Source organism: Phasianus colchicus, chromosome 17 (assembly GCF_987193195.1).
Source record: "Phasianus colchicus chromosome 17, bPhaCol1.hap1.1, whole genome shotgun sequence".
Taxonomy (NCBI): Eukaryota; Metazoa; Chordata; class Aves; order Galliformes; family Phasianidae; genus Phasianus; species Phasianus colchicus.
Window position 1 is genome coordinate 5,762,185 of NC_143452.1, and position 140,545 is coordinate 5,902,729.

At 48.7% G+C, this 140,545-nt stretch overlaps 6 protein-coding genes across 12 annotated transcripts; 2 read left to right on the forward strand and 4 right to left on the reverse strand.

Annotated features, from left to right (window-relative positions):
• The first annotated feature begins 1,454 nt into the window (after window positions 1-1,454).
• On the forward strand, window positions 1,455-27,113 carry JPH2 (junctophilin 2). Its single transcript, XM_031590715.2, has 6 exons — window positions 1,455-2,109; window positions 8,088-8,868; window positions 18,112-18,230; window positions 21,631-22,409; window positions 23,624-23,721; window positions 24,596-27,113. Exons 1-5 carry the CDS (start codon window positions 1,731-1,733, stop codon window positions 23,702-23,704), a joined length of 2,139 nt encoding a protein of 712 aa, XP_031446575.2. The 5' UTR covers window positions 1,455-1,730; the 3' UTR covers window positions 23,705-23,721; window positions 24,596-27,113.
• A 3,234-nt stretch (window positions 27,114-30,347) lies between these two features.
• LOC116227896 (thyrotropin-releasing hormone receptor-like) lies at window positions 30,348-36,152 on the reverse strand. Its single transcript, XM_031591410.2, has 2 exons — window positions 35,347-36,152; window positions 30,348-31,562 (listed from the first exon to the last, which is right to left on the reverse strand). Exons 1-2 carry the CDS (start codon window positions 36,118-36,120, stop codon window positions 31,170-31,172), a joined length of 1,167 nt encoding a protein of 388 aa, XP_031447270.2. The 5' UTR covers window positions 36,121-36,152; the 3' UTR covers window positions 30,348-31,169.
• A 5,536-nt stretch (window positions 36,153-41,688) lies between these two features.
• OCSTAMP (osteoclast stimulatory transmembrane protein) lies at window positions 41,689-46,365 on the reverse strand. Its single transcript, XM_031591398.2, has 3 exons — window positions 46,232-46,365; window positions 43,980-45,009; window positions 41,689-42,843 (listed from the first exon to the last, which is right to left on the reverse strand). Exons 1-3 carry the CDS (start codon window positions 46,273-46,275, stop codon window positions 42,529-42,531), a joined length of 1,389 nt encoding a protein of 462 aa, XP_031447258.2. The 5' UTR covers window positions 46,276-46,365; the 3' UTR covers window positions 41,689-42,528.
• A 29-nt stretch (window positions 46,366-46,394) lies between these two features.
• On the reverse strand, window positions 46,395-78,116 carry SLC13A3 (solute carrier family 13 member 3). 5 transcript variants are annotated; one of them, XM_090152444.1, is made up of 14 exons: window positions 73,319-73,646; window positions 70,202-70,293; window positions 65,475-65,740; window positions 65,121-65,284; window positions 60,862-60,928; window positions 60,044-60,229; window positions 59,237-59,362; window positions 56,459-56,554; window positions 54,624-54,728; window positions 53,579-53,676; window positions 52,641-52,753; window positions 52,142-52,303; window positions 51,692-51,829; window positions 46,395-46,529 (listed from the first exon to the last, which is right to left on the reverse strand). In XM_090152444.1, exons 1-14 carry the CDS (start codon window positions 73,434-73,436, stop codon window positions 46,404-46,406), a joined length of 1,857 nt encoding a protein of 618 aa, XP_090008570.1. In that variant the 5' UTR covers window positions 73,437-73,646; the 3' UTR covers window positions 46,395-46,403. The 5 variants fall into 5 exon arrangements, with proteins under 5 accessions (XP_090008570.1, XP_090008568.1, XP_090008569.1 ...); XM_090152443.1 differs by lacking the exons at window positions 46,395-46,529; window positions 70,202-70,293; window positions 73,319-73,646 and adding exons at window positions 49,522-51,176; window positions 76,339-76,525; window positions 77,250-78,116; XM_090152441.1 differs by lacking the exon at window positions 46,395-46,529 and adding an exon at window positions 49,522-51,176.
• A 422-nt stretch (window positions 78,117-78,538) lies between these two features.
• On the reverse strand, window positions 78,539-80,172 carry TP53RK (TP53 regulating kinase). Its single transcript, XM_031590690.2, has 2 exons — window positions 79,821-80,172; window positions 78,539-79,710 (listed from the first exon to the last, which is right to left on the reverse strand). Exons 1-2 carry the CDS (start codon window positions 80,155-80,157, stop codon window positions 79,232-79,234), a joined length of 816 nt encoding a protein of 271 aa, XP_031446550.2. The 5' UTR covers window positions 80,158-80,172; the 3' UTR covers window positions 78,539-79,231.
• Window positions 80,173-82,973: 2,801 nt separating this feature from the next.
• Window positions 82,974-90,970, forward strand: SLC2A10 (solute carrier family 2 member 10). Of its 3 annotated transcripts, none has more exons than XM_090152446.1 (5): window positions 82,974-83,197; window positions 87,019-88,380; window positions 89,367-89,489; window positions 89,997-90,157; window positions 90,619-90,970. In XM_090152446.1, exons 1-5 carry the CDS (start codon window positions 83,128-83,130, stop codon window positions 90,751-90,753), a joined length of 1,851 nt encoding a protein of 616 aa, XP_090008572.1. In that variant the 5' UTR covers window positions 82,974-83,127; the 3' UTR covers window positions 90,754-90,970. The 3 variants fall into 3 exon arrangements, with proteins under 3 accessions (XP_090008572.1, XP_031446536.2, XP_090008573.1); XM_031590676.2 differs by having other exon boundaries at window positions 82,975-83,197; window positions 90,022-90,157; XM_090152447.1 differs by lacking the exon at window positions 82,974-83,197 and adding an exon at window positions 83,653-83,718.
• Window positions 90,971-140,545: the final 49,575 nt, after the last annotated feature.

Below are 140,545 nucleotides of genomic sequence, written 5' to 3' on the forward strand. Positions count from 1 at the left end.
GGAAACAGACAAGGATTTCTTGGGTGTACTTTTGGGTTGTTTGTTGTCATCAGAAGTGCTGGCATCTATCCCTTGCATACTGTTTGCATTTCTCTTCAATTCCCCTTGCTCAAGTAGCTGTATTTCTGCAGCTGTGAGTTTGAATTCAAGGCAAAGGATGATAGCTATTTCCAATCCGGTATTGCTTTTTCCAATTTCTTAGACAATCACTGCAGACTTGCGCTTGCAGGGTTTAGGATTACAATATCAGGTGCTCAGTATCACTTTGTAGAAAGTGGATTGAAACCCAGGAGGAGCTGTAGGGAATGAAGACTTGAGCCGGTGCTGACTGGGGCAGGAAGCGAGCGCAGCTGTGCCACTAGAGGTCCCCCGTTCCTCCGGGCTGTGTGCAGCTGAATCCTCACCAGCCTTTACAGGAAAACGCTGATTTTTCTGCCAAGATGAAGAAGTCAGGCAAGATCTGGGTGGTGCCTGATCACACACAAGATTTGAGCGTTGTCTGAAGTTGGATTGTATGGCTAATTTAGCGCTCAGTGTAGGCTCTAAATGCCAACGTGTGCGTAAGTTATTTACACAGTGGTCTATCGGTTCACAAGTGTGCCATGCAATTAGGAAGAGTTGCTAAGTAAATAATTACGTGCTCCTGAACTTGGCATCTTCTTAGGGCAGTTACAACATAGTTGGGCTGGCAAATCCCAGAACGCTACAAAATAGAAGGCCATGGGCAGCTGCTACTGCTGCCTTAACACTTCAAGTGCTGTTACTACGAGTTGTTTTGGTCTACCCAGGAGCCACAAAGCAAAAACATGGACAGATATTTTGCAGCTTACATGCTGTTTTTACACATATAAGTGCAAGAAAAGCCATATGTTTGTTTGTTTTTTAATGCATCTTCTGAGAAGCACAGTTTGGGAGGTTGTCCAAAGTGTGGAGCTGTACGATGTGAGTATGCAGCCTGTATGTCCCAGCTGAGGGCTGGGACAGCTTTGCCCAGAGGCAGACACAGTGCCTGGGAGCACACCCAAAGAGGTGAGCAGAACCTGTGGCAGCACATTGCCATCCTGTGCTCCTGCAGCTGCCTGGGGCTTTGTGGGCCATAAGGGGAATGCCATCTGCTCGTGGTCTTGCCTGTCTCCCAGGTAGGACAGGTGTGACTGGGAGAGGGCTTGGATGAGCCCGGTGCCCTGGGCTTTCATTCCTTGTCCTCCCTCTGCCATCTCCATGGGATGACGTGAGGAGCCAGGCGCCCCTTCCCAGCCGCTATTTTCGGCAGGCATTTACTTTCCCAGCCTCTGCTGGCTGCCTGCCCGGAGGTGGGGAGGCCGGAGCGGGGGGGGGGCTGAATCTCCCTCCTCCTTCATAAAAGGGCCCCGAAGCGGGGGCCGGGCCACGGGGTTATTTTTGGGAGCAGCTCCTGGGATCCGATGGCCTTGTTAGGGCAGCGCTGACCTCTCTGCGGGCGGGGAGGAGAGCAGTGGGGCGGGGGCTGCCTCGGGACCCCCCCCGTCCCGTCCCATCCCTCCCCTTCCTCTGGCCACGCTCGGCTCCCCGGGGCCCTCCACCACCCCCTGCCCTCCCTTCTTCTCTCCCCTCCTTCCAGTTTCTCCTTCCTCCCATCGCAGTCCCCTCGTGCGGGTGAGGAGCACCCAGAGCCTTCTGCCATGGGGCAGCCGTGCCCCCACCTGCTGCTGCTGCCCGGCTGAAGGGAGCAGCCCGGGAGCGGGGGGACCATGAGCGGGGGCAGGTTCGATTTCGATGATGGAGGTGCCTACTGCGGTGGATGGGAAGGGGGCAAAGCCCACGGGCACGGCATCTGCACCGGCCCCAAGGGGCAGGGCGAGTACTCGGGCTCCTGGAACTACGGCTTCGAGGTGGTGGGCATCTACACGTGGCCCAGCGGCAACACCTATGAGGGCTACTGGTCCCAGGGCAAGAGGCACGGCCTGGGGATCGAGACCAAAGGACGGTGGGTGTACAGGGGCGAGTGGACCCACGGCTTTAAGGGCCGGTACGGCGCGCGGCAAAGCATGAACAGCGGAGCCAAGTATGAGGGTACCTGGAACAACGGCCTGCAGGATGGTTACGGCACCGAGACATATGCGGATGGAGGTGAGGGGACTGTGTGGGGCAAGCGGGCGGCCGTGGCTGTGGGGCGAGCTCTGCTGTCCCCATGGGCGAGGGCTGGGCATCGCGGTGCCGGCTGCCCCTGGCATCCCAGCAGCAGACCTCGCGTTGCGTGGCCTTTGGCTCCGCTTCCCAGTGACCCATCGTACCCGCTCATGGCTGAACCCCGGCACCGACTCCACAGGTTCGCGCCTGCGGCCGGCCCGTCCCCTCCTCATTGGGTGGCGAGCTGGGAGTGTTTGTGCATTGGATAGAAGCCACCTCCAGCATCGTAGTGCACTTTGCCTATGTATTAAGTGCTGCTCGCACGCCTCCGGCTGGGTGCCTGGACATCTGCTTTGCTGAAACGTGGTTGAGTTATCAAAGCCATTTAAAATACGTAGCCACATGTCTTTCCCTAAAATAAACCCTTTTGGTTCCTTTGGAACTCTCATTGCCCCACGGTGCGGATGTGTGCTCTGCTCTCTATGGGCTCGGTCTAATTGTGATTTTGCTTTAGTGGCAATTTTGGGGTTAGAAACATCGCAAGAATCTCTGTGCAAGTAATTCTGTAGCTCTTCAGTACTATAGTGTTCCACGCTGCCATATTTAGGATAGCTAAATAGAGAGGGTGATTTGCAAGAAATACGCTGCAAAATATGTATCAGAATTACATCTATATTTATCCAGGACATGCAATGGAGCTACTTTGTAAAGAAAAATAACAGTAATGGTGCAGATCTTCAGCACAAAGAGCATTGGATTTATAGCCCTTAGGAAAAGGGACCAATTGAGGGCATGGCTGTGGTGGTGCAGGTTGCTGTTAGCACTGGTCACTACGGTGTTGTACAGCCATCAGGTAGCTGTAAGCAGCATGGAATATCTTGGCTCAGAAACTGCATGAAGATCTCAAAGTATCACAGATTCCTCACTGCTCACTAAAACACATCCTTCCCCGGGGGTGCAGGGCTGCTGCATTTTGAGTTCATGTCACAGAGGGCAATGTAAAGAAGTGCCAGAGGAGTTTGAATGGAATTCGAGCTTTCTGTAGGAGTTTGAATTAGGTCTTGTTTTGAAAGCTTGGGGCAGAAGAAAGGTGAACACGAGGCTGCAGGCAAAGCCAGCCTGTTGGTGCCAGCCTGCACGTCTGCTGCACAGAGGTGGATGGATGTGACTGGGGGTTGGAGTCACTTCCAGTCCAGAGCTCATTCTGTGACTCCATGACCTGCAGGAGCTGCTCCTGTGTGGTCTCCTCACCTATGCACATAGCAGCACATCTGCATGGCCCAGCTGAAGCCATGCTGCTGATGGGGCTCACTCATATCTGAGCTGAGATTGCCATGGCCAACATCCGGACACCTCTGGGAGCTGCCAGCCCTGCAGCTGAGCTTTGTGAGCCCTGGGTGCAGCCACGGAAGGACAGCAGGGCCCTGGGAGTGCTTGTGCACATGCAGTGCTTGGCAGCTCCTTGGGAGCTTCACAGCTGTGTGAGGGCTGCAGGGAGGTGCAGCTGATGCTGGTGCTTTAGATTACATGTAACGTAAGCCTCAAATATATACATTTATAAAATTACAAACTTTATGCTTTAAAATGCACTTACAGCTTGCCTGTGATTTGTATCTCATGGCTGCCTGAGGTGGTGGCTGCGTTAAGCTCAAATCTGGAGCAAAGCTTATTGAAATCCCATATTGATTTTTGATGTCTGGTAAGAAATGAGCTCCCGATATAACTGAGCTCAGAGCTGGCCAGGCTGCTTTCTTCTTCTCTACTGAACACCTGTGCGAGGCTGATGACCTAAAGGGCTCTCCTGTAATTCTGATTGAAGTCAGCCATGTGGTTCGGAGCTCCTAGTGTGCGTGGTCAGACAGAGGATCTCTACGGGACGTTTCCTTGAGTGTCCCAGCTCAAAGCATGTGTGTGCTTGCTTCTGTTAGCAGGAAAGAGCTTGGGGTCCTTTGCAGGGCAGGGTAGGACAGGTAAGCTGGCAGTGAATTGGGCTGTGTAAGCAGAGCATGAAGGAACTCATCATTTTGATGGGCTGATGGTTGGACTTAGTTGTCCAGCTAAGACTTAGTGATCTTTCCAACCTTAAGGATTCCATGGTTCTATGGTTTTGTAACACAAGTTACAAGCAAACACTTGGCTGTTTGTCTTCTGCCTTGAAGTTCTGTTCCCCCTGTAAGGAAGCCCTCATTTCTGGGTACGTGCTTTGGTTCTGACTGGTCAACTCTGTCAAAACTTGCTGCAGTAAGAAGTCTCGCTGCTAATGCAGAGTCTTACTGCTAATACAGGGGAGCCCTGCTCAGAGCTCTGCTGTACAAATAACTGTTTCAATGTGTATCTATACGCACACGGCCCACGTGCCCCATAGCAGAACACCTCTTCACTGCAGGTCTGCAAACACAACGCTGCATTCCCTCCATGTGGCCGGGGCTGATAAAGTAGCTCATCAAAAGTCACGGGGCATCAGAAAGGGAGCAGGGACTCAAGTCCCTGTTTCCAGGTCCAGCACCCTGATTCCCATTGACTGCCTCTGTTGCAAAATAATTCATCTTTCAGTATCCACCTGAATACTTTGCTACAGATCTGAATGTGACCCATGAGTTAATGCTGTGTCTTTCTATCCCTCTCCGTTTCTCTCTGCTTTTCCTTTCCAACAGAAACCATGAGGTAGCACTGTCAGAGTCCTTCCCCTGCTGATGTTGGCACCCAAGGGAAGCACTCAGATTTTGCTGCTCTGTCTTGCACGTGGCCCTGCAATGCTCCTGGCCTTTTGCATCACGTTCTAACATGTCTGTCATCACGTATCTGGGTAGCAGCAGATGACTGGAAGGCAGCGATACCACTGGAGCTGTCTGCATTATTTACCTGCCTGTGTGTGTTACTTACATTCACTGCTGGTTATCCCAGCACCTCAGGCAGGCTGGGCAGGTGAGATGCAGTGCTGATGGCAGCAGAGCCTGAAGCTTTCAGCTGGACCATCCCATCCTGCTGCCACGTGTTCCAGGCATCCATAGGGAACGGGTGTGCTTGGGGAGTGAAATCCCCATCAGTGCCACAGCTCAGTCCTTCCCAGCTTGTGAATGCAGGCACAGCTGCTCTCTGCTTCACTCAGACAAAGGCAGTGCTCATTATACCCCGGCGTTGCAGAGGAAGCAGCATTTTATCATTCCAGCAAGAGAAAATTCAGGCAACAAGGCTTGTTTGAATTGGAGTGCTGTCCCTGTTCTGCTTTCTTTCACACATGCACAGTTATTGCATCCCCATCCCACGGGCATCTCCCAGCAGCCCACTGCCTGCCCCCCTCTCCAGAACTGATCGGGCAAGTCGCTGCAGCAGAGAGTTACAGCTCTGTTCCATTTATACCTGAAACAGTTTCCATTCCTATTCGCTGCTCTTTTTTTAATTATTATTTTACAGAATCTCAGCTCCTTGTGAGCAGCATGGTGGTGCCTGCATGTCCCCTGTGCCATGGCATGCTGTGGCCACACCACTTTGATAGCCACTATGTGATTTCAAAGCAGTCTGCCCTCAGGATGCTTTATGCTATAAAGAAATCCTGGTGATGGTTTTTCCTGTGCTTCAGTAGCCCCATGTCTGTGCTGCTGGTGAGAAAAGAAGGTATTTCTTCCCACAAAGGGAAACTGAGTCAGGAAAACATGAAATGTATTGGCCAAGGCTGCTTGTGATTTGATGGCAACAGTGGAGCGGGAACCCAGGAATATGGACTCTCCAGTGCAGTGCTTTTCCACTGTGCTGCCAACTTCAAGTTGCTGAAGCTCCATTGACTGTGAGTCTGTGCTCAGATGTCATTGGTTTGGGCATAGGGAGGGATAGTGGTGCCTGGTACCTCCCCATACCCATCCCAACTGTGTCCCCATTGGCCACAGTACCCACACGAGGAGGCTGTGACCTGTCCCAGCACATCGAGCTGCTCCCGGACCTCCTGGCTGTGCTCCAGGCTGATGGCTGTGCCCGGGCACGAAGCCTCAGTCAGACACCATAAATCACAGTGCAACATGGATGTGCCAGTGAGCCCTCTGCTCCTACCCAGCCAGGAGGTGCTGCTCAGGAGAAAGGATGGAGCTGGGATTGTTGGAGGGCTGAGCCTCTTAAGTCCATGAGACTTTTCCAGAATTCCTCTTCCAGGTGGTTAATTCAGCGGCGATATCAGATGCAGCCTGCTATGTGCAAGGTTGGCTTGTCCTCCAAGGAGGTCTCCAGTGTCAGCCCTATCGAGTGTCAGCCCCGCTCGCTGCCACGCAGGCAGGGATGGGGTGCTGAGTTCAGGGGCTCCTCATGGGGACAAGAGCAGGGCAACACGTGGCAGCTCCGTGTTAGGAAGATTCATTACCATTTTACAGAGCAAAACGTGGGGTTGGAAGGGACCTTAGAGTCCAGCTATTTCCAACCCGCTGCTGTGCGCTGGTTGCCACCCACCAGATCAGGTTGCCCATGGTTCCATCCTACGTGGCGTTGAGCACCTCCAGGGATGAGGCACCCACAGCTTCTCTTGGCAAAGGCACCTTGCTCTGGAAGGCTGCTTCTGCAGCTGGTGCAGGTGCTCTGCAGTGTGTGAGCCCTCTCTTAGGTATGTGGGGAGATGCGGTGCTGCAGCAGCCAGAAATCCTCCATACCCCAGGCAGGGAGCGAGGGTGGCAGCCGGGGGCAGCAGCTGCTGCCTGCCTGGGCACTGCTTGCCTTTCCTGGCCCCCGAAGCTGTAAGTTAACACCCCACAGGCGGGTCCAGAGAGGATTTCAATGAAACCTGAAGCTTGGGAGTAGAGATTATGCTGCAGAAGTAGCCTGGGAGAGCGTAAAATATGCACTCCCACCATCACCAAAGAAGGAGCTGCATTTGCTCCCTGGGGACCAGGGTCATCCCTGGTCTCAGTAACAGCGTCTGAATGTGGGAATGAATGCCTGCAAGCCAGGTCACCCCTCCTTCTGAGCTGGCAGAAAGGGCTCGCTCCCCAAATGCTGGTGCCTCCTGGCAGCTCTCTGTTGCTGCTTAATGAAAAGCAGACGTTTTTGGACACAAATAGTGAACGTGTCCCCTGCCCATGCATGGAGCCAGGCCTGGGAGGGCAAAGAGCAGGGGGGGCCTTTTCCTAGGGTGTTTGTGCCTTCCCCAGAGCCCTCCACCCACAGTGTTTTGGGGCCAGATGGCCTCTTCCAGATGCCGGCTGATGGATGAGAGCAGAGCTGAATACTGCTTTTGTTTTGGGTGGTTTTGCTGGTTTCTGAGGCAACTGTATCTATGGAGTGAGGAGAGCAGTGGGGCTGGGAGGGCTCATGGCTGGGGAGCCTTCCTATGTCCTGTCCTGAATGGTGCCACAGGGCTCGCAGCGTGCTTGGCAGGGTGGCTGTGTTGGTGCTGGTTCTCCTGCTCTTCCCAAGAGCTGTTCTGCTAATTTAAGTCTCTTGGCATCCTGGTGAGAAAATCAGATCTGCTGTCTCCAATTTACCATTCTGGAGCCTGCAAAGATGCAGAGAGGGAAAAGACCAGGTTGGCAGAGAACAGTGTACTGCTCCCATTCCCCTGAGGTGCCCAGGTCCTGCTAGGTCTCAGCAGAGTCCCAGACTTGAGGTGTAGCCCCAGCTGAGGCAATCACAATCTCCTCTATGTTCCTCATTGTATGCCATGTGCTCACCTGAGCTGGGTCCAGAGAAGGGAGCAGAGCTGGATGAGCCCTTCACAAAGATACTCCTCTACTCCCTGCTTTGCTGTTTGTGTGAGTCTGGTCACAAGATCACAGGCAAGCTGTGCTGGGGCAAAACAGATGCTGAGGGAGGTCTGACCCCTGCCAGCACCACCTCGTGTCCTCCCTGCTCCCTCGTGGCTGCTTTTGCAGGTCGGTGAATGCTGCCGGATGTTGGACTCGAGGAGGGCAGAGCGAGTGCTCCTGTCCCACGGCGGGCACCAAACCGCAGCGCCTTGCCCTCGTGCGGCTGCTTCACCGCCTGCCTCTTCTCTCCCACAGGAACATACCAGGGCCAGTTCACCAACGGCATGCGGCACGGCTACGGCGTGCGGCAGAGCGTGCCCTACGGCATGGCTTCGGTGGTGCGCTCCCCGCTGCGCACCTCCCTGTCCTCCCTGCGCAGCGAGCACAGCAATGGCACGCTGCCACAGCAGGACTCCCCCGCCGCCCACCCCGAGAGCCTGCCCGCCTCGCCCACCATCACCCGCGGCGGCTTCGCCCTCAGCCTCTACGCCGACGCCGAGGCCGGCAAGGTGAAGAAGGGGCTGTTCCGCAGGGGCTCCTTGCTGGGGAAGCTGAAGAAGTCCGAGTCCAAGTCGTCGTTGGCCAGCCAGAAGAGCCGCGTCAGCTTCCTCAAGAGCGAGAGCGGGATCAGCTCGGCCGCCAGCGATGCCACCTCCACCGCCAGCCTGGGCGAGGGGGCGGAGGGAGAGGAGTACCCCCCCTTTGAGTCCGACATCGATGCCACCACCACCGAGACCTACATGGGCGAGTGGAAGAACGACAAGCGCTCGGGTTATGGAGTCAGTGAGCGCTCCAGCGGGCTGAAGTATGAGGGTGAGTGGCTGGACAACCTGCGGCACGGCTACGGCTGCACCACGCTGCCTGATGGCAAGAAGGAGGAGGGCAAATACCGCCACAACGTCCTCGTCAAGGGCATGAAGAAGCGCGTCATACCTCTGAAGAGCGCCAAGATCCGGCAGAAGGTGGATCGGAGCGTGGAGGGGGCCCAGAGGGCAGCAGCCATCGCCCGGCAGAAGTCGGAGATCGCGGCATCCAGGTGGGTGCGTGGGGTCCTGGGGGTGGTGGTCACCGTCCCACGTGTCCCTCTGGACCATAGCAATGTGGTCAAACGTGGCTCTCTGCAATTTCTAATTCATTTTACTGCCCTTGTGGCAGTCCAGTGGTGGGTGTTCAGGACCTGCCGTGGAATGGGGAAGAGCTTCTAGCTTTCTGCTGTCTCCATTTCCTTTTTCAGCATGACTCGTGCTTTTTCAGCCTCTGAAGAGTCCTTGTGGCAAACACCCACACAGTGAAACCAGGCTCCAACCAAACTCTTTCCTTTTTCTCACCCTGCCCCATCCCGTCCCCCACTCCCCTTGGCTGTCCCCATGACCGGTGGGAACTGGTGGGGACAAGGAGCTGGTGAGATGGGGGTACGTGATGACATGGTGGGAATCTGGTGAGATGGGATCATCTGGTGCCTCACCAAGCTACCGGAGTGGCCATGGTGATGTTAATGGGGATACTGAACGTGGTAACTCCAAGGGGCTCATAAGCAGCAAGTGTCCCAAAGGAACACTGCAGCAAAGCGTGGCTCTGCCCAGACTGCTCCACGTTGGCAAGGCATCTCAGCCTGTTGGTCTCTGAATTGGGGCTGTGGAGCCAGGGCAGGTCTGACGGGCAGGAGCAGCATGCATGCATGTTGTGTGCAATAGCTCATGGCCACCCCTCAATTTGCATTGCACCAGCAGAGATGCTTTGAGACCAGACAGGTGGGCAGTGCTCAGGATTAGCTGTGTTAACAACTAGCTGCAGAGGAAAGTGCTGATGGCCCCTTGTGTCCATGCCAGGATGAGACGGAGCAGCTCTGGGGGTGGCAGGAGAAAGTCCTGCTCGTGTGCCTCATCCCTGCGTGTGTCTAATTGGTGGCACTGTGTCTCTGTGGTTAGGGGTGTCATTGCCCAGTGACAGGGACCCCATGGGGCTCATGGCACACAGATGGTGACCCCCTCTTTCTCTGCCGCCATGGTTTTGGGGCCACACTGTGGCACTTGCATTGTACCTGGGCTGCGGGGAGGTGACTGTAGCTGCAGTGCTGTGCAACTTTGTGCCTTTTTAGGGTTTAGTTATCAAAGTTGCTTAATTACCAATGCAGTCATAGGAAATAATTGCCCTGGGGAGGGCTCTTTATTTTCAAACCCTGTCTCTGCCCGCCTTCTCAGCCCAGAGACGCCTCTGTGTTCCTGGCTCCAAAGTTTTTGCAGGGAATATGATTGTTTTTTCTCCAAGCCCCGTTGCCTGAACAACCAGCAGAGAGAAACCATCCAGATTTCAGAAGTCACTCAAGGACAGCAGTGTCACAGACCCTGTCCTGCTGGGGAGGCTCCAACAACGCTGACCCCACCATGCCCAGCAGTAGAGCATGGCAGCAGCGCCCGTACCCTGAAATAAGGAGGCTGGAGCTGCAAAAGCTGCTCCGTGAGAAGTCAGTCAGTTTATATAAGCCTCTTTTTATTATACACTATTTACACGTTGGATCAAAAGCGGCTGTGCAGCGCTTTCCATCAGGGCTGGAATGCAGCTGCTGCCCTCGCAGGGGACCGCATCCCTCCCGGCATGGCTGGGAGATAATTTCCTATTAAGGAAACCTCAGAGCTGGAGGAAATCAGAGGTTGCACTGCACTGCACTGCTGTGGGACGCCCTCCCTTCTTAGGGCTCATGGAAGCACAGTGCTGTGCAGGGCAGCTTTCCCTTGCAGTTCCAGGGTCCTCAACCCACCTCAAAGCCAACACTTGTCTTCTCCTGGCTGCGGGCTGCAGCTCACCCTTCCTAACCGCCTCCACTCCTGGTGTGTGCTGCTCTGGCTCTGCTGCTGCCTTGTAAACACCCGCCTCATGCTGCGCTCCTTCTCCCTCCTGTTTCACTCAGCCCTGGGATCAAGTATAAATATAAATAATTTTGCCTAGAAAGGGTCCTAGGAAGAAATCCCAGCTCTGTCACCAGCTTTCTTTTGGCTTTGAACTTTGCCTCAGTTTCTACACCCACAGCAGAGAATAATTGCATGTGGGCTGTGAAAATAAATTATTACGGCTTATAAAGGACTGTGCTATTGTTAATGTCTCCCCAGCCCATAACTACGAGGTGGAGTTCCCTAGATTGAGTGTTTATATTAATCCTTGCGGGGCACCATGTGCCTTACATGAGAAATGTCTCTGAGGCCACATGAATTGCTGTTTGGGGAGGACACGATGTCTCCATGCAATTACTGCTAGGAACTAATTGCTGGGACCGAGCAGCCGGGCTGTACCATACCTGGCTGCCTCCATGTGCCCCTGTCATTGTGTGTGGTATTTGGGTTCCATTTGCTTCTGGCACTTGAGGGAGCCCCTCACGGAGCTGAGCCAACATGCAATCCAGCTGCTGGGGAATGTAGAGGAGAATTCACTCTTTTACACCATAAAAGGCTCTTTAAGACATAGAAATTCAGAGGAAAACAAGCCCGAGTGCAGAGGCTGCCTCTGTTGGTTGTGCCGTAGGAATCTCAGGCACGTGGCCACGCTGGGATGCACAGGCAGGCAGCACTTGTGCTGAGCAGGGAACGAGGTGTGCTGGTGTGTGAGTGCGGTGGGAGGGCTGCAGGCAGCTCTGGTCCCAATGCCTGCTGGGCTTGAGCACTCTGGGTGGCTCCTGCCCACTCCACTGCTGTCCTACCCTGCCTGGGTTCCATCCTGAGCCCTCTGGTTGGAAATCCATCTGCTTTCCACCTGTGCGAGGGGCTGAGGATGGAACTGGCATTGATTTGGTGGCTGGAATGGAATGGGATAGGGTAGAATAGAATGCAAGAGGAGGGGCAGGGCTGGCTGCATTTTGAAGTTTGATTTCTGAAGCTGTGCACTCAGTGGCTGCACAGCTCACAGGAGCATGTATTTTCATCTCGTTGGGGCTTCTGGGGGGCAAAATCAGTGTCTCTGTCCCAGTGTAGCAGTGCCTGCTGTGATCTCCTCTGCATGCCATTGTGCTTCCCACTGACTTGGACTAAATTCAACTAAGGGACTTTGCCATGCGTCCTGCATGGCGTGGGCCTGGCCAGGCTCTAGCTAGTTTGACGGGTACATGTCCTGCTAACAGCACTAAAATATGTCTGTCGGAAGTTGTAGACCAATGGGAAACTGAGGTATAAGGGACAAAGGATGCTGGTGTGCTTCACCTGTTATCTATAAATGCTGGCCCTGAAGTCCGAGCAGCTGGATGTTCTGTGACTGGAGGATATAACTAGGAATTATCACATTCTGAAAATTTTTTGAATGTACAGCTGCCCTGCAACCCTGCAACTTGGATATATAAGCCCTCAACTCACATCCATGGCCCCATATCTCTTCCCAAAGCCACCCTGCCAGCCGTCCCACTGCTCCCAGCCTTCCCAAGCCTCAGCACTCGAGCTCATGGAAGGTGCAAATGACGTCCGGGAATCGCTGCAGTCAGCACAGCGTCCTGACTAAATAAGGGAGTGCATAGCAGAGGTTTATCAGCGCTGCCGGGCGCGACAGCTGGGAGCCATGGCCAGCAGCAGCCCCAGCTCGGCCGCATGTCGCACCGTGAAGTGCTCTGCTGGGCACTGCTTGCCTGGGAGAGCAGCAGAGCATCCCGAATTGCTGCACCTTCACCTCTCCTTCATCCCTCCCCGCAGCGGCCTCCTCTCCAGCCGGGCTGGCTGCAGCCATGAGCTCTGACAGACACATTTTTGGCCAGGTCTGGCTATTGGGCTGAAACACGCTTTGATTTCAGCTCAGTGTGTGTAGCTTTGTCTTGCTTGCCTCCACCTCACGTGGATTTTCTGAGGCTTGTTCATGCTCTAGTAGGGTAACGGGGTGACAGAGCACTTCCAACAGCTCTGAGGAGAATGCAGATGTTGGTGGCAGAGTGCTTTCTTGGGTTTTCCAGGACCTTTGGGACCTACTGGGATCCCATGAGAGAGTAGGGTTGGATACCAGTGGGTACGGCCCAGCCAGCGGGATTCATGGGCTGCCAGGCCTGACCCAGTGGGAAATCCTTATCTCAACAGCTTGCAAACATGCAGAGGGAAAAATGAAGTGAGACTTCAATCTGGAAAATGGCTGGAAAATGGCAGCTTCATGCTGGACTGATCCAAGCAGGAGGGATCTGAGTCCCCTCCAAAAGGTTGGGAGCCTGGCCTGAAAATGGTTGGCTTCAGCCAGGCTTTGCTCAAGGGTTATCATCACATCTGTGGTATGTGATAGAGACTGATATTGAACAATAAAAAATATGGGAGTAAAATGTCTGATTCAAATACAGAGCCTGAGATACAGAGTCCCTCTCTCCTCCTGGCGCATTTGGTTAGCTTAAGCTGGTGAGAGAGCCCTTCGGTTGTCTGGGCTCCAATTTTTGTAGCTTTGGCCCTTTGGGGCCTGCTGAGATGTCCCCATCCCCTCATGTGCCCCGCAGCCCTGGTGCAGGCGTGCAGAAGCTATCCTAGCTCACGGCCTTATCTCTTTGTTCCTCTGGGTTCGGACCTGTGAATATCAACTTGAGAGATAAAGAGGCTGGTAGAAAAATGCCCCTGCCTTAGACTCTGATGAATCACTGGGCTTCTGACCAAATACAATATTTTAAGAAATACGCCTGCTTTCATTTCCTTACCAAAAAAAAAAAAAATAATAATAATAATAATAAAACCCTGTTATTCCTTTCTTGACTGGGAAAAAGAAATGCCAAAACGTAGCCTGTGTTTCCTCGCTCTCTGGATTTAGATTGCTAAAACCTGAAAAGAAAATTTGAATTAGAAGTTGTTCAAACTTCCAATTGAAGAAGCCAGTAGTGCCACAGAGAGAATGCCCACCTGCTGACCCGATCCAGTGCTGGCACTCAGGTAGAGCTCACTCGGGTTGCAATGCTGCCTATATGGCAGAGCTCTTGGGTCAGGCTGAGTTCTCTTGAAACAAGTGAGTGCTGCAGCCCTCCTGCTTCATTGGGCCAACCCACTGTGATGTGGCCGGATCCATGCCCTGCTCTGCCTAGGCAGGATGGCCCTAAACACCTGCAGGGTTGGTCAGCAGCAGCAATTCTGCTTTTTCCCCCAGGCATCCCTGCAGTGCTCTTGCTGCAGGACCAGGGTCTGTAGGTTGTCGTCTTGTAGACAGCTACAATTCTGTCTGCTGTGAGATTAATGCCACTTTAACTGTTCTGAGGGGAAGTATCCCTTGGTGAAAGATGCAAGTAGCTTTGAGCTATTTAGAGCTGAGGATAACATTTCGGTATTTTAAAAATTTACCAAGTAATCATAAAGGCTAATGCTTGCTGAGCTCGTTAGGTTGCAGCGAGCTCTGCCAGGTGCTCCTGAAGCAAAGCACAGTGAAGGATGCTTCTCTCCAGACAGAATGGACTGTTTGTGCTCCTTATGCAATGAGGAGAGGTTCAAAAAGTTCACAAAGCAAAGATCACAGTGCCACTGCTTCAGTATAACAGCTGGTACAGCCAGCAAAAATCCCAGGGTATCTCATGAGATGGCTGTCAGGATTGTTCTGCAGGCCAGGGTGGTTCCTCTTTGGGGATTTCCTTTACAGTGATGTGGATGTTTCCCATAGGAGACAGTTTGTGTTGCTTTATGCACAGATCACACCCTGCAGGCACAGAGACCATGATATAAACCAGCACATCTCAGGACTGGGAGTATCAGACTCTAAACTGAGTAGCTATGTGCACACAAATGATAAAATAAGAAGAGCGATAGGACAACAAAATGTATGCCTGGCTGCTGGAGCTGGATGCCCCTGGGTGGGGTACACAGATGGGTGACACTGGGACACGGAATGTGGCACAAGAGATGAAACAGAAAGGGGGTTCCAGGCCCATGGGATGGATACAGGCAAGTGGGGATAGTGGGTAACAGAGGTGTGTTGGCATCTGTGTGTGTGTGGAGGCAGAGGTAGAGACACAAAGGAGATGGAATGGAGGTAAGCAGAAGAAAAGGATGGCCTCAGTGCCAAAGGTGGTGTGGAAAATGGAGAAGCCAGAAAGCGTCTGTCCTGTTGTGCTTTGTTGGTCCTCTTCCCTCGCAATGTGAAGCATGGAAGAGACCACACTGCCATCAGCAAAAGCACTTCTGCAGCTTTCCCTCTATCTCTTGAGTGCTGCAAGCATCCCTGCCAAGACAAACTGTTATCTGAAGGTTCTTCAGAAGGACAAAATGCCACCAGCATGGAAGCATGCTGAACTTGCCTGTGTTCCCTGTGCTCCGTACGGCCGTGCTGACAGCATGGCATTTAGCCCAATTTGCACACTTGTCCCCGCAGGACCTGAATCCAGCAGAGGGCAGTTTGCTGTACTGATGGGACAAGGAGTCCCTGGAGAGGGAAGGACAGTGCTGGATGGGTCTGTGTTTCTCTGAGTACATGGATGTGCAGTAGCTGGGGCACAGGGCTCAGCTCTCCCCCTGCTCCTGGCCGCAAGGTCATTGCTGCACCTGCAGGTGCCCCAGCCCTCCTGGTATTTGCAGCATTCTCTGCTAATTCCAGCTTCATTTACAGGCTAAGCCAATGTGGATGTGCAAAACCACATAAACTGTCTGAAGAGATGGCCCTGCCGGCGCGGCTCTGGGCCTCACCTGTTAGCACAGCACTCAGCTGTGGCTCATGTGTCCGCAGGGGGATTTCAGCAGCAGTCAGGAATGAAGCAGGCAGTGCTGCTGGGACAGGGCCAGGGAGGATGGGAGTGGAGCTCTGTCTGTACACTAATACAAAAACGATTAGAGCATTAGAGCCGTGCCAGGGGAGAAGTGAAGCATTTAACTCCCTGCTCCCAGTGTCCTGCAGCAGTCACTGCAATCCCCGAGATTGCTCTGGTTGGGAATAGGGAGTGCTTGTCCCCACTCCGTGCATCCTTTCTTGGGCTGGCGAGCACCAGCACTGGTTTCTGAAGACTCCTCTTTGTGTTCTTGGCCCCTGGTTGGGTACATGTAATGCTCACAGCTTATTTGCCAGCACTGCTTTGAAGACGGGCTTATGAATGCTGCTGCTGGTTGTGCCCTGGGCTCTCCCTGGGTGCCTGCTATTTGTCTGCTGCTCTGCCACTGTGGCCACGTTTTATTCTGCATTGAGCTCCCCTCCCCGGCACTGCCAGGATAAATAATACATTCAGAAATACTCTATGAGAGCTTGATGTTATTGTTATGGCTGGGCCATTCCTTACAAGCTGTGCATTGTCACGGTGTTCCAATGGAGGAGAGTGTACTCCAGAGCTGTGCTGTCACCTCTAGCACCATGTGTTGTCACCAGGCATGCCAGGATCCATCTGCACCCTTTTGGTACCACATCAGCACAAGTGCAGCTCTGCCCCTACTAGCAGAGGGAGCAGACCCTGCATCCAGCCCACTGCCAGGCTACTTCTTTGGAACTTACCTCTAGGAACCCTTGCTTCCAGGTGCTGCCCCTTTCTTGTAGGGTCTGAAAAGTGGCCAGGAGAGCCTCTGCTCACCAAGTGGCTGAAAAGGAAAGTTTTATCCTTGTGTGGTGAATCCCATCCCAGAGCAACAGGATGAAGGCAGGGGCTGGAACACATCCTGTGGGGTGAAGAGCTGGTCTCCCTGTTTGATGAGCTTGTTTGTGGGGCTGGCATCATGCAGGCTTGTGCTCCCTGGGATTTGCTGAGCCCACTCTGATCCCTGGGCATGGAGAGCATAGAGCCACCCCCTCAGCCCCTGCCAGACCTCAGTGGAATTAATCACACTGATTACATGCTACCAAAAAAGGAGGTGATTTCACTGTTCCGAGCTGCCTCAGACCCCCTGCTTGTGAGCAGTGGCTTAAAACTGCCGTCTTCTCCCTCATCACGTAGCCTCTCTGGGTTTAAGAATTTTGGATAAAAAGACCAAGAATGACAGCAATCCCAGGCAGCTCAGCCTGCAGAGAAAGCAGGAGATAAGGTGTGGGTGCAGGCAGGGGTGAGCCACGTCTGCGGCAGTGGGATGACGTCCCAGAGAGACGCCGTCCCGGGCACAGCAGCTCCACATCCTCTGCTCTATCTCAGGGCACTGAGCAGCATTTTCGGCTCCCTGTCAAGTCACACCGGTGCCTGTATCAGTTGGGATTAGTGCCCTGCCTTTAATTCTTTCCCTACAGCTATCCAAAATGACTTGTGTGTGTATGCACGTATATATAATCTTCTACTCACCAAAGGTCTCAGAACAGCATTTCTATCACCTTTTCATTGCAACTGTCAAGTTTTTAGAGTAAAGCTAGTTCTGTCTGCATGCTGCATCTGAGTTTAATGGGAAAGGACCAATGAAATTCCAACCTGAGTTTGAAAAGTCTGGGTATCATTTAAATAGCTCGATAGATATTGTATGACCTCATTAAACTTGTAATAAATCGGTGTTGAAGGGCTGCTAACTGCACATCTGCTCAAAAATAAGTGGTTTTGCACTGGTGCTGCCAGTGCATACTCTGCTGCATGCAGCATGGGAGACAGGAGAAGCCCTGGGAAGCATTAGGGCATGGGGGAAAGCCTCCATGAGCCACAGGTGGAGCAGAGCAGCTGAGCATATGGTGCTTCACCCTCCCTAATTTTTAAGGTGTGATCCTACTGTTTGAAGTCAGTTCCCTCCCAGACTGTGAGCAGCTGGGCTGCAAAGCTTGCCCTGCTTTTAGCATAAAGATCATAGGGCCTTGAGTGTGAGGTATGTGAGGAATACAACAGCCGGCGGGCAGAAGAGCTCGGATGGCCCTAGAGAGCAAGCAGGAGGCGTGCTGGGAAGGAGCAGAGAGGGTTCACAAAGTGAGGCTGTGAGGGAAGCAATGGCTCTGCCTTTCCAAGCACTTGTGCCTGCTGAGAGCAGCCCCTGGACTGCTGCAAGCAGAGAATTCCCTTGGACAAGCCAGAGTTTGTTGCTGGAGAGCTCCAGGAGTGTAATTTGGGGTGAAACGTGTCAGCTGTACTGACAAGAGGCATGCTGCTGCTGGTGAGGTGCAGCAGCTCACTCAGGGGTGGTGACAATGCAGTGGTGCCCAGCCATCACCTTGCTGTCCCTCTGTGTTCCTGTGAAGTCTGCAAAGGTACTTAAGACATTCCTCAGAGTGGGCATCTTTGTGAACTGCAGCATGGCAGCAAGTCCATTTTGCACCACCTGCTGCCACCCTGCAACACGTGAACATGCTCATGTTTGCAAATATATCTGTTCCATTTGCTGGTCACACCTCAGCCTTAAACACTTCGTACCCCTTGCTGAAATTCTGGACTGATGTCAGCTCAGATAGCACTCGCTGTTGTCCCCTCTTCCCTCTGCAGGACTACTCATGCCAAAGCCAAGGCTGAAGGCTCTGAGCAGGCAGCCCAGGCAGCTAACAACGAGTCGGGCATAGCCAGGATGATGGCCAGGGAGCTTTCCCCAGACTTCTACCAGCCAGGTAAGACAAGAGGCTTCTTCTAAGGGATTTTGCAGTTTCCTTGGGAATCTGTTCCAATGCTTCTCCCACTTAATAACTCAGGAAGCTGCCCTTCTATCTATCTCAGATCCACTTTTGCCCAAGTTCAGCCAGCCCCCTGCACGTGGGTGATTTGCTGACCTTACACTGCTGTTTTACCTGTTACAAGGTGTTAACTATAGACTGGAGGAAATCTGCAGCCCTCCAAGCTCCCTGCCTCTTTCTCCCCATTATGAAGCCCTCCCAGTTTCTTCCAGGGCCAGCAGAGAGCTGGGAGCTGTCTGCAGCACCCGGTGAGCTGCAGTGGTTTCTTCTTGGAACAGCTTTGCACATTGACTCATAGCCCATATCCTGTGAGGCCACAAACCACACCAAGGGTACAGTTAGGTTCAGCTAATTAGGAGCTGTAATATCCTGTATGAAAGTTGATAATGCAAAATATTATTTTCTTAATTTCCTATATATTTGTTTGCATCACCGTTAATTATATGGCTGAGAAAACACTGGAGAGGTTCCTTCTCTGAGAGCAAGCGCTGGAGATTAGTAGATAGGAAGTGTAATGTTAGAAGAAGCACTGTCAATGCCATTACCTTTCCCTAGAACAGGCTAGATAGACCTATGTTCTTTCTGGGAAGTTTTCATTTTCATAGAAGGGAGGTAATAGCAGAGCAAAAAAACAGATCCAAACGCCTGTGTTTCATAACCTATCTTCCATATTATGTGATTTTGTTACCTGGATCAAATGTCCAGCATCCATCACAGCATCAAAACTGGGGACAGAAGCCAAACACTGCCTGCTACTCAGCAGAACCTGCTGCTCTGATTGCAGTGCCTCTGCATTGTGGCAGTACCTCAGCTCAGGACAGGCAGCAGGAACAGCACACACCTGGTGCTCGGCCAGACAGACAAATTGACAGATTTGCTGAAATTCCCTGCATGTCCAGCTAGTCCTGCACCTACTAGCTAGGGAGACAGAGCAGTGGAGTGCTGCCCCTTCCTCCTGCTGCACTGCAGGGTCTCGGAGCTGCCTTTGTGCTGGGAACCACCACAGTGGCTGGGCACAGGCATGAGCCAGCATGTGACACTTCATTTAACAATAGCTAAACATCACTTGATCCTGGCATAAGCCTCTCAGCTGCCACTCACAGCTCCACATCCACCCTTTGCACACTGCGGTATTTATAGTGCAGAAGTAACAGACACTGAAATTCCTGCTGGAAGGTTTTTGACATCTAGCTGGATCACCTCTTCCACCTGTAGCAACTGAATGAGACAAACAGAATGGTCTTTGCACAATGGGTCTCCTGGCCATGTGTGAGGCTGGTGTGTGTTTTTCTTCTATAATTCTTTTTAATCTCTACATTCACTAAGTGATCAGAATATAACAAGGAGAGGTGTATCTTCTTGCAGGGCTGCACCTTCCAAGGACAAAAAGGCAGAAATCCACCCTTAGATTTTGCTAGGACTTGTGACATCTGGTCACATATTCAGGAGAGCCTGGCAGTGTTGGGCAGCTGCATTTCCGTCTGCTATCTCTGTGTTAGGCTCACATCTCAGTGAGCCTCACATCTTTAATAAGTATTTAGCTCTGGGTTTCCTTTAGGATGTTAGCCCTGAAGACCTGGAGGGGAGTGATGAAATTCAGAGTTCTTGCTAAAATGTTCTGGGAGGTGAAGGAAGTGAGGCGGATGCTGGGGAAGGGAGGAGGATTGGGCTGTGCAGTCCCCTCCCAGCAGCTGGGAGTTTTGGTGTGAATTATTTAGGAGGAGAAAAGACACCAAGAGATAGCAAGGAGCCCAGAACTGCAGGCAGCCTATTTTGAGGAGTCTGAACAACTGTTGAAAAGGCTTCCAAATAATCCATTTGCAGCCAGAAATAAATTGCCCTGAATGGGTTGCCTGCTGATTGACAGGAGCGTGTAGGCAAGGCAGAGCAGCTAAAATCAGTGTCCTCTCTCCCCACCACCCTCTCAGAGCAGAAACATTGCCCTGAGTGGGCAGGAGTTAGCAGTGTGCAAATCACACCCGTGATTTATTAGAGGGAATGAAGCACCAATCTCCAATTTCCAGAGTAGGGTCAAGTCTGCGTTAGTCCTTGGGGTGGAGGAGAGGAGGGGAGGAACCATGAAGCAGCTGGGGACAGTGTGGCTCCACGGTCTGTGCTGTTCAAGAGCACGTGCCAAGCTCTGTATGTCTGCACTTCTCAGCATTACTAGGATTCAGCAGAATGAGACCAACACCATTTCCAAAAGCAGGTGCTTTCTTTTGGACTTGCTGATTTGCAACCTCATGATGCCTATAAGGAGTACACTCATGTTCTCTTTGCTATGGGCACTGCAGGGACATGCAAGGACCCCTGCAAGATCCCATTACGTAGAGCACTGTGTGCAGTTGTTTTTCAGACTTTTCTGGTCATTCCCTGGTGGATTTTGCTCTGCCAGCACCACAGAATGAAGGACTGCCCTCAGTGTCAGGCTCTGTTTGAATTCCTCAGTGATTTGCTTTGCAGACCTGGCCCAGGGTTAACAAGAAGTAAAGATTTAATGATAACTGAAGTGACAGCAACGTTGCTAAGAGCTGACAAGTCAGCATTGGAGATGTGGCCAGAACGAAACCTGAAGCCCCGAGTCACCTTGTGTGATGGTGCCAGCTGATTTTGCTGGTGTCTGTGTCAGTGCAGAGAGGAGGGCTGGCCCTCACTGCCAGCCCCAGTCTGTGCATAAGAAACATGTTTTTCTCATATAGCGCAATGGAAGATGGATCACCTGGGGATACCTTCCTTTTTTGAGGAGGCAGGGTTCCTCCCCATGTAATGTTTGTTTCTACTCTGTTAAACGCCAAAGAAGCCACAGTGAAGAGTTTTCCAGTCAGGAAAAAAAAGAAAAAGAAAAAGAAAAAACTTGGATGAGAGCTTGATCCCTTTAGGCTCAAGATAATCTTTGTGTGTGACTCCAAACCACAAAAAGCTGGGGTGCAGATTTTTACTTCTTCTGAGTTTCATGTGGAGCTCCTGGCCTGCTCCTCCCTGCAGGGCAGTGCGAGGCAGGGATCTGCATCTGTAGGAAATCCCTTCTGGAAACAGGCTCTGCTTTGGGGTAGGCAGTGGAAAATGCAGCCTCACTCCATTCTCTCGGGAACTTGTTCTAGCCTAAAAGGGGAAAAGCACAGGGTGAGTTTGCAGCTAAAAAAACATGTCCTGAGACAGCCAGGGTTGTTTCTCAGGGGAAGGTGACAGCAAGGTGCTGGGAGCCCTGGCTTTGGGCTGGTGTGCTTTGTTCTCTGATGGGGTGCTGGCAGGTGGAACAGGGAGCCAGGCCTTTGCTGAGCCCTTGCCCTAGCCCTGCTGCCTCCCCAGCCCTCTCCCACCTCCCCTCTCTCTGCAGGCCCTGAGTACCAGAAGCGGAGGCTGCTGCAGGAGATCATGGAGAACGCAGAGCACGCCGTCAACATGGAGGAAGCGGCACCCCCTCAGCCCAAGGGCGCCCCGCCGCCCCCCATGCCCCCCGAGAGCCCCCAGCTGCACGAGCAGGACGAGGCCCCCCGCCGCCGCAGCCCGGCCCCCAGTCCTGCCAGCACCCCTCCGGAGGCCAAGCGGGCCAAGGCCCAGCAGGACGGAGCCCCGCGGCCTGGCAGCTGGGCCGGGCCGGGCGGCGGCGGGGCCTCGGATGGTGAAGGCCGTCCAGCCTCACGTGGAGCAGCACGGCCGGCCGAGCAGATGGAGATCAGGCCGCTGCAGCGCATGGCGCGTGAGCCCGAGGTCGAGCACTACAAGGGCTACCACAGCTACGCCGTCAGGACCTCCCCGGTCTCCCCCGCTGCGGACTATGAGGAGGAGCCGCTCTCTGAGCGTGGGCCGCCATCCCCGGAGCCCCAGGGAGAGCCTCGGAGGCGCGGGGGCACCCCGGTGCAGACACAGGAGCCCGCAGAGAGGCACGCGCCCCAGGTGGAGGCCCAGGCGGAGCCGCCACAACCCAAGGAGCTCAAGCAGCCCAGGCGGCGGCCCAGCCCCGAGCACAAGGCAGCGAGCAGGAGCGAGCCCGCTGCTGACAGAAAGACTGAGGGCCGGGCGCCGGGCCGGACGGAGCACAAGGCGGGGGCCAAGCGGAGCCCAGCCCCGGTGGTGGCGGTGGCAGCAGCGCAGGATGCGGAGGAGGGTGATGAGGTGAGGTGTGGTGGTGGGTTGGGACCAGGAGGGATGTGGAGGGGCGGCTCTTGGGACAGCTTTGCAGCAGCAGCTCTGTTCCTTTTCCGCTGTAGGAACTGCTTTTCCTTCAGCCTTGTTTTTCCCCTGTGGATTCTCTCCCCAAAGAGCCTGGAGTCTCAGGGCTGCAGTAGGCACAGACAGGCATCTAGAGGCCCTTTTTGGGCCCCTGCAGCCTTTTGGAGGAGATTCCCCATTTTCACCTGCCAGATTTGGCCTAGGATGGGTTTAAACATGATTTGGGACCAGCATTTTGGTTTGGAAGCCTCTCTCCAAGCCCAAGCTTCATGCAGATCAAAATGCTGGCGATCAGTCCTGGGCCTGGGCGACCTCACAAATACCTTTGGAAACTTTTCCCACACTGCTCAGTCCAGAGGGCCCCTCGAGATCTATGGGGGCACAGAAGGTCATTTCCTCCTGTCCTTCCTGTGTCCCCTGCCGTGAGGGCTTCCATGGTTGGTCCAGGGAAGTAAGCCTGGAATTTCAAAATTTGAGGGAAACAGATATTTTATGATTATTTTTTTTTCCTACATTCTTCCCGTTTTCCCACTCTTTTGCATGAATTTGGGAAGTTTGGAGGAACATGAAGGATGTATTATTTTATCCATTACTTCCACTCCATAGGTGCACCTTACGAGCTGATCCATGTCATCAAATCACCAACTGATTTCTTGGATTTAAAGAGTATTCCCTGATATTCATTTTGATGTGAGCAAATACAGCTGTAACGCCTTGCATTTTGTTAGCCTGCTTCTTCTCACAGTCCTTTTGACACGAACAATTCCAGTGTGACTTTAGAAAAAGCTTGGAAATATTTTAGTCTGAGATAAGAGCATACAGATGGATTTATTCATCCTGAAAGTGGCATCTTCACAAACACAGATAATGTGTTTGTAAGGAGAGAGGAGTTCAGAGGAACAAGTTGAAATGGGCTTGGCTTTTTCTGTGCCCATGGCCAGGGTCTCCCTTAAGACATTTGCAGGGGAGAAATAGGAGTAGAGTAGTGATAGATAGGCAGTGGTAAATATTCAACTAGTTTGAATTTCAGGCCAGATGCATGTTCATTGGGAATGGGTGATTCTCATATATTTGAACGGCAGAATCAAGGCAGCTCTATCAAGTCTCCTCACTTAGAACTATGGTGTATAATACTCTGTCTTTATTTTTTCTTTCAGGGACCTAACACAATTGTGATCTGCATGGTCATCTTACTGAACATTGGTCTAGCCATCCTATTTGTACATTTTTTGACATGAGGTCCCCCTCGGACGAGGTAAGAAAGGCGATGAGATTTTGTCCTCAATTTGTAGACCTTGCTGTGGACATTTTATAGTTGACCAACTTTATTGCCAACACAAGTTGTTCATTGATAAGTGCGCTGGTGATAGAAATATATGAGCATTTATTCAATAGATGTTGAGATTCTCAGTTATCTCTTGTTTATTCCAAAAGTGATCTGTGCAGTAATTTCAGTGGATGTTTATTGATTTCCTCAAAATTGAGTTGTTTTTATTGAATGCAGTCCCGCAGTGTAGTATTGGCTTCCCTCTTGGAAGGGTTCAAAGAATGCGAATTCCAGTGCGAGAATGCACTCAGCCTAGCAAGAGGCAGAAGCACAAAGAAAATGTGAAACTGGAGTTTTCAGATCTATTTGCAACAGTGCTAGTTCCACCACTGTTGTTACATACTTGAATTACTAAAGATCAGTGTGAACTGCAGTGTGTATCTAACTAAAGTTAAGCTAGAGCTTGCTCAAGTTTTCCACCTGAGTTAGGATGTGGGCTTGCATTTGAATTTTGTGGCAATAAAATCTTGTGAGGTTTCTTGTGGCTGTGGGGTTTCCAGACACAGGAATGTGATGTAAGTTTGCACAAGATTTTTGTCACCTTGGGCTCAACTATTCCTAAATCAAGCCATCAGGGCTGAGCCTGACCCTTGGGCCTCACACGTACAAAGTGCAAGGTGCTCCTCCCACACTTCAGCGTAGGCTTTCTTCTTCGGAGCTGAAACTGCTGGGTACTGCTTTCATTGGTGTGTTAGTTGCCACTCAGCCTGCAGAGATGAAAGCTATACAAACAGCAATGGTTATGTGTTAATTGCATGTTTTGCTCCCCCTTAACTCTCCCATTCATCTGTGTCTGGGACAGGCATTGCTGCTCACTGAGACCATGGACCTTGGTGGGGATTAAATCTCAGTCGCCTGGAAACACCTATGAGGAGGACTTGAGATCCCAAGGTTGCACTGCAAACATGAACCTTAAGTAAAAGTACCTGAAGATCCTCCGTTCAGTCTCCCTGCTCCCAGGCTGTGACTGGCCTCTGCAATCTACCAAGAAAAAGTCAGGATTTCTACAACTTAACCTCCTTCTCTTCTTTGTATAAAGTAGCAGTTGCCTTAAATTATTCTCACCAAAGCCATCAACTGCCCTGTCGTGCCAGGGATGAGGAATTTATCTTTAGCTGTAGGAAAATGAGTGAGAAGGTCTCATCCACACACTGTGATGTGTTTTTTAATTCTCTTGGTTGACTTGATGTTGGAGATTTCCCAAAGAATATCATCCATGGCCTGAAAATGCAACAATGTGCAACAACCAAAATGACACCTGAGAGCCGTGCCACGGCTAGGGCTGGACAGCAACTCCCTCCATGCTTGTGTGTCATCCAAAGGGACAAGCAAAAAGTCTTTCCTTTCCCCATCATCTGGAGGTGTTTTCCATGTATGGAGGACTGAGAGGGGGAGCATGTTGACATTGGGCTTGGTGAAGTGTGACCTGCCCATGCCTGCCAATGAGCCACGGTTGGGGCTGCGGGGTGGGGTGTGCGGGGCTGGCTGAGGCGAGGCTGCTGGTGTGCCCAGGGGTGCTGCGGGTGCAGATGGTGCCCATTTCTGGACTGGGCACCATCCGAGCTCTCTCCTGCCACCAGCAATGCTCTTGAAAGCGTCTTGCAGCGGGTGACTTCCCACTGTAATGGGAAAGGAAATCAATGTGCAGAATTTGCCCTTTTACCCTTTTCTTTCCCCTGTGAAAATGGTGCGAGTTACAATTAAAGGGTGGTACTTACAGAACAATACCTCTGTATACCCACAGGTTCCTCCTCCTCATAGCGTTGAGCTGTGAGGGGGCTCCAGTGCTGCTTTTTAACCAAAATAGAGCGGGCAGCCTGTCCTAGCAGAGCATGCAGTGTGGCTGTCGTGGGAAAGGTGAAGTTATTCCTGAAATGAGAAAGGGGCAGAGACCCCAGTGACTCCAGTATGTTTGGGTATTGGGCTCAAAACTATGCAGCAGCCAGCCTTTCAGCAATGGTAGAGCACAGAGAGGCAATAAAGCTGTTGTTCTTGTGTGCCAGGCTTAGAGACCCAGACAGTTTGCATCAATTCTTCCCAAAGCTGCAATAGAGAGTGACCTTTGGAAGGAGATGTTGCCACTGTGATCTGCTCTGATCCTTAGCAGTGCGAGCTTAGAAAGTCGGCACAGATGAAGTTACAGTTTAGTGTGAGGCTGAGTGCTTGGACATGTTTCTTCCTTCTTTTAAGAGCAATATGTATTTTGTATCTATTTTTAAGTTAATCGGAAATGTTATTTATACTCAGTTGTGCACCTCTGTGTATTCTGAAGTCTCACAGCATAGGACTGGGTGGGAAAACCTGAGGGACTGGAAAGAACGTGGAAATGATGGTTGAGGGAAAAAACAGATGGCCAGTCTGCTCCAAAGGTCAGTCTGAAAGGATTTCAGAGGCAAATGGCAGACAGGCAGGAGTTTACACTGACTGGAGACACAGGGCAAAACCTGCCTGATTTATGTACTCTAATTATGAGATAAGAGAGTGAGAATAATTCAGTACTTTTCTTTGTGAACCAAGTTTATTTTTTAACCTTATTCAGCTCAGGAATGTTGCCACAGTAGCAAGTACATGGTGTTCACTGTGGGAGAAGTGAATGTGATCCCTTCCTAAAAGCTATGTGGCTGTACCAGTCCTGAGAAAGCTGTGCAGCACCATCAACACTTCCACAGAGCATAGTTTAGTAGCAATTTGCTTCTTTCTTTTTTTCTTCTTTTTTCTTTTCTGAAATATAAATGTATTGCAAACCCCAGGCTCTGCTGCTTTTGGCATTTTATCCTTGTTCATCCTCTCAATACGTCAGCTGCTTTTATTAGCTACCAAGACAATTTCCGTTGAGAGACCTGAGGGGCTTTTATTTATCACTAAGCACAAAGGGTCCTTTTTCAACAATGTTAAGATTACCCCCCCGCTCCTGCCCCAATTTTTTATGCATGTGATGTGCACACAGTAATGTGCTTTCCTCCTATTAACATTCTGAGAACAGTAGGTAGATTTGCTTTTATGTGACGTACAAATATATCCGTATTGCACTGAGATATGGATATATATATACATAGATATATAGCCCCTTAGGGATTTCGTTTTCTTAGATGCAAAATAACAGATTTACCTCAATTTGCGTGCTTTCAAAACTGAATAGGATATTGTGTTATACTTTTCAGGTCTTACAAAGATGCAGATATGTTTCACTCTTCACACAAAAATACCTTCATCACAGATTTTGCAAGCTGTGTACTACAATTCATGTACTGCTGTCCAGAGTTTTCTGTCGGTTGTTCTGCTGGATTATGTGCAATAATAAACAGTTATCTGCTCACTGTATCGATGTTTATCTTTGTGAGTGCCTCGCACTGGATGACAGGCACATGCTAATTCAGACCTTGTCTCGTAAATAACCTGTTGGCTGTGTTTTCTCTAGAGGATGGCTCAGCTCAGAGGGGAAGGCTGATCCGTCAGAGCCCAGACATGGAGGAGGAGGTGAGCCAGGCTCCAGTCTGAGATGCCTCGCTCTGTCGGTGACCACAGGATCTGGGCTCTCTGGGAACGCAGGGCTGCCCTGGCGGCTGCAGCAAGGACACAGTGCTGGTGGTGCTGAGGCCCCCCAGGACTACCAATAAGGGGAGAAAACTGAACATCACCACCCAGAACCTGGTTTGCAGAGTCTGTGTGCCAGCTGTGGGGTCTCCCTTCTGTATGGTGTTTCCCCAGGTCCTTCTAACTCCTTTCCTGTCTTCAGAAAATACTGAAATGGGGAACTGCAGCACTAGAGGTGTTTTCTTCCCCGTTTTTCCCACAAATGGAATGCCACAATCTGTCACTAGGTCTCATTGTGGTCCAAGAGGAGGACAGCCCCATCTGTCTTTTCCTCCCCCAAACCTCCCCAGCCATTCAGCTCACATTTCTTCTCTTGAACTGTGCAGGAAACCGATTGCAGACAGTGCTGTTGTGCTGCCGTTAAAGCCTCATCCCAAACGCACCGATGCTCTGGGAGCCATGTGTCAGCACCAAGCCGCCTGGGCTGTGTCCATGCAGCAATCAGAGCTTCATCGGTATGCCCTCTACAGGTCCCTGCGCTGCCTGCCATCCTCCGGGGCTGCTGCCAAATTTCGTCCAGACCGTGCATTGCTGCCTGCTTCCCCTGCACCATGCTTGGAGTGGGGTAATTCTTTCTTGCTAACCTGCCGCCCTCAGTTCCCCTGCACTGATTTAAAGGCTTGTGGATGTGCTCAGGACACAAATGGGGGAGAGGAGCAATGTTGCACTGTGGCTGAATGCACAGAGAGGAGGCAATCACAGGAGGACCCTGGGACACTGTGCAGCATCAGCCCCGTAAGCCCAGAAATGGATGGATGCCAATGCCTGTCAGCAATCTGCCCTGCTGGTGCAAAAACTCACTTGCTCCTAGTAAATCTGAAGTCATGGCCTCCTACATCCACACTAGCCCCCAGAATTTTGTAGTGAATGGACAAATTAATGGGAAAGCCAGACGTGAGGGACAGGGAAATGGTAGCAAGGGGAAGAGTGATTTAGGGGGAGGATGGCAGAACAGAGCCCAGTGCCAGGCAGAGCCACTGGGGCTGGAGGAATGCAGAATAGCTAAAACCTTCAATCCCTTTTCTATTTCTGGAGTGTCTCACATGAGCAAAGCTGTGCAGAGGGGCTGGTGAGATGCAGGGTCAGCCTCTGCAGGCAATAGGGTCTCCCTCTTGCTTCTTTGGGGTGTAAGGGGTCTCATGATGAAGGATCTTTGCTCTGGTAAGGACTCAGGGAGATGAGTTTGGTGGAATGAGAGCTTTGTTCTCCCCTGGGCTTTCTTTGCTTCAAATATCAGAGGAGCCAGCAGCAACTCATTCACCCAGCCATGGGGAGAAGGGAGGGGGCAGCAGGGTAACCAGAGCCCTTTGCACCTCATAAATCTCAGGCTGATGAATGGAGCAGATCTTTGGCCATGTGTGGAGGCATCAGGGAGGTGGGTCTCCTGCTGGAACGATGATGTATTGCTTCAAAAATATTAGTAGCAAAAGGATGAGCGTCCCCCTTCCCCAGGGTGGAGGGAACAGTGCTTGGGGCTTTGCCTCAGGGGCTGCTGCTTTTGGGGTAACGTCCCCTGCACTGCTCCCAGCTGAGTGAGAGGAGAGAGGAGCCCGACATGTGAGAACAGGGACAGAGGCATGGATCCTGTGACCAAAAGGCAGCACTGGTGGGAGGTGAAAGGTGCAATCTGAGTCCTGCTGTCCTTTGAGAGTGACCTGTCCAGCCCGGGGACAGCACAGTCATACTCCACCACCCGTCTATGCAGGGAGCAGGAGCATCTCCTCCTGGCCTTCAGCCCTGTATGAGGAGGGCCGGGATGAGGCTTCAACCTCCATCCAGCGAAAGCCCCCCCCAGGTCCCATCAGCTGGAGCCTCCAGCATCAGAGGTATTTCTTGTCATTCCTTCCCAACCGATGATTTATTTCCTGGCAGTGTTCAGCTACCCGTCCTCTCCAGTAGCATCTTCTTGGCAAGCTGAACGCTGTTCTTCACCTAAAACATGGAACACTGTTCCACCTAAAATACTCTCAAACTGTCCCAATGTCTCAGCGTATGTGCAAGAGAAGGATCAGGAGCTCTTAGCTCATCTGCAGCTTAACGCTCTGGTGCATTTACAAGATGTCTCGTGGTGTGAGAGGAATTTATCTGCCAATTACTTCTCAAGAAATAGCAAAGGGTCATGCAGTACATGGGCAGATAAGGGCAGAAAGGAGAAAAGTGGGTTTTACTTGAATCCCAAGTCTGCTGAACAAAAATTTCAGAGCCTGGAAAGGTAAGGTGGAGACAGAAATGAGTTTGCAGAGATGTTTCGGTGCTGGGCTGTGCTGGCAGAGGTCTGGGCTGCCAATGCCCCATGCTGAGCAGTGCCTGGCTCAGCTCTGCAGCTCAGGCACTGAATTCTTGCCCTGTGTGGCTGTAGGACAAGGCTGGCTTTCCTGATTCTTTGCCCAGAGCACACAGTCCCAGCCCACTTCTCCTCTCTGACCCCATAGCGCTTGCAAGCTGGTAGCAATTTACAGCACTAAGGGGAAAAGACATCACTGCGATAGAAAAGACCATTAGCAGCAAATTGCTCACTTCTTGTTCCTTGTGCTAGGGGTCATGTTCTTCTTGCACTGCAGCAAAGGGATTTCCCTTCTCTTCATGAAGCAGCTCTGAAATTTCTGTGCAGAGCTTCCTTATGGATAATGAGGAACTTCACTCCTGGAGATCCAATATTCAGAAATAAACCAAAGTCCACTTCCACATAAACACCGTTTCCTAAATATCTGCAAAACCAGTGCTCTCTTTCCTCATCCTACAGTTATTTTGGGCCAAAATAGATGATTTAATGATTCACAATATAATAATCACACATGCAAAGCCACCCCACACGGAAACAAAATAGACCCTGAACCAGTCCTGCATGAAGTGAGGTCTGTTTGCCCAGGGTAGTTATTTTCCATAGACAAAAAAAGGTCTTTTTTAAATTGTGGCCGCTTTGAAATGTCACACAGACCTTTTCTAAAGCAGAGGTAAGGATCTGATTAAATGCTCTGGTTTGCTGTGAAGCAGTGGTGGATGCTGAGGCTGAACTGGCTGCTCGAAGAATAGTGTGCAGTCACTTCAGGGTTACTGGAGGCTGCCTCTTGTTTTACTTGGCAGGAGCCTTGGCATCTGCCTTGTGTGTAAGCTCTTACATTTTACTCCCAGTCCAGAGAGTCGCTTGTGAGTCTGGGGCAAGTGTCCTTGGGCTGGTTGGCACAGCAGTGTTTCCAGCAGCAAGGGGTGAGGTTCATGACACCCAGCTTCAGCCATGTGTAGTGCATGAGTCTCCATCGGAGAGGCAGACTGGTCCCTTTGGTGTTGGTGGAAGGAAATAACACACTAGAGGAGTGTGTTCATCTCTTCCTGGAACGAAAGGAGAAAGTGCCACATTGTCCCACTAACTCCAATGGACCCCTGGATGCCTCCTGCATTTGGGTAGGGGAAGCTCACCCTCTAGGAAACCTGCTCTGGCAGCAGATTTTCCTTGACTGCCCTTCTCTTCCTGCATTTCCTTCCCATGCTCTGGCCTGACTCAACAAGCAGCTGCACTTGCACATAACACAGAATGGCGTTGCACTGCTATATTTAACTACAGATTCTTTGCAGATGCTGAACATTTACCTGCGCCTAATGCTTCAACACACAAGAATAAATTAGCATTAAGGAAAAGCAAATTAATTTGTCTCTAAGAATCCGTTCTGTTAAATGCCTTGGAGAAGTATTAAGTTAAGCTTGCTGCAATGCCCAAGCAATTTCTGTTGGCACTTTCCCAGCGTGTTGCACGCAGTCATACAGCTCCCGCTGCCTGCATTGTGTCAGGGTCCTGGTGTCTGTGTGGCAGCCCTGCTTCTCCTCGCAGGTGCAGGGGGACAGTTCAGGTCATCCTGGTGAGTGCCATGCTCGAAGCTGCCCTGAGAGCCATCCTTCGCTCTGCTATTGAGCACCGGGATGCTGCGTGGTATGGGCACCTCTGTGCTCTTCCATCCGCACCTGCAGAGCTTCCTGAAGGCGGCTCTGAATCTCTGCGACATCAGGCTGTAGATGATGGGGTTGATGGCACTGTTCAGGTAGATGCACATCCGGCAGAAGAGGAGGAACCAGATGTTGAGGTATGGGGGATCCACAAAGGAGTTCACCACCACCAGTGTGCGGTACGGCAGCCACAGAAGGGCAAAGAGGACCACCACAACAGCCAGCATCTTGGTTACCTGGTGAGCGGGGAGATGGAGAGGAGAAAGAGCCAGGTGAAGCTAAAGCTCCAGCAGAGCCTTCCTACCTGGAGAAACTGCAGACAGGTAATTCATAATATCGCTCATATCTCTTTCAAACGGAATCACAACCCATGGGACTCTACTCCTCTCTGAATCTGTTTTGTTCGTGATGCAGTCCTGCATAAGGAAAACCTTCAACTGATAGGTTTTCACTCACTATTCAAAGGCCTTCCATCCTAGGCACTGGCACAGGCTGCCCTGGGAGGCAGGGAATCACTGTCCCTGGAGATGCTCAAGAAACATCGAGATGTGACACTGAGGAACATGGTTAGTGAGCATGGTTGGGTAGGCTGGGGTTGGGCGTGGTGACCTTAGTGGCCTTTCCAACCTTAATGATTCTGTGCTTCCTCAGAACCAGCAGCCATCAGTCTGGAAATGAGTTAGAAATAATCATGGGAATTTCTGTGGCAGGGAAAAAAAAAAAAAAAAAAAAAAAAAAAAAGTGAAAATAGCAATAAATCAATGAGGAATTGAAGCTGTGCAAAACTGTGATGCTTAGTTTTGGGGGTGCCAAGGTAAATCTCACCTGCCTGGTGCATACTGGTTTGCTGTGCCCTCTGAGGGACAGGGCTCCTGGTACAGCACTGGGAGCAGGTGAGGCTGCCTGGCTGCATGAATTCCTAACTTGGCTGATGTGGGAGTTGCTCAGCTCATCAGTGTGGGCAAATTTAATTTACAGAACAATGGGGAAGCACTCCATCAGTGTATTAGGAACAAGAAGATATTGAGAATTCAGAATGGAGCAGTAATCACCTTCAGCTTGACTCAAATTGCTGAAAAAAATGTTTTGTTTTTTCCTCTACTGAAACTCCAGTGATCTTAATAACTTCGACAGCTCTTTTTGGTAAGTGGCAATCATCCTCCAGTAAGCACTCACAGAATACGTGCGTCCCCGAGGAGGAAAGTATGAGTAAACATCAATGCTGCACGCATATTGAGGCAGTGGTGTTTCAAATGTCAAAAAGGCGTTGTGCAATGACTCCAGCCCTCTATAAGGAAATGAGCACTTGGATCACACTCAGTCTTTCTGCTTTTCTTGGAGTGTTCTGTTTTTTTTTTTTTTTTTTACTTAGTTACAAACAGTGTTGCCTTCCTGTAATGCTTTGAATAGAAATTGTGCGTGGTGGTAACAGAACTTTCCCTACAAGAAAGGAGCTATTGTCAAGCTGAGGCCAAAATAGAGGTGTTTTGCTGCATGTGGTTTAATGGGGATTTGAGGATCTTCCCAGAGTGAGATCTCACTGCGATACCATGAGTGCTCAGGCTGTTGCTTACACTGCAGCGTGCTCTCTGCCTTTGGGGAAGATAGAGTTTGGTACAAGATGTGCCAGAAGCTGACCTCAGAGCTTATGGGTTGGTTGGTTATATTCCTGTCTGAGATTTATATCCAGAGAGCGAAGTTGATTTGAACAAAAATGTGATAAAAGCTGAACTCTGCAGCAAAATGCAAGCAGCTCCTCTGGTTAGGTGATGCTAAGAGCAATTTCATTTAGGATGTAATCCCCCTACACCAAGCAGTTCAGTGCTCCTCCTGGGAAACAGGGCAGGCTCTGCGCTTTGCCCATCCCGTGCAGAGAGCTCCTTTTGAGGCTGAGACAGCTCTGGCTTTTTGGCTGCTGTCTCTCTCCTTGTTTAGGAACACGAGAAAAGTGTGAAGCGTGAGCCGAGCTGTGCGCAGCAGTGACAAAGCCACAGGGAGCACACAGCACATCCTCGACTTGAGAGTCCTTTCTGAGGCTGAACACAGTGTAGCGCTGTACAGAACCGATCATTCATCTGCGTTACAGCCGCTGTGTCTAAACGCCTGCACGGTTGTTAGGAATCCCTCTAGTGGTCCGGAGCACGGAGGCGGCTGCAGCTCGGCCCGTGCTTTGCTCCAGCAGGGGATGGACACCGACCCCCCCCCCCCCCCCGGCCGGCAGATCCTCCTTCACACCCTCGCGGTTTGGAGCGTTGCCTATTAGAGCCGTTTCCGACGCTGTGTCCTCACTTCGGATGCTCAGGACAGGACCCTTCAGCTCTTGGTGACATTTTCAAGGGCTGTCAGCACTTCCCCGCAGTGTGACAGACAGGTGCCATCACCCGGCACGCCGCCTCTTTCCTCCCACCACGGCCGCGGGTAATTAACGAGCCAAGAAAACCAGTTAGGAGCTGCTCATCAGAACAGCTCTGCCGCAGTCGGGCAGGGTTTGCTGCTCCTGCCTCAGACCGAATCCCCGCCGTCGGAGTTCTGCCCAGTGCTGCTCTGCCCCTCCGACCCCCTGTGCCTTCCCATTACCGCAGTTTCTCCTGGAAATGTCACTGTGCGGCCCCACGACTTCGGCACTGACCCTGCGGGGCTCTCTGACTTCAGGGCGTTGTTTTTCTCCCCGCAGCCATACGCAGAACCACGACTCACTGCAGCTCCAGCACCTCCACCCATCGCACTGCGAGCTGCCGATCTCAGGCAGAGCCAAGGAAGATGTTCTGTAGGACACGGCTTCGCACTGCTGCTCACTGCCCCAAAACCTGGTTAATGTACCTGTGTGGTTTTATTTGGCTGTGGGGCATAGGTAACTTGTTTCTCCTGTAGATCAGTCCCTCAGCAATTCATAGACTCATAGAATCATTAAGGTTGGAAAAGAGCTCTAGTCATCTAGTCCAATCTCCAGCCCATCACTATCATGCTCACTAACTGGTTCAAGCTGGGTCCTCATTTCGCAATGAGGAGTTCAACACCTCTCCAAACCTTCCAAAGTCCAGTGAGTCAGAAGCAAATTGCTCCCAAATATTATGATAGCTACAGTCAAACATATGGACAGCCCTTATCTCTGTCTGCAAGGCAGGAGGGGGGGATCAAACAGATTTACAGCGTGGCTGTGACAGAGCTTTCCCTCCTGGATGAGCAGCTGACTCATAACAGCTTTTCAGAGGCTTCAGCTGAGCTTTTGTTTGGGCTATTTGTTGGCAATGGCACAAATCATCACATAGCTCCCTATACAATGAGAATATTGATTATGATATCATTAAACACAATGGCATCTTTACTCCTGTGATCCCAGCTCTGAGATGTGAGCCAGCCAGGGGAGGTTTTGCCTGCTGAGATACTGCAGAAGGTAATGGATATCTCAAGAAAACTGCCAAAGAGTACAGAATGCTTCCAGGGATTGGAATGCCATCATCCAGCCCATAAGTTCTTAAAGAAATACGCACTCCTGAAATGCTCATTCACCTTCTGTGACTGAATCATTTCTCCTGGTCAGTAGAAGACCCTGTGCAAGTCAAGCAACAAGTTGAGGAAATAAGGACTTTAAGAGGGGCTGAAACCTATTGCAAGCTGGCTGGAAATAACATCTTTCTTGCTCAAAGGCAAGAGGAGTGGTGATTTCAGAGTCTCCAGCTAGTTTCCAGGCTCCAGCCCTTAACTTTGATACAGACCATGTCTCAAAGCTTGGAACACAAATGGGACAGCCTTCATGCAAAGACCCATGCCCAGGTACTGACTCATCCCAGGACCTAGCAGGCAACGAGTATTAATTATCCACCCAAACCCCTGCACTTCAGCCACTCCCAGTGACACAGGCAGCTCTGCAGAGCTCAGCCAAGGCAGAGGGAGCCCATTTTTCCAGCAAAGCGACCCTCCTGTCTTCTCCACAAAAAGAAGCAAGCTGTTGGAGCACTCCCCCCACCCAAAGCACCACTCCCCTGCGCACAGAGCCTGCAGCCCACCAGGGTCCCATACCTGCTTGCGGGAGCTCAGGGTTCCCCTGCTGCCCAGGCAGGATTGCTGGAGGGAGCCGCCCCGATGTGCTGAGCCCAGGGCTTGCTGCGGGGTGGCAGGCAGGGGGCTCATGTATAGAATGCGGGCAATGAGGCCGTAGAGGACGGCTGCAAGTCCCAACGGGATGACGTAGAAGACAGCAAAATCCAAGAAATAAATGGGCATGTAAAGGCTTCTGGAGACACGGTAGCCGCAGCTGACCTGTTTTCCATCTGAAAACGTGACCTGGGACGTGTCCACTAAGAAGAACCACACGAGGCAATAGAGGGAGGTGAAGATCCACAGCGAGAAGATGATGCGCTTGGCACGGGCCACGGTGCACAGAAGCTGTGCCTTGATGGCATGGCAGATTGCGATGTAGCGCTCCACTGTGAAGGCAGTGATGGACCAGGCGGAGATGTTGATGCCCAGGTACTGCAGGTAGGTGATGCAGAGGCAGCCGGCGTAGCCATACACCCAGGAAGACACCACTTCAGAGATGTTGGGCAGCCCAGCCACAAGCAGTACCAGCAGGTCGGCCACAGCCAGGCTCACCAGGTAGCAGTTGGTGGGGGTCACCATGTGCTTGGTGCGCAGCACCACCAGCACTACCATGGCATTGCCTGCTATGCCCACCCCACAGACGAGCAGCACCAGCAGGATGGTGACCACCTGGAGCTCCAGGGGCTGTCGGGGCATCCTGCCCAATGTTTGGTTGCCCAGTGCAGCTCCTGGGCTGGCTGAACCGTTCTCCATGGGTGCTGCACAGATTCTGCAAGCATTGGTGAGCTCCCCTCCTTCCCAACCATTTCCCCCTCCCCTTTCTTCTCCACCCACCTCTCCTGCAACTCCCCTCCATCCCTGCCGCCCCCCTTCCCTCCTGCTGAACCACTGCTAGGAGGGGCAGGGAGCATTCAGAAAACCCCAACCCCTGCAACCTCCTTCCCACCCCTGGGGAACCCCCAGAATCCCCCCAAGCCCCCTCACTCACTCACCTGCTTCCCACCTACACTTGTTGGGTCCTGGTGCACTGCTGAGCCAAAGAGAGGAGGAGGAGGAACAGGAGGAGGTAGAGGAAGGAGCCCAGCTGGGGTCCTGTCTTCCTTCCTCATCTCAGGAGGATGGGACCAGGGTGATGCCTTCCCCATTTCCTTTGGGCTGGGGCAGAGCAGTGCTTTCCGTGGGGGTCTTAAACCTCCTCCCATCAGCTGTCCCACAGTCACCCCATCTCAAAGGAACAGTGGTGTCACTCCACTGGGGAAAGTCTTACCCACCCTGTGCTGGGAGCTCTGCTGGCCAGGCTGGGCTGTCTGTATCTATCCCAGGCTGTGAGATGTGTTTTCCACCAGTAAGGTTAATGCAGCAGCAGCCTGACTCTCTGTCAGCTCTGTGCTCGCTCCTGATGTCTCTGCAGCCTCTCAGAAAATGTATTTTCAGATGGAAAGAGCAACTGTGATTGCTAAGACGGAGTGCTCATCATACCCAACCTGTGGAGTGGAGGAAAGGGCGAGGAGAAAAGCTCACTTTTCAATTAGATTACATTGCAATTAGAAGCAGAGACACTCCATTAATCCCAGGCACAGACACCCATCTCCAAAATGTGAAGGATTGCCAATACTGAGAGATTCCAGTCTGGGGCTTCAAAGGCACATTTCCAAGCATGGGTGCTACAGTCCCAGTGTGGATAAAAAAACTCCTGCCCAGCCCCATGCTCTTCTGCCTAAGCAGCATTCTGTCCCCAGGCTCTGCCTTGCTGTGACAAATAAGACTTTCCCCCTTTTCTCTGGGTATGCCCCCAGTTGGCTTTACAGGGTGCAGTCACTGTAGTTTTTCACCCCCTTTTGTGATGTTTTATCCAGCTTTGGCTCAGTTGTGAAGGGCAAATACCCTCTTCTTCCCTTTCCTTTTCTTCCCTTTGGACTCATTGCATCCTGCCCCAGGACTTTGCTCTCTGGATCAGCCCTGGGCTGGGGATGCAGTGGCAGGTCCTTGCTGTGAGGATGCACTTTGTTCTACCTTTCCTCACTTTTTTAATAGATTCACTCTTTCATGGTACTGTTTCATGACACCGTTTATGCTGCATTCCCCTACTGAGCTGGTATGAGGTGTACAGAAAGGCAGGATGCAGCTCATGCAGCAGCTCTTCACCCACAGATACCACTCACTGCTGCAGCCAATCTGATGGTGTCCATCACACACCTTCCTGTGATGCCTGGGAGCTGTCAGACAAAAGGTACTGCCACACTCATCAGTCAACACTGTCCTCCTCTGTCAGGAACACAGCCTGGCTGCTCTGACTGCAGCATCCTGGTTGCTCTGTGCGGTGCTTTTAGCAGAGCTGCCATACATTATCCCTCTCTGAAGTTGCTCCCTGACCCCACTGTGGCTTCCACCCACCTTGGCCTTTCTACAATTGTGAATCTCACGCTTTTCCTTTGGCTGCTGTGGGCTCATCTGGTCCTATACACAGAGAGACCTTTGAGATTTAGCATATTTTGTAGACACTGCTGGGAAAAAAATGATCCTCTCAGCCACCTTTGTGAAAAACACCTCTCCGTTCTCTGGTGCTTCACAATCTGTACATATTACACCCATAAAACTTCTACTATTACAGCTGGGCCACTGAGGCTGTACCAGCACTCAGTGATGTGAAAGTAGAAAAGATGCAGCATGAAAAGGTCATAAATGGAAGGGTTTGGGGCTGGATTATGGAATTTTAGGCTGCAGAGGTCTTCAAAGCCCAATCCATGGCCCCAGACCAAATCCATGGCCAGAACCCAATCCACGACCATAAACCCAAACCATTGCAGCAGCGTCACCACGCACAACACTGACCCCAGCTCTGTGCATTGCGGTCACATGGCAGCAGTGTTTCCCTAGATGACAACAGGGAAGTTAGTTTTACTCCCAGCACCATTTGCAGGACTGTGGGGCTTCCGTGGACACAGAAGTGCACCTTGCCACCTATTCCAACTGGGGGGAATAATTGAAGATTGGGGCAGCCTACAACTAGAAAACATATGCAAATGTGATACTTTTTCCACACTCCATTTGCACACTGAAATCATCCCTGGCAGTGACTTCATTTCCTCTGTTGGTTATCTGCAAAGAAACCTACAAAGAGTGTGAGCAACCCCTGGGCTGTCATGGCTGTGAGCATTTGTCTGGAGTGACTGCTACTGCTTTTTCCTCCTTTTCTTCTGTTTCTGTGGGCTGAAGGCTTGTTATGAAGCACTAATATGGAAATTCACAGTTGTGAAATATGAAGCACTGAGTCAGAGTGAAACGTCACAGAGTCTTCAGTGAGAAAGAACCAAAATAAGGAAAACTGTGGTACACTGCAAATCACTTGTGGAATCTCTGCTGCTGTCTCATATCTTCAGCTCATTTCAGTACATTTTGGTTCCTCCTCAGGAAAAAAAAAAAAAAATCTCTAAAGGCTCTTGCCCAAAAGAATGGTTTTCTGAAATTTCCCAATTCACCGTGCATCTGACTGTTACTCACAGACAGCAGCTGGGATCACTGCAGGAGCACCAGATGCTGTGCCTGGTCATTGGCTACTGGTCCTGGTAGTCGAGGACCACCCTGTGCAGGGTGGGAGGGGAGCAGAGCCAGAACACAAGGATTTCTATGGCTGTCCAGCCATGCACCATACTATGGAATAGATTTCATTTGCCTTTATGTTTATTCATGTTCCCTTTTCTAAATCTTGGGGTATATAACCATTACTTCTTCGGTTCATTTACTGCACAAATGCTGTAGATAGGATATAAACGGAGCTTGATTAAAAATCAGGAAATATTTCTGGAGAGAGGTGGTTGAATGATTCTCTGCTCTGGTGGATGTAGATTGGTGGCTCTGAGTGAAATCTTTCCCAGTATACTGCCTTAATTGAACAGTTTACATTTGCTCCTCAGCATATTAAGGCCATTCATCCTCCTGGAGAGCCAGCCATAAGCAGAAATGTAGCATGTATTTTACTTACACTTGCACTTGTGCAGGGTGAAAAATCCACAAAAATTCACCACAAAACCCAAGGGTAACCAGGGGCTTCAGGGCACACCCTGTCCCATGTCTGAGGACCTCCCAACCCCCTGCTGCAACAGAGCTGGTGGAGGAAAGAGCAATCCATGGGCCTTTCTATGTGTAATTAACACTTTTATGTAGGTTAGAAAGAAATTCCAAACCTCCACAAGTGCAAGGGAGAAAACAAAGGAACATATCCTAGTCTGGCATCAGCACGGATCTGGGCTGGTATTGGCATTAACAACTGATGGGGGAGTTGAAAATACCTGACCCTTCCTCAAGGTAGTTAAGGCTCTCCTTCACCTGCAGCAGTGAATGATAGATAACAGGTATCATCATGACTTTCCTTCCTACATTCAATAAAAACCCTTCTGACACCAATGTGACGACAATTCATGACTGTCCATGGTGTAACATTTATTGCTTCCTCCCTCATGAACCAACCCCAGCATTGCCACGTCAGAACTCGCTGATCACCAATGTTTCTACAGAGCCCAATGTTTCTACAGAGCCCAAACTCTTCCCTTTCTCTCGTCACTGAAACCACAGAAACTGGTGTCGTGTGTGCAAAAAATTCATACAAAACTCTTTTTCATCCCTGAAGACCCACCTGCAAAATGGCAATGGCAGCACATTGCTTTAGGCACAGGTTTATGACAGCTGTGATGATGGAGGCATAAGCAGAATGGCAGTACCTGACACTAATCATTATCCTTTCAAGCTGATGCAATTACCCTAATCAAGGCTTCTTTGATGCTGAACTTTGGTGTTTAAAAGTACAAACTTTCCAGAATCAATCTTTAGTAGTTAAAATTTAGGAGGAGCTGAAGGAAACTGGAAAAGAGAATCACTCTGGACTGAGGTTAGCTTGTCCTAGCAAAGAGGAATTTTCAGGTTGAAAATGGATGTCTCAGAAGCTCCTCCCACGCTGCTCAAATACCTTGGGAGTGGGGCACTGCCAGTGTGAAGGATGCAGTGGGACTCAGTGCTCTTAGTCCAGATCTGTGGTCTTCTCTGCTCCGACTCCTCTGAACCTGGGGGACCCATCTCTGAGCAAAGCCATGGGGATGACCCAACACTGCCCTGACTCTTCCAGCCTCATCTCCCCCATATCTCCCCCCACATCACCCAATATCTCCCCGTATCACCTTCTGCATCCGCAACAGGGCTCCTCACTGCTCCATGGATTGACAGGTGGGACAGGCCCTGGACACTGGATTCCCAAAATGCTACATTGGCCAACATTTTAACAGTTTCTTAAAGGGCATTGAAAGATTGCTATACATCTCTTGCCAAGATGAGTCTTTCAAGGAAAGCTGTTTTAGATGTGCTCATTGGAAGGCACTGTGCTTCTGGAATGGTTTGTGGCTGTAGGGTTTCCCTGCTCTCCTCATAGCTCCTTAACCCCTGACCCCAGGTAATTTTGGCTTCTCAAATGGCAAATGGGAATCTTTTTGCTTTCCCCTAACAGAACATCACAGAGTATTAGCTGCAGAAACCACACGATATGGCACAGCTGCCCAAGGAGGAGGTGAGGTCACCATCCCTGGAGGTGTTCAAGAATTGTGGGGATGTGGCACCGTGGTCGGTGGGCACAGTGGGATGGGTTGGGGCTGGACTTGGTGACATCAGAGGTCTTTCCAACCTCAACAATTCTATAATTCTATGGCAAAGCAGCCTAGCTGCTACAGAGGGGGAAAGGTGCTAGTATTAATCACCTTAACAGCAGGGAATTAAGAAACCTGGGGAGATAAATATACCGGGGTTTTGTTAGATTGATGCTCAAAAAATATTCCAGATCTACTTTGTTTCAAGCTTCTCAGAAGCTGATAGATCTTTGTACATCTGCAGCTGCCACTTCACTTCTGTAATTTAATCTCTTTGAGGTGCATTATACCAAATAATTATCTTAATGAAGACTCTAATGGAAAAAGAGAGGGAAATAATAGATGTGCTTTGAAGAAATGAAGCTGCAAAGTTGCTTTGTTTTGAAGCTGGCACTGGTTTAGCTCCCTCTCCTCCTGGCTCTTGTCCTTATCCAGGTTCTGATCTGTCTCTTTCAAAAGATATGCTTCAATGATGGATTTTTGCATATTAGTTACAATATCACCATTTCTGAGTTTGAAGTAACCCAACACATAAAACTAGCTATTGCTTTAGCAAAGCCCACCCTTCCACGTCCTGCCCCGTTCTGCCCCCTGCAGAGCTCTGGCTCCAATGTCAGGTTTCACTCCACCACTTCTATATCCTCCTGGATATTGGCCTGAGCTGACCTTTTCTTGGCTGCCCTCCTCCTCCAGCTGCTCTATCTATTATTCTGGAGAGCCCCAGTGAAGAGATTTCAGCAAGTCCTCACGCACTGATTCCTACTCCCTCCCATGCCCAGGAGGTGCTTCTCGTGGTCATACGGTCTTTAATTTATTTCAGCAGGTTAAAACAACACTTTATATCATAAATGATACATATTCTAAATAATAAGTAAATAATAATAAATTAATTAATGCTCCTGGAGATTTTCAAGAGAAGTGTAGATGTGGCACTGAGTGACATGGTCTAGGGCAGACACAGGCATGGGCTGATGGTTGGACTGGATGGTCGTTGTCGTCTTTCCAACCTTAATGATTCTGTGATTCTATAATTGATTTTTAATCAACTCTAATGCTTTAGGGTTTTTTTGCTTGCTTCCTGTAGGGATCACTTCAAGGAGAAAGGAAGTGGTTGGATGAGATGATCTCATAGGTCTTTTCTTTCCAACCTAAAGATTATATGAATCGATGAAGCAGTGACTTCCTCCAGCAGTGATGGGGGAGGTGAAGGAGCACTTCCTCCACACATCTCCCACGCACACTTAGCCTTGCATAATGCTGCCAACACCCTCACAATCATAGGAGCTATCTTGGGTTCCTTTTTCCAGCATTCCTGGATGAGTTCTAGATTGAATTAAGAAAAGAAAGTGAATGTAGCTCATTTTTTCTCAGATTAGTGCAAAATACCATTTCTGGCCTTTTTCTCTCTTTATTTGGCAAATATTGCTCCCAGACTCCAACCACTTCTCTGACTCTGGAGAGTGAATTCTGTGATTCCTTTGCATATCCAGTTATTGCCACAAGGTCTTTATCATTCCCTGCATGCCCAAAATTATCCTTCATTTCTCAGCTGTGTTGTCTGCCTGTGCTGCCGGGACAGCTTGCCATAGAGGTAACGTGCCCGCTCGTCCTCCCGGCTCTCAAAGAAGGAAGCAGCAATTTTCCTGCACAGGCGGCGTGCGTAGGTTTCCAGAAACACGGTGGCATAGATGATGCAGAAGAGCAGTCCTACAACCAGCAACACGGAGGGGTTGGGAGGTACTGGGGGGCTGATCCTGCAGCCGGCAGAGCTGAAGGTCAGGGAGTGGTGGTAGCTCCTTTCAACGTCCTTCACTGGAAGTGAGATTTTCAGGAAGTCTATTCCAGCCTGAAATAAAGAGAGTAAGAGGTTAAATGAGGTATGAGCCTGGAGGTGTGTGATTGCTGGTACAGCTTGGTTGGGTGTGCTGAGATGAGGATACTGAAGCACAAATATACTTCAGGCAGGTGTCGTGGCTCTTGAACATCCCAGGCATGGTGACCCCACCACTTCCCTGGGCAGTCCGTGCCACTGCATCACCTCTCTTTCTGAGAATAAATTCTTCCTTATTTCCAACCTCTCCTTGCACAACTTAAAGCCATCACCTCTCCTTCTATCACAGTTACTGGGGAGCAGAGGCCGACCCCCCCTCACACAGCCTCCTTCAGGGAGCTGCAGACAGCAATAAGGTCTCCCCTGAGCCTCCTCTTCTCCAGACTGAACCATCCCAGTTCCCCCAGCTGCTCCCCATAAGTCCCCACTGTGCTCAGACCCCTCGCAGCCCCACTGCCCCTCTCTGGACACGCTGCAGGCCGCGATGTCTGCGTGGCAGTGAGGGGCCCACAGCTGAGCACAGCACTCGAGGTGCGGCCCCACCAGAGCTGAGCACAGGGATGATCACCTCCTGTCCCGCTGGCTGCGCTGTGCTGACACACACCAGGATGCTGTTGGTCTGCTGGCTCACACTGCTGGCTCACGTTCAGCTGAGTGTTGACCAACACCCCCAGGTCCATTTCTTCCACACAGTTTTCCTGCCCCAAGCCTGTAGCAATGTGTGGGGCTGTTGAGACCACAGTGCAGGACCCAACACTTGGTCTTGTTGAACTTCATCCCATTGGCCTCAGCCCAGGGATCAGCCTGCCCTGGTCCCTCTGTGGGGCCTTCAGGTCCCATTTCCTCCCATCTCGTTGCCACCTGCACTTCTTTACTGAAGGTACACTCAATTCTCTCATCCAGAATAGAGATATTAAACAGGGCTCCAATCCCAGCCCCTGGGGAACCCCACTCATGACTGGTTGCCAGCTGGATTTAAGAGGATATTAAAACAGATTGAAACTGGGGAGTTTTGTGAAACAGGATACTGGGTGACACAAAGGCAGCAGGCAGGGCTTTCCCCAAGGATCTCCTGCACACTGAGCAGCATCTCAGCCCAGGGCACTGCATTAGAGAAGCCAACCCATCTTTGTGCCCCGAGCAGCACTCACCTGGTATTTGATGCTGAGCGTGACGGGCACTGTGGACAGCTGAGCCATCCTCCTCACTGCCACATCCGCTACGCCAAAGATGAGGTGCTCCAAGGCCACCACCACCAGCACCAGCAGCAGGGCCACCGACAGGCGCAGCGCCTGCGCCAGGCACAGCATCAGCTCCTCGCGGGACAGCCTGAGGCCCGTGGGGCGGATGAGGCGTTGGGCTGAGCCCACCAACATGTGGGAGGCTCCTCCGTCCTCAGCCAAACGCTGCAGCTTCTTGGTGATGTAAATATTGTCGAAGCGGAGGTTGGTGAGGTAATTCTTCAAGTACCAGACGGACTCAAAGCAGAGGTAGAGCACGGAGAAGGCGGCGACCAGTTTGTTGCCCGCTCGCACACAATCTTTGACCAGCACCTCGACTGCCAAAAAATCCTTCCTGGCTTTCTCACCAGCGAGGTGCACCTGGTTAATCCAGGAGTTGTTCTTCACCAGTGAAAACTGAAAATGTCCATCCATGGGCTTCAAAATAGCATAATTTTGGATTTCATCCCCCAGCTTCCAGGAAGCATTCTCCAGCAGATCAGTGGAGTTCAAAAGGCTCTCAGAGGAATTCTTGCAGATGCACAGGATGACCTGCAGTAAGGTCTTGATGTTGCTGATGATGTTGGGGGTGATGTTAACCACTGCTATCATGATGCAGGCTGACAAGAGGAGCTTCCGGCCCTGCTTGGTGCCCAGCGTCGGCATGGTGATGCTGAAGGCACAGCGCACAGGGTGCAGCAAGAACAGGGCAAGGAGGAGGAGCAGGCTGAAGGTGACGGCCATCGCGATGGAGATGTGCTGGGGGTACTCCAGGGACGCGAGGAGCCAGTTGTAGAAGAGGCCTCCAAGCAGCACAGTGATGCAGGAGCACTGCAGAAATAGGGCCCACAGCTCCCGGCTGCCTGCTGGGACTGGTTTGGAGTATATGCACCATTGCTCTGTCACGATCCTCTGCAACTTTGGGAACAGGGAGTCTTCACAACAGGCATTGTCAGGCAATCTGTGCAAAGAATAAGCACCGAAGTGTTAGTAAGGGAAATACAGAAATGCACTAGTTTGGGGAATTTGTAACATCCCTCTCTGGTCTCGCTCTTTGCCTCTCTGATACCTGAGTTGCTGGCACTGGGGTCTTCCCTGCAACCATGCAGGCCATGAAAGTTCATAGCATTTGTTGAAATCACTGTCTACAACTCCCTGTAAGGAGGCTGTGGCCAGGTGAGGGGCAGCCTCTGCTCCCCAGTAATAGCAACAGGATAAGAGGCGGTGGCTCTAAGCTGCATGAGGGGAGGTTCAGGTTCAATATCAGGAAACACTTATTCTCTGAAAGAGTGTTGATGCACCGGCACAGCTGCCCAGGGAGGTGGTGGGGTCACTGTCCCAGGAGGTGTTCAAGAAATGTGGAGATGTGGCACTGAAGGACATAGCTAGTGGGCATGGTGGGGTGGGCTGGGGTTGGTCTTGGGGATCTGAGGTCTTTTCCAACCTCAATGATTCCATGATTCTATGAATGATCAAATACCAGTTATAAGCAACTCCTCCTCCTCTAATATCAGTAGAGAAAAGCATTATATTACTCTGTAAAAAATAAGTCATTCAGAGAACTCTTTAGCTGTGTTTAAGAGTAGGTTTGGTGGCTACTTAGAAGAGGAGAAGGGAAGAAAGGACTCCCAGCTGCTCTGGAAATTGTTAGTTAGCTCAGTAATTAAGGTGCTTAATGGATCAGAGGAGCTGGAGCATGAGCTTTTGCCTCCCTGCTTCTTAATAGGAGACCAAAATCCAAATAGGAGACTCAGCAAATCTATGGGTGACAAATACAGAACTGATCAGAGAAAACACTGTTTCACACAGATGCTGTAGTGCCAGAGGAAATCTCCAAGGTTAAGAATCTGGCTACTGCAGGCAGGATGAAATGTCCCAGGGAGCTATTTAAATGCCTAATGGAAACAAATGTTTGGGAAGAAGTACTATTTCTCAGGCCTCTGATGTGGAATGACTCTCCAGAGAGCAGAAAACCTGGCAGAGAGAAGGATTATCCCACTACAGATTTCAGTCTTGTCCCCGGAATGAAACTAGCCAGGAGAGCCCCTCTGTCCTAGCCTGGCAGCAGCAGCAGTAACCCCAGAGTGAGAATTGTGCCCAGCTAATCCATTTACCAGAGATTCGCCAGTGGATAGGCAGCTCAAAGCTATTGGGACAAAAGGTCTGAAGCAGGTGTTACATACCTGGACGATGAGATGTGTCCCAGTCCTGTCTGTAGGCTCCCCATGTTCTGGTGCCCTGTTACTCCCACTGTGGATGCTGGAGGCAGCTGCTGGGACACCCAAAGGAAGACACCAAAGCTGTCAGCACCAGGCAGCCAAGACTCAAAAAATGGGCTTCATAAGGCAATTTGGGTCAACAGATGCTGTAGATTCCTGTTGTGAGTGGACAAAGCTGGTATGTGGAGCCCAGGAGCAACCCTGCTGTCAGACTCCCTTGGATCTTGCTGAAGGTGCAGAGGCTTGGTGCGATGACACGCTGCTGAGAGAAATGAGTCAGCTCCATATGGAATGAGTCAGTACTATATGGAAAGACTGGGGGGAACAAGGATCACGTGGGAGATGGGGTGTCACTGTCTTGAATTGGGAAATCAGCTGTCTCATCCCAGCAGTATGCTGAGCACTTAGAGAGAAGGGGGCTTTCCTCTGGCAGGCATCAGTCATGGTCCAAAGGCACTTCTGGGCCTGGAAGGCTCCAACAAATGCTCTGGTCATTGTTGATCAGTTCTGGCAGGCTGCATCTCTCTGCTGAAACTGTGAACTCATGTCCTGGGCTTAAAGGGCGACTGCCCAACAACTCTCCCTTCTCTACCCCTTCCTAGGTGGAATCTGGGCTGCTTCATTCTACGTAACTCAAAGAGGTTTGCATTTAGGAAGCTTGACTCGAGTTTTTTGCTGAGACCAGCAGCCTCACGTTGGAGCTGTAAATGAGCATCTTCTGGGGCTGTGGCCATGCACAATTGGATCTGGGTATCTTGTGGTTCTTGCAAAGGAAGACCTGCACTTTTCCCAGTTCCCTATGGCCAACAAATCCACCATAAAGAATCCTGCAGCAGGCTGGGATTCCTGAAACTCCAGCCTCCGAACCTCAGGTAAGGACCAGACACGATGGCTGCTCCAAGACATGTTTCCAGATAAGAGGGGGGAAGATGTGTCTCCCTCCTCCTGCCAGGAAAGCCAAGATACTGTCTACAAGAACTGTGCACAAATCCTGCCTTCCTCCATTCACAGAGCACAGGGAAGGTCAAGCAGCCTTCCCTGGATCCACCAAACCTGCACTGGGGCCTCCCCAAGTGATGCTGCTGCCTCCAGCCCTCCTGCTGGTGGGAACATGGGGCTCCCAGCCAGTTCCCATGCTCCCTACAGCGAGAGAGGGCGAAGGGCTGGGGCTCAGCTGGGACACAGCTCCTTCCCCAGGGATGTGGCCTGTCCCCACAGTGGTGTGGACAGTGGAGGATGAGCAAAGCTGAGCGTGAGCCTATCTCTGTCTGTTCCTTCATCCCTTCCTGCATGGCACAGCTGAGGTGTTCACAGTGCCCAGGGACCTGTGCAGAGAGCTGAGTGAGGTACTCTGAGTGGCTCCAGCCTTCAAGAGAAGGATTGAATGGTTTGAGCTGGAAGAGACCCTCAAAGGCCATCTGGTCAAACCCCCCCCGCAATGCACAGGGACACCCACAGCTCCATCAGGAGCTCAGAGCCCTGTTCAACCTGACCTTGGATGTCTCCACGGCATCCACTGCCTCTCTGGGCAAGCTGTACCAGTGCATCACTGCTCTTATTGTGAAGAGCTTTTTCTTACACCCAATCTAAATCTCTCCTCCAGCTCCCTTTGTCTTATCAAGAGGCAGGCACCGGGAAAAGTGCTTTAGTTTGGAGCATCAACAGCAATTGCTTGCACTGGCCATGATTTAGGTGGTGATATCACTTTGTAGTTTATAAAGGAATGTGCCAAAAGGCAAAACTCATCAGTTCATAGCGGCTGTCCCAAGACTCATCCTTCTGACTGTACCCCAGAGCTGGCTGATTATAGCACTTGGGACCCCATCCAGGTTGAGCGGGTAGCTTTCTGGGGTGGGAAGAAAATATCAATAGACCATTAAGAACCGAAAAAGAAATCACAGACCATTAAGAAAACAAATACATACACAAAAAATTAACAAGCATAAGGAGCAGAGCAATGTGTTCACTGAGTCTGCTGCAGAGGGGAGCTGGGGTCTGTGGGGATGCTGCATTTGAGCGGTAGTTCTGGGCAGCTCCGAGTAGTTTTAAGTACGGCCAAACCTGGCTGGAACGCCTCCCAAGTCTCCACAGTGTTCCCTATATGCTGGACTATATGGGTGGGGGTAAAAAGATACATCCCCTGTGCTGATAGTTTGTCAGCGAGCCATTTTCACTGCCTGATGTTTCTCAGGACACAATGAACAGGCTTGCTTTGTATAAAAGCAAAACAAAACCAACCGAACAAATAAAATAAATATATATGCAAGTGAGGAAGTACGTGCGTTTACCCACAGGCTGGGCGCAGGACAAGGCAGGATCCAGCATCTCTGCGAAGCAACGGTGACACCTGGCGGTCAGACTGCTCCGCTGCTTTTGTCGGCGTGCATCTGAGCTCATAAACGATGGATGTCTGCAGATGGGTGACTTTTTTTTGGAGAACAGAGAAAGTGGAGGAGAAATGGGATGTTTTCAGACGTGAAAATCGTGCATCACGTTGGAATTTCTTCTCTGAAAGAGTGGTGATGCATTGGCACAGGCTGCCTGGGGAGTGGGGGAGTCACCATCCCTGGAGGTGTTAAGGAAAGGGACGTGTAGCACTGAGGGACACAGTCAGTGGGCACTATTGGTAGTAGGTGGGTGGTTGGGCTAGGTGATCTTAGAGGTGTTTTCCAGCCTCAGAGATGCTGCAATTCTATGATGGCAGCTGGCTCTGCATGGCCCCCTCACCGCTGCGGGGCCCTGAGGAGGACCTCTGTGTGAACAGTTCACAAAGCGACTCAAATGCTTCTGGGATAAAAGGCACTACATAACACTTCCCTACTGTAAATAAACCAGAACGAGTTTCCTCGAGTGTCTCAGGAGAACATGTGGATGTTCATCCCGGCTCGGATGGGGAACATCAAAGGAGCGAAGCAGAGATATTCTGGATGTTGAATTTCAATGCACAAGTGAGGCATTTCCTGTTTAATTAAAATTCACAGGCAGGCTGCTAATGTGAATGGCTTTGGTGGCGGCTGTTGAATGTTGACATTCTTACAGAAATGGTGTGCAGGAAAAGGCCCTCTGAAACAACAGGGCTTAAGTTACAGAAGGTTGATACAGCATTAGAAAAGCTCTCTCCCAGGATTTTTCATACCTCTGGTCTTATCACAGAACCCTCAACAACAACCAGGTTGACTTACCGTAAAAATAGAAAACTTCTTTCAGTGAATTTTAGCATAGCAATGGGCCAGCAATGCAGAGTGCCCCAGTCATGGAGGCTGGCAGGGAGCTCTGCTGCTCCTCCAGGGGACAAATCCAAAGCCGTGGGGTTGAGCAGGGGAGAAGAAGGCTCAGCTCTACAGAGCAAACAGGACGAAGGGATGTGCTAACAAATGTGCTTTATTGTACATTTTCCACGATCATTAAGGATTTTGTTAGATGTAAGGATTTTGTTGAACATTAAGGATTTTTTTTTCCGGAGCATGACTGATCAAAGTTCCACATTCAGTTGGTTTTGGTGGTTTCTGTTCAGTTCCAACACCCTGCCTAAGTGCAGCCTTAAGACCCCAGCTGGCCCCAGGCATTACGAGCAGCAAAGGAGCAGGTGGGGTGCACTGGATCCCATTGTGCCAGCTCCACAAGATCACACCATCAAAGGGAGCCAGCAGAGCCCAGTATCCATCCAGTCACCAACCTGCCCCTATCAGGAATCAGATCCTTTATCTTTCCATCCATCTACGTCAATGACAGATCTTTAAATACTTTTAGATTCTTAGAGATTTTTTTTTTTAAAGGATAAAATGGTGATTAAAATCACAGTCAATTTGCAATGCTTTCATTGAAAGTATCCAAGCAATCAGAAATAAAAAGATGTTAAGAATCAAAGCCTACTTCTCAGCAATGTCAATGATACCGCAGTGCAGCTTGCCCGCTGACCTCAGCAGGCTCTCACAACTGGGTCAGTCTCACAAACCTAAGACTGGCCACATTCACCAAAGTTGAAACACCACTGATGTCCACACGGTTACGTCAGAAACAAATTTGGCCCCAAACCTCCATCTGTGCACTCAGTGCCAAGAACCAGACAGCAGCTGAAAACCAGGTTTTCAAACCATTGGACATGTTTGGAAACAAATGGTTGCCTTCCTGTTTCCAAAGCATGGAGGAACACACCGAATCCTATTGACACATCTCCTGAATCATCCTTTCATGCACAAGCCTGAAGAAATAATCTTGGTCCTACATGAGAGAATTACTCATGAGACCACAAAGAGCCCCCAGCCTCCACGGTCCTGCCAGAAGCCCATTCTGCCTTCTCCCTGGGCCAGATTCTGATACACTCACTCACATTGGGTTGCACATAAATCCATCCTGAGCTGCTCTCCAAAATGAGGAAGGGTATCAGAAGCTGGAGTAGGAAAGCTCGCTAGCTTTCATGTGGGGAGAGGCATCTCCCCAAAGATGCTCGAAGCTTATGGGGTTGTCCAGGTAACAACCACCTATGATGGACAGATGAAATTCTCTGGGGGTATCTGATAGGTACCTGTGGAAGGCAGGGAAAGGATCTTCGGAGAAAATAACCAATAGATGTTGCAACACTGACCAGTATTTCTAAAAATAAAATTAAACCCAAGGGTCTCATACGGTGTGGGCAGCCATGTGGCTTTCTTCCTGTGCATAGGCTGACAATTCCAGTGCCCGAGTCCTAAGTGAGTGAGTCCTTCCCCTGGGGTAGCTTTGTTCATATTTTATTTAGTGCACTTAAAGTGACATTTTCTACAGCTGGCAAGAGCGACGTGGTATTTTCTGCATGGATGTTAGCCCATGCAGGGAAGGTCCCCAGCTGGAAGATACTCTTGGCCCACGTGTTCATAGCCAAGCTAAGAAGTAGAACTCCCATAAGATTCATGAGCAACCCAGTTCTCACCTACAAAAGAAACACAAAGACAACTGTTGAGTTTAGCTTGGACATCTACAGCATGAAGTTATTTGAACACAAATGTTATAAAATGGAAGGTTTAATTGCCATTAATACTAGCAATTTTCTAAGAGGGCTTTCTTAAGCCACCAAGACGATTCTGCAAATGCTTTGCCAAGCTTTGATCCATCAAAAACATTAGTGCCTATTTAGCCTCAGGAATGTGAGCAGAAACTGGGACTGAGGCTAATTTTGCTCATAAGCTTTATTTCACTGAGCTGCGGAACATTTCCTTCACCCAGAAACCTCTGAAGGTTGAGCTGCTGACACTGGCTGGAACAGGAACAGGATCTGAGAGATGCTGAGCACAATTAAGACCATTTTTGTCATCACTTGGAGCCACAGCAGCTCCAAATTTCACAGGGTCAGATGTTATACAGGCTTCTCCCATATCCCTGTGCCTTCCAGCAGTGCCTTACAAAAGTTGATTGCTTTCAGCATATTGTATATCCAAAGCAACTTACCATATCCTTGACCATCAAGTGTCCAGAAGAAAAAGCAATTGAGTTAGGAGGCGTTGAGACTGGCAGCATGAATGCGTAGGAGCATCCTATCGTTCCTGGTATCATTAAATAGAGTGGATTGACTTTCAGACGAATGGCCTTGAAAAACAGAAAGGAACAGAAACTGTATGATGGGGATTAGGAGGGAAAGACAGATATCTTGACAGTGCACTGTGCAGAGCCATATCCCACACGCTGTGACAGATAATCATGCATCTCACCAACAAGTGTTCAAAGGAATATTATTCATCAGTACTCACTTTATGCTACAGGCACTTGCTTTATGGCTCCCAAGGATTTCAAAGTGCCTACAGCCCTGATCCAGGAGCAGGAGAACTGAATGGTGCCAGCTTCAGATCTAGCACCACACACCTGCCTGCACAGAGCAGCTCTGAGCACTGGGCTGCTTACCAGCTCCGCCAGGACAGGCAGGAAGATGATAATAGTGGCCGTATTGCTGGCAAACTCTGTGAATAATGCGATGACAATCGTGATGAGGATGACAGCCACGGGTGGGGGTACGCCTTCCAGGGGGTGCAGGCGGCCTCCTATCCAGACAGACAGACCAGACTCCTGCAGAAGGAAGAGCAAATAAGCTGGAGAGCGAGGCTCCTGCACATCTGCACAAGAGCTGATCCTGTCATAGATCTGCAAACTGCATACGACCTTCACCCACCCACACAACCACCTATGTGCAGTGCCATCAGGGTATTTAACAGCAAGCAGTTTGAGAGGAGTTGCAAGATATATTAACCTCTCCTTAATTATCTGCTGTGTGTTGCTGTCTCAGGAGGAGTTGTGAAACATGTCTTCAGTAGAGAAACATGTCTTGTTAGTGCTGTGACACTGCAGATGCAAATTTCCAGAGCCAAACAAGAACCCCAAACATCACAGCTCTACTGGGTCGCACCTCACAGCCCTTTGCCATGGCGAAGCCCCCTCCGAGCAGCAGGATGATGTTCCAGGGCACCGTTTCCTGGGCCTTCCTCCACGTCAGCAAAGGCTGTGTCTCAGTGTTTGGAGCTAGAAAAAGAGAAAATCCCCATATCAAGCACCCACCCAAAGAGGAGCACATCCATTATCATCTGACAGAATGACATTATCAGCCTGACGTCAGTGCTGAAGCTCACCAACCATGAGTTGCTGATGATTAAAATACACACACGGATTCCCTCAAGCTAGACAGTTATAAGATCATTTCACTTAGTATAAGAAATGGAGTCTTAACACAATGAAAAGAAAAGAAACTTTAGTAGTCAAGGCTTTTTTTGAGGCTTCCTTGAGGAAACTTCCAACATCAAGCTAATTCCCTCTCTGTAACAGAGGTGAACATTGTTCTCAATAGATGGGAGTCCATGGTAGGAGAAAGTTTTCTACCATCTGAACTGTGAAGATGTTAGTAATTTTCCACTACAGCATTAAAGTTTTATAGCAAAAAAAGTACATCCCCCCTACAACCCATCCCTCAACACATGGCAAAATGATTTCTGCTGTATGAAAGGATGCACTGATGGGTCTGCAATTTGCTGTTGAACCAGGGCACACATTTTATCCAGAAGAGTCTGGACAGCACAACCAACATGTGACAGAGCTCAGTGGGTGCTCCTCCATCCTCCCAGGGATGTGGCAAGCCAGTCCAAGGGGTCTCACCAGCTGCATCTCCACATGAAGGCTACCTCTCATCACAACTGGTGAGGAATTGAAGTTTTTATCTCACTGCTACTCAAAAGGACAAGGCCAGGACCTCAAAAGACTTTCTGGCACCAAAACTGCTGGAGAGCCTGGGCTTTAGGAGTTTAACTTCTAATTCATTCTGGGCACTGACCCCTTGGGGGGTCAACTACTCACCTTTGAAGTCAAACCACCACCTGAGGGAAGGCTTTTGTGAGGGGAAGAAGAACAGTATGATCACAATGGTGATTCCTGTAACTGCGTCGGAGATAAACCTGCCCAAAAGCAGCAGAAACACCAGTAAGAAGCATGAGCCCGTACAAAGTTTATGAGAACAGGGATTTACCAAAGAAGATTACAAGTTTCCACCAGGTTTGAACAACAGTGGTTGTTCTCAGTTCTTTTTAATACTTATCAAGCTGTGAACCCCCTATAAAAACTGCCCAAAAAACACCGTGCAAATGTAAAAAGCACAAATGAATTCCCCCTCAGCAGTGATGCTCCAATGTTCTGCCTGCAGAACTGTGCTCAGTCCACGAGGGCTGTGGGGACAGGCTTCCCCAGCTCTTTGCAGGGAACAGGAGGAGCAGAGCCCACGTGAGATCTTTGGAGAGTGCTCAGAGTGTACAGTGACAGGCAGACTTTATATTTGATCGTAAGAATCAGTTAACTGATCATCATTAACTGATGAGGAAAAGGTTCATAACTATTTTGTTCTATTAAGGAATCATTCATTAAGCTAGTGCTCTAAAACAAACCAAAAATCAAGTATGATTTGATTTCTGTTTAGAAATATCCTCCCTGAGATTCAGTATTCCCCAACTGCTCTGTTTGTCTTCCCAAGGTATGAATGGATGTCACAGGGGAGATAAACTTGCAAAACAGACAGAACAGCACAGCAGGCCAGCTCCTACCACCTCTCTTTACTCTCTGAACCTCTACTGAAATTCAGCATGTCACTGTAAATGCACTACATATGTACAGTCAGCACTCCAGGGATGGCCTCTGATAGGCATACGTAAGAATCTGCAGTGCCAATTCCCACTGAGCTTCATGCACATCTTTTGGGACACAGAAACAATAAAACTCTAGGAGTTGAAGCTTAATTCATTCCAGGAAACCTGAGTAACAACGTTCAGCAACGCAATCAGAAACCCAGGAATCTCAATGACTTTGAAATGCCATTGAAAAATGTGAGAATGGAATGAAAATAAAATCTCACCCTGGTGCAAACAAGCTGGCCCAGCCTGGAATGAATTTGGGATCCCTGGAGAAAAGCATGATAGCAAACATGCAGAAGAGGAAGAAAATTGCCTGTTCCGCAAACCTAAAATGAAAGGAAATGCAGTTAAAATGATGTTGTGCTAAATGCTAAACCAATCAACTACAGTGAATCACTGGAATAAGTTGCACATCTATGAGCAGATACTGATATTTGGGAGCAATGATTGAGTGGAAGATCTTAAGATCTTAAGATCTAAGATCAAGCAAGGATCTTAGTGCAAGACATGGAGGCCAGGCCAGATGGGCACCATGAAGGCCCAGGGCAGATGTCGCAACACATGTATGCAAAACTGACTGTCTGGATGAGACAGGGAAAGACCAGGAGCTGCTCATGGCCATTCCTCTCATCACTGTCCCCTGGGATGTCCTTAAGGCACAGATTGGTCTAATACTGACCAATTAAGAATGGTTTCACTCCATTTTAAGCAACATAAAAGGAAGCTAAGATTCAAATGATATATGAGACAGCAGGAATGATCTTCAAAATCAAAACCTAAGCAGTATCCCTGACAAATAGCAGAGGTTCTTTGAACAGGAGCATCATACACCAAGTATTAGGCTTGATCCTAGTGGGGTCAAGATTTAACCAAGGCAATGCCTCAAAACACTGTTTGAAACCTCTCAGAGCACAAGGAAGGGTTGGGAAGAAACCACTTGCATTCATTTTAAGTTACAGGGTTGCTAATCAGATTGGTTGAGCGTGGCTTAATGGACTTTCTCGCTCCTAGACCTCAAAAAGAGACTTTGATTCTTCCAGAGACATTTTACAGGCTGCTTCATAATGCTCTGGATGGAACAGCTAAACCAATTTCTTTCATTTACAGCACAGGCTCAGGCGATTGTCTTTGAAGAACCACTCCATTTTCCACACAAGAGCAATAATTACAATGTCAATAGCACAACACAGACATCACTGAACCTTCACAGCACCACTGTGAATGTAAGAATATTATTTTAAAGATGGAGAACCACAGACATTTTGAGGTTAAGACCCACACTTTCAAAAATCTCTACTAGCCCTGGTTGCCAGGGGTGGGTTGAACAAACCTTGGGTTTGATTCTTGTAGATACTCAACTTTTCCTTTTTCTCTCTGCTTTGGAACTTCTCATATGTTTCTCACATTTCTTTCTCCAATATATGATCCCTATCAATTTGCACACCTCTTCCAGAAGACAAAACCTTTGAGAAACTTCAACTAAAAGTGTTGTGTTCTTTCTTGACATTATTAATAAAGTTGAAGGGAATTATTAAAACAAATTATCTATTCCACAAAATGAATTTAACTTCTTCCTATATATTTTCTTTGAGCACCTCTTAAGATTTCTTAATGTGTATCCACAATCCATATGATTCATAATATGATTCATCAGTCTGCTCAGTGAGCACTTTCTGCTTTGCAGAACAGCTACAGATCTGCAGAAATCTCCAAAATCTGGCCTGTGTCAGTTACATAAAGCACACATAAAGCTTTGGTTCCTGGAGCAGAAAATTTACAAACAGTAATTAAGCAGCCTAGCATGAATCCACACTGTAATATGAACTTTGTTCTTGGTAAGAGCTGAGGGCAAGCTGCTATTTGCTGTTACTCCTGCAAGCGAAGATGAAGAGGTTGGAGCATGCAAAAAAGCAAACTTCAGCAGGTCACAAATATTGAGTGGAAACATTATTTCGTTTTCTTCCAAAAATATTTAACTCAGCCCACCACTCTCAGGACAGGACATTTCCACCCCACTTGATTTCTTTTTCATCTCAGCCCCAACTTTACGACTCACTTTGTTGGGCCCAGTTTCTGGTAGTCCTCCTTTATCACTTCTCTGGCTCGGGCTTCTGCATCCACTCTTAGATTTGACTTTTTTGTTCTCCAGCCCCTGTCAAGAAACACGGTTACACTTTTAAATGTCTTAACCCAGGAGGAAGGAGCAGGGCACTGAATGGAAAAGCCCTGAGTATGGTAACACCCATGGTTACAGTCTGGTCCCGAAGGGTAGCAAGGCCCCGTTTTAGATCCACTTTCTCTCTGCTCTCACACAAAGAAGGCCCCACAGAGGGCAGAAGTTTTCCCTCATTTATATTCTAAACCACTTCCAGCATGGGCTGTGATTGCCAAGAGAAAACCCCAACGTTGCAGGGTTTCATCTCTGACAGATAATCACTCGGGTGAAACACTGGGAAGTGGGTGATGTGCAAAAAGAACCTGTTCCTTCCCTTCTCAAGGCACTTGCAATTTCCTGGGAAATCTCAGGATGCTGTCAAGAATCAACAAATGCACAGAATTTCTGCATGGGCAGGAATGTTAATGTGCTCCTGGCTAAGCCTCTTAGCTCAGAGTGCTCAACTGGGAGGACGTGCTGTTTGGTCCTTTGTAGTATGCACACAAAACAACATATTCACACCTCACGCCTTCTCTGCCATCATGTTCTGCCTGTGACCTCGATTAAACCTACAACACGCAAGGCTCCACCTCAGGTGCATCCACCAGATCCCTTCGTTCAGTCTGTTTCAAAGGGAAATCCTGGCTGTGTCTTCTGTACAAGCAAATGGTTGGCTATTCAGAAAATCCTGCATCTCAAAGAGATGTACCTGGTCCTTTGAGTTTTGGGGTGTTACGAACGGCAGCTTCACCTTCACTCAGTCAGCCTACAGATTTCAGATTCGAGCAGTGCCAGCCTGTTGTTGGCAAGGCGTCCATCTGTCTGTGCTTCCCTGCCCAGAGCAGCCAAGGAAACTCCTGCAGAAACACGGCTGTGCTTGTGCAGCTCTGCATTGTCCCATCCGAGGCACTTTGCCACTGGGGAATAAAACTGCAGCTATCCCAATAAAGCCAGGCTTCACACAGACAGAGATGAGCCAAACCAAACAAAAAGCATCACGTCCTCCAAGTATCAGTGTGACATTTTGCTGGGGGTTTTGGCAAGCAGAACTCCCTCCTACCTCACCTGCTGAGCAGGCACCAGGGCCATGCCACAGCCCTACACACAGGACACAGGAATTGGGGCACGGCATGGTGCAAGCTCTGGGCTCATGACTACAGGGCAGAGCATCCCCCAGCCCATGCCTGCGATTTAAGGAGCAGCCTTTGACATTTTCTGGGTTGTAACTTTCCCATTGATTTTTTTTTTTTTTCCGGTTGCTGAGAAAATGTAAATATTTGGACACCTGTTCTCTCTTTCTCTCTCTCTCTCTCTTTTTTTCTTTTTCTTTTTTTTCTCCCTGCTTTTTAGACTCAAAATAACAATTAAAGGCTAATTTAATATTAGAAATTCTGCATTGTCCCTATGGGAAGCATTGCTGTGAGTTTGTTTCTATCACATATGAGAGTCTACAGGAGGGAAAAGGCTCCAAATTAACTAGTGTGGCACTGCTACCATTGTTCTAAGCAGCATGCACTGAGGGCTGTATGTATCCAGCAAAGGTTTACCAGTAAAACACATTACTCTCAATTATAGATTAACATGTTGCTATAAAACGAAGCCCTGCTATGAAGCATTCTATTCCACATCCAAGTTTCAGCCTTAGGAGCAAATCTCAGCAGTTGTGTTCCAGGAGATTTCTGCTACTGATTCCAGGGCAACCAACATTTCATGCTGGCCTTCAAAGTCTGGCCCTGCTGTTCCTTTTACCAATGCAGTTCTGCCACTGACTTTTCCCAGCGCAGCTCAGGCAGTAAAACAACATACAAAAATTATGTTTCACTGAATTAATGTGTTAACACATTCCCTGCATGTGTGTATTTCAGTCAGGAAAAGTGTATGCAACTCTGAGAGTTCTTTGAAATTCCCCTGGTGCATATCTGCAACTGCTTACTGCATGCAGCCAGAGGCTCAAAACTGCTTGGAACTAGAAAGAAAAGTATGGGGACTTTTTAGGGAATATTCAGCCTTAACTTTGATATATCCATGGAAGCCTCTTTTAATAGCAAGCATCTGCCTGAATGCCGGATCTCTGGGGGCTGATCCTGGGTCACTTTGTATCACACAGCTGTTTTGGTGTGATGTGGCAATGTCCACACGTGGACTGTGCCTGTGGGGTTATCCATGCCTGTGGCACAAACTTTGGGCACAGACCTTTCCAAAAAGGGGTTTTGGTATGAGATGTTAATACGATAGTGATCAAATTATTATTATTATTATTATTATTATTATTATTATTAAAGTTTTTTTGCTTCTTCACTGTTTTCTCCTCCTTTAATCCCTTACCAGCCTGAATCATCCCTGGCCCCTTTCTGCACAGCCCCCATCAGCTCAAGCCCTTCCTGCAGCAGCCAGCTATCAGCAGTGAGCAGGGTGCAAGCAGAAAGCAGATGCTCTTAGTAGGAAAGATAAAAGACAATCGTGGGAGCAACGTTCAGAAAACATTTACAGGATGGGGGGCTTGAGCTGAAGATGACACACAGGCAGCTGCTTAGAAACAGAGGATGAACATTCTGAAGTCAGCTATGAAACCCTCCCTGTCAAGATTTTGGGTGTTATCTGTAGACTTAGTATGAGCACTGTGATGAAGGTGTAATTCACAATGCTGTGGTAATGAGCATATAGTGAATATAAACATACCTCAGATTAATTCCTCCGTACAAGATGGAGATCCATAGCCATCCCATGAGAAGAAAAATCAGCATTAAAGGAAATGCAAACATAAACCAAGAACCAAAGTTCACCACATCACATTCTGGAAAATAACTAAGCAAATGGGAAAAAATCAAGTTAATGCAAGAAGGGAAAACCACCCTCCAATTTAAGGGCAAGCAAACATCCGAAACCAGTAACAAAATACCCCACAAAGTCACCAGTTGTGCACTTAGGAATATTCCCCTATGTACTAGCAGCTGGGAGAGGCTTAACATGCTGCTCATGGAGGTCAATGTTAAGAAATACCTGGAGGCACTTAGGATGGCAGAAGGCCATACTCCTATGCACATAAGAGGTATTTTTTTATGCCAAGAAAAGAAGCAGATTCCTTATTTTCCTTTGCTACCATACAGCCCTACATACAGTTGGCCACAGAACACTACCCAGCCTGTTTCATCACAGGAGTTACAAGGCTAGTTTTAAGCATGTGGTCGGGTTCCATTACAGCCAGCAGGGCTAAGAGCAGAACTAGGGTGAAGCACACACGCACTGGGCTGGCTGGCAGCCTGCTGGCTATGCTGGGAACCTGCTCCCCAACATCAGGCTGGCGATACAACTGCTCTCAGCCTTCATCCGCTCCCAAAGTTTCCCAAAAGATGCTGGAAGGGCATGAATTTTCCAAGTTAGCTCTTGGCACAGAAAGGAATTTCCCACAGGGTTGGGGAATACCTCTTGGCTGTGCAGGGTTTACCCTGGCAGACAGGCAGGGCTCTCCAGGAGAGCCTCCCATACCTCTTCAGCTGTCCCAGAAGGATGAGGTTTGGTGCGGTTCCCGTCAGCGTTGCTGTTCCCCCAATGCTGGCTGCATACGGGATGGAGATGAGGAAGCCTTTCCATATATTTGTTTTGTACTCTTCCTCCTTCTTTAAGTCTGAGAGAGTGTCACTGGTAATTTCCTTCTCGTCCGCTAGATCTTTGCTTTAAAACAGTCCAAAAGAGAATCCGGTGAAAGCCCTGGTTTAAATACAGCGCAAGCAATTCAGAGCCTTGACAGAAGGAACATTCCCAGATTTTAGAAAGCCAAGCTAATGCTGCTCTGCAGGACTCGGCCAAGTGCCCGCTCACAGGGCCGGAGGTGCACTGCCTCGCTCAGCCCTTCAGTGACTTGCAAAAATCAGCATAGAGTCCATAGGACCGACCAGCCAGAAAAAAAAAATTGATAGCACCAAGAGGAAAGAAAATCCTATTCCTGAAAAGCTGTTTAATTCCCACTGTTGTTATCAAAGCAGGCCCACCAATGCTGTGTAAATCCTGGTGGTTTTTACACCACTTTCCATGCTCCTGGGAAAGCCAAGGGACAATTTCTCAGCAGGAGACACCTGTGGTTACTGCTCCAGAGAGACTGGAGGGCCCCTGCAATGGTTTGGATGTGCAGAATAATGCCAGACACACAGAGAAGGGGTTCAGCTCCATGGTCAGTCTGCTAGCAATTGGGAGCTGTGGTGTAATCAAACAGTTCCGTGACTGAATTTCAAATCCCTAAAACTCGGTCGGCTCAGGGCATAATTCTGTGTCTCAGTGCTGTAATACAAACTTGATGGTTAACTTACTCCTCAGTACTTGCCAGAAACTGCATCTCAGTTGGTACAGTGTAAAGTTTATTCTGTTGTAAAGGTGCTGAAAAAGAAAGATTAGGACTTTAAAACAGTTCAAAGCATCTAGAAAATTCTCCTTGAAACGAACAGCAGAACTACTCACAAAAAGAAGGGCAAATTGCCCTTTACAGAGAAAGGACAGTGCAAGGAAAGGGAAAGCTCACATCACTGTGATGGGGTCAGAGAGGACGAACAAGCCTGGTGACAACACAGCACCCAGCTTCTCCAGCCCATATAGGCACTCCTCCTGTTACTGCTTCAGACTCTGGATACTCTGATGGAAGCTTGAGGATGTCACTTCTCTGATTTGGTGCTATGGGGGAGTTAACCACAGCTCGCTCTTAGGAACAAGAATTACTGAGCCTGCTGTATCCCCAGGGCACACTCCTCAAAGCCTGGACCTCAACACAAGTTTGGGGCCACCTGGGGGACGTGCTTGCACACCCAGTTCTCAGGGTCCCTCCTGCATATTTCACACAGGCTTTGCCTCAGTGTGCTTGTCACCCACCCAGTGAAGATGAGCAGGACTCAGGGAAAGGATCTGTTTGGATCAGAATGACCCGTGCTCTCTTGGGCAGTGAACTGGGAGCTGCACACCATGCTACTGTACATCTATGGGCATATGCACCAGGTACCAGAGATTGTAGGACGTACATAACAGAGATTGTAGGAAATACAATCATGTGGGTTTTCTTAAACCATATCTTATACTAAGGTTTGCAGCATTCATCGTGGCTTGATCTCCTGAGAGTGGGAGCAGGGATGTGCTGCTAAACTCCCTCTGCAGGACTGGAGCTGTGTGGAGCCAGGGCTTGGACTCGATGGTCCTTGTAGGTTCCTTCCAACTCAGGATATTCAATGATTCAATGACCTTTAACCACTTTCAGCCCAGGTCACCACAGCCTCTGCCACTTTCCCTCAGGCACTGCCTGTGTGACCTGAGGCCCACAACCCCCTCCCACCACGGTCACCCCAGCAGCCCCCAGATTTCCTCAGGCCTCAACTCAACCCTCTTTGCTCTGCCTGTGCACCAAGAGGCCGAAAGCAGTGTATGGAAGGAGCCAGTGGTCAAAGTCTCTGGACTTGCTCACCAATGACAAGCCGCTTGTTCCAGCTCAGTGAGCCAGGCAGCTTGCACTCTCGTGTTTTACACGTGGCTAATTTACCGAAATTGAGTTAATTGGCTTGGATGCACACATGCTGAGCTTTCATCTCAAGGGTACTGCGGTGGAGGGATGTAATTAGCAGAACATTAACCCGTGGCTGACTGTTGGTCTCCCACTGGATTTGGCTGGTCTCTTACCATTGATGCCTAGTGCTGGCTCTGCAAAGATACATCTTTCATTCCACCTCTTCACATTTTTCCATTTTTTTCCCTGCTAAGCCCCAACTCCACTCATCTCACTGGGAACATCTGTAAGTTACTTCTCAAGGAAGGTCTGCCAAAGGCAAGGCAGACTTGCTGCAATCTTCTCCTGTGAAGCTTGGAAAAAGGGGCTGAACACTTCTACAGGTCCGTATGCCGGAGGAAGTCAAAAAACACTGAGCTGGGACCTGGCTGTACACACCTCGCACAGAGCAGTACGAGAGATTCAGTGGCCAATTCACCCCAATACCTTATATACCTTGTCCTGGAGAACTTTGGCCTTAATGATGTTTCTACAGCTCCTAAAAGACTGAAAAGGGCCGAGGAAGAGTATTGCAACCCTCTGAGGGGTGCAGATGGCAGTGCTGGGACCACATCCTGCCCACACAGCCATGGCAGCAATGACCAATAATGCACATTTCCCACCTGCCCCTATAGAGACATCGTTTCCAGGTCTGTAACCTCAGGAAACATCACAAACACTGACTGCAGTTCATCCTGAATCTGCAGAAGATTCAGACTCATCTGTGCAGGGGAGAAGATTATTTAAAAAAAATATACAGATAATTAAAATAATCGCTATTTTCATCTGGAAATACTTAATTTGCTTAGAGAAATGAAATATTGGCAATGATGGGTTAGTGGGCAGAGAGCAGGAGAGGCGGTCAGGCTCACAGTGACAGCAGTTTTCAGTTTGGCACACAACCAGCACATGGTTTGGGATTAGGAATGGAGGTGTCAGACAGAGCTGTACGGAATTTTTAACTCAGAATTTCAGACACACCAAGTCATCTAACTGATTTGTTCTATCAAGTTGTGTAAAAATCATAAAAGAGGACTCCAAGCTTTGGCTCTCAACAACTCATGCATGCAAAATTTTGCCCACGTGGTTGAGCACAGACACAGCTGACTGCAACCTTGAGGTTCTCAGCATCACAGAAATACGATCAATTGATCAGAAACCAAGTGGGACGTGTCAGCAAAGCAATGCACCAACCATGCTGATTCACACACTTGACATTCCTTCAAAGAACCAAATGCCTTTATGGGTATTGTGACAAATACATTCTTTAGTATGTTTCTTTCCTATATATCTTTATTTTCTTTTTTAGCCCCCTGCAAACCACTTCTTTGTTATTAAAACAAATTCAAGCCAATATGCAGACCGATGCTATCATACATAATCATAACAGTTCACTTCCACACACAGTCTACACTGCAAAAAAAGCTTTCTTGTCTGTGTCAGCCCTCAGATGACAGCTCTTTTAGATCACAAAAATCAAGCTGATTTCTAAATAAATATACCATCTTCTTACATTGAAGCAGGTCAGATCTACAAAAAACAAAGTGCAACGACCCATCCAAGAGGTGCAGCCAGTCCTAACTGCAGGCAACACCTGATGGACAGGAAAGCCTTGCACAAAGCTCACCTTCACCTCCCCTCTCCCAGCTATACAGCAGACTCCTTAGTTTTGACTGGCTTCAGGCTCAGGGCATCTTCAAAGCACTGTTTTTCTCATCCATTCAGAACGATTACAGAAAAGGATGAGCCTATCCTGAGATACTGCAGTTCAAATAAGAAGTCTACAAGAATATCTGCCTTGTGATGATGGACATTTTACAGGTCACTGCTCCTTCCCTTGTATCTATTATTTCTGTAAGTTTCTACCTCAAAAGAAAAATACATCATCACACAGTTACATGATAGTTGCAAAGTGTCATTTTATTCATTCATCTGCTTGCAGCCCCTCCCCTTGCTGGTTTCTCTCACAGTCATTAACTTTGTGCTTGCCAATGTCTAGGACAACAGAGCTCTGGATTTTGCATGTTCTCAAACTCTACTGTCCCAGCTACACACTCAAATCATGTTAGAGGATGGAGTCAAGAAAGTTAAGAACAGGTTCATGTAAAACAATGTTCTGCAGAAGGAGAAATCACAGCAAGAAGGTCAGTGGGGTTGATTTTAATAGATGTGTATGGTCAAAAATTCATAAAGCAAATGTGACAGAGCAACCTGGAGTGCAAACATCTCACGATCGCTAGACATTAAGGATGAATTATTAGTTATATCTTTATTAGAGCATGCATACTTCAGTTCTCTGAACTCATTAACCTGCCTTAGGACTCAGCGGAAACCAAAACACTATTGTCTTTAAATTGTAGAGAAAGGAGAACAGCTAATTAGTGCTAAAAAGAGAACCCACAGCTGTTGCTCCAGTTACCAGTAGGAGCTACAAAGGGGACTTCACTGCTTCACTTCTGTCTTTCACCCCTGCCTGCCAGAATCCCAAGCTCTCAGGGAATGACCTGTGAAAGCAGGGCTGGAGTAAGGCTTTCTCTGACCACATAACCCTGCCAAAGCCCATCCACCACCTACCTGCTTACTGCCAACACCAAGCAGCAACATAGGGCTGGATCAGGAGAAATCACAAAGCACTTTTAACTAGGCATACAGCCAGCTGTCTTGCCCTTCATCTGTCCCTTCTCTCTTAGTCCCCCATTTTATGAGGGGAGATATAGAAGAAAGAAGCTGTGTACGAGCACGTGGCACCCCATAGATATCAGCACACTGCATCCTAGTGGGCGTGCAGAGCTGGCTTTCTGCTTGTGCCAGAGGTGGGTTTAGGGAGCAGTGGGGATCACTGCTTTGTGGTGTTTCCACAGATTTCCAACTTGTTAGTGTGACATGAGGAAGGAGAAGGATGAGAGGGAGGGGTATGGCAAGGTATGTCAATACCCTTCCACCACAGTAACAAAGAATGTATTAAACTGGGACCAGCACCAGGGCAAGTTTGATGGCAGAAGCGCAGACCTCAGCTGGCTCATACTTCTGCCCTGTCTCAATTACCTTGTGTTTCTTCATTTTCCCTGCTCATATCCTTAGATGTGTCTTTCTCCCCAAAGAGGCTTTTCAAAATTGCATTTGCAATTGGAAGCATCATAGCAGTGGAGGCGGTGTTACTTAACCACATAGACAGGAAAGACGTTGTCAACATCATCCCTAAAATTAGTCTGAAAGAGAGAAAAAAAGAAAAAGCTGAATTGAAGTTTGACACCGATTCCAACACATTCTAGCTACGGGAAGAAAAACTCGTGTGCAGGGATATTTTAAAATTAAATGAAAGAGCAGCTTGTGTGCAGAGCTGCATCTCGGCTGCCTGCAGCCCATGCCCCCCATGCACACCCCCTGCCCAGCAGTCACCTGGCTGGCTGCACTCCCACACACATCAGCACCCTGAGTGCGATCCTGCGGTGTAAATTCCACTCCTCGATGGCCGATGCCATGATCAAACCACTGAGAAAGAGGAAATTGGTGTCTAAAAAATACTGTGGGCAAACTTTGTTAGATGGGAGGATGCCCAGGAAGGGAAAGAGGACGATGGGCAGCAGAGCTGTCACAGCCAGGGGCAGTGCCTCTGTGCACCAATACAGTGCCATCAGTAGGATCACGTAGAGGCATCTTCCTTCCTGCAAGACAAAACAGAGAGGGAAAACAACATCAGTGGTGCCTGAGAAGTCTTTTCACTTGGAGGTACCAAGACAAGCAATATGCATCAGTTATTCTTCCAAGGATACCCTGTTTCCCCTCAAATCATTTCCATCAAGAGCAACATCTTCCCCGCGCCAGATTGCATGGGGGGCTCAGGACTGATCCTCTGAAAGCATAAAAAAATCCCAAATCTTTCCCAGTTTCCTGAGCCTCTATGCTGGAGGATAGCAGTGCACAGTCTTCAATCCAGGAGGCTCTGGAGGGAAGGAGCTGCCCTTCCATGTGAAGTAGGGTGCCAATGCTCAGGATGCACTGCTGTTAATGCCCTTACTTGTCCAACTATCCAACAGCTGCTACAACAATTCATCTGTGCTTCCCCTCCAACTTTGTATGGCTACAAGAAAACAGCTTTGAGAGATGGATGCACCGAGCCCCCTTCCATAGCAACAGGAGGCACACAGAAAGGTTTCTTTTGCTGGCTCAGAGCCTCCTCAGAGATCTCTGAGAAACCTTTCCAAGGCACCCTGTCCCTGCAGAAATCAGTAAATCAAGCACTCTGATCAGGAAGTGCCACTTCCTGAGGAGCCTGCCCAAGTGCAGTGCTGCCCATGGCTGGCGGAAACCCAGTGTTCCCAGTGCCCATTCATTCACTGAACTGGGAGGCACAGCGAGAGCAAAGCTGCTTGTCCTGGAAAGCCAGGGAAAGGAGCTGGGACAACAGCCCCGAGCAGAGGAGTGGAGCCTGGGAGGAAACTGGGAGCCCAGCACAAAGCCACGGGGGGCTGAAGGGGTCACTGGCAGCAAGCAGAGGCAAGGTGCCCACAGAGCTATAAATAACCACTGAGAGCCCTTTGGAAGCCCCAGAGCTATTTATTTCCCCACTCTTTTCCAGCTTGTCGAACAGGTTGGATTGTTTCTCAAAGGCCCCTCTGTACCTCCTCTTGGACCTCCATTCCCTGCCCCAGGGCTGGGGCTGCCAGGGCCCCCCAGGAGGCTCAGGGCTCGGCCAGGTTCTGGGGCAGCACTGTGTGTGAATGGCCTTTTGGACAGAGCTCAGCCTGGTGGATGTGCTGAGCCTGCAACAAGGCACGAGAGCAGGTAGGGCTGAGCCAAAAGGTGCCAGGCCACCTGCAGAACTGCTAGTTCACCATGAGAAATAACAGTGATTTATCATTCAATCCACCTGTGGCGTGCACCTAAAAATTGGCCAGAGTGACAGAACTGGTTATTTGCCTTTGGCATTCCAGTTTTGCATTTCACAAGCAACTTTCCTAATAAAACTCAAGTGCTCCATGCACGTAGAAAAGTGAATACTAAAGAACTAAGAACTATTTGCTTTTATTATTGAGTATATGAATCACAAGGAAGCCACCATTTCATATCAGGTTCTTAAGTTCTGGATTCAAAGAACATTCATGGTCTTAAATTTAGACTACAGGGAAATGGCATATGAGATACAGTGAAATAAAACCTTGTGTTTCCAGAGCAGAGCTCAGATGTGGCACCCAGCAGCCCCCAGGAGATCTCCATGGCTTTACTTTATCTGCTCCAATGCGACCAGGACCACAAACCCAACAGTACTAAACTTTGCAAAAGTAAGGAATCACGTTTAAAACGTTCACAGAGCAGATGAGTGATTTCACCCCCACGGCAATTGTAATGCCTCTTGGCTCTGCCTCCTTCTGTATTCCAGAGAAATAGTTCTACTCTCATTAAGTCATTTCCATTCATTCTCTAAAGGCCTTATAAATGAGTTTGTCTCCCAGCAGAAAAGTGTTCTTCAGTTTTCTGTAAAGTTGCACCACTGGACTTCAAAACAAACATGTTTTGCCTCTTACATAGGAAGAGCAACTGCAAGTGTTGAACACCTGGGTATAGGAGCAGCCATCAGTGGTCAGCAGATTGCAATTGGCTTCATTAAAGAGATGAAGTCTGATTTAGAAAGTTAATTATGAATTAAGGAAGAGTTCTTTTCTGGTGCACGAAGATGTGTGCAAAGCATTCTGGCAAACATTACAATGAAATACAGCATGAATCTAATACATAATGTTCACTGCAAGATCAAATGCCAAGGGGTAAAACTGAATAGAGTAAAATAAAAAAACCTACTGTATGAAGGGCTCTGCTCAAATGATGAAACCCACATGAACTGACAGCAAAGGACACCAAAAAGAAAGCTGCAGAAGGACAGGGATGGTCCCAGCTGCTCCCAGTGCAGCCCTGGTGTGTGCAGCACTGTCAGCCCCACGCTTCTCATCCTTCAGCCCTCATGCTGGGTCACCACCAGACTCCCTTCCACTCCTCTCTCACCTCCATGCAGCTTCATTTTGTATTTTTTTGCAGAATAAGCCTATCAAAGTTCAGAGGGGAAAATGGTAGCAAATAGGGGCTTTTAAATGGGTCTTGTGATTGGGTTAATTTTATAACCATTTAATGATTTCCAGGGAAGTGCTTGATGGCTGTGGACTGGAGCAGCTCTCCCTGCTGTTGCACAAGACACTTGGGAGCGACCTCTGCCCACCCTGAGGCAGATGCTGCCTTGGCTGCACTGAAGGCACCGGGGAATTTCCACACCAGGACCTGCAGCCCAGGAAGCAGAGCCCCATGGCTTCCATGAGCAGGCTGGGAGGGAGATGGGGTTGAGGTGCTGGCAGGGAATGGGGGTCAAATCAGGAGACCAGTTCACCCAGGCACAGCACCAAGGCATGAGGATGAGCTCGTGCCCACTGCCAAGCTGGAGGACACAACAGGAGCCTCAGCTGGATCTAGACCCTGCAGGCCCAGCAAGCTCCCAATAGACCTGGTGCTTGAAAGAGCTCTGCCTAAAGGCACAGCCAGGCTTTGGGTTTGCTCCACCAACCTCTGCATGTTCCATGGCCAACACAGCCTCACCACTTCTCACTGGCTCTCCCCAGCACCCATGCTATGACCAAGCAAATGAGGAACATAAAGGTTCTTCCAGAACCTCAATCCCAATACCGGAGATACTTTGGCCAGAGCTGGAGCTTTTCAAGATTCATTATCCCACTGCCATTACAAAGGAACTTCCTATCCATGACACTCAGAGCTCCTTAGTGCTATCAGTACCACCAGCTGTCAGCATCTCGTTCACAAACTGTCCCCAGTTCTCAGCTCTGATGGTGTCACAGGCCCCCCAGTCACACTGCCTGCTGTCCAATAGGATGGGTATTTGAATCCTATTTCTACCAACACAGCTCCTGCAAACATTATGTAATCTGGACATAAAACAAGCCCTGTTTACCAGCATTCCTGCCAGCGGAGTTCTTTTGCTCTGGGTATTTGCGGAGTGGCTGGAAAGGGGCCCTTAACATAGGGGCACGAGCTGCTAGAGCTGCAGTGAACGCTGATGAAGATACTTTTCCTCTGGAGTTACCCTAAAGACACAAAGCTTATGAAACACAAAACACTTCAAAAAGTATAAGCAATTGGCAGAAAAACAGAATCATTTTCTCTGCTTTACAAAAGTGACAGTTGAGGCTCAGGAAAAGTGGACAAACTGACCACAATCACGTAGGGAAATAATGACAAAGATGGGCATCTTCCAGAGAAGCGGCCCTGCCTCGCAGGTCTGAGCCTCACACACACTCCTGGGGGCAGCAATAGCTCCTGCAGCTTCAGATGGACTGCAGAGCTGGAACAGCCCAGTGGCAGTTTGACACCATGTAAGGGTAGCAGTGCTCCCCGCCTGAAGTCAGCTCCATTCCTGAAGAGATCCACCACATTTTAAAACAGGAAAGAAAAAAAAACCAACCATTTTCCATGATGGTGAGCCATGAAGCTCAGTCTTAGCGTCATGTTGCCGTGATCTGAAAGCTTCCACCCTCTGCATCTTATTTTATGCACCACCAGGGCTTCTCTGAACTCTGGTTATGATGGATGTGCCCTCACAACTCTTTGTGCTTTGAAAGAAACAGGCCAAGCTCATGAAGTCTTTCACCACTGTGGCATATTCTCTTGTCCAGCTTGCCAAAGCCATCTTTGAACTATGGAAACAAGGCTGCAAGGGCATTCTGCTAAAAGCCACCACCTCAGCAAACAGCATCCTGTGGGCTCTCATTGCCCATGCTCAACTTTCACATTGTACATACAAATACCACGTTGAGCCTCTTGGCTACGGGTATCCAGTCTGCTGGTCATGTTCAACTGACTACAGGGTGCCATCTCTCAAGCCCTTTTTGGGGAATCTGATTCCCAAGGGGACTGCAGCTCAGCACAGCTTGTGGTCAGCATTCCTGGCAATCCCAACAGCCTATCAGATTCCTTTTGTGCCACACATCCTGAAATGTTGCTCATTACCCTCAACACCCTGATGAGGAATTTTTTCCTCATCTCTTTTCATCTTCTATGGTCCTTAGCTTCCAGTTAACATTAATTCTTGCCAGTTTCCCTTTCCCTGCCCTGAGCATCACTGATCTCACCTTCTTTGTGCCAGCTTGCTTTGAGCCAGGCTTGCCTTGACCAAAGCTTGCAGTGCACATAGTCACATGGCTTCCAGTTATCACTCTTCTTTCTTCATTGAAGTTAAAAGAGATGAAAAGAAGAGCTTATCTTTGCATTCCATTTTGTGAAATTGGCTTTTCTAAATCACCAGGCACATACATAACTCAGGGGTGGACTTTGTGCACAACACATAACAGGGCTACCACCACCACTTCCCTGCCAGGCTGCTCTCCCACCAGCAGCCACTCGTGTTCCTACAGCTCAGCAGGCACAGCTCCAGCCCAAGATTCAGACCCCTGCCCCTGCACACTGTGCCCCCAGCTCATCATGTCACCTACATTTGCATCACCAATTCCCTCACAATGCCTTTCATTGGAGATGCCCCATGTTCCTTGCTTTTGAGTGCAAGCGAAATCATTTTTCTTCTGGAAGTTCTTAAAGTCTCCTTGTTGTCATTGGGAGGACTCATTACATCCAAGTCGATTTTAAATTGCTCTATGTCCACTGAGAAAGTCAAGCCTGTTTTCTGAAGGCATTGGGACCCATTTGCCTGCTCAGAGCTCCTTTTAGCAGATTTGGCTGCCTCAGCTGTTACCAAGCCAAGAGGCTGTAGACATTGAGTTCATTAGAAGCTGTTGGAACAAGCTCTTTGCACAGCTCATTAAAAGTGCCCCCCATGCCCCTTCCAGCACAGCAGTTCCTCCAGCCCCCCCTGCCCCACAGAGCTCCTGGCAATCATTCACCACTCCGTGAGCCGGGGGGTCGTGGGCACTTCCGCACCCGGGACAAACATTCTGCCATTTCAGCAGCCACCGGAGCTGGAGCTGACACAGACCCTTGTGCTCAGCGGGGAGCATGGAGTATGGGTTACACATAACCCTGGGCTGGGTTATGTGTTACAGCCACGACTCATTTCTCGCTGTTCCAAATGCAGTTTGGGGAGCACATCTGGGGGTTTAGGTAACCTGCTGACAAAGCAGAAATTTCATTTCTCTATTGAAGAGAAAGGAGATTGCAGAGGAAATCACTTCATAGAGTCTCCTCCTCCAGGGCTTCAGTCTGCATCAACTTCGCCAGCCTGATCTGGTGGGGGGCAGCCAGCCCACGGCCAGGGTTGGAGATTGATGATTGATGGTCCCTTCCAACCCAACCATTCTATGATCCTATGAAAACAAAGAGTATCAGTAAAACGTCAGCACCAGTGCAGCCCTGACACTGTGCCTCTGAAAGGAGGGGCACAGCAGCCTGGAGAACCCCCAGCACAGGTGACAGATGATATGTAGCATTGTAGCTATGGAGCTCAGCAGCAATAAGCAAGGCCAGACCTGAGGTGTCCTCTTCCTCAAAAGGTTTCAGCTCCAGGCAGGGGTCACTGAGGTGCAGGTTTCACTGGGAAACCCATTGCACATAGACCACGAGGTTTTACCCAAGAGCACATATGGATCCAAGAAATCACATCCTACTTGTGGTTCTCTGTTCTATCAACTTTAGGCTATGATATCTCAGTCTCCAGATCCAAGTGAGATACTGCCCTTGAAGCCAGACCTCAGGTGGCTCCCTACGGCTCTGGTCCTTATGGGTGCCTTCTAGCTTGGTATATTCCATGTTTCTATGGTCACTTGGGAGATGAGAGTTGCTGAGCATCTCAGTGGGGAGAAGGTAAATTCTCACTGGACATGAGATTTCAGTATCTCCAGAGCAGGAGAGTGCCACAGAGACACCTCTGAATAGACACCCACATGAGGAAAGCCTCATCCCAAGGCTGCACCCCAATGCTTCTCATCCCCTATGGGTTTCTCTCACCACACAGCACAACGACCACTCAATGGGAACATGTGGCTCTCCAGTCCACCCAACTCCCATGCTCCACATGTGCAAGAACTCGGTAGCACAAAACTTGCTCCAACAGCTGCACGTTGCTCAGCAGCTCCTCCTGCCCCAGCCTTGCTGTGGGTGCCTGTCTGGAGGAGCATTCCAGTGACACCAGCAGCACATCAGTAAGCTGATTTCCCACTGTATGAAGCTTGCTGAATACTGGAGGCAGTTCCCATGCCTTCCGTTGTTCCTACTCCCCCTTCCCCCAGCCCTCACACTGCTGCAAGAAGTTCGAGCCCTTCCTTTTGCTTCCTACAGCTCTGCAGCTTGGCTCCGGGTGGCTGTGCCTAATCCTGTGTTGACGCAACAGCAACATTCCCTCTGTGCTGAACAGCAAGGGGCAATTCCATGAGGGTAGCACAGAGGAATTGCAGCCCCCTGAACACGAGCAGAGATTTTTTATTCTATTCCTTCCTCAAACACTCAAATCTTTGCAACCTGGCTGTCAGCACACTCTTCCATAAGCATCTGGTAAAGCAATGGTCATGTTAGTATTAATTGTTTTAATTCCAGAGAGTCATTTTGCTGTCTTGTGTGTAGAGGTTTCACTGACAAGCACTACACAGGCAGAAGTAGATCCCAGAAGGGTTGGGTTGGAATGGACTTCAGAGACCATCTGCTTCCACCCCCATGCCATGGTTAGGGTTGCCAACCACCAGACCACGCACGAGATCAGGCTGCCCAGAGAAACGCACTCAACAAATGCCACCTGCGTGTCCTCGCTGCATCTGAATCATTCCGTCATCGCTGCGCACCAAACATCACCAATCCTCTGATACAACCCAAGTCATTCTCAGATGGATCTGAGTCAGAACATCAGGCAAAACCCCACACACTGAGGTCAGCGGCACAAGTTTCCCTGCGATCTCACAGCCCCGCGTGCTTCCACCCGAGGATGCTCCCGGTGCGCGAGGGACAGCTGCAAAACCCTTCAGCCTCACTCACATCCCAAAGCCCAAACCTTTTATCCCGCACCTACAGAACACGGATATCTCACGAAAGCTTTCAGAATACAGCACCATCGGTTCCACACATCTCCCCGACATAAGCCTACATAAGCACAGTTCGCTCAGCCCACCTCTTAAAATCTCGACGCGGCCCCACGACGCCCCTCCACGCACCGGCTGCACACCTCGGCTGCACACCTCGGCTCCGCGCCCCCCGCTCCGCGCCCCGCTCTGTCTGACAGCCCCGGCAGCAGCGCGGTGCCCACGCGGTACCTTTGCGGGCAGGCTGAGCAGCACGGGCAGCAGCGCCAGCGGCGCTCCCAGCAGCACGACGGCACGCCGCACGCTCCACGCCTTCTTCACCACCGCCCCCAGCGCCGCCATCCCGCATCCCGCGTCCCGCGCCGCTCCGCAGCTTTATCCCGGGGCGGGATGGATGAGGGAGGGGGGAACGATGCCGCCCCGCCCGCCGGGAGGAGCGCCCGCATCCCGGCCCGCCCAGCGCCGGACTCGGGTCTCTGTCCGACGGCGGCTCCGCTGCGGTTGCGTGATTCTGTTATTCGGCCTAAGCGGGGGCTCGGATGTCCGACGATTTGTTTCGCGGTGCCGCGTGAAGCGTTTTTCTTGTTAAAAATAAATGGACGCTGAACAAAAGCGCAGCGGTGCGGAGCGGGACGGGACCATGGAAACACCGGAAAGGCAAAGTCTTGGCCGCCGCCAGGGTGAGGCTCGGGAATCAAGTGAGGAGCATATGACTGCAGCCCGGCCGGCCCTGGTACAGCCTGACGGGAGAGGATGCTTCGGTCTGAGCCGAAAAGGAGATAGAGGAGCTGCAGCCTGGGGCAGGACCCCTTCTGCACTGCTGTGCACAGGGCCGAGGGAGGGGCACACACCACAGCACTGAGGGCTGAAGCTCTGACAAATGGATCAAAGCCGGAGGAGCTGAGCATTCTCTGCTTTTTGCATCAAGGTTGGGGTTAAGGAAGCTAAGGAGAGAAGGGAAGGCAATATAACCCTCTGCCTTAGTGCTCCAGCAGCATCCTCTGAGTGTTTTAAAAGCATTCAGAACCTGTAAGAGTTGGGCACAGATATATGGGGGATTGTGTAGAAACCTTGCTCAGCATGGAGACCCATCCCTTCCTGCAAACAATCAGCTCTCTGCAGAGCTACTGCCTCCATGCCCATCACTCCGACCGCATCAAAGGTGTTAGAGGCCAGTGAATCAGATGAAAAGGCAGACAGGCCACTGGGGAAAGCTCTTGTCTTACAGAAGGCCTGAATCACTGGCACAGAGGGAACGAGAAGTTAAGAGGCAGTGTGGTGGTACAGCACAGAGCCGGGCGGCTCCCCCAGCACAGCCGTGCTCCAAGTGTTCCCCTCCACTTCCTTAACAGAACACGGACAACTTTGCACAATGGTAACAAATCAGCCCATCCCCACACCCACCCCAGGCAGGGGCTGAAGCATCAATACTGTGGCTGCTTTTGGAGCTGAACAGACACAAAAGGTTGGCTGGGCACTGCTGGGGCTGCTGGCACAGTGAGGATCCAACATCCGCCTGGCTCCGGCCCTGCAGCCATACAGCCCCACTGGCAAACACTCCTTTTGGAGCCTAGAGAAAGCACAGAGCTGACCAAGGGAAAGCTGTGGGGACTTTTCTCTGGCCTTTCTCTGCATAACACCAGAAATAAAAATGTATCGGGATAAGAAAATGAAAAGGAGGTTCCTGTGCTGTCTCAGTGCTGTCACAATATTGTCATCACTGGCAGAGCGGTGCAGGATGGACGGGGTGGGCAGGTAGATGGCTGAGGAGCTGAAAGCAAAATTCAGGCCTTCAGAATGGTGTGACAGCTTAAAACAAGCCCAGCTCACTCACCAGCCCATCAGCCAGCTTGGGAGCCCGTGTGTGAGTGCATGCCATATGCTGGACCTCTCAAAATCAACTTCTAAGTGAAAAAAAGCTTCAGAAGAGCAATAAGCCATCAGTGCCACAGCCTGCTCATACTCTCACGATGGTACAGATTTCTGCCAGTGCAGCAGGAGAGGGGAGCAGGAGCACATCTCCCCTCTGAGCCATGAGTCACATCCCTGCTCAGATGGCCCTTTCTCCATCCATTTCCCAGCTGAGAGCACTGCAGGCTGTATGCTGCCTCACCCGGCCCCCCAGCTCCTCGTATGGGAAGAAAGGTGGTGGGACACAGCTTGTGCCTGAGCCAGGGAGAGGCTTTATCTCCCTGTGGTGACCCTCACACACTGAACTCTGGGCTACAAATGAGCTTTTATGCTTTTATGGCACTGACTTGGTTTCCTATCAGCACTGATGGGTTGAAAAAGGTTATCAGTGTTTTGCATCTTGCAAAACTGGGAAATATCAATTTCCTGCAGACATCAAGGCTCAGACTAAAAAAACCCACACTGTATCACCTACATGCACAGCTTACATATGCACACAGCAACTGCCCACACAGAAGAGGTACTGTTCAAAAGTCATGTAACAGCATACCCAGGTTATGCAACTGCATTTTCATCCCTATTTCTTGCCATACTAGTATGCATTTTCTCCCACAGCTGTTTTTCTTCTTAGAGGGCTTAGAGATCTACAACCCACAGGTCTCCAAAAATCCCATTATTTTAGTTCTGTACTTATGCCATTAGTGGCAAAGCAGAGTACACTGTTATTACTGAAAAAGTACTTCCAGGCTGGTGAACCTGAGCTGGGTGGCTGGCTGTCCTTTTCCATAAGAGAAACCACCAACAGCAATCAAACACCAGAAATACAATCTCATCAATAACCAGCAGTTCTATTCAAACCCTTAACACTCCAAATTCTTCCTATGAAACTCTACTACTTCCGTTCCCTTTGCCATTCCCTTTTTCCTTTTTTCCTCTTTCCCAGCTTGTCTGCACACCCCCATATTCCTTGCACTTTGGGAGAAGCCAAGGGCAGACTGCTCCCAAAGCAGTGGGAACGAAACACTGGAAATGAAGCTGTTTGTGGCAGTCTGCCCTTGGTCTCCTGCAACATTTCAGCTGTAGAAAGCAGCAGACGGACCAGCTGCCCGTCCAGCACACAGCTACAAATATTTGCTGTTGAAAGACCTTTTTTTTCCCCAAATGCAGACTTTTTTTTTTCAGTGCTGGTGATGATGGCAGGGAGACACCCAGTGGCTGTGTGCAATGCAAGCCGTCACCCTGCACAATCCCACCATTCCATGTCCTCTCAGGTGGCAGAAAGGACCTTTTTGGGGTTTGTGAAGGCCAGCATACCCCTAGGGTTGTTGCAGACAGTTCACCTGGGTAAGCTGGGGCAGAGCATCACCGGTTCTCCTGGTGTCACACACAGCTGTGACCCAAGGATCAGCTCCAAGGTACCATAGCAGTGACACAGGCGGGGCTGCAGGGAGGTGCAGGTGGGTATTTTCTGCAGGTCTGGAGCCTCCTCTTTGTGGATACATCACAGATGGAAACAGTGACACTACACTAATAAGAGAGAAGCTAGAATTATTTATTGATATAATATAGATATGATACAATGCTTAACAAAGCTTGATTGTAAATAAGTACACAACAGGATTCGAGATGGCTGGATACATTGGATTGCTTACTGATGAAGGGCAGGGAAAAGCCACACACATAGGAGCTCCTCCCATTGAGTCACGCAGTTGAGAGCGGACCCCTTTTCTTTCTAAACTGCTTGAACCACAGAGGTAAGGAGCTGGATCCACTCCTAGTGCCACACTTGGTCAGTAGTTTATGTCTAAGGGGATTATACAGGCACTAAGATACGATCTTAGCAAAGCTAACAAAGCCTAAAGCAAACTGTTGATCACTTATTGAGGATCTGTGTTGGCAAGGCATCGTGGCACCAACGTGTAAAGGATCTGTGCAGGCATAACCTCCAGAGCATCCCCGCTCCAGGGCAGATCCTGTCATTCTGCCATGCAGGAGAGCTCAGGGACTCTTGGGCCACTCACTATTTATGGGGTCAGATGATGGATTCGTGGTCATACGTTGTTTTTTAGCCACATGCCAACCGGCTCTCTGCTGTTGAACTGCCCCCCAGTTTGAGACAGGTCTGTGGCCATGAATCTGTTTAGCCCAAGTGCTGTGAGTGCTGTTGCTCACAGTCCTCCTGTGCAAGGGCCGAGGGAGGGAGCTGGGGGAAGCAGTGTGTATGGGGGGAGCACACCAGCACGATACACACCTGCTGGGATTTTTCCACTCTCAGATAGCTCAGCACTCATTACAGCATCCCGGCCATAAAAACTTGCAGTCCATCAGCTTTGTTTCTACTCCACGCTCCCGCAGAGAGGACTGCATTTTAATAAACATACTCATAGTTAGAAACAGACTGCTTCAAAGGGCTCTGCAAACACAACACAGCTCTGGCATCACCGGGAGGCAGGCAGAGCAGTGTTTGTACAGATGGGGCGGTGGGCAGGGAGGGCGGCGTGCTGGGGGGGTGGGGGGCTCTGATCGGGGTCTCATTAGCTCACATCCACCTGCTCCACTGCGTTGCAAGGCCCGGGTCCAGCACCCTGCAGGAGCCTCGGCGACTGCGTGCTGCTGCAATCACCCTCTGTGCAGCCCAGCATGCCGGGCTACGGGGAAGTGCTGCAGGGCTGTGCGCGGGGCAGATCTGGGGCTGCACAGATTAGCAAGCCTTTGCGGCATCCCTTACAGCTTGAAAAACAAAAGAAAACAACACGGATCGTGGCCTCGGGGCAAAGCTGTATCTGAGTCGGTGGAACCCGCGCCCCACGCTGGAGCCGAGCACTCGCCCAGTGCCTCCTCTGGCAAGGAAGTGAATGCGCGCCGGGCACGGGCAGCCCGCAGCGCTAGGACACTTGCACCGCGCGGGCCGCGAACCGCGGAACTCAAAGTTGCGGGGCGGCGACGTCGCCGCTGCGCCACCGCCGAAAGCTTTCACTACCCGGCTCGCAGCCTTTTTCCCTGCCTCACCGCCCCCAGCGCAGCGCCGCGCACAGCACGGCACGGCACGGCACGGCACGGCACGGCACGGCACAGCACGGCACGGCACGGCACGGCACGGCACAGCACAGCACGGCACGGCACGGCACGGCACGGCACGGCACGGCACAGCACGGCACGGCACGGCACAGCACGGCACGGCACGGCACGGCACGGCACAGCACAGCACGGCACGGCACGGCACGGCACGGCACGGCACGGCGCGGCACGGCACGGCACGGCGCGGCGCGGGGCGGGGCTGCGAGGTTCGCCCCTCCGTTCAGCCGATTCTCCGTGCGGCTCCGTCACAGCAACAAGAGGGAACAGCGTTCCCTTCTCCTAAGGGGCACAGAACCTCAAGTCATTTCTGAAGGCGTCAAAGCTCACGGAGCACTTAATGCACAGGACTGGTCGCTCTGTACCACGGGGTTCATAAACTTCCTCTGGGCCGTGTTACATTCACACCCTTAAATCATGAATCAGTTAGTATAAGGAAAAGCTACCAAAACCCACCAATACCTCCCGCTGGTAGGCAGGACATCACAGTGCAAGCAGATCGCCATATAAACCTACAAAACCAGAAATCTGCAGCAGACTTCTTGCTTCAATTGATGTTTCTCAGCAGAAAACTGCTCCTCATTAACAACTGTTGCGTATACTTAACAACAGAATATCAACTGAAAATTAACTCAAAATTACTATTGAAAAGAAGAAAGAACTGAACCTGTCCCGTGTTTAGTGTTCTATTTCAGCCATTGTTCATATCCTGAAATTCAGAGTCTTGAAATCTTTTAAGACATGCAGAGGCCATGGTCACGGATTGAAACACTTTGTAGTCTGAGTAAAACAGACATCTGTTTTCCTTAATGACCTTTTCTTGATGCTCTGTAGGTACCCGCAGGCCCCGTCACCTCCCAAGAACCCGCAGTCCCTGGGCTGAAAAGATTACCAGCTGTTGTACCTGCACAGAGAACAGGGCCCATGGAGCGGAGCTGCTTTTCAACAGCAACATCTAACGCTGAGGTCAGAAGTGACCTCCAGTACTCACATCTCACCATTATTTGGGTAACTTTACAACGGTTAGAAATCCAATCCAATTTATTTCATATGAGACACTATTATCAAAATAGTAATCTGTGCAATAAAAGGAGCTGGAAGTATAAATAACCTCCCAGGCAGAACCAAGCAGGAGCATTTCCCCATCGCTGCCTGCTGTCACCCAATCATGGACCTCTTCCTCCCCCTGAGCCGCACCTCATCCAGCCGTTTGATCACTGGGCCGGATTTCTTAGATGCGGCCGCATAGCTCTGCAGCAGAGCCTGGAACACAGTTTCTGTATCGGGATGGGTGCTAAGGAAGGCTTTTTCCAGCACATACAGATCGACTCCCTTATCCTCAGGAAGAGCCGAAACAAAGCTGAGCCCAAAGTCGATCAGCACCAAGTCCAGCTGCTCCGCGGGCGGCCGCAGCAGCACGTTGGACGTCGTGAGGTCCCCGTGGATGAGGTCCTCGTCGTGCATCCTGGCCAGCAGCTGGCCCATCTTCTCTGCCAAGCCGAGCAGGCTGCCGGCATCGCTGCCGCTCCGCTGCACGGAGTAGATGTGATCCTGAACAGCGATCGCGCCAACGATATCTTCCAGGTAGATGCAGTTGGACGCATAATCCACGAAGTAGACCACGGGAGCCGGGATCCCTGTTTCAGAACAACACAACACAACGAATGCAACGCCGGCCGCAGGCGGGCGGGAGCTCCCGGCTCCGCGTGCCCCCCGGCACAGCGACGCCCGCCCCGGCAGCGCCCACCTGCCCGCCGGCAGCGCAGCAGGGATCGCGCCTCCTGCGCCGTGCGCCGCCGGCCGAGCCGCTCCTCCAGCGCCGGGTGCCGGTAGCGCTTGGGGACGCGGAGCTTGGCCACGGCCGCCCGCCCCAGGAAACTGCCCCGGTAGACGCGCGCCTCGGCGCCCTGCTGCACCAGCTGCAGCCCGGGTAGCGGCGGCGGCGCCGCCTCGGCCCCGCCAGGGCCCGGCGCACCCGTCTCGGCCCCGTCCCGCCCCGGGCCCGCGGCCCCGTCCTCCGCCCCGGCCGTGCCCGCGCCGCCCGCCGCCGCCGCCATCACCGGGCCCGCCGCAACACCGCGCATGCGCGTCGCTCGCCGCTTCGGCAATCCTCGGCGGCCGGCGCCGGAAAGCGTCGAGCTCGGCGCGCTCCTCCGCCCCCAGCAGGGGATCCCCCACGGGACGGCGCGGCACCGCGACGGAGCTCCGGCTCGGGTCGCCTGCCGGAGCCGTGCGTGCGTCTCTGCCTTGGGTGTCCGCACACCCACAGCTCCACGTGGGTGAAGGACGGCCAGCCCTCACTGCCTGGAGCAGCGCTCCGTGGCGCAGTGAAAACCCCCTGCGTTGCAGATAACCGACTTATGCTCCACGAGGCCGTGTAAATAAAATACCGATTGCTGTGGACCCTTGGCGATGCCACGAGTCCATTTTGTCCTTGTTTTCTCCTCCACAACATTTGTTACTTCTTCAGAATATTTATCTTTTATTACCACATTCCGTGCCTGTTGCTCACACGGTGGGATCGTGCCTAGCAAATATTGACACTGCTTCAGCCCGTTCCGAAACAACATTCCCGAGCTGCCCCTGATGCGGGCGAGCCATCCTGCTGCTGCCCTGCCCTGCGGGATCCGCCTGCTGGCCAAGGAAGCAGATGTGTTACTGCACTCCGTGTTTACAGTTGGCCAATGCCACAAGCAGCCAAAGAAACAAGAGTTTTTTTTGGCACTGTGGGCACATTTTAGCCAATAGCTCCCGCACAGCCCCAACAGAAATGTACACAACCCGTGAGATGCCCTCCATTCATCACGTTGGCAATCTCACCAGCCTTCTCCCATGCTGGGGTTAAGGAGAGGTTCTGCACCAGGTCAGGATTCTCTCTCCTCTTGCACTTGTGAGGGCCTTCTCTGCTGCTCCTGCCCTCAGGCACAGGGAGCAGTTCCAGCGATCAGAGCCATGCAAAGCTGGCTGCAGGCACCTGGCTGTGGCACCCAATGCCAGCAGCACAGGCACATCAGGCAGCACATATTTGTGACTCAGGCCGGGTGTTCTGTTATTCAGCTGCAAAGCAAGAATGCACCCTCGCTGCCCTGAAATCCAGCAGCCGAGAGATTATAAGGATCAGATGGAGAAATGGCACTGCCAAGGCACACAGCCTCCAGATGAGGAGGAGAGCATCTCAGCAGAGAGCAAAGCTGGAAACATGAGGCAGGAGCTGCTGTGTGGCCAAGGGCATGCTGAGCCCCCTGGATCCAACCCCTCCCAGCCCCTCTCACACACAGCTGCAGAACCAAAGCAGCAGCCCTCAGCAGGCCCTCAATGCCCACGAACTCCAAACGTTACAATGAGAACTACGGTATTTTAAAACCCACCAGGAAAGATTATTTCCAAAGTTACCCTTGCTATACATCACAGCAGTTTTTCATGGTGGGTTTCAGAGCACCATAAGCCACAGCCATGCACAGTCCTGATGCTGCAGCTGGATTTCTGCACATACTGATGTAATCTTTTTGGCCGCCTTTTGCAAACATACCATAAAGCTCTGCTGTGCTCCCCAGGACCTCACCTCCCTGCTGCCTTTGCTAATAATGTTTATTGCCCTGCCAGAGAACAGGAAGCCTCCAGAAAATGTCAGGGGTGGCTTTATACTGGCGGATAAACAAATGCTGAGTGACCAAGGAGAAAATGTAATTTCTTCCTTCTCACGCTGAGTTCATTGGAGGAGTTGTAGTTAAACATGCAGGAGTTGTTCAGGCAGGTTGTAGATCATGGATGTGTTAACCCAGGGATGCGGAGGACCGCAGGGTCTGGGGGAAGAGAGAAAACTGCAGGTCTCCATTTGAGTGTCATGAGAGCTGGCCATGATTTCAGAGCTATTTAAGCTACTTTAATAGGAATTGCAAATCTCATTGTGGAGTCCCTTCTGTGAACACCGCTGGTTTCTGGAGGCTGGTGTTTGTGTTTGAAGCCATTCTTCACCGAGCGTATGATCCCCGTGCAGCTGTCAGACTGCACGAGACACACCATTGCAGATGAGGTATTTCTGCATGCTGTATTCCCACTGCAATTAGAGTATATGAATGGGAAGCATTTCTTTATAAATCAGGCAGATGATCTGAAACACTTTTAATATTCACTATGGCTTTGAGAAGAAATGAGAGCTGAGCCTTTGATCAACTGCTGCCCATACTGACAGACTGGGGTGAAAGGATGACATGATGCAGTACGGCCCATCTCACGCATCTCAAAACCATGAACTGGAAGAAAAAAAAGAGTACTGTGGGTTTCCAGGCCAGAGACATGGCATGCATTCCCTCTACAACGTAGAACAAAGATTCCTGAAATGTTTTTCTAAATTCCTCATGAAGTTAGTATGTGGAATGACCACTGTAAAGCTCTTTTAACGACATCACGTGTCGTTACCCAACCTGTTTGCTTCTGACTGTGTCAGAGGGCTGTGCCTGCACTGCATCCACAGGTGCACTGATGGCTCACGCAGCTGAGCTGGTACTGTGCAAGAAGGTTTGGCTCAGAGCGTGCCAGTGGCATTAGAACTGTGTGACGAAACAAATTGTTCCCTGCGGTCACAAACCAGCTCACAACGCAGGCTTGTGGCCATTCCCACTCATCCTCCAGCACAGTCGCTGCTGCGTGACTCCGTGAGGTCTCAGAGTCCTGACAGCACATTGCCCTGCTCTGCTCCCCACGCTCATTAGGTGACAGCAGGCTTACGAGCATTGCATGCACATCACAGCACACACACATCCTTCACCACATCACAACACGCCCAGTGACTATGGTTTGTGTGAACAGCACCAAGGGAGAATGTTTCCATTGCGTTATAGAGCTTCACTCTTCTAGGCGTATAAAGCTTTGTAAAGTCCTCATTTTACAAACTGCAATTTGTATTATATGGATTTAGCCTTAGATTCAGAAAACAAACCCTGCCTCCAAGCACAAGTCCCAGTGCCTTGCATGCAGCAGGAAGGATTCTGTTCCACTGAGCAGAAAGAGGACGTTAATTGCAAGGAAAGTTGAACACCAGAACACTTTGCCTAATGGAGCACCATGCTGCTGGAAGGAGACAAGCTCAGGAAACGCAGCCTTTCTTTTCAACAGAAGAGAAAGGTAAGAGTTCAAAGTCAGCCGTGCTGCTCATTTTTGCTTCGAAATGGCCCATCCTTTCCTAGCAGCCTTTCTCTGGCTTTCCAACCCAGAAACCTAAAAACTCCATCAAACTCCTCATCTCCCGAGGGCTGTCTAAAGGCCTTCTAGCGCGGAGGAGCAAAGCTCTGACCGGCAGAGTGGGGAGATGAGATTCCTGCTCCTGCCGCGACCGAGACCGGGACAGCGGGACCGGGACAGCGCTGTCATTGCGGCTGCCAGCGCCGCGTCCCGGTTTTAGACCGCTCAGCAACACCCGCGCGCCGCTCGCCTCGGTAAAAGATCCCCAGCCGCACCGACCAGGGAGAAGGAGCCTAGCGGCCGCGCCGGGACCCCCCGGTCCTCCCCGAGGCCCGGCCGGGGGCAGGGCGGGAGCGACGTGGCGCTGCTCGGCCCCGCTCCGGCCGCCGGACCCCGCTCCGCTCCGCCCCGCTCCGCGCCCGCCGCCGCCGCGGAGCGCCCGGGGCTCGGCCGCCGCGCCATGGGTGAGTGGTCCGGGGCCGCGCTGGGGAGCGGGCGGCGGGCGGAGAGCCCCGCGGCGAGCGGCGGCCGTGCCCCGGGAGGAGGGGAAGTTTTCAGCTTTGCGACTTTTCCCGAAGGCTCGGGCTGCATCTCCCTCCCTCTCTCCCTCTCTCTCTCTCTCCCGCCCAAGTTTCCCGTCTCGTTTTTAGCACTTCCAGCCCCGGTTTCCTGTGACACGGCCCCTAAAGCCGTGCCGGGAGCGCGGGCGGGGAGGAGGGGGCCGTGCGGCGGCGGGGCGACGGAGCGCGTCCACGGGCGTCGATCGCAGTGCGGCCGGGCCGGCACCGCACCGCTGTGACCGCGGCGCTCCGGGGGCAGCCGGGCTCAGCCCGGCACCGCGCACCGCCCCGTCCTGCAGCGCAGGGCATCGCCCGGCCCGGCCCCGTGCGGCACCCGCCGAACTTTCTGTCCTAACGAGCTCTGAGTCCCGGGTACCTCGACGGCTTCAGAGCAGATCGTACAAAGTTGGATCCCGACCAGCGTTCGTGGCCTGCCCACTAAGTTAGCAGCGGCGTCTGGTTGAATCAGCGCTGGTATTTACAGCAGGGCTGAATGGATCTAAGCAAGCTGGCGGCTTGGAACGAGTGGCTTGCCCACTTCATGCAAAGACTTCTGTTCTCACTGAGCAAATATTTTTTCTGGTTATCTGTGTGATATGTGTACAAGGAGCAATGCAAACAGGGCAGGTAGTCACACAGCATAGCGGGAGGGACTGGCGTGGGGCTGCAGGGGCATAAGGAACACAAAGGAAACAGATGCATATGGACCAAATACCAGTACAAACATGGCCATCCCAGAGAAATAACCTTTATCATTGGCTGTGACTGTGTGCTGAATAGAGACACTTCCTATTAAACACAGCTTGTGGGGTGGGGGGAGAAAGCCCGTAGGCAATAGTGAGGGAAGTTTTCCATGGTCTGGTGGATGTGTCCACATTCTTTCCACACACAGTTTGCTGAAGCAGTGAATATTTCTAATTAAACAAAGCCAATGTGTGAATACAGATAGTATTACATGCTGGAAACCAGTGTAGAACAGCACAAACTTGCACGTCAATGTACCCTACCTGTGCCTTCAGAACTGGGCTGGGAGAAAGAGGTCACTGTCACTGCTTTTGCCCCAGGATCCCATGGCAGCAGGGGCTCTGTGTGTGCTCCCCCCTGCCATGCTGAGCAATGTGACTCATGGCTCGCACATGTTTGCTCTTTCATCCTCTCTGCAGGGTGAGATGTGTGTGCAGCAAGCACCTTGTTTTTGTAGGGTTGTTTGGGGCGGGTTGGTCGCTTTGGGTTTGGTTTGGTTTGCTTGTGCTGCTGTTTTTTCTTATTTTAAGTAAGCTGAAGTACTTAGGAAAGTTGCATGCTCAGCTGTATGAGAAAGGCAAGGTCAAGGAATCGTTCCTTGTGTTTGGGGCAGACAGCAGGGTGCTTTTAGGTTGTGAAGACATCCTGCAGACCTGGATCAGCCTGAGAAAGTTGGCCTGGTTGGGGATCATGGGCACCGAGCCCTGGAGAAGGAGAGGTAAAGAAGTCAGGGCCATGCCACAGAATAATGCCAGGAGTGCAAGATTAGATAGGAGAAAAACTCTGGTGAGCAGCACTGTCATCTACATTATTCATTCACCTTTATTTATTTCCTACAAGTCAGATCTTTTTCCTTACTCATTAGGTTTCTCTTGACTCCACTCTTGACACTGCCCAAATTCACTCACTCATACTCAGGGCAGACACAGCACTGAGGGGCCAGGCAGGAGCTGAAGGTTGTGCCCCTGGCAGCAGAAGGCTTTCTCTCTGTTGTTTCCCTCTTACACAACAAGAAATATAATTTAATCCCCATCACCACCTTAGCAAAGTTTGACAAAGAGTCTCTACTTCCCTCAGCCTCATCCCAGCATTTGTTCCTCCCTGTGCTGTGAAGAGCAGCCATCAACCTCCACTAAACTGCCAAGCAGTGATGTAGTTAATGCTGCTATTTTCTTTACCAATTTTTTTTTTTTTTTTTTTATTTCCTTAAATTTCCAACTTAGGTTGAAGTGCTTGTGGCATTCATCAGCTCTCACTGCAGGCTTTGCATTCCTGCTCTTTACCTTGCAGTCCTGAAGTCTGAAGATTTTCTTGTTAGTGAGATATTAGAGCCTGGAGTTGTTATTGGGCTGCAGTTCTGAGGGAATCTGCACCCTGGGGTAGTTCTTCTGGCCACATAATCACATAATAAATAGAGCTCTACCTTTAGAATACTGCCTCACTGATGAGGAGATGTTAAAGGGAAAACTTCTGCCTTGTTTGCTGCCATTCATAAATTATCTAAAAGATACAGAGGAAGGAAAAGAGATGAAATGTTGTTCACAACTTACCAACTTGGCCAAGCATTTCTCTCATTGCCTGGGCTCAGGTAGGGGAATGGAAAAGAAGATGGCTGATGGAAAAGAAGATGAGGATCCATATGCCATCCGTATGGATCCTCAGGTTGCTCAGTAACTTTGTATTTCTGTGATAAATGCTTAATGACAATAAAAGTAAAGTTCAGAAGCAACAGCTTCTGTGGGTGAATGTAGGATGTCCAGGGACTGCTTGGCAAAGAGCAGGGCCTTCTTGGATGAGCTTTGGGGAAAATGCATTGCATGAAGGGCACTGGGCAGTGGCACCTGTATTGTTCAGAAACAAGAATTGTGCAGAGCTTGAAGGATGAATTAGATATGAAATTGGAGGATAAGTAAGAATGAGCAATAAGAATGGGACTAGGCCAGGGCAGTTCTGTCCCAGTGCTGATCTGTGGAATTCCCCACTGGTAAGGGATGCTTCTTTTCCTATATATCATGGACTGAAACTTTGTAATGGTAATGCAGAGCAAATTAAAACCCAGCAAGTAGAAACTGCATTCCCTTCCCTGAACAGTTCTTGTAACTAGAACCAAGAAATAGAGACCTCAGAGGGTCGCATGTATAACACCAGAGAAGCAAACCATGGTCCATGACTTAAATACAACTCTTAACAGCACAGCTGCTAACACAGCCCTATTTTCACAGTTCTGAACCCAAATAAGTGTCACTGCAGTCCATGGCAATGTGTGCAGGGCTGGTGAGTGGTGAGAGTGTGTGCACATGCCTTTGCACATGACCTATGATTGGGGTGGAAATTCCTTATTGTAGCTTTGTAGATAGAAAACTTTGGGTGTCCTAGAGGAGGTTTTTGCAGATTGTGTATGCTGATAGCTTTCTGCTAGAGCCAGAATACTGAACCTCACTTTGCTTACTTGTTTTCCAGGTCGTGCACTGCTGGTCCTCCTGTTGTCTGCAACAGTCTCTCTTCTGGGCGGGCTGATATTTGGATACGAGCTGGGGATCATCTCTGGAGCACTGCTGCAGCTGCAGGCAGACTTCAGCCTTGGCTGCTTCAAGCAGGAGGCTCTTGTGAGCTCCCTCCTGGTTGGAGCCCTCCTTGCCTCCCTGGTCGGAGGAATCCTCATTGACCGCCATGGACGGAGGAGGGCGATTCTGGTCAGCAATGTGGTCCTGTTATTTGGCAGCCTTATTCTCACACTGACCAGGTCGTTTATTGGGCTGCTCATTGGGCGCATGACGGTGGGCTTTGCCATCTCTGTCTCATCCATGGCCTGCTGTATCTATGTCTCGGAAATGGTGGCTGCACATCAACGAGGGCTGCTGGTGTCTCTGTACGAAGCGGGCATCACTGTAGGCATCCTGTTGTCCTACGCACTGAATTACACCTTTGCAGATACGCAGGAGGGATGGAGGTACATGTTTGGGCTGGCCATGGCCCCAGCAGCCATGCAGTTCCTCAGCATCCTCTTTCTCCCAGTGAACCCTGTTAAACTAAACACGTGGGACTCGGACTGCCAGAAGGGTCTCATTCAATTGCAGACTGCTGAGGATAGAGAGGCAGCAAAGCGGGAGCCCTATAAGGAGAAGCACTACTCATTTCTCGATCTTTTCAGGACCAGAGACAACATGAGGAGACGAACCCTGGTGGGGCTGGGCCTGGTGCTCTTCCAGCAGTTCACCGGGCAGCCCAACGTGCTGGGCTATGCCTCCAAAATCTTCCACTCGGTGGGATTCCAGAGCAACTCCTCTGCCATCCTGGCCTCCGTCGGGCTGGGGGCAATCAAGGTGGTGGCCACACTGGTGGCGATGGCCTTTGCGGACAAAGCTGGCCGCAGAGCACTGCTCCTGGCTGGTGGTGTGGTGATGGCCATCTCTGTCACCACCATCGGCCTCACCAGCTGCATCGTCCCACTGGCCATGGCCAGGGACTGCACAGCCGCTGCAGACCCCAACGTGTCCCACAGCCTCCCCCAGCATCCCCTGGTACTCCCATCCTCCCACATCCCACCAGGCTTAGGAGAAGGCAACGGGCAGGCAGGCCTCGGTTCTGCTGCCACCAAAAGCCTTACAAAAGCTCTTGCCAGTGCTCAGAGCAGTGAGGTTGTTACTCGTTCTTCCCACACTCAGAAAATGGGCTTGGCAGGGCAGTCTGAAAAGAAGACAGTGGAGAGCACAGACCTTCCTTTCGGCAGTGCTCCCCTGACAGAACATATGGTTTTAAATTGGATTACGCTGCTGAGCATGATGGCTTTTGTGAGCGCATTCTCAATTGGATTTGGACCAAGTAAGTATGGTGTTTATATATCCTTGCACTAACCCAGAGAATAAAACTGGGGCTGATCTTTATAGTCTGCTTGAAACATTCATTATGCATCGGCTTTACCAGGCAGCTGAGTGTCTGGAAACTGGAAATTTATCCCCGTCAGCCTACTGAATCATTTCCTGGTCTTGCAGCTCTGTCTGCTGTGTGGCTGGGACAGCATCATAATCACCTTCTCTTCCATGCTATCACTACCCTTGTAATGTTCTCTTTTTCCTGCTCATTGCAAAATCAGAGCATCCCACAAGCACTGCCTAATGCTCATAGCACCCTGGTGAGGAGGAACACAGAGGGGCTTCAGAAAGAGCAGCAGAGCTGGAAGTGGAATCTCCTAAAAAGTTTCTTGGTGTCATTTGGACTTTTTCTGAAATCATTTTGCATCAAATGAGAACGGAGATTCGTTCTTGCTTCCACGTGAGTTCTAGTGTTTTCCGGCACTTACTATTTTAAATGTTTTGATGGGAGAAAACAGTATCTAACCAAAGGAAAAACATCAATGCACAGCAAGTCCCATGAGTTTGGCAGTGATTCTGTAAATCATTTCAAGCAAAATAACCCTAGGATAGGAGAGATTGCTCTAAGTTTACATACTGCGTTCAGCTCTGATTTTCGCCCAAATGCAACAATCTCTCTACCTCTTTCTCCATTCTTTACGAGGAGCACGTCCTGATGGCAGATATGTCATTTTCCTCCCATCTGCTCAGTTGCCACTTACCCACTCTTCTTTCTGCTGGACCTGCCCATTGCTATCTCATCCTCCACACAGTGCTGACCATGGGAGCTTCAGAATGCTCTGGGGTGACCTGGCTCTGAGATCGATGACCAACAGCAATGGGTGCTGGGTGAAGCCAGAGTGTCAAAAACCTTGCTGAAATCTTCCTTTCCAAATACATTTCCCAAATACATTTCTTAAACCATACAACTCTTTTTGTATCCTCTAATCTGTGCAGTGACCTGGCTGGTCCTCAGTGAGATCTACCCAGCTAGAATACGAGGAAGAGCCTTTGCCTTCTGCAACAGCTTTAACTGGGCAGCCAATTTACTGATCAGCCTCTCCTTCCTGGACCTCATTGGTAAGTGCCCATCCATGTCCAACAGGCGGGTTAGTGCAGGTGGCTGCCACGAGCTGATGGGAGAGTAAGTGGTGCTTCGAAACCTGGGGTCCTGACTGTGACCCTGCTGCCTCTGAGAGCAAACAGGCACCATTTACACCTTTCTGGGCCCTTCCATCACCTGTTTTGTAAAAACCATCCTTTGTGCACAGGGCTATACCACAACACTGGGCTGTCAGGAAACCATGAGTTTGCAGCTTTCACACCAGTAGCTTTGCAATGTTTCCTGCTGGCAGAGCTGTCAGTTGAGGCATTCAATTGGCACTGCTGGGTGCTGAAGCTCAGCCTTCACTTTCCTTCTGTGGTGCTGCTGGAAAGGTGGTTGTGAGTCCTTCCTCACTGCTCCCCACTTCTTTCTCCTAGCAGACAAGGGGCTTTCCCTGCCCTTGGAAGGGCTCTTGACAGTGACCACCCCACAGTAAGCCACCAGCTTCATTCTTATCCCAGGATATGACTTCCCTTTGACAGATCCTTCATTTGAACCTTTCTGCAGATGCCATTGGTTTCTCGTGGATGTTTCTTCTCTATGGGCTGATGGGAGTGATGGCTGTTATATTCATTTATTTTTTTGTTCCGGAAACAAAAGGACAGTCCTTAGAGGAGATAGACCAACAGTTCTCCAGGAAATGGTATGTATGATGTTGTGCCAACCCAAGTGCTGTCTTTGGGTGTTTCTCACCAGCAGTACCCAAGGTCCATGGCACCGGGCAGCCCAAACCTGATCAGTGAGAACATCACAGAGGCACAGCTGGGCTGTGGGAGCAGCTGCTGGAGGCTGCTGGTGGTGCTGGGAAGAAAAGGGCTGAAAGCAGGGCTTGTGGGCTGGGGGAGAGCAGGACAGAGCATGGTATTGGGGCAGGGCCAGACTGCAGGAGGGAACAGGCTCTGGTCCTTTCCTCTGGGATCCTGGACCCCTCTTTCTCTTATGGGGAAGAGACATCTCTCAGTGTAACGCAGACCATGGAGAGAGGTTGTGCAACCGTGGTAAGGATGGGCAGGAGGTGGCTGGGAGGAGTGGCTCTGAGTCCAGGCCTGTCTCAGCCTGGTGTGAGCAGTTGCACCCCCAGCTGACCCCCAGCATTGCCCCCAGGCTGCGGGAAGGAAGCAGCTGCAAGCAGAGGCGTGCGAGAGGAGCGAGTTGTGCACATGGGCAGTACCAGAGAGTGGAGCGTGCCAACAGTGCCTGACAGTGCGACTGCAGTGTCGTCCTGCTGAGGGGAACTGACCTTGGGACATTGCTCCTTGCAGAGATGGCTCTTCCTGCAGTGCCTTACATCCTGGGACATGCTTACGGCTGTCCCTTGTGTCCTTGGAGAGTCGCTGGTCCCATGCAGGGAGTGTGTCCTTCCTCTGGCATCTTTTATTGTTTGCGGTTTGTGTCTGCTATCATTTAAGAGATGAATAGTTTTGTATGCAGGAATAAAACACAACTTTTGCTGACACCACTTTCCACCCATGCCGTTCATTTCCGAGCAAGATATATTATGTTCCACTGCTTTGAAGTTCTTGGTGCTTTCACAGGATTGCAGGGGAAATGCATCAGGCACTCAGCAGCATGCATTCATGCCACCACCCTTTATAATGTCTATGCAGAAGCCTGCACTCTGAGAGGGGGCTGATGCAGCTAAACACCCCACAGCCCCAGCAGTTCACCCACCTCATCTCACGTCATCCCTGCCCACAAACACATAGAAGCACATTGTAGATATTAAGATGCTTTCTTTTGTGCACAGAGAATGCTCTGCACTCACAACCAAGGATTGCATGTACAAAAACACTGCAATATTCTGATACCTTCTACAATTTTTCTATCTCCTACAACTGTACATTCTTTGATACATCTTGTAAGCCCTGTCACCTCTCCACCTTTCACATATACATTACCCCACTCACTCCCAAAAGCTTGTGAGAGAAGTGGCACCTTGTTGACCAGGTGCCTCCATCCTGCTGACCAGCCAGCTCTGCCTCTTCCAAACCTCTCGGGAGCCACATCCCAAAGCTTAGCATGCTCCCCTGAAAATGTATCTCCTCGGGGACCAGTGACCACTGTGCCGGGCAGTTGGCACAATGGTGACACACAGGATGTGTCTTAGGCTGTCCAGTGCCACGTGGTTGTATCACCTACAGCCCTCCCTCAAAAAGAACTCACCGAGGCACTGGAAGATGACCCTCTGTCCTCAGCTGTAACTCAGTCCCTGGCCTCTGCAGCCGGCCACAGGGGCTCGGTGGGACATCATGCAGTGTCCTTGATGCTTCTGAATTCCCTGTGCATGGCGTATGCTGTCACCACAAGGCACACAGCGATACCTGCAAAACATAAAACACACGCTCTCTTCCTCTTACTGCATTCAAAACCCCACGAATACCGAGCTCTATCAGCGATGACCCTGGTTTATCGGGAGCCGGAGGCGCTGCCACGGTGCCGTGCCGGCTGCTCCGGGCTCCCACTGCTGCAGCGCGGCCCGCCGCCGCCAGGGGCCATCCCGAACCCGCGGAACGAGCCGGGCCGGGCCGGGCGGCACTGCCTGCACCGCCGGCTGCTGCCGGAGCCCCGGGGTGCGGGGATGCTCGCAGCTGGGAAGCGGAGCCGAAGCTGCCCGCTCGGTCGCAGTGCTGGCGGCACTGAAAGCGGCAAAAAGCACACGGGGGTGCTCGAATGAGACGCGGGAGGGAAGTCAGAGGGTGCAGAAATTCAGGCCTGCACCACTCCGGAGGATGTGGCCAATGCAGACCAGCAGGGAAATCTGTGGGGCTGCAGTAAAAAAGGTGAGACAGTCACAGGTGCTGCTGGCAGACCCACGGGAGCACAATTCAGCCACAGAGCGAAGGTAAAAGTTCCCAACTCTATCCCGGAATAAAATGATGGCAGGTTTTCTAATTGCTGCAGTATAACAGGGATAGTGGTGATCTGAGCACCCTGATCGAGCTGTAGATGTCCCTGTTCGCTTCAGGGGAGCTGGACCAGATGACCTCTAAGGGTCCTTTCCAACCTGAATGATTCCATGATTCTATGAGCTGCCCACTGAATAGTCAGTGGGTGTCAGTACAGAGCTCTTGAGCTGATAGGTCCCACATTCCAACAATGTAGATAGAGCAAGGCCTTTCTTACTGCCCCTGACTGGGATAAGTGCGATGATCAGAAAACATGAAATGAGATTAAAGAGCTGAAATTCAGGTCAGGTGGTAATAGTGGGAAATTCCAGCTATCTGCACACGGGTTTGCTCAGGGATCTATTGGGAAAAATACTTGTGGATACAGTAATGAGGCTCCGGGATCCAGCAGTGCTGGAAGCTGTTCTCTGGGTCTGGGCAGGGGCTTTGCACAGAACCTGTTCACAAGGTGTTCATGGGAGGGCTGCTCCCTGCTGGTAACCACAGCACTGCCGAGTTAGTGCTGGAGCGGGAGGGAGCACAGCAAATAAACCCAGCGAGCGGCTCTGCAATTTTAAGAAAAGGAACTATGAAAAAATAAGGTGATAAGTCAATAGCAACAACAGAGCTTGAAAGAGCAGACAGAGAGCAAGGAGCCTGCGAGCGGTCTGGCGGCGATTAAAAAATACTCTATTAAAGCCCAAGTAAAACATGTGCCACGGCTCAAAGAGAACTAAGAGGTCCTAAAAAACATGCTGCCCGCCTCACTGGGAAGGTTAAGGAGGTTTCACGGGGAGAAGGTCAGCGTTTAAAAAGTGGAAAGGTTTCCCACATGAGGAGAACAGGAAAAACCATCAAATACAGCAAGTAAAGTGTAGACAGAAAATTAAAAGAGCTAAAAAAGGGAATGAGGATCTCAGTGCAGGGAATACATTAAACAAAGCCAAGAACCTGAATGGGAAGATAATTTAATGGCAAAGGTAAATGCAGGAGGAGGACAGGATAAGGAGCTCGGGCACTTTGTGGGGGTCTTCAGTGCTGGGGTGAGTGGGAGATCCTCATACCTGTGGATCAAAACATTGGTGAGAGCTGTTCCTGTACTGCAGGACATTTTTTGAGGACAAATGAGGGCTTCCTTTTCAGGAGTTTCCCAAAGGATGTCTGTTGGCTCTGGTTTTGTTCGATGCCTTCATTTCCCACTGGAAGGGGAATAGACATCAAAACCTCCAGGTTTGTGGGTGATACCAAGCTCTTTTGGGAAATGTTTTACCAGAAGAATGTGGCAAAATTGAGTGGGCAAAAAATGTGGTTGAGGAGCTTGAAGTGTAGACAAACACAAACATGTGGCAGCATCCAAACCTTGCACACCTGGTACAGACCTCAGGATGGTGATTGCAGTTCAGGAAGAGACCTGGGAGGCATCACCACCACGTGTAGTGTCACCTACACCCAGAGAGAGCCAGGGCAGTGCCAGAGGGGCAGGGCCATGTGAGATGGATGTGCCAGGGAGGGCTGCAGACTGGTGCAGAGGCCACTGGGTGAGAGCTCAGGGTGGGCTGGAGGAGCCTCTGGCCTGGGTGAGCCTCCTCCATCACTGAACTGGATAAAAATGTGCCTGCTGTAAATGAGCGGCCCATTAGAGCAGCAGCAGCCCACCTTCTCCTCTTCCTTCCCCTGAGGCCGAGACCTCATAAGACTGAAGGATACAGAAATGCTGGGGCAGTGATAAATCTCCTTTAGTGAGCTTTTATTTCCTTTTCTTTCACAATATTTTCTTTAGTTTCCTAGCCAAATTTTTTCTAAGGAAAGATTTCTGACTTCCTTTGAGCCACAGCTCAACATCTGTCCACATTGGGGGCTGAAGTAATACACTGTTAAGGGGTTTTGATGTCAAGCCCAAAACCCCACCAGGGATTTATGCAGCTCTCCCCTTTCCTCCCTCCTCCTCTTCAAACGACCTTTCATTTGCTCTCACTAATTGTGCTGTCATGCCTTTCTTTCCCCCTGGTGGTGCAGACGGCCGTTCGTGCAGGCAGGTTTCAGTGACAGATGCCTGTGCCATGAGGTGCCTCTTTTGTGAGGTGGGCGCATTGCGTGAGCACCAAGCTGTGCTGAAATGATGCAGGCGCCCATCCAGTGCGAGGACGGATGGGAAAGGGGCTTCCCTGCCCTTGGAGGAGCTGCTGAGGAATAGTGCTGATCTGCCAGCCCACCCACAGACACCACTTGCTCCTCAAAGTCAGAGAATCACAGACTGATTGGGTTGGAAGGGACCTTAAAGATCACGGAGCTCCATCCCCCTGCTGTGGGCTGGCTGCACCCTGCAGGCTCAAGCTGCCCAGGGCCCCGTGCAGCCTGGCTTTGCACACCCCCAGGAATGGGGCACCCACTGCTCTGTGGGCAATGAGGGCAGGGCTGTGCTGCTGAGCAGAGCAAACCTCAAATAAACACAGTGTATGGGTGAGGATTGGTGATTCCACTGACCTGTGTGAGATTGTGAAAGAGGACTCAGAGCTGTGCACCTCATGAGTCAACCTGCTCACGTGGAAGCCACTCTCAAACCTGGCCAACATAAGGGGAATGACACTGCTGAGCAGCTGAAGGCATCTAGGATACAGCCAGAAGTAAATTCTGAATTTACCCCAAAGTGTCTTTATACCCTGGGAAGTTGTTGTCGTTGCAGAAGGGCAGATAGAGTAAGTGGGGGAATGCATTCCTGAAGTTCACAGGTGGTTTTCTTGTGTTTTAAAAGCCTGTGGATGAAGATATCCAAGAGAGGGGAGGACTCCATCTGCCCCAGCTCCTGCAGGCAGATGGGCACAGGGGCATTCAGCACAACACTGCTGCAGGAGGTTTGGGAGAAGCTAGGGTGCTCTGCCAAAGAGTGGGCTTCTACAAGAACAATGGCAGCTGCCCCCATCCTTGTCTGTTCTTCTGTGATCTGCCATGGCCAAAAATGGGTTGTTCCCATTCCAAAAATGGTGGGTTCCATCCGGACTTCACAAACTCATTAATGTGAAGTGTGAGGGGCAGCAGCACAGCCCCAAAGCCCAACCCCTGGCTGTAGTAATGGGATGTGGGTGTCTGAGCAGGGAATGCAGGACAGCATCCCTCACTGCACCTGAGGGCAGTGAGCTCAGGGCCTGCATCCTGCTCCGTCTGCTTGGGGGGATGCAGGGCTGGATGAGAGGGGCCAGAATGCATGAAACACGATAACTGGAAAAAATACAAACCAGAAGTTGGGCTGTGTAATGTGCTACAGATTCAGCAAAACAACCAGAGCTGAACAAAATAATGTTCCTCCCATTAGAACAAAGATACTGCCTTGATCCAGGGAGAATCTGGAAGGAAAACAGTGTGCCGAGCTGTGGTTCATTGGCTTGTGCCTCTCCCATCACAGGCTGCACACCCCGAAATCCCAGTCCTCACAGGGACGAGTTTCCTTGGGCTGGGAGTTAGTCCCGGGGTACAGCACTGGGCTGTGCAAAAACCAGTTCTATGCCCCAACCTGAATGGGACCCAATCAGCCCCTGAATAAGCAGGAATGATGCAATTACCTTTTCCATGCAGCTCTTCCAGCTGTGTCCAGGTACTTCGGAGCTGCTGGGATGTGCTCACCCTACTGTGAATCCTTCTCCCCTCATTATAGGAGCAGGAACAGCACGGAGCTGGCGGTGGTCAGGAGCCATTTCCCCTCAGGAAGGTCCTTGGTGAGGGTCTGCAGGAATCATGGCGCTTGGGCAGCACAGCCCCATCGTGACACAGCTGTGGCTGTGCCCACCGCTGGTTCCATATGGCAGCATCCTCCTCCTGGTCCTCCCCAGACGCAGAGCCGTCCCAGCACACAGCACGGCCGCCAGCAGCAGCACAAACACCAGCGTCAGCGCTCGCACTATTAATAGTGTTTCTATTCCTGCTGTCATTATGATTGCTTCTGCTACTAATAATAATAATATTTACATATGCATAACCACAGATGCAAAACAGATGGCTTGGTGGGGACCGCTGAAAAACTTGTCTCTGTCACATATTTATGACAAAGACAGAGGGCAAGCCACACAGAGTGCCATAGAGGGAACAAATAGATGGGGAAAAAGAATGAAATAATTCCTTCCATATTCCCAACAGAGGCCAAAACTTGTCCATTCCCTCTCTCGGCTTCTCTCCTTTCTAATACTTGAGACTCTTTTCCAATACCAGGTCAGAGATGGTTTCCATATTCTTTCAGACTTGTCTAATTTTATTTTCCAGTTCAGCTATTATTTTTTCAGATGCAGCTTTTCCCAGTGGATGGAAAATACGAAAGGAGTCGCTCATCTGTTCCCCACAAGCTTTTTCCTGACCACTGGGAAGCTCGGGCACTATTCCAGACCTGGAGTAAACCTTGCCTGCTGGAGAAAACTCGATCCCTGTTTGCTGAGTTCACAAGTCTGGGAATCATTTAAGCTAATGGGAAAAGTAAAAGTGAGAAAAACTGCCACCGGCCTGAGCCACCCTGTTTGCTTCCTACAATGCACCAAAAGGAGTTGTGGTGAGGTGGGGGTTAGACCCTGCTCCCAGGTAACAGTGATAGGATGAGAGGTGATGGCCTCAAGCTGTACCATGGGAGGTTCAGGTTGGATACCAGGAAACATTTCTTCTCAGACTGGTGATGCATTGGCACAGGCTGCCTGGAAAGGGAGTTTTCAACAAACGTGTAGAGGCGACACTTGGGCACATGGTTCAGTGGGCAATGCTGGTGATGGGTTGTTGGCTGGACCTGGTGGTCTTAGAGGTCTTTTCCAACCCTAATGGTTCCACTATTCTAAGGTTTTTGGTGGTTTCTTTGCCCAGATGCTGCAAATCACAGATGGTCTGCCAGCAGCACGGCACTGCCCTCTGCAGAAGGCCAGGGCTGAAGGAAGGACTTCCCAGTCCACACCAGTACCTGGAGTGACATAATCATCCCCCAGCATGAGTGGTTCCCCTGCAGGCATGCTTCACTCTCCTGCCTGTGTGTACTCAGTTGTGCAAACACAGAGGCTCCCATGCACCACAGCATCTCGTTGGTGTCCAACAGGACTTGTTCTTTTCTGCTGCCAACACCTCTGGGGATGCCCTGACTGCCCCGAGCAGCCTCTGGTCCTGCAGCTCCTTCCTGGAGGAGGAGGAAGGTCTACGAGCTGTGCCACACCACAGAGATTTTTAAATGGAGAAAGCCACCAGACAGCCCGTGCTGCATGCTAACGAGTACAACACAGCATCCCCAAGCACTAATGAGTAATAAAGTGCCCCACAAACTAAAGAGTCCCCAAGTACTACTGAGGACTAAGTAGTCCCCAAATACTCACCTCTCTCTCGGGTCAAATTCCACTCTTTAAACCAATCCCCATTACATTTTACACATAAGGCTGTAGAAGGCCTCGGAGGGGCTGTTAGGGTCTATTGTAGGGGAATAAAGCATGTGTCAAAAAGACTTTTAATGCCCAGTTAAAAATGGCCTAAACACGGCCTGCAGTTACCTGATAAGCTGCAAGGTCTCTATTGGGATAAATATTTTGGTTTTTAAATTGTCTCAGCCCTTGCACACTTACAGGAGATTGGCTTGGCTCTATGCTGAAGCTTTGTCAAGTACATTAAAACAAAATTAAAAGCCTGGCTTTTGTTCCATCAAGACATTTAATGCTTGTTGCTTTTTTTTCTTGCAATGGTTATGACCAGTGAGTACTGAACGTAGCTCAGTGCAGCAGATTTCTGCAGCTCAGTACATGTTACAGCACCAGCTCCCCTCTACAAGTGGCCCTGCCATGCAGGAGTCAGGGCCAAAAATGCTCCAGGAGGAGTTCACACGCCCAGGGCTGCACTGCAGAGCAATGACTGAGGCATATGTGCACAGGGTCTACTCACTGCAAGAGAAAGTATTTCTATCAGTGCAAATGGAGATTGCAACATTGCCCATTTAAGTTACTTTTTTTTTTTTTTTTTTGATCCCTGCAGTGCCCATTGCCATCACAGCACTGGTGGTTTTTGTGTAGATACGCAGGCATCAAAGAGTTAGATGTCTGAATGGGTCGAGAGCTGTTGGTTTCACTTTGTTTGCTTTTTTCCCCCAGACAGACCTGTAATTCATGGAGTGCTTCAGGCTCACAGCAACAACAGCAAAGAGCCCAGGGCTGGAGCTCAGATGGGTGCTTTTCTCCATCCCACTCACTCCTCTGCTAGAAGGGTCTGTGGGAGGGAGCAGCCTCACGAGGCCATTCTGTGGCTGTCGCTGTGCTTTGGGAGGTGTTTTCCTGGTAGCAAGTGGGGCCAGCACACAGGATTACTGGCATTTGAAGCTTGGTGCAAGACTTGACTCTCAGGAATGCGGCATTAAAAGCAAAACTAAAAACTTCCATATTGCAAAACCTATTAGCTGCTTTACCATTTTCACAGTCATGCCAGTTTGCTCATACTGGATCTTTTACCAGACCATGACAGCTCATTTGTTTAGCTTGGGCCAGGCTTAAAGTTCTGATGAAGCCTAATCTTGTGACCTGTATTTACTTTGGCCAGGGGTGCCTTTTGCACAGATGACTTCCTATCCTTCCTAATCTTTCCCGCAGGAAAGAAGCTGGGAGCTGGGAGCAGGGGGAGGAAGCAGAGCCAAGCAGACAGGCTGCAAAGAGAAACAAGCGCTGCACATGTCGGCGGTGTGGGTCAGGTTCAGGGACCTTGTCTGTTAAGGGAAGGAATTAAAGGGGGAGTCAGCACCTCCGCTGTCATCATCTGAGATGCATCAAATCCATCATCGACCCCTGGAATTTTACCCATCTGGAACCACGGCTGACTGCGACAGCTTCAGGCATTTGCGAAGATCTGGAGATGGAAAAGTCCCTGCTTGGCTTCAACTTGTGACAATTCGCATTGGAGCTGGAAGAACCGTGCTGCTATCAGACAGGGGTTTGGCAGTGAGCTCCCCCTGCCCAGGAGGGAGATGCAATATGCAGCATCACAAATGCCCCCAACAGATGGCATGGATCCCACATCCCCTCCTTCTCCAGCTTTAGGGCCTTGTCCTGCAGGGGGGACAACACAGCACTCACAGTGCAGCACCCCAGGAGCAGGCTCTCTGCTGGCCCAAGAAGTGCCGATGAGGTTCCCCAAATCCTTACTTTATGCTCAGCTATAGGGCTTTGAATTCAGAGACATAACAATGGGGCTGAGAGCGTTTTCGGAAGACAAAGAGCCAGCCAGGTTTGGATTCTATTTGATAGCCTGGGTTTGACTAATTCCCATGAGCTGAAATAAAATTTTTGGAGTAGCTAGAAATATTCCTCAGCTTCATTCCCACGGAAGAGAAAGTGCTTAAAAGCAATCTAAGGTTAATGGGAACATGATGAAAGAACCATTTCTGTAGAGTAGCATTTTGAGTAAATGCCTCCTTTAAATGCATTTTCCAAGCATTATAGCAGGGAAATTTGGGATCGGGTTCAAATGTCTCTCAAACTTCTGGACAACAAGTGGTGAGGAAGCAATATATTGAGCTGCTGTGGAGAGGCTCCAGTTCATGGCTCTGAACTGAGGCTGCTGGGGAGCAAATCCCCCACTGATAGGGAGGAGAGACCTGGGCTTGCCCTGATAATGAGCCTGAAACCCCCCAGGGCCATCTGAATTGTGTATGAGTGCTTCCTGCAGGGGTTTGTTCCACATAGAAGAGTATCTTCCCAGTTGGGCAAATGGGGAGTGTAGGAACATGCTGACCCCCACATTCCCATGTAAACATTGGGCTATACATTTTTTCATTATTTATGTATTTATTTATTTATTTATTTATTTAGCTATTTACAAATATTTACCTTGGACCAGATTTGTTGCAAAGACATTGATAAGAACGCCAAAGTCCCTCTAGGGGAAAACCTACAAAGGCCACCAACTTTTAAACCATTCAGAATCAGCTTAATCTGTGCTATGTATTGGGTTCAGTTCTGTAGCTCCCACCTCACAAGGATACCTGTCAGCAGCAACAATAAACCTTAAAATGCTTCAGTGCAGATACACATTTCAAACCCAGTTCAGCGAGGTGTACGCTTAGTGAGCAACACACACAAACCTTGCTGGATCTGGACCTTGAAGTGGGAGCTATTTTCTACTGCTGCATGGGTGCTCTGTAAAGCACTGAGTTTTATGTGACCCTCCTAAAAATGAATTCTGACCTCTTTACTGATAAGCTCTTGTCCCCTTCTGCTCCACCACCACCCTGCCTGCCTCTGCCTAAGCCCAGAGGTGGGGGCACAGCAGACCAAATCGATTGCACACACCATGCTATGGATGTTAGTGAACAAGCTCCTCATGACCCTTCCCCTCTCTGCCATGGGAAAATGCTGGGAGACTCATTTCCAACAAACAACAGCAGCTTTAAATCACAGAAAGAAATTATCTTAACGTCTGCCTCATAAGCCTCGCGGCAAAAACAACACCTTGCAGCACAGTTAGGCAGTCACTCAAACACTGGTAAAGGTCTCAGTATTCACCTTATGACTGCAGTAATGAGCCAGCCTGTAGCTGCAAAGTGTGCCTGCACAGCTCCCTCAGCCCAGGTGAGAGGTGAGATGCAAAGAGATGAAAGCCAAGAGGAGAAGGCAATGGTTCTTCAATTACTGTTGATCGCTGACCATTTTGCTGCACAAGGTGAATGTGTGGGAATGGCCTTACCTTGCAGCTCAGCAGCATTCCCAGCACATGCTTGAACTTGGTTGGGAAGCTGTGCTAACGAGCAGAGGCATTGCAGCACCTCTCGAAGCCTGCAGCTTATCTCCCTAGCCCGTGACAAGTGCTGAAGGTGCTCAGGAGCCTGCAGAAGGCAGCAGCACGCCGCAGCTCTGCTCACTGTGCAGCCCTGAACAGGAGCAGCACAATGGGGAAAGAGCAGAAGAGGGATTTAGATGGTCTGCCTTCAAGCACTCATTAGCAAACCACCTTAATGTAGGAAGAGGCAATGTACCCCTGACCCCACCATCTGCAGCCCCTCCTGGGCTCCAGCTGCCACCTCTCCCATTTCTGCTCCCATTTCCCCACTGAGAATCAACCTCACGGCCTGCACCAGCCTTGTCCATAATCCATGATCCAGTAATCCAGTGGCCTTGGCCAGCACGGGGTCCAACAGAGGCTGTGGAGGTGAGCCCTCAGCTGTCCCAGTTCCTCAGCCTCAGAGATCCCACTGGCTGCAGTGGAGCTCTGCACGGAGCAGCTCCAGCCTCAGCCCCGCGCTCAGCTTCCCGACGTGCCTGCAGAGCAGAGCGTGTCACACTTCTGAAGAGTGACAAATTACCAGGAAAGGCTCTCCCCGCACCCCAGCTCCGCTGCGCGCAGCGCAATTCCCCCGTGCCGCATTAACAGCTAATAAAACAATAGAGCTTTTAGTGGTGGACTTCAAAGGCATCTCGGGCAGATGAATGAATTCAGCATTTCTTCACTTACTGTCAGCTCTGGGGAGAGAAGGGCAGGCTGAGGTCGAAGGCTTCAGCAGCGAACAAATACAGCCTGGTATTTGGGCTACTGCAGGAAAACGAATGGGAAATCAGCGACGCTGTTGGCACCTACCGGGTTTTCCTTCTTTACCTCTGCTCATTTCTGCTGCCCTGTTTTCTTTTCTGTTCCCCCCTCACCGTGCTACATAACCACCGTGAAAAATGCCATCGACATTTAGAAAAAATCCAGAATTGCACCTAAAAGCACAGGTCAAGTCACCAACAGCTCATTGCACTGCGGGGGATCTTTAGGCAGCCTGGCCCAAACTCAAGCAAACATAATTATTTTCAGACGCGGCAGCACAATTGTGTTTGGTAAATCTGCCTTGAGGTCCTGCAGCTAATTTACAACCGCGCGTCCACCCGCAGAAGGGTTTCTGCAAACCATTAGCTCATTGTCATATACAGTCACAGTAAGCATCTACATGAATTACGCTTTGTGTTGTGCAACTAAGAGGGGGTTAAAAATTATCTGCCTTTAGGAGGTGGAGAGGGAAGAATGAGGAAGCAGGAGTGGGGAGGACAGTGTTTGTCACAGGTAGTACAGAAATGTTGTGATTTTGGGAACTGAAGTCTGGCACTGCCTGGCATCTCCTTCCCAGAAAGGGTTTCCCTGTGTTTGGGACCACAGAAGAAATGATCAGATCCTTCCAGGTAGGATGCTGGGTCTGGAAGGTGAAAGGCAGCCCTGTGCCTAAGGAGCAGCCATGGTAAAGGGGTTCCCAGTGCAGGGACCACTGAAAACCGTGTGCCCATACCAGAATGGTCTGGCATTTATGATCAAGCTCCGGTCCTGCACAGGGGCAAGGAGACCACTGGTACCACTGAGCCACATCCTCCAGATGTTGGGTGCTGAACACCAGAAGCCACTGTAACAGATTCGCTTTTCAGACAGCACCTACCATGAAGCTGTGCCAGTCATATCTTCACCACAGATGGAACCTACAGGGACAGTTTGGAAGGGATTAGAGGTAGAAGAGATCTTCGGTGAAGCAAGGCTTTGAAGACCGCAACACAAAAAAATGGACACAAGCAATGTACTCCATTTCTATTATATTTCCCTCCATTTTCTTACCAGCTTTTGTTAAGCCACAACCTTTGCTCCCACACAGAATCTGAGAAAGAAAGAATCTGATTGTTCTGTGCGTGTTTTTTTCATCCTTATATACTACATGACACCCAAAACAACAGGAATGAATTATCTTTTTTTTTTTCCTTCTGAAGAGTTGGCATGTTTTAGCCTTTTGAATGCCATCATCTATATTCTACACCATTTCCAAGTCCAGCCCAAATGCCTTGCTCTGGAAAGCAACTTTAAAGCTTGCAATCATTTATGTCGCGTTCCCATCTGGTGCCAAGCTTTCAAAGCATTCTCCCCTTGGCTGCCCTACAAAACACTTCAGCAGAGGACACTTTCCAAGCACTCAGGACCGCCGCGCAGGGACGGGATTTGCATGCAGTCGGCTCTCATGGAGATGTGGCATTGCTCAAAAGCAGCAGGGAGGGGGACTGCCTCCTGATAACTGAGCTGACAACTTCTAGGTTCTCTAAAGCCAGATCCTTCCAAGAATGCCCTTTGTTCAGCGCTAGCAGTCAGTTGCTCCATTCAGTCTCTCTCCCTGCTTGCTTGTAATTTATTCCTTCAAAAAGTCTTGCCTTAGGCTACTAGAAAATTAAAACAAGGAGCCAGATTCTTTTTTTTTTCCCCTCCTCACTTTTGCTCTTTCATCAAGAACAGTGAAAATTTGGCACAGTTGAATATTTTGTTCAGCTCTTTCTTTAAGTCTTTGAAGTCCCCTAAAGCCTTGGTAGGAGTCTAGGCTTCCACTCACATCTGCTTTCCATGAAGCCATTTACCGCACTTTATTTGTGCCATATTAGATTTTTCAGGACAGGGACAGAACTAACGAAGCATTTGCATTCCTGGGAAAGTGGCATATATACAACTACATTACTGTGATAGAAACAAACTACAACTGACATGTTTTGTGTTCTAAAGGCAGCAGCCATGTTGGGCTACGGGCAGCACAGAGTCCAGAGCTGGTGGTAACTGATTTTCTTCTTTTTAATGCTTGATTAAAATTGAAGACCCTCCATGCAGTTTTGACTTATACAGTTAAAGAGGTGCCCAGGCACCTGTAAAGAAACAGAGGAAAACATCCTAGAAAGGGGTAGTTTGGATAACAGCTTAATGAAAACAAACCATGGCCGAACAGAAGCTGTGTCAGAGAGTATCAGTGACACAGAGCACTGTCAGCAGGACGATGGCATCATGCTGCTAGCTGCTAAGGCATTTCTTTTACAGGCTAAAGACTCATCCCGTGACAACGTTCCATTTCAAGGGCTTTGTCGCTATCAGAGCAGGGAAAGGGTGTTGTCTGGATCTCTTTATCAGATGGATCCTGGTGAACCATAGGGATTATTGCTTATCCTGCTGTTTTCTATTTTGTGTTTTTCTTTAACAGTTAAAGAACCTAAGAAATTTGTGCCCATTTCTCATATTGAGAATGTTCCTGAGATTGTTCTTAGTGACAGGCGATGAAGTAGCAACTGAGAGAAACGTGCCTTGGAGGAGTCAACATCAAGAGCCCAGCAAGCCTGTTCTTTGAGCACAGGCTCCAATGGTCCTGAGCATAAAGATGGGGAGTTTGTTAAAAAGCCAATGGGAACTTGGAAACTTCAGGATAGGATTGCCCGCCCAAGCTCAGCACAGCTCCCATCATCGTTGTGTGCAGAAGAAACATTTTTAGGAATCCAGCCGTTTGCCATCCAGGCAAGAGACCAAATCGTGACCAAATGACAAATGTGAAACATGCCTGTATTCATTCAGCCTTGGAGGAAAAAGGCACTAATTGACCTTGATCACGGCGTATGCTCATCAGAGAGGAGAGAAAATCCTTTACAACATTGTTGCTTCACAGTACTCAGTGCAGAATCAAGTTGTTGTAGGCTGTTCTGAGCAACCAAATCCCAGATTTGTACGTCTAAACAGAAGAAGACATACCCCATGTACAGGCATGAGGAGGAGGACAGCTCATCTTCCTGCCTCTGTTTCTTCCACTGTTTGAATGTAGGAGAATAACATGTCCATTACAAAGATAATTTATTGCATCCCATCAGTGAGAGGCGGGATCATAGGCTGATATGCAAGCATTATTCTTTAATGGAGAGAGCACATTTCTAGACTGTTTCTAAAGCTCCTTTGATCTTCCTGCACCCGAAACTGAATAGTGCAGGTGCCTAGGCAGCTGCTTTCTCACTTATCTTACATCTTTCTTTCTAAAATTTTCTGCTTCTTCATTTTATTCCATTGAAGGGAAGGAAGGAAGGAAGGAAGGAAGGAAGGAAGGAAGGAAGGAAGGAAGGAAGGAAGGAAGGAAGGAAGGAAGGAAGGAAGGAAGGAAGGAAGGAAGGAAGGAAGGAAGGAAGGAGGGAAGGAGGGAAGGAGGGAAGGAAGGAAGGAAGGAAGGAAGGAAGGAAGGAAGGAAGGAAGGAAGGAAGGAAGGAAGGAAGGAAGGAAGGAAGGAAGGAAGGAAGGAAGGAAGGAAGGAGGGAAGGAGGGAAGGAGGGAAGGAGGAAGGGAGGGAGGGAGGGAGGGAAGGAGGGAAGGAAGGAAGGAAGGAAGGAAGGAAGGAAGGAAGGAAGGAAGGAAGGAAGGAAGGAAGGAAGGAAGGAAGGAAGGAAGGAAGGAAGGAAGGAAGGAAGGAAGGAAGGAAGGAGGGAGGGAAGGAAGGAAGGAGGGAAGGAAGGAGGGAAGGAAGGAAGGAAGGAGGGAAGGAAGGAGGGAAGGAGGGAAGGAAGAACATGTCCAAAGCAACATGGCAATGCCATGGGGTATGTCCAAATGTTGGTCTCTTCTCCTATGTAGCAAGTGACAGGATGAGAGGTGGTGACCTCGAGTTGTGCCAGGGGAGGTTCAGATTGAATATTAGGAAAAACTTCTCTGAAAGCGTGGTGATGCAGTGGCACAGCTGCCCAGGGGGTGGTGGGTTCACCGTCCCTGGAGGTGTTCAAGAACCATGGGGATGTGGTACTGAGGGACGTGGGCAGTGGGCATGGTGGGGTGTGTTGGGGTTGGGTTTGGTGATGTTAAGATCTTTTCCTATGATTCTTGTAATGGTTCCGTGAAATAACACACAGATAGCCATTCCAGTCCCTAAAACAAGACCATCCTTAAGCCTCTATTGCAGACCTATACTATGCTATCCCTACTGCCGTGTATCTTTGCTGTTGTGTTTCAAATCTCTTTCAGAAATATTGAGACATGAATCAGTTGTTTAAAAGCAATATGGATCCTGAAGGTTTCCCCATCCTGGGCAGGGAACTGGACGCCCCAGTGACACCCAGAAATCTTCCCTGTGCCCAGGGACACAGCTCATGCTGGGAGATGCTCAGTCACTGAAACGGGGGCTGTGGTGGATGGAGTGAGGCAGGGGGCCTGTGAAAGGGATACTTTTTCCTTCTGTTCCAATGATTTGAATTATTTCATGATGGCAAAAGCTAAGAAAGGAAAAAACCACAGCACTACATTAAAAAAAAAAAAAAGAAAAAAAGAAAAACGTGATATAAAAAAGTGCTGTGCCAGGTAAAACTCTCTGCTTTGTTATTATGAGAGTTCCCCGTATTGATAATTTCTCCTAGTTGCTGGTTTGTAAGTTACTTCTGAGTAGAAAATTCAATTACATGGGCCAAGTCAACAATAATGTTTTTCCTGGCAACGGTTCATTTTGCCAGTGGAAACATTTTTTCCCCCTTCTTCTTTTCTGGATTCAGCTCTGCAAAGTTGCTAAATTCTTCCAGATCTCTGGTCTGATGCGATCATAAATATCCTGATTGTATTGCACTGATTGACAGGCTGGGGATGGATTAAGTGGGGATTACAGACTGGAATGATCAAAATGTGCTTTCATGGTCAGTAACTCTGCAATAAGTCATAGTTCCAATGTACATTAACTATATAATCTAATTAACATGGCTGTTTATGTATTTAATATTATTCTTAAAACTTTTTAATAAAAGAAGGTTTTAAGGAGAATTACGTGTTGTTTAAAATATAAGAACCTGCTCCTTGAATGTACAGCGGTCAGTGTTTAGCACTGTCAGTGTTAAGATGACGGATAACATTGTGTCCTGCTGCTGAAATGGGACTTGGGCAGGATAACAGGCCAAATTCTGCCCTCCTTGATAGGTGGCTAAACTCAGATTTTTTGTTTTATTCAAAGTTATTTTGGGTTTGCATTTATTTTATCGGGGCAGATTTGAGTTCATTAAGATTAAAAACTACCTTTTAAATAAAATGAGATCATTAAAGCCTTGCATAGGCACATAACTGAAAGCATCTGAATTTTCTAAGGTCCTCAGCACTCACAGGTCTCAAGGCTGTCGTTTACTGAGTAAGAGCAGCCAAAATTAGTCTTAGGGGTACAAACTTTAGATGTTTTACTGCACAGGTTCATGTATAGATGCTGTGCACCTAATGACATCAAACTAAATGAAACAATTCATCAGGGCAAGGTCCAATCTACAGCAATGTGCACAACAGCTGCCTTTGTGAGTATAAAAAGTTTTCTATTTGATTGCAAGGTGAAGGGATCATAGTGGGGATGCTTTGCAGTTGTCCATAAAACCCCAAATCCGAAACAAGTAAATATTTTGCAGGACTCTGTGTTCTGCTGTTACCCAGCCTTGCAGTCAGCATCTTGGTACTGCAGCCCAAACTACCCTGCAGTGATTCCTCTACTCCAGCAGCATTTGTTTGTCTCAGAGACCTATGTTGGTCTCCTTCCTATTTTCTTACACCTTCTTTCTGACCTAGGAAATTTTAAAATAAAAATAATCTGAAGGTTTGGTATGCCCAGTTGTTGCTCTCTGCTGTCCCTGCAGTTCTCCTGCTGAGATATCCCCCAAAGGCTGCTTGGTCTGATGCATGGACATGGTGCATTGGGCCCCTCACTGCAAGAAAGACACTGAGGTTCTTGAGTGTGTCCAGAGAAGGGCAATGGAGCAGTGAGGGGTCTGAAATACAAACCCTTGTGGGTCTTATGAGGAGTGGCTGAGGGAATTGGGATGGTTCAGCATGGAGAAGAGGAGGCTCAGGGGAGACTTTATTGTTTGCTACAATGACCTGAAGAGAGGTTGTGGCAAGGTGGAGGTCAGTCTCTTCTACCACGTAACAGCGAAAGGACAAGAGGTGATGGCTTAAAGTTGCACGAGGAGAAGTTCAGGTTGAACGTTAGGAAAATTTTCTTCTCTCAGAGAGTGGTCAGGCACTGGCACAGCTGCCCAGGGAGGTGGTGGGGCCGCTGTCCCTGGAGGTGTTCAAGAACATGGAGATGTAGCAAGGAAGGATGTGGCTAGAGGGCATGGTGGGGTGGGCTGGGTTTGGACATGACAATCTTAGAGGTCTTTTCCAATCTTAACAATTCTGTGAGAGTGCAGGAAGAGCAAGATGGACACCATCTGATTTAGGTTTAAGACCTCATCTGGAGATTCAAGAGGGTTCAGCCCACTGCTCAGCACCCTGGCTCCTGGCACAACTGCTGGCCTATGACCACAGACCTGCTGATGATGGCTTGCCTTGATGTCCACATTCAGCAGGAGTCAATTCATCAGCCCAGGGGTGAAATGCATTGTACTGCTGATCCTCCAAGCCACACAGCGTGCTCTAATCAAAGTCCCTTAAATGAAGTAGGAATGTTTGAATTTAAAAGAATTAGAAGCATCTTTAAAATGTGAGTTACCATCATACGAGGTCCCTGCACAGTGCACTGCCCAACAAGTTTGATTATTCCCCAGCCATACAGGGCTTAGAAAATATGTCAGGCACTCAAATCATTTTAGATCCCGCTGCACTGTACATACCCAGAATCCAAGCAGGGTTCACATTCGAGGGCTTATAAAAACTTGAATGCACTCCAATAACTTAAATCACTTGGTGAGGTTTGGAATGATTTAAAGCCATTGGAACTCTCCACTTTCGGTGTGCAAGGGCTCCAGCTTGGAAGAGAATCAAGGCATGCTCTAGCATGGCAGCTCCAGGCATATTGAATCAATTTCAGCATGTAAAAATAATTAACAATGATAAAAATACATTAATAATGCTATAATTATAAGGCCAGACCAAAGTTTCAGCCTGAAGAAAAGAAATGGCTGCAGAAATTCAGCAAGGTTTGTGAACAGCTTGAACCAGGAGTAATGATGGATTTCAGCGGCAGGAAAATAAATGGAGACAGCTCAAGGGTAAGGAGCAGAGGAAGATCACATTTGTCAGTAGTTAAAAAGTTCTACTGAGCTGAGCTGAAGAACTTGCTAAATTCTGCCCTGGAGCCATGCCAGCGCAGCATTGCTAGGCCAAAGGATCAGAAACAATCTAAGGTCCAGGATTCTGCAAGCCGTCAGGACCAGAACCAAATGCCATATATCACTGAGTTGGCTCATAAATCTCTGCTTTCTAGTAGCATGGAGTAGGAAGGCCAAATATAGCACCTGTCTGGAGAGGATGCAGCTCCGTCTGAAGGATGATTTTCCAGGGCTTCTATAACTAGCTCAGTGCCCATAAGAGCGATGCCAAGGGGGAAACCCCACAGGACGACAGGGCTTTGGCTATTTCCTCTCAAGTATCTGTTGGACCAGCTTCCAGACTGGAACAGAACCAGCAAACACCCAGCACTGCAGGAATAAATACTGTCAGGGACAACATTAACCACCAAAAGTTTCTGTCACTACAAACAACTGATTCATCCATTCTTACTTGTTCTGTACTCAGCCACCAAGGAGATGCTCCTTGAGTCTCCTTCCAGCAGCAGCATCCCAGCCTGAAGAAGTTTGTAAAATAAGCTAATGTCTGAGGACTTTTGTGAAAAAACATGCAAAATATAACAATCTCCAGTGCACATGGTGGGGAGGAGTGGGCATGGATAAGTGATGTCTCTTTTTGAAGAGAAAAGATGCACTAAATTTAGTTCTTCTGGAAGATGAAATGTTCGTATTACAGTCTGCTCCCAGGTGTGGGAGAGGCACTCTGCTACCAGAGCTACCAGCAGAAAACAAAGCCTAATTTATATCATAATATTCACAATTCTACTGTGGTTTTGAAATGAACCTTTAGCTTTGGCATGAACTCCCATCTCATTTTCTGTGAAATACAACAGAGCTCAAGACAACTGCAACCAAGAGAGAATTCTATGAAAAAGAGCCTGTAAACCCTTTACTATCTTTAATCATGAAAATAATTCAGTTGCTGCAAACCTGATATTCATGGCTGGGGCCCAAGGACCTCGCAACTCAGAAAAGCACTGAAGGGATCCATAAAAAGTGGCTGGCCACGAGGAATTTACACTTGCTTTTTAAGGGGAGTAAAAATGTGACTATAGCAATTTAGAAGAGTTTATGTATTCAGGACTTAGAGAGGTTTAAATCACTCCATTGAGAAAGATATGCTGGCGCATGAGTGAACCTGGAGGCACCACGAAGGGCCAGAAGACATCACATGGCAGAAGCATTTCTGGGCACAGCAGAGTTCTGTGATGTGGTACTTAGGGACGAGGTCAGCAGGCAGTACTGGGAGTAGGTGGACAGTTGGGCTAGATGATCTTAAAGATCTTTTCCAACCTCTATGATTTTTCTGCCCTCAGAAGGGGTCCCTGACCCATGCCCAGCCCCCACCTCATGGCCCAGCTCCTCCCAGGATGGGCTTTCAAAGAGCTCAAGATAAGACCGTGGTCTTTGAGAGATAATGACAAGGCCCAGCCTCACAGCATGCAGGACTAATTGCAAAGCCCATCTCCCTGAACTGGGCTTCCTGCTCTAAGCCCTTCTCTGTTTCTCATACTCACTTGCTAATTCTGTTCAAAGCATTTTAATCCCACCTTCTGCCAGGACAGAAAAGGAAGAACTTCTACTATTTGTGTTTAAAAATAATAAAAAATAATAATAATAAAAAAAGCTAAAGAATACAAGAATGCAGTGAAGAGCTACTGGAATGTAAGAACTGTGGTCTGCATCCTGGGACTACTGTGCTGTTCTGGCACCTGGGTGAGAAAGAGAAAGAGCAGAAAGGCCACATCCCCTGTCATCATGACCCCACCTTGGCTTTGCTGGCTGGTTGTGCTCGTAGGCTCGGTGGCATGCAGGGGGAAGGCACTTCTCTTGCTTTAGCACTGGGTGTGTGGTTCATTTTCCCTGCTGCTGTGCCCTCGCTGTGGCTGTTGGCTGCATAGATGGTGGGTTGTATTTTTCTAGCCTGTTGTACCCCTCTCAGGAGAACTTGTTACAGTTGTAGTTGTATTTTTCCAGCTTTTCCAAGCTTACCAACTCCCCAGGGTGCTGTTTGCCTGAGTGGTTTGGTACAGTTTTATTTTTACAATAACTATTACACTTTTTAATTTTATTTTTGTATGTTAATTAAATACTTTTTAATCACAATGCAGACGCGATTGCAGGGGCCAAGAAAAATACATAAACAAGAAGAGAATCCAAACATATATCTGCCCAGCATGGTACAGAAAAACTTTCCAAACCCACGTTCAATCCAGCCAGCCCTGGATGCCTGCATTAAAATTCTAATGCAGCATAGCTACCAGTAGTACACTCTCCATTCACTGCAAGACTTTTGCCAGGATTATGAAGTAGGAAGATGAAGTGCTAGTGTTTATACACAGGAGATACACTGAGCACTGGCTCCATCTGTGCCCACCCCAGGCTCACAACAATCCTGGAACCACAGGGAAATATCCCAAGGATGGAGCAGAGCATGGTCTCTGCTACAGTATCCCTGCTGAAGCCCAGCTCTTAGCATCTGATTCACTGTATGGGACAGGAATCCAGGCACCAACAGAACGTGCTGCTGCTGAGATTAAATCCTTGATTGCGTCTGTTATCCACGAGTTGTGGGTTGTCTCACTTTTGGTCTGCGTGTCTCTGATATCACCTCTATGCAACCTGAGTCTGACAAGAGAAGGGAGTCCTTGTGAGCTTTGCTCAGTTGTCCCACGGCAGTGTCTTGGCCCTAAATGGATAGGACAGGTTCCACCCTTTAATGCAGTTCTCTTTAAATAGTGTTTGTCAGATCATGCTGAAGACACGTTGTAATTGTATAGCAGATGCATGACTCTCCTCACCCCTGGACCTAGACATCACTTGGGCTGCTATTCTGTGTAGTTTCTCCTAGCCCAATATTTGCCTCTGTAAAACCCATTGGGAATCAGCTTTTCATCTAAGCACATGCAGCAGAAAGGAAGCTAAGAGACCACTGACATCTGGAGGGACAAGTCCTTGCCCAGCACTGACAACCCATCTCTCTGAAGTGCTAGAGCTGTAAAATTCCTGCCGTGCCTGAGAGAGAAAATGTGAGGGTTAATTTAAAATGAGAGATATTGGAAGGGAGAGCTGCAGGTGATGAGGTGAAGGCATTTCTTTGGCTCAGGGCCAGGAGAGTAGGAAAAGAAAACAAGCTCAGTGTGTTATATTCTACATACCTTGGCAGCTCAACAAAGCAACGCTCACACAGGACAATTAATGACAGTGAAGCTGCAGCACAAGGTGCACTGTACAGCATTAGAGCCAAAGTTTGTTCAAAGCACAGGACAGACAAGTCCAATAAGAAATACAGCAATGTGAAAAGTCAATGTACCACACATGTGATGGAAGCAGAGCAGATACTTCTTCTGAAATCGCATGTGTGATCCTTGCACACCTACCACCCTTGGGTTTTGCAGTTTGGATAAGCAGTGATTTCCGCTTACTTGTGTCCATGCACCTGAATCATGCTCAAGGCTGAGGATGGTGCAGGGTGGAATAGCTGAGTATGACATTCTCTTGTTCCCAAAATCGTACCTAGAACCCTACTGAAATTAAGTGATGAAAACTTCAGCAGTGGATTCATTCAGATGCATATAAAAGCAAAATATTGAGAAATATCCCCACCATCTCTTCCAAGGACACCAAAGGAGTGACCAGACCACCTAAGCAACAAGCAAGCTGTTCTCCCATTTTGCCTCTGCTGCCATAAGCTGCAGCCCCAAGGCTGCACAGCTGCAGACCATCCTCATTAGGAGCTTGCGAGGGATGTTTAACTGCTTCTTATGTCTGTTGTGATCCCAAACACCCTTCCAATCACTTGGAGAAGTTTTGGGGCTGGGCAATGTAAGAAAGATATTTTCCTATTATTTTTTATTATTATTACCAGAACTACTTTTGATGTTTCGCTTGAAAAATCCAAATTCTAACAAGTGTGTCTCAATCTAAAACTGGGCAGAAAAATCAAAGCCGTTTGACTTCATAAAACACATCTCCATTCAAGTAGATTGTTTCATGGTGTTACTGAGAATATTCAAAGAATATCTGAAAGATAATATTTACTTGGAAATCTCCATTTTTAGCATTTCCCCACAGTAAAAACATGAAGAAATTAACAGCCATGCATGACCCCTCAGCAGAAGCACTGTCTCGCACATGATGAACTTAGCAATTTTGTTATCAAAAAATACTTTTTCCTTAAAACAAGTAACTTATAGCAATTTGATTAGAGCATTTCTAAGCAGGCATCAGTTCTTCTGCTCTTGTAATTAGTCTAAGAAGACAACAACAAGGCTCAGCTGTTTGGCTGCCGAGCAGAAAGGTCAAATTACTGACCTCCATTTTGGGGTATCAGTTACAGCCACCTCAGCACTCCTCATCGCTGCTGCAGTTGTCTGCCTCCTAAATATAGCAGCTCTTAGTTGCAGGATAGTCACACCTTGGATACCATGGCAAAATGCTTCATCGCTCCCCCCAGAAAGCATATCACAGGATACGGGCAGTATTTATCGTTAAAAGTTACAGCCTGTGTGCTATCTTATTTATTGAGTGTTGACAGAGACTTTGATGCTGCTGGTGCGCCCAAGTAAGGACAGCACTGTTAAAGCTTAAAACAGCAACGCTGGGCCATGTAAGCTGGCCCAAATTAAGCTGGAAGAGTGGCTTGACATAAAATCTCAGCAAGCCATTTTGAACAGAAAAATGAAGTTCATAGGTACATGCTACACTGAAGATTGTTTTACATTTCAGTGACAGAAGCATAAGTGGACCCAAAACGCTTGACTCAGACAAGGCAAAGAAATGCAGGGGTGGGAAATAAGAGATCAACAAATCCCCATGGAAAAAAATGAGCTCACATGCCAGCCTCCCTCCCCTCCAGCACCATGGGTGATGAGGACAAAGCCAACCATAGGGACGGCATGTATTGTTCATAGAATCATTAAGGTTGGAAAAGACCTCTAGGATCACCAAGTTCGACCTCAATCCATCTCACCATGCCCACCAATCACGTCCCCAAGTGCCACATCCCCACGCTTCAACCTCCAGGGTGACCCCACCACTTCCCTGGACAGCTGTGCCTCTGCATCACCACGCTTTCAGAAATAAATGTTCCCTGAACTTTGGAGCATTTGAAATCCAGATGCAGATCTGAAGCTTGTGGCTGGTCTTCCATCTCTTGGGTCTCAGTTAGGAGATAAGTTCATAAACACTTCTGTCATGGTCACTCCCTGCCATGAATCAGATGTACTGCTATGACATCAAGTAAGACCTGACCACTGGTGGGAATAGCACTGAGTTTGCTCATAGAACCAGCCACACATTTTTGCTTTTTCATTTCTGGGTAAGACACACGTGTAGGGACAGTGGCTCATATCTATGTACATGGTGTGTGCAGACCTGGGACGAACACCTCACAGTCGTCTCTCTTGTGAGCCCTTTGCTGGAGATCAGCTCCTGAGCTGTGCTTGTCACTCACAGCAGGAGGCACACGTCTGAGACTTCAGCAGGCAGACTGCTTCTGTACTGTCAATGAAGTAATGAACATTTTAATATCAAATAGGAAAAGCTGCCTATGGGCTTGTAACAGTAGAACTCGAAACCTGCACATCCAGGCTCCAAGCATATTGCTTTAAAACCCACGGTGAAGATTTCTGCTGCTCACACAACAGAGGGGAGAGCCATAAGCAGGGAACACCCCTGACCTGGCAGTAACTGCCCTGGAATGTGGCCCCAAGGCTGGACCTCAGGAACCCAGTGTGCCCAATGGTGCTTTGGCACAGGCTCCAAGAGGTGATGCTATGACCCTTCCTTCTCTCCCTGAATCTTTGCTCCTTCTGGTTCTATTTCTACCTTACAAATTCTCCAGACATTGAGGACTCCCTTGCATAAGACCTAACAAGTACTTTATCTTTGCTGACCATTTTCACAGTACCCTTTTAAGGTTATAAACATATAGGTAGACACTTCCTACAGTTAATGGAACTTCTGGCTTCCCTCTAGGATCCAATATGCTTGCTGCATGCTTCGCAATGACTGTTAATTACCACAAGTGTCAGGTATTATTTTCTATTCACAGAAGGAAAGAGGAAAAATGAGCTTACAGGGGCAGGGGGGAAGCGATGAAATATAAGCCAGCATCCAGTTCATCAGCAAACTTTTCACTAACCCTTTGCATATTCAGTGCTTGAGGGGTTAATAACGTCTCTTAGAAAGCAAAAGGTTTCCAGCTGTAATCGGATCCTTTGTATGTGCTTTCCGCTATAGGAATCAACTTAGCATCGACATCCTCGTAAAAATTTCCATTAGATTGAGGACTGAATGCCCACTAAGGCTCTGTGTGGTTTCACAATTGATTCACTGAATGAAATCTTATCTAAAATCTTTTTATTTTATGCTATTATGGGCACAGGGGAAAATAGTGATGTAAAAATGTTCACTGCTTTGTTAATGCACAGTGCCTCTTGGAAATGGCCTTCAGGTCACCTAAAAAGATTGCCATTTCTATTTCCCACTCTTTTGTTTCATATTACCACTAATTGAAAAATGTTTCATTTGTTACGAAGTTACATATCGACACTTTGAATTGAATTCAGAGCCTTTATCTTTCATCTTCGGCTTAGTGAACTTCAGACAGCAGCACATGCTTCACCTACTGGGGGTGGAAACTTTCCCCAACAAGATAATTCTTGCACAACAGGTAAAAGAACTGCAGGGATACGTGGATTAGCTGCTACCTCTTTTCCTTCTTTGCACATTATAAAGAATAACCTCCCAATGAAACTCGGAAGATGAAGCCAGAGCAAGGCTTTGCCCCTGTCCCATCCACACACTCCCATCCATCCATTTACTCCCATCTGTTCACTGCAGCCACAGAGACAGCCATGAACTCACACTAAGGGCTTCCAGAGCACACAGCCCAAGCCCTGAGCTGCAGCACAGCCCAAAGCACGTGCACAACGCCTGCACATTCACACCCTGTACACAACTGCTCGCTAATACCAACTGAATTCAAGCACATGGGTTACACACAAATGTGCGCAGACATATGGCACGCATGTGGTTCATGCTCAGAAATGTGTTTGAAACTAAGAAGTTTATTTTCCTTTCCTCTTTACTGGTCCTTTCCTGGGAGCTACCAGTATCCCGGTGTCCCCAGTACCGAGCCATAAGACATTCAGACCGCAGCACGGCCCCATTGGGGTTAACCAGGAGACTACTTGGCATTTGCAGTGGAAGTACAGTGCAGTTCCCAAGCAGAACATGTCCCTCTCCCTTGAGTTGGTGGAAGCCAAAGGTCCCCTCCCACCCAGGCAGCCCCACAGGAGGGACCTCCTCATCCCGGGGTGTGTGGTTCTTTACACAGCACTGACAGTAATTTGGAAAGAGCAGCACAACATACCCTGATGATGCCGCGAGTTCAGTATTCCAAGCATCTATTTCCAGCTAAGCAGTCTGGAAATTTTCTCAATTTTTCTTTCTGAGAAAGCCATTTTCCTAATATTTTTTATTTTTTTAAGAAAAAGTAAGGTCGTTTCAAAATTAAAATGTACTGTTTTTACTCTGTGCAGCAAGTACTCAGCCCTTCCCTTTCCCTCTCCCCAGTTCTTCAGTGCACAAGAGAGAGGAAAGGAGAGGAGAAAGATAGCAGAAACAAAAGAGACAAAAACAACCAAAATCAGAACCAAAGCCATAATTTCAAACCCATTTTCCTTATTTTTGTGTTTTCTGCAGAAGGTGCCAGAAATGGTTCTTTTTCACAAAACAGTGAGGAGAAAAACAGAATTTTGGAAGTAATATCAATGCAAGCAGTCATTTTTCCTAACAAACCCACATCTGGCCTGGCTAAAGCTGAAGGCACCTGACATGAGATGAGCCACAGGGCCTTGGCTCGGCAGTGATATTTGTCATTGGTCCAGGAAGAAACCTCCAACTGGCAGAATTTTCATTCCCTGAATACGCGAACACACACAGAGTGACCACAGCCTGGAAACTCCCCAAGACGACAAATGAGCTGAATCCCAGATTTCATTTCAAAGCCAACCTCAGAGTTTCCATGCTGCACTGAACCCTCCGGCCTGACATCCAGAAACCAACGAGGTGACACTGGCAGAGAAAAGAAATAATGTAGTGACGAAACAGGGCCCTCAAGGAGTTAGCAGTGACATTTTAAAAACAAAATGCCATGAGAAAAAAAACAACAAAGTCAAATGCTCTTTAGTCTCCACAACTCTGTAGTGTCACAGACACTAGATCCTCAGCTTTCTGCTGAGTTAGGCAACTGGAAAAGCATGCCGTGTGATGATGGGCACTAGGTGGTCACCTTTCCAACCCCAACATTTGCACAATGCCAATGAATGCATATGGTGGAAGGATGTCAAGATTTCCTACAAATTCACGTTCACCCCATAAACTGCACTACGAGTGTTTGTCTCTCCTGCTGATACTCCGTCCCTGGGTCAGCAAGACAGGAGAAGTGAGCTGAGCCCTCAACTGAAGTACCTTGCAGTCCAATTGCCATTATTTCTGCATTGGATTTATAACCTAGGCAGCCAGAAAGCAGAGAGGAGAAGAAAGCAGACAGTTCATAGCCTCGAAGTGCTTGTGAGGCTGGAGCTTGGTTTCTGGCCCCCAGAGGGCTGTTGGTAAGAGCAGCACCAACTCGTGCATGGCCCCATGTTCCGACTGTCAGCACAGAGCCATTGAGGTCCAAACTCTGGGCACGAACCTGCCTGTGGGTGATCCAAACCCACACGAACAAAACGTGTGTCTGGGCAGTGTGCTGCCAACACTTCATCTCTGGGGATGCCAGTGAAGGCCACTACCTGCCCAGAGAAGACTTGTGTCCTTTAGTACCAGCACTGCTCAAGCAAGAAGAGGACACGTGTCCACAGCCCATATTGGCCATGATTTACATGGACATGAATAAGATCAGAACCAGGCCCTTGTGCTTTGTAGGGCAGCGAGCACAACGGGAGCTCAGACTCCTCCTCAGGGCGTGTGCCCTCCCTCCCCCTCGTGGTACCAGCACAATAAATAATGCATTCCTGGAAGAGGAGATCCAGGGAGGTTTCCACCAACAATTCAGGACTTCTCCTTTAAAAACCTCTGAAATATTTTCTTAATAGCTGAGCCATGTAAGTCATTAGGTTTCTGTCAGTCTGCTCAATACATATGTATGTGCCAGAGACCAGAATCCTGGTGGAGTCTGTACCGTAGGACATCTATAAAAGAAAATTGCAGTTTAAATGTCCAAAACAATGATCTGTGGGTGGTCCTCTGGGTAGCAGATGGGTTTCCATGCTTCACATACAGCTATTAGCTACAAACACCTCCTTGCCTTGGTCTCAGAGTCCTCTGCCTATGAAAAACAGTTAACACACACAGGATTTGTGCCCATGGATTATAGATTCCCTGTGCAGTCCAATGAGCCCAACAGTATCTTCACTCCAAAGGCAGCTACTTGTGGCTTTTTATGAGCATAAAGCGATGAAAAAAAACAACCTTGTCATCTGCTTTCACATCACTTTAAGTTTTCCAGGTGAAGCTAAACCAGAGCAGGACAGGACAGGGTTGAGAAGGCATCTGAAAGGCTTTTCCTTTGCTCTGTAGACACATGTGCAGAGCAGGTTGGACGTGGCCTGCCTGTCACACCAGCGCTGAGCACAGACACAAAGCAGAGCCTCGTCAGCCTATGCTTTCTTCCAAAAAGGTCTGAAAATTTCACCCTGAACTTCTCAGTTTCATTTTAATCTGAACCACATCACTCTTCTGACAAATAGCACAGCCCAAGGAAGATCTGCATGATGCACGCTGCAGTGGGGAGGAACGTGAAGGATGAGGATAGGGAAAAGGCTCTGAAGATAGGAACATTTTAAACCAGGTTTCCATTTGCATAAATGGAGACATGGATCCAACATGAGGGTAACCAATGTACCTTCAACGTCTTCCCCACAGCTGCAGGGAAACTGGACTTTACCCCCCAACCTACAAGCTCAGAGCCTCTCCCAGGTGTTACGCATTCTGCAGTCGGCAGCAGCCCCATGAATTAAGGACCACGTATGCTAACAGGCTGTTGGGATGAGTCGTGATGTATGTGTGCATTAAGATTGATTCAGAATTTTGGAGAAAGTGAAGAGACAAAAGCGAGGCTCAGGATGAGCCACTTCTCAGCATCTATCTGGGAGCTGTTAAGTGACAAGGCTGGGACAAGGCGAGAGCTGCAGCCACAGGACAGTGCTGCTCACAGGGTTGAGGGGAGCAGCAAAATGCAGCCATAGGGTGGAAACTGCAGCCAAGGACAAATTACTGCACTGAGCTCTGTGCTGCATGAGCTAGATGCTGGTATCTGGTGGTTGACTGCCTGTGTTATGCAGTAAGCTCTGCTGTTTAGCAGTAAGGACATCTTTATGCCACTACGTAGTGCAAAGGATAACAAAGAGTTTGGTGCTGAAGCTCTGCCAATCCCCTGAGAAGCCCAGCAGCATAGCAGCCCAAATAGATCACCTCTGGCCAACCCCCAGCGCACTGATCACCTGCAGGCCCAGGAGCTGGCTGTGCTGTATCATTTTTCTGACCATAATTACACGTTAAAGAGAATATAATGAGAGATATTTTGTAAAAGCCTAAAAAAGCAAACGGATGACAGCTTGTGGAGCAAGAGAGCTGCCGGCCCGTGACGGCTCACACCTGCTGGGGACAGGGCAGGGACGGAGAATGCCTAACCCTTGTTGTTGGAATAGGACATCAGGGCCAAAAAGGTACCAAAATTATGAGTGCTCTAAATCACTCACTGTGAAGAAAATCTGTTCATAAGCTCTTTCAGGGCACACAACATCTCCTGCAGAGTACTTCAGTTTTCCACCTTGGAGTAAATCTTAGCAGATGATGTCAGCCTTCACTTCTGAGAAGTGAGGGTGTCATTAGCATGTTGCTTTAATTGTGTTTTAGATATTGCATTAAACCATTTTTGTACATTTCCTAAGAAGAGTCTTCTTTTGGGAGGTGCCCCACGTCTCACATCAGCTCACTGCGGCTCCAGTGTGGATGTGAAATCCAATTAGCGCATTCCAAACTTCATTTCCACTGAAACACAATCAATTGTAACTTCTTTTTGAGCCGTGCTGCTCTCTTTAATTGTTAGCTCCAGCCTCTGTTGAATAGGTGGTTAAACAAATTAGTCCTTCTCACATATGAAAATTGCACTATTGATGCTGGCAGATTTCATGGTTACTGATGAGGTTCCTTGAGCTAATGAAATAATGAAAATGCAAAACAGATTTACCTTTTCTTAATAAGGGAAAAGATAACGAACTAAAATTAAAATTGAAACTTTCGCTCTACGCAGAGTTACTGTAATATTATTTCAGCTTCAAATTAATGCTTGTGCTTTTTTATTTTACTTTTTACATGCCAGCAACAACGCTGGTTAAGAATCCACTTCAACCGGGGCACTGTAAGGACACTTTCACTTTATTGCATTTGTGTAATAGAATTATAGCACATCATTTCAGGGACTGTTTTCTGCCTGTGGTTGGACACATACAAGAAGGCAGCACTTCGGCTGGGCCATGCCAACATCAGGGAGACATGGAATTTGGTCACCCTGGCACCATTCTACCCATATCTTGATGCTGGGCTAGCACTGTTCCGGCATAGATCTAATGGGATTTGCATTTCTGGAGTATAAAGGGCAAACCCAGCCCCTGCTCCCCATTCCAGCGCTGCTTGCTGGGGAGGGACAGTGCAGAACATAGGACTGTGGGACACCCCTCTCCTCTCCTCTCCTCTCCTCTCCTCTCCTCTCCTCTCCTCTCCTCTCCTCTCCTCTCCTCTCCTCTCCTCTCCTCTCCTCTCCTCTCCTCTCCTCTCCTCTCCTCTCCTCTCCTCTCCTCTCCTCTCCTCTCCTCTCCTCTCCTCTCCTCTCCTCTCCTCTCCTCTCCTCTCCTCTCCTCTCCTCTCCTCTCTCACCAAGCTCCCAGCATGGACATCCCTTCCCCATGCCACAACATCCACAATTTCCCTTATAAAGCTAAAACAATTATACATTTCTATCAATAAATGCCATACCATAAATTAGCAGGCTTGCTGTCTCTCTGCCTGCCACTGAAGGAGTAAATGGCCCCATAAATGTTTGTGCAAGACTTCAATAAATTTGAGGTGTTGACTCGAGCAGTCAGCTTCCCTGACTGAGATTCAGGAGCAGAGCGTCCAGGGCTCATGGTTAGTGCCACAGAGGGCCAGGTGGTGTCTCCAGGGTGCTGCAACCAGAGGTAGGGAGAGAAAACCTTTAGGAACTCCTCTGCAAGGTCTCTTGCCTTACTGATCCAGGTGGAAAAGGTTCCTGCTGTTCAGCTAGGGAAAGGCAAGTTTTCGGAAGGAAAATATTCCTCTGGCCTACAGATTTTCTTCATTTTTTTTCTGACTCCTGATTTCCCAATCTGTGCTTGTCCTGGCTGTACAAACGTGGGTGCTGCAGTGTGTCCTCGGCGCAGGCAACTGGACAGCCCCTGCAGCAAAGCCTCTGTGTGCAAGAACCAGAGGAAGGTTGGTCAGTGTGGTTCTGCTTGGTGCCACACAGCTGCAGGACACAGGGACAGCAGAGCCAGGAGGGACCCGTGTGGTTTTCAGATCAGCACAATTAAATCTGGGCGAGAAATATTATTTTGAGCTGGCTCTATTTTCATAATGTTTGAATGGCAGCAGACCAAACTGGAGGCTCTTTGGCTGGCACTGCTGTATTATTCCCTGTCTAAGAACATTTAGGAGCTTTTTGACTTCAGTGCTGACTAATCCAGGCTGACAAACTGACTTTGGGGAAGAATTACTCCATTCTGTAATGCTCTCATACACCAGCGCTGGATGCTCTTCTCCATCTGAACACAGTCTTCAGTAAGAGCAGAAGATGTGGCTCAGCATTACGTACTTTTTATTTTTCTCTCTGCTTTGTGTCAATGCATGTGTCTGCACATATCAACCAATCAGTGCTCCTCCCATCTTCAGGAAGTTTGCTGAGGCTTTCGCTTCTTGTAAATCAAATATTTGGAAGCCTGGTTTAGAAGTGGTTTTTTTTTTGTTTTTTTTTGTTTTGCTAATAATGTAAAATTTAAGAGTAAGTGGAAAAAGAGCCGTAGGATATAAAGGAAGAGATGAGGGTCAGCAGGCTCCTCCACTGCTGCTCCGCCTCTCCTCTGGAGGGTGGCTGCTGCTCATCTGCTGTGAGCATTGTTCAATGGGAGCAACATCAACTGAAAAGACAGAAGGGATATTTTTTTTCCCATGTAGGCAACAAACTCTCCTAGGTTCTTAGTCTGAGAGGCTTCAGTTTGTATTCAGTATTAGAAATAATAGTGAAGGCAGAACATTTGCAAACTGGGGACAGCAGGGGTGAATCAGATAGAGCATCTCTCTCTGCCCCTCTTCCCCCAGCAATCTCAGACACTGCCTGCACTCAGATCTCTCAGGACAAAAGAAGGCGAGAAGACGCAAGAAAAAAAAGAAACAAGTGGAACTCAAGCCAGCAATTGTCAGCTTTGTGATAATGCTGAATTCCTTAATTATTATCCAGGCTACTCAGGAAACCATTTTAAAAAGCTTAGTAGACATCTGGGAGGAAAGCAAGAGAGATATTTATTAAGCCGCTCACATTTCCAGGTTTGCTAACAATTGCTTTATGTCTTAATTTCCTATGTGTTAAGATAGGCACAAAGGGGAGCATGCACCACTCCTCACCCAGAGCTGTGCAGGCGGCCCCATGGCTCACTCTGGAGCTGCTTTGCTGCACCCTGCCTCTTCCCCACCAGCAGAACATTCTGTGCAGTTGGAGGCCCTGGGTGCTCGCAGGCTGCGGTTGCAGATTGTTTGCAGGTCAGCCTTTTCCCCAGTCTGGCCTGGCACCCCCAGCTTCAGTCCTGGAATTTGCAAATTTGCCATTTTGCTGTAGCCAGGAGAGCAACATCATGTTCCCTCTTCCCTGTTGGGACCTGGCTGCAGATCGTTCTTTATGTGCTGTTTTCAACACAAGAAAAAGCACTTTTTCCCCACCCCACAACCCATAGGAGAGGAAACCAGGAAGCAGAACAAGAATTCTTCCAAGTTTTGGGAGGTCTTTTTGTCATTTTGTGATGGGGAAAAGGGCTGGCATGCAGCAACTGGGTTTGTTCCCCAAGTTACGTTTCACAAAATTACTGCTTGAGAGAAAAGACAAAACCACTGCTAGTGAACAGAGATCTCTTAAGAGACTGTATAGCTGCTGGCTGTGTAGATATGTGCACATCAGCTGGCTTCAAAGCTAAGGTCCTTATCAATAACATCTTCCTTAGCATCTCCCAGCTGAGGTTCAAGCTCAACCCCATCAGTCAGTCCTCCTGACTCTGAAAACCTTTGTGACCTTTGCCTAGATTGGAAAGGTACACTGAAATTATAATAGAATAAACGTAATAAAACTACTGAAATGTGGCTGCAGGGAAACCCCCAAAATCATTTGCCTTAAATCTGCAAACATCTGTCAAGCAAACAGTTCAGAGCAGACTGCATTCCATTTCTTTACTACTGTATCTGCTTGTTCCAGGTACAATCTCCACCCCATGTTATTCTGCTTTTCTTTCTATTTTTTAACATTTTGATTTTGTTATCTTAAGAAAAGCAATGCTCTCGAAGAGTAAAGTTAATGTTTAGCAGGAGAAGTGCTGACTAAGAGGATTTACACTGGCAACTTCATGTACAAAAGCGATTTTTCAAAGGGAAAAATGTATGCCACATTCCCTCAGCCATCAGAGATCCCTCATTTGAAATAGAGCTTTTTCAGCCAGACGGATGGGAAGGCTCATTGCCAGCTGCTCAGAGGAGGTGTGACAGCACACCTGCAGCTGAAGTTCTGAAGTTCACAGTTGGGAACCCATTGCCAGACCACAGAAAAAAAAAAAAAAAAAAAAAAAAAAAAAAAAAAAGAAAGAAAGAAAAAAAAAAAGTCAGAAAAAGTCACAAGCAGCCAGCTATTCTGTCTAAACATCTTGACTCACCAGGGCTCCTATTCTCAATCCACTGTAACCTTTAGAGCCACGGAGCTGACGTGCAGCCAACAACATGGCTCCATCCCGTCCAGGAAGCCCCGTTCCCGGCTGTGCGGCTCGCTGGGTGCTGCCAGCCACACAGCCCGCGGGCTGCGGGAGGAGCAGAATGAATGACGCACCGGGTCAGCTTGATTTGTGGCATCTCTCCGAGTACGATGTACAAAAGAAAGACAGATGGCAATGGATAAACTCCAGTGGTTGTGAAGCTGCCGTTAGCAATAGCTCTCACACTGTGCAGAGCGCCCTGGAATGAACTTCCCTGTAGTCCAAAGTCCCCAGTGACACAGATAATTTCAGTGAGAACTTCTGTGTATTTTACAATTTTTTACCATCTCATTTCTCCTCTCCTCTCCTCTCCTCTCCTCTCCTCTCCTCTCCTCTCCTCTCCTCTCCTCTCCTCTCCTCTCCTCTCCTCTCCTCTCCTCTCCTCTCCTCTCCTCTCCTCTCCTCTCCTCTCCTCTCCTCTCCTCTCTTCTTCTTTTCTTCTCTTCTTTTTCTCTTCCCTTTCTTTCTCTTCCCTTCTTTTCTTTATGTTATTCTTTACAACCTCCCGATCTTCCTTTCAAGCCCCCATTTGCACACAGCTACTCGGCAGCCATCACTGCTCAAGTCAGTGGTGTTACCCTGACAGAGCACAGAGAGTTCTGATCCCCAGGCTCTACATGAGAAACCTCCTTCCATACCAAGGTTTCAAAACACTTGATGAGTTGCAATGTTTTCCACATGTTCCCATCACCGTGCACCAAAGTGCTGATTACTTAACACCCTTTTCTCCTTGGGATTTTTACAGGGTTCCCAACCCCACTGTACCTCAGTAGAAGGGCCCACCAGCCAACAACTCCATGCACCTTATTTTCATGGCTTCAGCTTCTCTCTTCATTCTTCACGTAAGCTCTGAGTGCAGATGTCAGAAACCTCAAGCTGATACATACGTTATTTCATCCAAAGTAAATGTGGGCACATCAGGGTTTTCTGATACTTTTATGTCTTAAATATATCAATAGAAGCTAATTGTTGATGGTGCTGTCCAGAAATGAAAATAAGAAGCAAAAATAACCAAATAGCACAAATTATTTTGGGGTAATGTTTTTACAACTTGTGTTTACAATGATTTGATAATCAATAGTGTGGAAGATATGACAAAGGATATCCAATGCAACTTCAAAGTGCAGCTGAACACCAACTAAGTCTTCCCCCTCCACCAGAGGCTCAGAGCTAAAGCTTTCAGTAGTCTTAACAGCAGATTTCCAAGCCACTCTGGTGAAAGCAAAGAATTTTCTCGCATGTGCAAACATACCTGACAATTGGCATAATCCCAAGGAACACACATTAGGTCAGTTGAAATATTCCAGTGTATTGACATTAATTCCACAGCTCAGGCCCAGGATCATGTTCTCATCCGTCTGAATAACAGAGCATTTAGATATTTCAAATGTAAGGACTTTCAGCTTCTATATGGATGGAGGGGAGGAATCTAAGGGGGACAAAATTTTTCCTCGTAGCATGCACTGCACTGATTTCCAACCCTTGGCAGCCATGTGCAAGACAAAGCCACTGCATAAACCTGGCCAAGACAAATCCATAAAATTTACACCATGTATTGAGTCCCTCCACTGCATGGTGGCCTAATAGGCCCAGGTACTTTCTGCTATTCCAAACAGTTGAGCTCCAGAGGTTTCCCAATAGTGTCTAATGGAGCCAGAAGCAGTGAGACTTTATTATGTAACAACCCACATTATTTAGGAAAAATCTGGAATACACTTCTTTATTTGGGTCTTTATTTGGTCAGGAAATACCTCCAGACAAATGTGATGACACAGGCATTTTTAATTTGCCACTTCACATTCATAGCAAATTAGGTGATTTTACTCGTTATTCCCTCCATTAAAAATGACAGGTTGCAAGGTTAGCAGTTTCCCTCAGAAGCTCTTGATGACATTGCAGACACACATAGAAAGCACAAGCACATCAGAACGAATTAGGATCACCTCTGCTGCCTATAATCCAAAACACTCCATGTGGTCTCTCTTAACATCAGCCCTCAGTGCCAGCACACTGGAGCAGCATGTGCAAGTGGTTGGAAGCAAGGAAAGGGAGAGGTCAAACCCTGTGTGCTCCGCACGATCAAATTTGTGGTATAAAACCAACAATTACCAGCACAGCGGTGAGCGAACAACAAACGCCCTATCTATTACCCAATTTAGAGTACCAGCACGATGCCCTCAGGACTCTCAGTCTTCAGTTGTTTTTTTTTTTATGTATTTGGTAACGTGTCAAGTCTTAGTACCTGCACTCAGATGCGGTTGGGCTTCGCCCTCTGTGACACTAAAGTTACTTTCATTTCAGAGTGGATGCAGAAAAAGGACAGTGAAGCTGTTGAAGTACTGTTAAAGTACAGTTTGAGTCCAATAGGAAAAGATGTAGAAGAAATAATGTTAAGTGCAAAATATTTAATCTTGTCTGGATATCACCAAACTAACTCAACACAAACCCAAAGGAAACATGGATAAAGGAAAAGGAAAAAGAAGTCAGGATAAGGTTTTCTGTACCATGAGGATTAGAAACTGAAATGAGGTCAGCAGAGAAACATGCAATTTTGATGGATTTTGGTCCAGATAATCTGAAAAAAATGACAGAATATCTGGAGCTGAATCATAAACAAGTTGAGAGCCAGGTGGATTATAGGTAGCTATGGTGAATCTGGGACTGCATGCTTTTGGCTGTGGGTTGAGTGATCAAAACAAATGCCAGCGACAGGTGGGTGAACGTGGTCAGTGTGCAGTCAGCGCATGGTCATTGGGTACGCGGTCATTGCAGGTGCTGCTTGCTCACTAGCCTCAACCAGCAAAAAGCCTCCTCAGAATTCACTGCAGTCTCAAAGAGGTGACCCCACCATGGAAGCACCATCTCTCCAGCACAGCACGCCTCCCTGGCAGCCACTGCAGAGGAGAGTCGGGCAGTTTGCAGACACTATCCCTCACGTGGGGCTTGCAGGGCAGAGAGGTGTGAGCACACTGTGCTTGCTTCTGCTGCTCCTAAACTCAGAGTATTTCTTGTATTTATTTTTTCCAGCTTCAGATGAATAACCTTTGTTTTGAAGCAAAGTGCCAGATGGATTTTCAGACATACCTGCCCGGCTGTGACCGTGCCTCACCCTCCCAATCCCCCCGCTTTGCTAATCAGCACACAGCAAGTACGCTCAGTTTAATTTGTCTGCACTGTGGTGTTTTAAGTCTGTGTATAATTGCTGAGGAACCTTCTCTACCTAAGAGTCAGAGGAGACTCTTTCTTTGTGTTTCTTTTTGCTCAGAAGGGGCTGAAGCAGCAATCTTGACTTAAAGGCTGACTCTGATTGGAAAATAAACAACTATAAAGTACAATAAATCCCATTGAAGAGTCCAGTCAAAACATCCCAATGAACAGCTAATGCTCTGCTAACCAACTCCAGATGTCACTGCCTTGTCTGGCGCTAATTGGTTGACTGGAGAGTAAGTAACTGTGTAACCTGAAGGAAATCTCTACTTCTTGCACTTGGGATGAGTTGCTAAGGCAGAAAATGGTTCGGCTTTGTTGCGTTTCTCAATTTCCTAACCGCAGAGGCACTGCAGACACCTGCACTCATCAGGAGCGCTGCTGACTCTCTCCCAGCAGCCAGGCACCGTCCTTTTCCAAGCACTGCATTGAAAGTTCCTCTGGAGCATGGAGCTGCCTCTGACAGCCGGTGTTCCTTCACTCACAAACATCCCTGGGTTTATTTGTTCAACCAGAGGACATGCCCTAGCAGATGGCAACTAGGTTCTTAGATAAAGGTAGCTGCAAATTCCAGCTGGAAGCACTTGAAACACCAAAGAGCACCAAAAAAAGCAACTTCTTTCAAATTAAAATATATATATATATAGTAAAATAAAATCAGAAGACTGGAGATGAATTTGGAAATAGAAAGTTGATTTGGAAAGCAAGATTCATCTGGTGCACCTGAATTCCTGCAGCCTGGAAATTCCATGCCTGCCTGCACAGCTCCGCACAGGCTGATGATACACAAGGTAACTAACCAGGATTTTCCAGTGACATTATTTTTAGGCATATTTGACAGGCTCATGCTTTAGAAACAGTCCTATGCAGTATTACAAAGCAACTATATGCCTGGAAGGATCTCCTCTGTTTTACCAGGACAGCTGTTAGTGCTGTGATTCTGCACACATTACTCAACATCACTTCACTTCAAAGACATCTCATTGTCCTCAGGAGTTACCACACCACTTAGTGCATAAAAAGACGTTCTGTGAAAGACATTCCTGAAAGTTAATTAAATTCTGAAAATTAAAAAAAAAAAAAAAAGCCTGTTCATATTCCTTATCATTTTAGATTACCATACGTAATAATTTTATCAAATAACATACCAACATGAATTTTAATATGTACACATTGTTTGTACTTTATAAGAGCATTTTGGAACTATTTTGCACACCAAAATCTAAGCTCCTGCTGACTTGCATACAAATGGTTTTTGTACTGCAAAGCCATTTTCTTGGTGGAGCACTGTACAGTGCAGCATCTGTCCAGACACATCCAGCCGTATCTTTCACTCAGCATCTACAAGTGCATAACACAGGATTTAAAATACAGTAGACAGTTGTGCAGAGCATGAACAACGAAAATTATATCCAGCCTTTAATCCAGGGGATTCTGGGCTGAGCTCAGCTCTGTGGATATACATATCCATTCTGCATTTAGTTCCACTTACTCCAAAACTGGATGTTCCCCCAGCAGTGTCACATGGGAGCAGAAGTGGGATTAAGAAGCTTTCTCTCAGTGTTTTGTTATTAGTATTATATATATGTAATATGCAGTCACATGTGCAACTGTGCTGCAGAATCTTCAGCAAAGCAATTCATTTCTTCCAAGACACCAGAAAGTTTCACATTTCATGTATTGCCTTGATTTTGTTCTTGGGAGAGAAAGGATGGAAAAGAAGTGGGAAGTTATTTGAACTCCATACAATTGGAATCAGAACATTTTGCTAAGTCTTCATCCTTCAAACCAGTGTGGAGGAGTATCTCTTGCCAATAGGACCCCAAGTGCAGAACCAGCTCCTTCCCTAGGCCTCTGGTTCCACGCTGCCAAAAGTGGATTTGGCTTTGGCAGTGGTGATACTATGGAGGGTTCTTTTGCTGTTGATGCTGGATAGATATCAACACAAACAAAGCTACCCTGTGGGTACACCTGGCTCTCACCAACAACCTCACAAGGATGGGACATGGGTCCTCTGGGGACCATCCCCTCTGCTTGGCTTTTTCCTCTCAGTGCTCACCAGTAGAAATTGGATGCATAGCTTGAACAACAACAGGAATTTTTTAGAATGAAAGTACCAAATTTAAACAGGCAAATGTCAAACTGTTTGCTGCAGGGTTGGAGAATCACGTTTTCAGTTCAATTTTATGGCAAAAGTTCCTACAAAGACAGTATGGGCTGTTAGGGAGGAAAAAAAAAACCCAAACTTATAGGAGTTAAAATTCTGTTGCGTTAATTAGGTAAAATGGATACATTCTGAAGGTTCTTAACAGCAGTGCAGCACATCAGTGTTTACTGGCATTTAACATTAAATATCTCTTTATCTGTAACCACTTTAGACGCTCTTTAGAACTCTTTAAAAAAGACCCTTCAGATTTGGCAGCAGAGTCAACTGCTGAAAGAAACCGTTAACATTCAGTGAGTGGCATGTGGAGGAAACCCAGCAAAGTAAACTCAAGGGTTAATGAAAGTAAATGAGATAATCCTCATTGATCCCCCATAATCCCCACGGTCTGAGTGCAACTGTCAATCACCAGCAGGAACTTTTTTCAAAGCTGTCCCTCTGCGAGTAGGTCATTCCAAGCTGCATATACTTTATATACACACATATATTAAAGCACGCACACATATGCTGAACATATAACAAAAATCACAGCAGTGTAAATTCCAAAATGAAGGGGAAAATAAAGCATCGCTAAAAAATACGGTGTGTAAATTTAAAAAATATAAAGTTTCTTCTAGCAGTTGAAATATACTCAAGCTGTCTGCTTCCCACGTAAGCCAGTAGCAAGTAATGGATCTATTGAACCTCTTCCCCCCAAAAGCAGAGAGACTGTTGCCATAAAGTTACAACTTACCATTAAACAGGTTGACCTAAAAAAATATGGTCTGGAGCGTAAAAGAAATTATTTCAGTCCTTCTCTGAGCACTACCGACATAAGAACTGCATTAAATCAAGTGACAGCGTGCCAGGGGTCACAGGTCTGCTGCAGCATTCCCATGGGCACCGAGGTAGTGGGGCAGAGGGGAAAAGGCTTGATGGCTCTGCAGAGAACTGTGCTGGGTGTGAAGGCAGCTGGGACACCAGTCTCACATAACTCCCCTCACTTTGGTTCTCTGCTGTCTGAGCTGTGCTGTGTGCTGCTAGCAGAACTTGGTGAGGAGGAATGTGTGGGAATGGGGCAGGAGCCGGCTGGGGAAATGGGGACCTGAATGCAGGGGGGTAATGTTGGGACAGGAGCCTGGCGGGGTGACAAGGGCTGTGCAGCTCAGGCTTTGCCAAAAGGCACTGTTCTAAATGCACGCTTGGTTTTGTGAGAATTGTGTTCAGGATGCTCAGTGGGTGGAGATGCTGTTCTGCATGACATCTTTAAGTTCCTGATCCTTCTAAGAGATTTCCATGTTGTGCTCTGCTTGATGTTATAGCAATCACCTACAGAGAAAGTCTGTAGGGTTCAAGAGAAAGACAATCTCTACAGAGAGCTCAAAACTGCCTGTAATAATGTTATTACACTCTGCAGAGGAAAAGGAAATTGTCTGTCAAAGGCTGGGGATAGAAATGCCTCACACTACCCAAAGGTACCTCTTGGCAGCCCGGGACAAGAGCCGTTTTCCACCTGTAAACACTCAGAGCAAACCCTTCTGCCTCAACCACCTCCTCCCAGCTGAGGCTGAGCCGGAAACATTCGCCCCGCTCAGCTCTGAGGTGAACCTGCTTGGTAGCGCCTGGCCTGCAGCCAGGATTAACGTGTCAGCTCCATGTCTGTCAAGCTGTCACTTAAACATTTACTGAACTACTGACCACTTCTATTAAAAGACCATTAAACCAGGATTAAGCTTTTCCAGGGTTAAGCTGATGTAAAAATGCAAGGAATGTCACACCAAGGGCTCATTTCATTTGTAAACAGGCAGAAGGTTGAGGATAAAATGTTACGTGTTTATTATATATGAGAATACATACCTCATTTTGCATTCTCCCTTCTTGCAACTTCCTACACCCAGATCCCATTACTCAGTATCCTGACAGTTGCAAAGCATCACACAGTGATTTAGTTCAGTACAACAGGTCAGTGCTGCTCTACCTGGAGGAGCTGTATCATAGCACAGGGAATGGCCACAGTTATCAACACAGCCTTAGGTCAACGTGTAACCAGAGACCAACTGTGCCAAAAGGACAGGCTCAGCAGAAGTAGGAGTGTCTCAGCAGAGTGCAAATTTGGTTTGTAACAGTGTTTGCAGAGAGGAAGCTTGCACATAGGTGAGGTGTTGCAGCTCCTTTCAGATTGCTTTGTTATCTCAAAGTAAATCTTACAGGAAAAGATGTATAGTCCTACAAATCATTGTTTTATCATCTAACAGGGAGTATTCATCTAAGCACAAAGCCCTGGAGGACAGCACGACACCATTCTCTACCCACAGTGAGGACAGATGCCCTGCCTTCTTGCCTCTGATCTGTGGGCTCACCAATGCTGTTCAAAACTGAGGCAGATACGTTTCTCCACCCAGGCCAACAAACATACACATATGCAGGATCAGAAAGCAACATCTGGATTGTGCAAATCTAGTGTATCTGTAGACAGCACTTTTTTGAGAAATACATACGACTCCAAAGGGCTATCCACAGATTTCATGTGAGTTCAGTAAACAGTTCTACAGATAGTTACAAACTAAAAATTTTAACAAGGAGAATCAGGAAGCTCATACAAATCCCAGTTATCTTTGCTAACATTTCATAGAATTATAGAACCATTAAGGCTGCAAAGCCCACTAAGATCACCTAGTCCATCCATCAACCCTTCTCCATATACCACTAACCCATGTTCCTCAGTGCCACATCCCCATGGTTCTTGAACACCTCCAGGGACAGTGACTCCCCCACCTCTGTGGACAGCTGTGCCATTGCATCACTGCTATTTCAGGGATTTTTTTTTTCTAATATCCAATCTAGACCTCCCCATTTAATGAAATTCCTCCCCTTTCACCAAGATGACCTCCTCTTCTAGCCTCTGTTGGCCATATTAAATATAATTTTACTTTCAGGAAGTATCTATGACACCTCCATCTGAAGCAGGGCTTCCAGTATTTACAGATATCAAAGAACTGGTCTTAATTTCATCCGATACTTTAAAAAGCCTTTTATTCTGAAATAAATTATTGAAATGTGGTATGGTAAAATGGGTTGCTCCAGTAATGGATTTACTGTGATGGTGCAATCAATTTCAGAGATTGCATTTCAGGTTAGGAACTATTCATCACTCTCCATGTCAATGCAAGGTTTACCTTCACACTGCGGTCAGCCACCATAGTTTACAGATACCAAGGGCAGAAGAGGATCTATAGCAGGAAAAACTCTTTTTGGAGGCTTTTTTTTCCTGTTGTTGCTGATGTCAGAAGCTCAGGAGACTTCAGCATCATGGTTCCATCTGGGGAGACCCATGCAGAGGGACCCATCCCTGTGCCATAGCAAGCATTCTTCAGCATCCTATTTAGCTGCTCTCCCATCATTCATATGAGGATCTACGAGATATGGTTTAGTAGCTTGTGGTACTAATAGGAATGGGAAGGCGGTTGGACTAGATGATCTTGCAGGTTATTTCCAACCTTGTGATTCTATGAAATTCAGGTCTTGATCCATGCGTGCATACACATTCACAGTCTTGTTATTCCTTCTTTCTCCTTGCTCTGTACCCAGCAGAGCCCCTCCAGCCCTGCTTGGGCCACAACCTAGGGAGCCTCCATGAAGCATCACAGAGCATCTCACCTGCGGGGTCCAGAGCCACCGGTGGCAGCAACAAGTGTCATATCTAAGCTCAGTGGCATGAAAAACATGAAAGCTATTCTTCCACCCTCATCTCTAACAAATCTCGTTCTTAGTTCCTAGAAAGCAAAGTCAGCTCCATAAATCAAGAAGTCTGTGGATTTGGGGTTTTACATTAACACCTTCATTCATACTTTACTGTGACCTCCTGGATTGGGGTGAGCTATTCTGCTGTGCTGGGAAATGGCAGCTCTGGAGCCAAACTTAGCACCTAGAAAGTTTCCCTTGGCTCCCAGGTGTCATAATTTTAAATCTGAGTCCCTGCTTAAAGACAAAGTCATGTCTACGTTTGATTTCAGGTGTTGCACACAATAATTTAAGAAGCTAAATGGGGGTCTGGCAAGTCTCTGACTGTGGAAGGGGTTGGAAAATGTTATTTGGAGCCAGAAATGCAGCTTTCTTGGCTATGGGCCGCACTGTCTACCAGCCTTAACTTTGCATTTATTCTTTCACTGACCTACCCAAGAGATCCAAACAGTGAAATTTTACTCAGCTGCAGAATCACCATCAGTAAATACAGCTGGACTGGAATACTTAGTGAGGGCTGAAAAACTGGGCTTTTGACAGTTATTTCTTGTGCCTTTTAAGACAGTTAAAAATAACTGAAAAATCCCTGGAGTTCTAGAGCTCTCTTCCCAATCTATTCCACTGTTTCCACTCCTTTTGCTCTTTTTCTTTCATATTAAAAATTATTTTACAACAATCAGAAGTTACAAAAGGCACTTTGCAACAGTTGAGCCAGAATGAGTCCCAGCAAGAGAGCTCCTGAGGATGCCAACCCACTGCCTGCAAACGAAGGGCTTCTGGGATGGCAGGGTCACCCAGAGGTAGCTAACTCTAGCTCTGGTCACAGCAAATGAGTGATTAAGTTTCTCTGCATGCTGTGTTTTGCATGTTTTTGTGTTGCATTTACAGATATCCAGCCCTCAGCTCACAGGCATCTGAACTTATTTTTTTGTTCCACCTCTTCCAGCAGGCCCTTCCTCACCCAAACTGTTTCAGAGTTGCCATACCTGGTACTGACAGCCCTTTGCCCAAACTGTCTCTGCTGATGACAGCAGAGACTCCATATTTTCTAGTATTGGCAGTTACACTTGAAGCACTAACTGCTCCAGAAGTGCTTCTCCTTTTGCATAAAGTGCTGTTCACAGCAGGTCAGCATAGTCCTGTAGTCACCAATATACGTACATCTGCTTTTGAGGTGCTTTCAGGATGGGAGATGCTGGAAGAATGCAGAAAGAGGCTACAACAAAAGGAGAGTGAAACTATATCATAAGTGAGACTCTTACCCAGAATTTCCAAACTCAAAATGGCAGCAATTCCACTGGTGAATGAAGAAAGAGATCCAGCAATTCCCACTGCTCAAATAAGATGTAAGGACTTCAAGTTCTATAAGTTTTATGTATATAGATATGTAATAAAAATCTCTTTACAAAACTAACTATTGAGCCACAAAAGATTGTTCACATCACTGTTTTGTGTCGTTTAATTTAGAAATAACAACAGACAGAAAACAAATTAAACCCCTAAAATTCTTGGAGCTTCATAATCAACAGTAAAAAGGGGTAGAAAAATAAATAAATAAATGAAATAAAACCAGCCATTGAGCTGGCTTTATAACCTGTAGAAGTCAATCTTTGTCAGCAGGAGTTCAAAATGCTATGAATGTACCAGTGCTATGACATACATACATACATCTAAGCAGAATCAAACACTATTCAAGGAAGATTTAAGATCCACAGATCTAGGGTTACTATCTACCTATAGTGTTTCTTGGGGGGTCTTGTGACCCCACACCTGGCTCACCAATTTGGGGATGAGATCTTCCACCTCTGCTCATCCCACGGCGAGACAGCAGTGCCTCCTGCTGTACTCCTGGCTGCATTTATTCCTACACTTACAGCTTTCCTTGTCTGAATTCAGGCAGAAATAAAGCCACAGCTAACAAGGTGCGAAGTGAGGTGATTAACAGCAGGTGTGCAGCTGGGCTCAGCACCTTTGGAAGCTCCATCTGTGTCACAGAGATGCACCACTCAATGCAGCATGAGGCAGCAGAGGGGCTGTGCAGGCTGTGAAGGTGCCAGAAATACTCATGGGGTACCATGTTCATAAACCAGCGCTTAATGTACTTCAGGGTGTGTTTAAGTGTCACAGAACCCACAGGGTTTCAGCCTCCCCTCTCTTTCTTTGACACATTTCAGCATTAATCTGCTGAAGCACCACGACCTTCTGCTGAACAGACTTTCACTTGTGCTGACCCATGACAAAGTGCTGCAGCTGGGGAATGCTGACTGTATCGCAGCCCACGTGAGTGCCAAGTCTGGCTTAATCCAAAAACAGCAGAAAAAGGAACTTGGGGTCAATTTTACTTAAGGAATGTGCCAAGCTTCCTGGAGGTCACAGTGAGAGAAAAAGCCCAACGTTTCACCTCTGAAATGGAGAGACAGGGAGGTTTTAAATCCCTCTGAGCCATCAGCCCACATAGCAGGTAGGCTGGCAAAATAAAAGCAGGGTTGTCCCTGTCACCAGGAGGGCTCTTCCTCCCCCTCGGGCTGGCTGCATATCGGAGAGAAAATCTCTTCGAAAAACAACAAGCCCAATCTTTCAAAACAATCATTATGGCAATGAAGAATAATAACGTTAAAGACTACTCTGCCACCGTGACTTCCACCCAGAAAGTTTCGCAAGGCTTTGTGGAGTTTATTAGAGCTCAGCTCTGGGGGGAACATCACTGACAGCCCCCGACATGGTGTGATCACTGTGGTGGGATGCACACACTGTGAGGCCTCCCCGGCTGGAGCATGAGGCAAAGGGCAGAATTCCCATGTCCAGGCAAGTTTTAGACAATCAGTCTAAATCAGAATTCAGAACTTCACAGCATGTCTGAGAGACTTCTCTATCTTAAATTTGGAGAAACTGAGGCAGGAAGTGGTGATATGCTTTCTAAAGTTCACTCAGTGGAACTGAGGGAATGCCAAGAACGAGGCTTAGCTAACCAAACCTCTTCAAATCACTTCTTCTATCAGCTAAATGTCCCTCCTAATCCTTTTCCATTAAGGTCTGAGGAATATCCTAATACTCCAGAAGGTAGAAAAAGCCATTTGAACCCTGCTTATCAAGGAGCAGAGATGCCAAACAGCCTTCAGTGACAGAGCAGGAGCGGTTGTGGGGTTGTCCCATGCCAGGACCAGGTGCCACCACAGCACTCCTGTCCATCTCAGAGCTCGTGCCATGTCCAGTTCAGATGTGTAATCCCCTGTCATCAAGACTGCCAGGAAAAATGTGGTCTGTAAGATGTAATGCCAACGTTACTGCAGTGATGAGCCCTAGAAAAGAGTGCCAGAATGAATGTTCTCTCTTCTGTAGCCAGAAGTTGTAGTTGGGCCTAGATTAGCTGTGGTGCAAGGCTCTGAGAGGATTGAGCTGATGAGAAGATTAAAAAAAAAAAATCAAAGAGGTTTGGAGGCAAGGAGTTCAATGTGAACATTTCCACAGTCACTCTGGATTTATTCTGAGGTAAATGAGAGAAAAAACTTTATCTTGTGCACATGCAGTCTAAGTGTTTGCAAAGCCTGATGAGCAGCAGGGGCAGTTTCCACCTCTCCCCTCCTTAACCTTAAAAGACCTCTTTTTTCTTCTTCATCCCCACTAGATGAAATCCACGTGCCAATTCAAACTCTTCTCAGAAACATTTTCCTCAGAAATTTTTCTGCTCCCTCTGCAGTCCAAAGAGAGCATCTTCTTCCAAGCATCCATGTAGACTGAGTCACTACCTCTTTGGCAGTTTAAAAATCACAGCATAGAACTGGGGGATTCAAGGAGCTCTTTTTAGCTCTGTAACTGAATTCCTAGAGTGAGCAAATGCTGCACTTGGGCAGCCATGCAAAAATACCAATTTGCATTATTAAGGCAGTTTTCTTGAGCTTCGTTGACTTTCTTCTTTCAAAACTATTGTTGAGAGTTAGTAAAAGTATTCAGAAAAGCAGTTCTTCTGACATCAGCTGGGAGGTGAACATATAACCTCCTTTCTGAAATTAAGAGGTTGATGCTTCTTGTTTTCAAGAGGAAGTTGTGGCCCATAGCACCTACCCACATTCCTATCGCAGGTATTTTGTACACAGTGGCAAGAAACGCTCGAGGGGAAACATCCCACAAGGAACCTTTGAAGAAAGAGAATTTTGAATTCATTCAGGGAGAGTCTGTGAAGAAAATATGATGTGAAAGTTCCTGTGCAAAGCACCTACTGCCAAGCTCAGCCATCTCACCTGTTCACCATTGCACTCATAAATAATAGAAGGAACATGTACCCGTAAGGCTGCTACAAGACAGTTCAAACATACAATCTGGAACACACTGATTTAATTTTGTGATATGCTTTATCTGTTCACCTTCTTTTTGTTTAATTGTTTCTTACTGGCTTGTTGAACTAAAGCATTCCAGCTTCGTTTCCCATGCCTCCAGTTAGAGGGACTTTCTGGGGTTGTGAGTAGGTTCCTTAATTTTGAACCATCATTAAGACAGGTTTGGGTATGATTGCAGAATCTCATTTTTCACATTGAACAGCTTTCCTGGCCACCACAAGCATCGCAGAGCCTCCCCACCCTGCAGAGCAGCAGCTTCCATACTAACCTGAGCAGGCTCTGCCAGACAGCCAACAGCTCATACTTTCTATCATCTCTTGCATTTTTTTAAGATGAAATAGCCTGGTTTTGACTTTCTCTGCAGAAAAGACCCTTTCTAAATCTTTTTTTCTTTCATATGTATTCTCAGCTTTGTGCCAGGATCTAATGAGACTCTGAACCAAAGCTGACACAGTCAGTCTCAGACAGAATAATCTCTTCTCACAGTGCACGTAAGTGCTTTTTGGACTGGTTTCCTTTCTCTCAGGCAATTATAGGTGATTTTAAAGAGACAGATGTTGTCAGATTTCTCCTTTGTCTGACAGGCTTTTTTTTTCCCCTTTGCTTTCTCTTTTCTGAATAATAATCAAAAGTTGGTATTTCTATGTGACTTCCCAAATTTCTGACCACGCTCACCGCAGGGTCACATTCCAGCACTAAATCCCAGCCATTTCCTGTTTTTCTGCCACTACTAGCAAACAAATACCCCCAAAAGATCAGCATTTCTAGGGAAGAGCTGTGGGTAGTCTGCTTGAGAATGAATGCAGTTAAGTATAAGCTTATATTTATCTCTTCTTATGATAAAAGAACAAAGGTATTTTTCTCACTTAGCATACACTCAAGAACTACATCTAACTGAGCACTTTATTACAGCCTGATTGCCAGAAATATCCTTGGAAGGCTAAATTTGCCTGTTCCAGACCCTGAGAGGAGCTTGGCCATTGGAAGCAATGAAGATGCCCATTAGCCTTACACAGCTCTCCCCAAGCTGCTTGCTCTAGCTTACTGCCCACCTTGGGGGTCCTTTACAATGTGCACTCCAGCAGTTTGAGCTGGAGAGTCAGGAGGCATGGAGTGGAGCAAAATAATCACTTTCTGCAACTTGGCAGCTGCCATTTTATTAATGCAGCCCCATCACTTCTGTATTCATCTTTCCTTCTCTCATCATGTTCTCTCTGTGAATAAATGAACAAATTCCTTCAATCAAGAATATTCTCATGTCTTCTTTATTTTGTGTTGCACCAAAAAGAAGTAAATAAGGCCAATACGGTTTTTCAGTAACCTAGCAGCTTTTTGCAAAATTTTAAGTTTAGTTTAGCCTGCTTTGCAGACATACTTGTTGTAGGAAAGCCTGATGGAATTGAAGTGAGGCCCAAAATTGAGAGCTTGAGCAAATGTTGGACAGCTGTGTGCATCCATCCGAAGTAAAACAGATACTGAATGTAGCTGCTTGGAAATGAGAATTTTCTGCTTCTGCTATGCTTGTCATATTGGAAGTTCTTGTTTTATTTATCAGTTTGGATGCACCTGACCTTGTCTGTTCCATCATTAAAACCTTCTTGTATGGGGAGAGCAGCTGGGCGACTGTCCCACTCACAGTCTGGAGTGAAGCAATGAAATAACACAACAGGTTTGGAAATGTGTTTGTTTCAGACCTTATTTTAATAAGAAGAAAGAAAAGAACCCAGTGAGGGTAAATGCCCATCGTTCAGTGGAGGGCTCACTGTCCCTTCAGTCTGCCTGCAGACATCTAGAGGCTACCTTCATTCTTCTTAAGTCGTGAGAGACACAAAAGTCCACTGGATGCAAACACACCTGAGCAATGCAGACCTGCCCGCTCCTTCTGCTATTCTCTCTGTGTGACACCATCTGAGCAACACCACGTATGGTCCTTGTCTTGCACACTGCCTTCCAGATGTACTTGACAGTGATATTAAGGACTTGACTTATTCGTTTCTGTCCCTAGAAGGGACAACATTGCTGCAGTCAGTGCTTGCTGCCCTACTGTGAGCCCAGTCCTTTGCACCAGGAAGTGTCTGTAAAATGCCTTTAAACCAGAGCAAGAAAAACCCACATTCACATCCCATGAATAAAAATGTAAATATTGAGGAAGCTGAGGATCAGACCTCTTGTGCTCACAATCACAGTAAATACTTCCCCACCTCCAAAATCATTTCTTGCTTCCTCTCTCTTTAAATCATCGATGTCACGGTGGAAAACAGAAGGACTTTAAGTCCCTGAAAGCTCTTTCCTCTTTTTGCCTATCGTTTAATTAAATTATCCTATAATGAAATCTTTCCCTAATGAGTCAGTGTTTAATAATTTATTAGACACCAAAGCCCTGCTTGGAGTCTCATCAATTATGTATCACAGCACCAGGCACTTTCAAGCTCTCTTTTTTTTTCATTTCTGACTCACTTCACTAAAAGCCCCAGCCTTGCTGGGTTTCGGCACAGTTGCCCAGCCTCAGGGGTCAGCTTGCTGATACCTGCTTTGCTCAGAGCTCACCAACAGATGTGTGTGTGCATATGCTGGGTGTTCTAAAATTACACATGGCATCTGCGTATGTGTTTGTGCACACACGTGCTAGGGCCTGAGTACATGTCTGTAAGCAAGAATATGCATATATCACTTTTTTAATACAGATGGGCACATAGGTGTGTTTAGATATTTGTATGTTTGTAAAATCTGTATAGGTGTGTTTCTGTTAGCATTTGTGTACCTGCACCTATCAGGTGCTTTTGCCTCCATGCAGCCACTTAATTCCTGCCTACCTCAGTGTGCC

What these genes read in the sequence shown, in the direction of transcription:
- LOC116227896 (XM_031591410.2), bottom strand. Translation starts at nt 36,120, where the DNA reads ATGGAGAACGGTTCAGCCAGCCCAGGAGCTGCACTGGGCAACCAAACA. An exon ending in CCCTGAGCTCCCGCAAGCAG is followed by an intron (nt 31,563 to 35,346) that starts GTATGGGACCCT and finishes CCCGCTCACCAG; the next exon opens with GTAACCAAGATGCTGGCTGT.
- SLC13A3 (XM_090152442.1), bottom strand. Translation starts at nt 73,429, where the DNA reads ATGGCGGCGCTGGGGGCGGTGGTGAAGAAGGCGTGGAGCGTGCGGCGT. An exon ending in TACGGAGGAATTAATCTGAG is followed by an intron (nt 56,555 to 59,236) that starts GTATGTTTATAT and finishes GTTTCTTGACAG; the next exon opens with GGGCTGGAGAACAAAAAAGT. An exon ending in GCCAGCTTGTTTGCACCAGG is followed by an intron (nt 53,677 to 54,623) that starts GTGAGATTTTAT and finishes GCTTTTGGGCAG; the next exon opens with GTTTATCTCCGACGCAGTTA.
- SLC2A10 (XM_090152446.1), top strand. Translation starts at nt 83,128, where the DNA reads ATGGAGCACCATGCTGCTGGAAGGAGACAAGCTCAGGAAACGCAGCCT. An exon ending in CTCCTTCCTGGACCTCATTG is followed by an intron (nt 89,490 to 89,996) that starts GTAAGTGCCCAT and finishes TCCCTTTGACAG; the next exon opens with ATCCTTCATTTGAACCTTTC. An exon ending in CAACAGTTCTCCAGGAAATG is followed by an intron (nt 90,158 to 90,618) that starts GTATGTATGATG and finishes CATTGCCCCCAG; the next exon opens with GCTGCGGGAAGGAAGCAGCT.
- TP53RK (XM_031590690.2), bottom strand. Translation starts at nt 80,157, where the DNA reads ATGCGCGGTGTTGCGGCGGGCCCGGTGATGGCGGCGGCGGCGGGCGGC. An exon ending in GCTGCGCTGCCGGCGGGCAG is followed by an intron (nt 79,711 to 79,820) that starts GTGGGCGCTGCC and finishes GTTCTGAAACAG; the next exon opens with GGATCCCGGCTCCCGTGGTC.
- OCSTAMP (XM_031591398.2), bottom strand. Translation starts at nt 46,275, where the DNA reads ATGGGGAGCCTACAGACAGGACTGGGACACATCTCATCGTCCAG. An exon ending in GGACACATCTCATCGTCCAG is followed by an intron (nt 45,010 to 46,231) that starts GTATGTAACACC and finishes TTCTTTGCACAG; the next exon opens with ATTGCCTGACAATGCCTGTT. An exon ending in CGCTCAGCATCAAATACCAG is followed by an intron (nt 42,844 to 43,979) that starts GTGAGTGCTGCT and finishes TCTTTATTTCAG; the next exon opens with GCTGGAATAGACTTCCTGAA.
- JPH2 (XM_031590715.2), top strand. Translation starts at nt 1,731, where the DNA reads ATGAGCGGGGGCAGGTTCGATTTCGATGATGGAGGTGCCTACTGCGGT. An exon ending in TCGGAGATCGCGGCATCCAG is followed by an intron (nt 8,869 to 18,111) that starts GTGGGTGCGTGG and finishes TTCCCTCTGCAG; the next exon opens with GACTACTCATGCCAAAGCCA. An exon ending in ATGCGGAGGAGGGTGATGAG is followed by an intron (nt 22,410 to 23,623) that starts GTGAGGTGTGGT and finishes TTTTTCTTTCAG; the next exon opens with GGACCTAACACAATTGTGAT.